This window comes from Panicum hallii, chromosome 4 (assembly GCF_002211085.1).
Source record: "Panicum hallii strain FIL2 chromosome 4, PHallii_v3.1, whole genome shotgun sequence".
In the NCBI taxonomy this organism is placed as follows: domain Eukaryota; kingdom Viridiplantae; phylum Streptophyta; class Magnoliopsida; order Poales; family Poaceae; genus Panicum; species Panicum hallii.
The window spans coordinates 20,510,972-20,654,410 of record NC_038045.1 but is presented as its reverse complement, the minus strand read 5'-3'; the positions used below and the strand labels follow the sequence as shown (position 1 = coordinate 20,654,410).

Here is a 143,439-nt window from a genome sequence, read left to right as displayed (position 1 = left end):
ATTTTTGACTCACGGGTGGACGGCGGGTTGATTCCCCAAAAAGGCAGGGACTCTTTAGCAAAAGGAGCGGCTGAAGCGGTAAGATCTATTCTGGGCCCTCGGATCTGATCTGTGCGGCTGGGATTAGATCCTTAAAGCGAAGGGGTACGCGCGCACCGTGACCCTTGGATCTGGATCGGACGGCTCAAGGGAGATCTAGGGTTTGCCTTCACGCGGTCCACAGGATCTAAATCGGGCGGCTGGGGTTTAAAACGAGGGGCGAACCGGTACGGGGAACGCTCGGCCGCCAGATCGCGATCCTACGGTTCTGGACCACCCTCAGCTCGATCTAATCAGGGACGCTGGCTGTTGATCCGACGGTCGGGGGAAATCGGGGACGCAGGTGGCGGCGATGGCTCGCCGGAGCTCGTCCCCGCGGCGGCGCCTCGCCGGCTTGCAGCGCATCTGGGTGCTCCGGGGTTCTGGGCGATCGGGACCACGCCGGGGAGAGAGAGGGAGCGATGGCGAACCCATCTGAGCGGTCTTGGTGGAGGATTGGAGCTCGGGATGAGGCTCCCCGCGGCGGAGGCGGCTCGGGTCACTGGGTCTAGGGAACACGCCTACGCGGAGGGAGAGGGGAAGGGGGAAAAGGGCACGGCGGGAGCCTTACCACTCCGGGGTACTGCAACAGCAGTGGGGGGGGGCCGGGGATCGAGGCGTCGAGGTGGTGCCGCGGTGGCGCAGAGGCTCGGGCGGCGGCGGCTCCAATCCGGGGCGGTGCAGTGGCGTAGGGTTGGAGGCGGCGGCGGGATTAGGGCACGAGTAGGTGGGGGGGGTCGCGGGGCCTCTTAAGGGCTGACGTCGGGCCTCGGCGTGCGGTCCAGAGGGGAATATCGCCGGCGGGTTCGGGGTTGGTTGGGCGCCGGGGCAAAACAGGGGAAGGGAAGGGAGAGAGGGAGGAGGGGATGACGCGCGGGGCCCGGTGGCAGAGAAAGAAAAGAGGAGGGGCGCTCCTGGGCCGGCCTGTCTGAGCGAGAGAGAAGGGAAAGAGGGGGAAGGGGAGCTCGGCTGGTAGATGGGCCTCGGGCTTGGCCCACGCGGGTGAGAGGGACAGGAAAGAGCCCGAGGGGGGAGAGGGAGAAGGAAGTGGAGAGCTGGGCTGGGCCAAGGGAGGGTTGGGCTGGCTATTTCTTTTCCCTTTTTTTTTCCTATTTCTTTCCTACACTCAATCATTTAAACCATGCCATTTGAATTCAATTAAGTTTGAATTCAAACCCAACACAATTAAAAATAATGCACCAGCATGAATGCATAATCAAGTTGATCTTATGATAAATTTTATTTACTTGCGTTATAAAATTACCTTAAATGCGAGATAAATTAGGGAAAACTCCGGAAAATTTATTTAAGCCCAAATAAATTCATTAAAATATGAGGAATTTACCTTAGGGTGTTACAGCTGTGCTTCAGAGGCTCGCGATCCAGTCACTTGGGGCTGAGTCCTATACTGCATTGGGGCCTGGGATCTCGGTGTAGTGTAGTTGGAGTTCCTTGGCCTTTGGAAGCGGTCCTGCTGGCGAGCCTTACTTTCCAAGAATTTGCGTTTATTGTCCTTTCTTTCTTCGGCCTTGGCCCTTTCTGTGAGGATGGCCTTGTTCATCAGGGTGTTGAAGTCCGGATAGATCTGGGGAGTGAGTAAGGTCCGGAGCTCTGGGCTTAGCCCCTTCTTGAACATGTCTTGCTTTTTGTCATCGTCATTCACCTCTTCCGGCGCATATCGGGCCAATTCTATGAACCGGTGGGTGTATTCTTCCACCGTCATACTCCCCTGTTGCAGTGCGCGGAATTCATCCGCCTTGCGCTTCATAGTGGCTGAGGGGATGTGGTAGCGGCGGAACTCTCTTACAAATTCTCCCCAGGTGATGGTAGAGGCGTCTTCGGCTGCAGCACAATAGTTTTCCCACCAGGATAATGCCGTTCCGGTGAGCTGGTGGGCCGCCAGAAGGACTTTATCCCGGTCCTGGCATTCGAATGGTTCGAGCTTTCTCTGAATTACTCGCAACCAGTCGTCAGCATCCAACGGGTTGCAGGATCCGGCGAAGGTTGGTGGCTTGGTCCTTAGAAAGGCCGTCAGCTTGTCGTTCATATTCTGCCCTCGTGGCTGCCGGTTAATGAGGGCATTCGCCAGTGTCTCCAGAATGAGGGTCTGGTTATGGATTATCTGCGCCAGGTCTCCGAGGGGTGGGGGTGGTGGTAGTTGTTCTCCTTCTTGACTTCCCCCTCGGTTCTGGCTTACTTCTTGTTCTCCTTGGGGAAGATCTTGTTCAACGGGATGTGCTCCGACACTAGCGGCTACGGGATTCCGGCCACGGGAGGCCCTTGCAACGTTCCGGGGGGTCACCTGCTGATTAGGGTTACGATTATGTGATGTTTAAGTTGTTTAATTCGTATATAGGGCGGAATCTACTTCCTGCCAGTAGATATTTAACAAGCAGCACACAGCACACAACATCACACACAACAGGCACAAACAACTTTATTACTGCGGAAAGGGGGTACAGCTTGGGGTAAGGCTAGGTCTCGCACTACTCGTCCAGGGTCACGCCCGAGGGCACGACTTAGACAACAAGGGGCTGGGGTGTACACCGCTAGGGTGGCGTCGGTCATTCTACTCGCGGGGCAGGCCTTCTTCTGGGGCGGAAAGCGTGAGTGATCCTTGCTCGCCGTCCTCTGGATTTCCATCGGTCAAGGGTTGCGCCGCCGCATTTTCTTTAGCGGCAGCAGCGGAACTTTCAGGGTTCTCGGGTGGGGCTCGTGCGCTCCCGAAGAGTGATCCCCACCCTATGACGGGTGTCCCGAGTAACACGTGGTCTTCCCCTATCGCCGGGACTGGTGTTCCACTTTGGGTCCAATCTTGCATACGCCGGTCTCGGGCCTGCCTAAGGCTTTCTTGGGCGACAGCTTCGCTACTGACCGCGGCTGCGGCTCTCGCCTCGGCGTGGGCGGCTCGGATCTGCTGTATCCTCACCGCGAGCTCTGCTTGCTCGGCTCGATGGGTCTGAAAAGGGGTCTCGCTCCTAGGATTACGTCCTACGGCCAGCCTACGGCTCTGATACCACCTGAGACGTCCCCCCATCAGGGAAGACTTAAAAGTGTTGGTTTATCAGTCCCAGGAGGCTGATAACACTTTTATTACATCAGATGGTACATCACCGTACAACTCTACGTGGTAATGGGCAGTGAAGCGCCACTATCGCGAGGATTACAACCAGAACCCACACTACTACACTAGCTACGAAAAGAGAATCATCAGAGTCTTGCGCCATGCGGAATCCAACGGTGGCCTCAACCACAGGCAAGACTGGGTGCAGGACGAAACCCTACTCGTTGTCTTCGGGGACGTAGTCTGGGTCTTCCACTGTAAAAATAGGAATGGGGTGAGTACAAACGTACTCAGCAAGTTCAATCACACCCACGGGGGGGGGTATAGAAATTAATGCAAAGGACAATCCAAGGGTACGGTTAGGGTTTGTTTGCGGAAAAACTCGGTTATATGCAGGGGTTCATTTTGAAAACACTTTTCAAAACAAGTTTTTCCAATACCAAGGAGCACACGATGTTGATCCACACAGGATCCCAGTTTTAAACTGCTACCGGACTCCCCGTCCGCCGTAGCACACGGCACAACTGCCGGACACTTTTCCAAACAACTCACACTAGCCCATCCATTCCCAAGATAAACACTAGTTATGTGACCACACCGTAACTTACCCAATACCGTGGGCACGGCTATTCGAATAGATTTTTAACTCTGCAGAGGTGTGCAACTTTACCCACAGGTGGGGTACCACAGCACGAACACCTTAGTGCCGGTGCAGATCCCATCGAGGCCCTTACCCACCGTAGCTAGACCTGTCTAGCCATCACGGGATCTATCAAGGGGTCATTCGACCTATCACCGAGGTTTAACCGGGGCATAAGTCACACAGAGCTTATCCCGTCTCCTTGATCACCCGTTGCTCCCAGCTCTCCTGATGGCTATCAGACTAACCAGTGGGGTTAGGCCAAGCCGTTGCCCATACAACGGTCAAGTGGTTCGCACTACGAGAAGCTAGGTGAGATGTCACATCAACTCGGTCCTTAGGGGTGACAAGATGGATATCTCCCATCCACGCTCAACCACACAGGTACGAGCACACCAACGGCAATTCACACAGAAATGCCATCCATCTCATCTAACTCGCTTTTCAAAACCACATTTTATCCCTTCCCACACACGCGCATTTTCTTTATAAATCAGGCAGTCAAAGTATGGTTATTTCACACAAGGGTGGCTATCCTACCGGGTTTCCAGCACGCAAAACAATGCAATTTTATAAAACAGGCCATTGGGTCGTGTTTATAAAAACTAGGACAAAAATATGCATCAAAGGGCGGAAGTGAACTTGCCATCGTCAAACCCTTGCGGGAAGTCCTGGCCGAAGCACTGTCCTTCGGGTTCGGGGTCGCAGAACTGGTCCTCAGTTGCTTGGTCGCGGTCGGGAACCTCGTCGTTCACTCCGTGTCCTACGACGCAAACAAACAGACACACAATCAAGCGAAAGAACTAAAAGCTTTTATCGTTGGGCTTGAATCGGAAATAATTTAGTTACGGAGTTAGGGGTGGTATCTCTAGGTGGTATCTTAATGGCATGGCTAAAACTATACTAGAAAGGGTGTGGTAAAGTTTCGGGTCAATCGGAGGTCGTTTCGCACATAAAATGACGCGCTAAAGGTGGTTTCCGGGCTCAAACGGGGGTTCGAGGGCTTGTTCGTAAATATCAGAAAAGAGTAGGGATCTATTTGCGAATCTTAAAAATATTCTAGGCATGCTACAAGGTTGTCAAGTATATCTAGATGTATGCATTGGAGGGTTTGAATTGAAATACAAAACAGGCGAGGTTTCATTTGTAAAACGGGAACGGATAAGGGTACTCTTAGAGAGGGGGGGGGTTTCTTTGGAAAACAGAAAAACAGCAGGGGGTTTTGGGCAAAATGGTTTCTTCCTCCTCTCCTCCCCCGTGACAGAAACAGAGGAGGGATTGGGGGGGGGGCGCCGGCGGCCCAATCCCGGCCGGCAGGGCACGGCGGCGGTCCGGGGGGTGGGGAAAAAGAGGGAGGGGGGCGCGGGGAACCCATCCCCGGCCTCACCTTGGCTCGGGCTGCAGCGAGGGGGGCTGCCCACGGGGGCTTGCGGCGGCGGGCAGGGGCGTCCGTGGGGGCGGCGCCGGGCTGGGGGAGGCGAGGGGCCGGGTGGTGGAGGTGGTCGTGGTGGTGGTGAGCCACGCGGGCGGCCTATTTATAGGCCGAGGGGAGGGGCGGTGAGGTGGGGGAATTGAGGCGGCCGGCGGGCGGTGCGGGCGCCATTAATGGCGTCCCGGCCGCTTCCTTTCGTCGTGGCGTGGCGTGCGGGCGAGCACGGGGCTGTGGCGGCGTGCGGCGCGTCGGGGCGGGTGCGGCAGCGGCGGCTCAGCGGGCGGCGCGGCATAGCGGCGCCGGGTGCGGGCGTGTGCGCGCACGGCACGCGCGGCGCGGGCCAGGGGCGAGGCACGGGCGACGGGCGCCGCGGCGCGCGGCGCGTGAGCACGCGGGGCACGCGGGGTGCGCGGGCGGGTGCGTGCGCGTGCACGCGGCACGGCCGGGGGTAGCGCGGGCGCGGCGCACAGGGCCGGCGCACGGCTGTGCCGTGCTCGGGAGCAGGGGGGGAAAGGGGGAAACAGGAAGGAAGGGAGGAGAAAGAAAAGGGAGGAAAGGGAGAAAAGAAAGAAAAGAAAAGGGGAGAAAAGGAAAAAGGAAAGGGGAAAAGAGAGAAAAGAAAAAGAGGGAGGGAGAAGGGCCGGCGCCGGTCGCGGCGGTGACCGCGGCCGGTCGGCCACGCGGGGAAGCGCGCGGTGCGAGGGGAAACAGCGAGGGAAAAGAAAGGCGCGTCGGCGCCAATCGCGGCGGCGGCCGCGGCTGGTCGGCCACGCGTGCGCGGCATTCGTGCGCCGAATCGTGCCGGCGCTAATCGAGGAAAGCGGTCGCGCGCGTTGACAAGCTACCGAGCGGTGGAGGACCTGGTTAGGGTTAGGGTTTCGTCGTCGGGTGGTCTCTGAATGAAGCACCCTAGCGCGTGTTTTAATTTGGTGGATTTTCAGGGCGTTACACTCCTGTTGTACCTGAAGCACCTGAGGGTGAAGAAGAAGAACCAGAGAAAATCGAGGGAGTTTCTAATCTTGACTCCGAGCATGGAAACCCAGAGCCTAATCCTCAGCCAGATCATTCCTCTTCCGGCAGCCAGTCCTCCGTAGGCAACCTCGACGATTTCTAGTCCCTCCAAATTGTCGATCTTTTCCGATGTAACTAGTGTAGACTGTTGTGACATAGGTAGTGAGTAGTCTACCTAGACCCAGGGCCATTTGCTGTAACATAGATGGCCTGTGTACGTATGGCTTGACCATAGCAATCGAACCACCCTGATGTAATATATTAAGGATAACCTGTTTCTGCTTGACATCTAAGCTTGAGTCTTGTGGTATATATCAAAATTTTTGCCTTTTAACTGAGTTGGTTAAACAGAATATGTGATTTACATATCTGTTTAGCGGCAGTATCTCATCTGAAAATAGGAGTAAGGACATGGTGTTAATAATGGACATCTCCTTTATTTCAAATGGTTGGAGCTACTCGTGGAACCCCGGAAGGTTTCCAGCCAGACCAAGCTAGCGGTTCCCAACAACCGCCACCAGCCTCGCCAAATCTAGCAGAAGTCATGGCCCGACAGACGGAACTTCTGAACCAGCTAGTACAGACTCAGATGGGCCAATTTCATCACCAGTCCCGAGGTCGTGATGAAGCCCCATCGGCTAGTTACCGAGACTTTCTCAGCACCCAGCCCCCACTGTTCCATAAAGTAGACGAGCCCCTTGATGCTGATACATGGCTCCACACTGTAGAGTCCAAGTTCGCATTGTTATCTGCACCATGCTCAGACACGAACAAGGCACTCTTTGAGGCTCAACAACTTCGTGGCACTGCCCACATATGGTGGGACCATTACTACTCCATGCAGCCGGCTGGTCATGTAGTTACATGGGACGAATTCTGGACCGCTTTCAGAGCGCACCACACTCCAGAGGGACTCATTGAGCGAAAGCTCATTGAATTTCTGAATTTGACTTAGGGCACCCGCACGGTCATGCAGTATGCACAGGTCTTTAATCATGCGGACACTGACGCTCGAAAGCGAGATCGCTTCCGTCGAGGCCTGAATACCAAGCTTAAGGAACGGCTAAATCTGGTAAAGGCCGACACTTTCTATGAATTGGTCAATATGGCCATTACCCAAGAGGATTGCATCTCAGCCCATCGGGCTGAAAAGAAACGGAAGACACCCACTGGACCCTCAACTGCGCAACTGCCGAGGTATCGTTTGGTCCAGAACACCGCTACCTGAGCACCACCCCGAAACAATATACCAGGCAGATGGGTAGCCAGGCCACCCCAACAGGCTCGATTCAATCGGCCACCGACACCACAACCCCAGCAGCAACAGCAGCCAGGCCTGAGGCCGAGCTTTCCGCCATCCAACCAAGGAAAACACAACTATCGTTGTTTCAATTGCGGCAGCCCGTCTCATTTCATTAAGGATGCCCCCAACCCAGAAGATCTTTCCAAGGGCAATCATACAACCCGAACAACAAGGGCAAGGGCAACAAGCAGGTGTTACAAGTCCGCCAGGGGAGGGTGAATTTCACGACTCTGTCCGAACCTCCCGAGGGTGCGCCAATAATGATGGGGTACTTTCTCTATAAACCACCAGCCTGTGATTATACTTTTTAATTCTAGTGCCACCCATAGTTTTATCAGTCCCAAGTGTGGAACAAAAGTAGGCCTGGATTTCTATCCTACTAATGGAGCCTATATGATAACAAGTCCTGGCGGTAAAATTTCCTCAAATCAAATCTATAGGAAGGTACCAATTCAGATGGGTAGCAACTTGATAAAAACAGATTTACTATTATTGGACCTAGAAGGAAAGGATGTTCTCCTAGGTATGGATTAGATGACTAGGCACCGAGTGTCATTAGATATCTCTTCCTGAGCTGTGGAGATAGATTCACCTGATCAGAAAACTACTATTCTCTATCTTCCACACCGGGGGTACAGAAACTCTTGTGCCTATGCGGTAGAAGGGATTAAGTTAAAGGACATCCCTATTGTTTGCGAATATCCAGACGTCTTTCCAGATGATTTTCCTGGAATACCCCCGGATAGGGATATTGAGTTTATCATAGAACTACAACCTGGAACAGCCCCCATATCTAAGAGGCCCTATCGTATGCCACCCAATGAGCTGACAGAGTTAAAATCCAACTCCAGGACCTCCTTGATAAGGGTTACATTCGTCCAAGTGCTTCACCATGGGGTTGTCCAGCCTATTCGTGAAGAAGAAAGACAATAGCTTAAGGCTATGTGTAGATTATCGTCCCCTCAATGCGGTGACCATCAAAAACAAGTATCCTCTACCCCGCATTGACATTTTATTTGATCAGTTAGCCGGAGCCAAGGTATTCTCTAAGATTGACCTCCGCTCCGGATATCATCAAATCAAGATCAGGCCGAGTGACATTCCAAAAACAGCCTTTTCTACCAGATATGGACTCTACGAATATCTGGTCATGTCATTTGGTCTTACCAATGCTCCAGCATATTTCATGTATCTCATGAACTCTGTCTTCATGCAAGAACTCGACCAATTCGTAGTGGTATTCTTTGATGACATTCTGATCTATTCCAAAAATTTGGAAGATCATGCAAACCATCTTCACATTGTTCTTTAGAGGTTAAGAGACCACCACTTGTACGCCAAATTCTCCAAATGTGAGTTTTGGCTAGATACCGTTAAATTTCTGAGACACACCATCTCCAGTGACGGTATATCCGTTCATCCCAGTAAAGTTCAAGAAGTGCTAGACTGGAAACCTCCTACGTCAGTCCATCAAATCCGTAGTTTCCTTGGTCTAGCTGGCTATTATAGATGTTTCATTCCTGACTTCTCAAGAATAGCCAAGCCTATAACGCAACTGCTAAAGAAAGGAGTTAAATTCTCCTGGGATCAGAAATACGAAGATGCATTTCACACCCTTAGAGCACATCTCACTACTGCCCCAGTTCTAGCTCAACCGGATATTTCCAAACCTTTCGACATCTATTGTGATGCTTCGGGAATCAGACTTGGTTGTGTGCTTATGCAAGACAACCGAGTGATTGCTTATGCATCGCGAGCGCTCAGGACTCATGAACAGAACTATCCTACTCATGATCTTGAACTCGCAGCTATCATCCATACGCTTAAAATCTGGACACATCATCTGATGGGTACAAAGTGCCATATCTATACTGACCATAAAAGCCTCAAGTACATCTTCCTATGAGGCAAAGACACTGACTAGAGCTTATCAAGGATTATGATCTAGAAGTACACTATCATCCAGGCAAGGCCAACGTTGTTGCGGATGCACTTAGCCGCAAGGCGCATTGCTCTTGCTTATCTGTTGAGGCTTTCCATGAGACTCTTTGTTGGGAGATGAGAAAACTCAATCTAGAGATCATTCCTCAAGGTAGCTTGAACCATCTCTCGGTTGAAGCTACACTTAAAGATAACATTGTTTTGGCACAACAGCATAATAAAGGGGTCAGAATCATCAAACAAAAGTTAGCACAAGGAGAAAGAAGGTATAAGTGCTTTTGAGTAGACCATGAAGGAATTCTATGGTTCAACGAGCATATCATTGTACCTAAGGACCATAAACTTCGTAAGAAGATTTTGGGCAAGGCTCACTGGTCCAAATTCTCCATGCACCCTGGCAGTACCAAGATGTACCAGGATCTGAAATAGAACTTTTGGTGGACTCGTATGAAATGAGAAATTGCCAAGTATGTCTCAGAGTGTGATATTTGTCAAAGAGTTAAGGTCAGTCATCTAAGGACTGCTGGTATTCTTCAACCTCTACCCATTCCCTCTTGGAAGTGGGAGGATATCAGCATGGATTTCATCGTTGGCTTACCTAATACCTCCCAAAGACATGACTCCATTTGGGTAATCGTTGATCGATTAACCAAAACTGCCCATTTCATTCCCGTGCATACTACATATAACGCCAAAAAGTATGCCGAGATTTATTTAGATCAAATCGTTCGTCTCCATGGAGTGCCTAAGACGACCATTTCTGATCGTGGAGCATAATTCACTGCCCGGTTCTGGGAGCAATTTCAACATGCTCTTGGAACTAAGTTAATCCGAAGCTCCACATATCATCCTCAGACAGACAGAGAAACTGAAAGGGTAAATCAGATTCTGGAAGATATGCTTAGAGCCTGCGTACTTCAGTATGACAATAATTGGGACAAATGCTTGTCATTGGCTGAATCTTTTTACAACAACAGTTATTAGACAAGTCTCAAGATGGCCCCGTTCGAAGCATTGTACGGTCGCCGATGCCGAACTCCTTTGTGTTGGTCACAAATCGGCGAGCGTAAAATTTTTGGACAGGACCTTGTCACTGAAGCAGAGGAAAAAGTGAAGACTATTCAGAACAATTTAAAAGCAGCCCAAACTTGACAGAAAAGCTATGCTGACATACGAACGAGACCCTTACAATTCCAGGTTGGAAACTTCGTATATCTTCGAGTATCTCCTATTCGGGGTATTCAACGGTTTGGCATAAAAGGGAAGCTAGCTCCTCTATACATCGGACCCTTTGAAATCATCAAAGTTTGTGGACCCGTAGCTTATCGTCTTCAACTTCCTCCTCAACTAGCGACCATTCATGATATCTTCCATGTGTCACAACTTAGGAAGTGTGTTAAAGTTCCTACCGAGATCATCGATCGCCAAGCCATCAAAATCGAACCAGATCTAACCTATACCGAACATCCAATCAGAGTGCTAGACACTAAAGAGAGAAGTACTAGAAGAGAAACTATCAAGATGTTCAAAATTCAGTGGGATCATCATACTGAAGAAGAAGCGACTTGAAAAACCGAATCCTATCTTCAACGAAATTTTCCAGATTTCCTTCGAGCCAATTCCCAAATCTAATTGTCCGATTCCATTCTATTCCGGAATCTCGGGACGAGATTCTTTTTAGAGGGGAAGGCTGTGACATTCAGCTACTTAGGATTAAACTACACTAGATTCTATTATAAAGTGTGCATGTTTGACCTTGTGTATGTGTGCTAAAATTTAAATGCTAAGGGAAAAGATATTTTTATATAATTCTGAAAAATTTAGGTCCTTTAGTGTTAAATGGGTGAGAATGGGAGGAAAAAATTAAAATATATGAAGGTTGTTTTGCAAAAGTCAAGAACTTGCTTTTAAACCACAAATATAGGTGAAACTACCCAAAGGATGCAAGTGTGGTGTAGATTTTAAATAGGATTTAATTAAAGTTTAAAACTTAGCCAAGTTTTAAAGTATATTCAAAACCTGAGCTCTTTTGCCACTAAACCTTAAAGCAAAGTTGTAGATATTGTTGAACTCTACACTTTTGTTTTTGGGCACATTTTTATTTGAGCTATGGTTTGAAAGTTATCTAGGCTTTACAGTGGAGTCCCTGTACTTTGGGAGAATTATACATTAGTACCCATCGTCTACCTCCAGCTCCCTCCTCCTCTATTTTCTCTGCGCCCGACCCCTGCCACCTTCACCGGCCATGTGCCGAGCACCGGCCGCCCCCGCGCCGCTTCCCTCCGTGCCACGTGCCGCCCCAGCGCCCACGCCGCCATTCCCCACCCCACGCTGACCCTCTCCTCGCTTCTCCACGTCGCGCCACCGCCGCCCGAGCCGCCAGGCCTCCCGCCGGCTTGCCAGCACCTACTCCCGCGTGACCAAGCCTTCTTCTAGACCCCGAGCACGTCCTGGAGCTCCTCGTGAACTTGCTCTTGCACTTGCACACGCCCGTTTTGCTCACCTCTCTCTTTTGCCGAGCTCTCCACCTCGCCGGACCTCCGCCGCAGCTTCTGCTCGCCGTCAACAGCCGCCACTGCCACTTCCCATCCCCAATCCAGTGCTCCTAGAGCACCGCCGTGACACACTGGGCTCCCCAGCCTGCCCAATTTCGCTCTCGTGCACCGGAATTACCGGACCACTATGCCGGTGAGCTCGAGCTTCCGCCGCCGCTCGGCCTCGCCATCGTCCCGGCGATCCACTGCCTCCTAGCCCCGACCAAGCACACCATCAGCACCACATCATCCCGGGGAAGCTTTCTAGCCACTTCTCTGCCACCCTCTAGCACTCCGGCCATAGGAACACCGATGACGTCACTGGGACCTCCGCCGCCCGCCCCTGTTCGCCGTCGATACGCCGCCTCGGCCCTTCTCTTCCCCAACACCGGCCACCCTTGTGACCGCCGTGAGTCCCTGAACCTTTTCCCTTACTTGCCCCTCACCGCCTGTGAGCCCCCTCACCGTAATTTGATCAGCACCGATCGAGTTTCCTGTGTAGCCCAACCAAGGACCCAATTGCAAAGATTCAAAACTTTCCAGGGGCCTATCTGTAGGAAATCAAAACCCCCCTATTCAAATCAGCCAACTTGTAAAATCCATAGGACATTGTAGAAAAATCCAAAAATTTCCAAACCAATTTTGTTGTACTCCGGAAATCTAACTCTACAACTTTTATTAATGAAGTTCAGTTTGAAACCAAATAATTTTAGAGTTATTTTAAAGTTTAGCATAAGGGTATCTTGAGTGTAACTTTTGCATATTAACTTTATTTCCTGTGAATTTTGGTGAGTAGCTTGTTTAGGATACAAGTGATCTTGTGTGAAAATTTCATCTATAATATTGGACCCTAGTTTGAATTAATTTAAACTTATGCAAATCAAACTTGAAAGGGTTTAAATTTAATTAAGCCTGTTACTAAGGTTTTCATGCTTAGATCCTTTTACCATGTGATGATCTATAATTGAGTAGTTTATAATAAATATTTCAGGAATTTATGGCACTTTTTTGCATAAGATTTGAATTTAAACTTGACATTTGAACTAAATTCAAATACCCTAGAGTCTATTTTCAGAAAATTATGAAACATTCACAGTAATCTCATCCACTAGAACAGAGCTTACCCACAAAAATTCAAGGCTAGAGCCTTTGTGGATTTCAAAATAAAAATCAAACTTGTTAACCTAATTCTATTAAATCAAGTAATTTGATATTGAATTAAAATATACTTAATAAATTTGATTTCAAATCTCCTATTTTATGAAATTGTAATTATCAATTGGTTGGATTGCAACTTTATTGTGAAATAAAATACTTAACTCAAGAACCACCAAATTTAAATTATTGCATATCATGTAGAGTTAGCGGCACTCGACGACGGAGACTACGAGCTAGTCCCAGAACCAGAGCAAAGGATTTCTGAAGATCCTGCGAGCGTCGTCGAGACTTTAACTGAAGCTCCGAACCAAAGTTCGGAAATCTTTAACACTCCTGCCCCCAGCCCCGCTCAAGAAGGCAAGCCCCGATGCATAACCCAGTATTTCAAATTATTACATTTATACAATTTTATGCTTATATATTATATGTTGCATTAAGTCTAGGAGTTGAAATGGAACCCTAGATGCATGAATACTAAGAACCTATGTATTTGCCTGGGTCCGTATCGAATAGATGCTCTGCTAATAGGACCGGCAGAAGTCGGGTGATTTCCTGTCACTCACGCGATATAGGAATTGAATGTTTACGATCCTGCAATCACTATAAGGATGATGGACGGGGTCATGTGCAGTATCATGACCTGGAAGGTTACCCCGTCTGTGTTGATAAAAGTTGCTAAGGTCGCAGTGTGTGGTAGTGGTGGTTAAGTGTTTGAAAGTACTAGCCACATGCCGTGAAATATGGAAAGCGGTAAGCCTAGTAACCAATCGGCCCGAGGAGTGGACATACCTCCCACCACTCGTAATTTGGTTTTTCACACGCACCGACATGCGGGAGTACGTTCTGCGCAGCGGATAGGAGTACAGTCATGTAGTCGCGCTACAGACGTATGTCCTGCACATTGGATGTGCGTGTGGTCCTACAGTCACTTGTGGTGGCCCTGTTCCACGAGTCGGAATGAAAGGCAAACGGTTGCTTCGGAATGATTGTTGGATGTTCCAAGCGTGTGAGTTAGGTTTATCCTTGCAAGGTTTGGAAATTCGATTCAGAATCGTCCATTTCTCACGGAGATTGAGACTGCTTATTCCTTCTGGCACATAGAGTAAGAACAGTAACCATTGTTGAAATAATCTTGATGGATGCTAATCTCTACCTTGTTTGTCTAGTATAGGTGCTTACCTAGAATAGTTAATGGAACTAGAATGTGAAAGCTAAAACATGAAAGTTAGATCATACTCTTTGTTGCTTTTCAGCAAAAGAAAACCAAAGCCCCTCATGTCCTCCATGGTCTAGTTATGGGCTAAGTATACTCGATTCCGGATAAGTCTTGCTGAGTATTAGCATACTCAGTCTTGCTAGTCTATTTTACAGGTATGACCTTTGAGAACCCCACGGATGGTCCAGCATGGCCAACCTCTGTTCTGTTTGGCTGGTTCGTGGAGTGGGATCCGTCCCCGGCTGGCAGTGACCCTCCGGAATGACACCATGTTTCGGGCTGAACTTGGTGTCAACCTTCGCGACATGTGTAGTCACATGTTTATTTCTTCCGCTGTAACTCTACACAAGCTTGCATAGCTTGTGGAGTTTAAATAATGTTTGTATAAGTATACTTAAGTTTGAAATGGTTTGTAATAATGTTTAATATTTTGTGAATTAAAAGTTGGTGAGTTGTTGTGCGATTGTAAACTCGCCTTCGTGCGAGGTAAACCTGCTTCGATCGTGTTGAACCGTGGTTGTATCGGGTGGTGACCCGACAGACCAATGGGTTATTCCATTTGAAGTGCGTTGAGTTAGGATCACCTCTATAGCGATGACTAGCGCGCTTGAGCCGGAATAATTCAGGCGTTTCTGCCACAACTGTTCTCCAACATCCTATCCTTGGTAGCAATCTCTTGAGATAGAGGTTGTCGGATATCATCTTGTGGACATTTTGAAGCAGCAGCCCCTAAGGCTATTACTACTTTTTGTGAACAGCATCCGGAGGAAGTTGCAGCCTATTCCATTGGACTGTTTCCGGCAGTTTTCGCACATGATGCTGAGTGGAACTATAGAACAAACTATTTCAGACATTTAGTTGGAAATTTTGCCGAAGAGACTCTCAAGGCAGTAATCAGGTATATGAATGCTTAGTATCACTTCCAGTCACTTACACAGAAGAGTATGGACGAAATGGTGAATCTGGCCTAGGATTTTCATAAGGATCTTACCCTGAAAGATGACCAGATTCATTCGCTTGGTCAAGGGATTGCTGGAAGGGATACTACTATTGGACATTTGGAGGTGCAAATCTTGGAGGGTGATGCTCAAATTCTCCAATGCGACACCGTAATTGACTTTTTGCAGGAACAAGTCCATGACTTGAACCAAGAGTTAGGTGATGCCCTTGGACATATTGAGATGCTCTAAGAACAACAATTGCCTCCTCTTGTGCCGAATGAGTTAGAAGAAGATTCAAAAGAAGAACCTGAGGAAATAGAAGGTGTGTCGGAGATAGATTCGGAACATGGAGATCCAGAACCCAATCCTCAGCTCAATCATTCTTCATTCGGCAGCCATTCTTCATCTGGCAGCCAGTCTTCTGTGGGCAATCTCGATGACTTCTAGTTCATGCTTGTCGTCGATATCTTAGATGTGTTTAGTGTACCATGGTGTGACATAGGAAGTGTGTAAACTAGCTTGACCTAAGAGCCACTTGTTGTACTATATGTGGCAAGAGTAGGTATAGTTGAATGGTAATGGGTAGATTACCAAGCTGTAATATACAGACCACCAGTTATGATCTATAAATTTGAGTTTCTATTCAGCTATCTATCGATCTGTCAGTCTGTTGTGCTATCTTCATATGTTTTCTCTCTATGCGGTATATTCTGAAAATGGAAGCAAGGATAATCTGATATGATGGACATCTTCCATGTTTTTCAGATGGTTGGCGCTACGTGTGGAACTCCTGAAGGATTCAGGCCAGACCAGGCTAGCGGTTCCCAACAACCGCCACCACCACCCCCAAATCTAGCAGAGGTTATGGCTCAATAGACCGAGCTTCTCAATCTGCTAGTGCAGGCACAACAGAACCAACATCGTCAGTAATCACGAGGAAGTCGTGATGACCTCAACCCCCAAGTGGCAAGTTATCAGGATTTCCTTAGTACTCAGCCCCCATTTTTCAGTAAGGCTAACGAACCTTTGGATGCCGATGCTTGGCTTCATACCATGGAATCGAAGTTCGCCCTTCTTACTATACCATGTGCGGACTCAAGCAAAGCTCACTTCGCCGCCCAGCAGCTTCGTGGTGCCGCCCGTATTTGGTGGGATAACTATTGCATCATGCTACCTGATGGCCATGTTATCTCCTGGGAAGAATTTCGGAATGCCTTCAGGGCATATCATATTCCTGAAGGACTGATGGAGCGGAAGTTGAATGAATTCTTGGCACTCACCCAAGGCACCCTACGGTACTGCAATATGCACAGACCTTTAATCATCTGTGCCAATATGCAGGCTATCATGCGGACAATGATGCCAAGAAACAAGATCGTTTCCGTCGTGGCCTTAATACTAAACTCAAGGAACACCTGAACCTTGTTAAGGCTAATAACTTCAGTGAGTTGGTTAATATGGCCCTAACTCAGGAGGATTGCATCACGGCACATCGTGCCGAGAAGAAACAGAAGACTCCCATTGGACCCTCGAGTGCTCAGTCACCAAGGTATAGTGTTGTTCCCAACACACAGTTCAGAGCACCGCAGCGGAATGCCCCACCTGGCAGATTTGTTTTCCGCCCACCCCAACAACAAGGAGGGTATAGACCTCCAGTGCCTCCGCAACAGCCGCAACAGTTTGGCACAAGGCCAAACATTCAACAATTTCAGCAAAGAAGCAGCACTTATCGTTGTTTCAATTGCGGGATTGCGGATCATTTTATTAAGGATTGTCCTCGGCCCAAGAAGCCTCTTCAAGGGCAGAATTCTAATCAGAATAATCAGGGCAAGGGAAAGAAGCGAGTAATGCAAGTTCGACAATGGCAAGTTAATTTCACCACCCTTGCGGAACTTCCAGAAGGAGCCCCCATAATGACGGGTACATTTTCTATCAATTATAAACCCGTTATTATCTTGTTTGATTCTGGTGCAACTCATAGCTGCATTAGTAACAAATGTGTTGCCCGAGTGGGACTTGATCCTTGTCAAGCCCAGGGATCGTATATGATCTCTACTACTGGGGGAAAGATTGGTTCCAATCAATTGAGTAGATTTGTGCCAATACAGTTGGGTAGTAAGGTAATCAAAACTGATTTGATTTTACTCCCTTTAGAAGGTATGGATATTATACTTGGGATGGATTGGATGACAAAACATAAGGTGCTGTTAGATATCGCCTCCCGAGTTATTGAGATTGATTCACCATATGATGGAGCTGCTACCCTCTATCTACCCCAACAAGAGAATTTTCACTCTTGCGTTTATGCAACCACAGACATCAAATTAGAAGACATACCTATAGTCTGTGAATATCCCGATGTCTTTCCAGACGATTTGCCTGGAATGCCACCAGATCGGGATATCGAGTTCACTATTAAGCTCCAACCTGGCATAGCTCCTATTTCCAAGAGACCATATCGAATGCCGCCTAATGAATTGGCCGAACTAAAAATCCAACTTCAAGATCTTCTGGACAAGGGTTTCATACGCCCAAGTGCTTCACCTTGGGGATGCCCCACTCTTTTTGTAATGAAAAAGGACAATAGCTTAATGCTATGTGTCGACTATCATCCACTCAATGCAGTCACTATCAAGAATAAATATCCTCTTCCCCGTATTGACATTTTGTTCGACCAACTAGCTGGAGCCAAAGTCTTCTCTAAGATTGATCTACGCTCTGGTTACCATCAAATCAAAATCAAGCCTAGTGATATTCCAAAAATAGCTTTCTTGACCAGATATGGACTTTATGAATATCTGGTTATGTCTTTTGGACTCACTAATGCACCAGCATACTTCATGTATCTTATGAATTCAGTCTTCATGCCGGAGCTTGATAAATTTGTCGTGGTTTTCATTGACAATATTCTAATATACTCTAAGACTGAAGAAGACCATGCCGATCATTTACGTGTCGTTGTTCAACGACTACGTGATCACCGCCTTTATGCTAAATTCTCTAAGTGCGAGTTTTGGCTTGATAGTGTGAAATTTTTGGGACATACTATCTCCAGTGAAGGCATGTCGGTTGATCCAACCAAAGTTCAGGAAGTTATGGATTGGAAGCCTCCAACTTCAGTTCATCAAATTTGTAGTTTCCTTGGATTGGCAGGATATTATCACCGATTCATTCCAGACTTCTCCAAAATAGCCAAACCCATAACTGAACTACTCAAGAAAGAGATTAAATTCCATTGGGATGATAAGTGTGAAGAAGCATTTCACACATTGAGAAAGCTTCTAACCACTGCTCCAGTATTAGCTCAGCAAGATAATACCCAGCCTTTTGATGTCTATTGTGATGCTTCCGGAACCGGACTTGGTTGTGTGCTTATGCAAGCCAACCGAGTTATTGCTTATGCTTCCAGAGCACTCCGGAATCATGAACAAAACTATCCAACCCATGATCTTGAGTTAGCAGCTGTTATTCACGCTCTCAAGATTTGGAGACATCATCTTATGGGCACTAAGTGTAATATTTACACTGACCATAAGAGCCTCAAGTATATCTTTACTCAAGCTGACCTAAATATGAGGCAAAGGCGTTGGTTAGAACTAATCAAGGACTACGATCTTGAGGTGCACTACCATCCCGCAAAGCTAATGTGGTTGAGGATGCACTAAGTCGCAAGGCACATTGTTATTGCTTATCCATAGAAATCTTCAGTGAAACTCTCTATTATCAAATGAGGAAACTCAATCTGGAGATCATTCCTCAAGGTAGTCTGAATCGTCTGTCTATTGAACCTACTCTTCAAGATAGAATCATCATGTCGCAAATGCATGATGAAGGCATCAAAATTATCAAACAGAAACTATCTCAAGGAGAAGCAAAATATAGGTGTTTCCACACGGATCATCAAGGAGTTCTATGGTTCAACAACCGTATTGTTGTACCTAAGAATCATCAACTTCGTAAACAAATCCTTGATGAAGCACATCTGTCCAAATTTTCTATTCATCCTGGTAGTACTAAAATGTATCAAGATCTTAGGCAAAACTTTTGGTGGACTAGGATGAAAAGAGAAATTGCTAAGTATGTGTCCGAATGTGATTCATGCCAGAGAGTCAAAGCCAGCCATCTAAAGATATCTGGTACACTCCAACCACTACCTATTCCATCATGGAAATGGGAAGATATTAGTATGGATTTCATCATTGGTCTTCCTAACACATCTCAGAAACATGATTCCATCTGGGTAATCATTGATAGACTCACCAAAACCGCTCATTTTCTTCCCGTACATACAACTTATACTGCTAAGAAGTATGTCGAAGTCTATCTCGATCAAATTATTCGTTTACATGGTATCCCTAAGACAATCATTTCTGATCGAGGGGCACAATTCAATGCACGCTTCTGGGAGCAATTGCAGTCTTCTCTCGGAACCAAGCTAATGCGAAGCTCTGCATACCATCCACAAACTGACGGACAGACTGAGCGAGTTAATCAGATTCTTGAAGACATGCTCCGAGATTGTATCATTCATTATGGTACAAACTGGGACAAATGTCTCGCCTTGGCTAAATTTTCTTACAACAACAGCTATCAATCCAGTCTTCAAATGGCTCCATTTGAAGCGTTGTACGGTCAAAGATGCCGAACTCCTTTGAGTTGGTCTGAAACAGGTGAACGCCAAATCTTCGGACCCAATCTAGTTACCGAAGCCGAAGATAAGGTCAAGATTATCCAAACCAACCTTAAGACAGCCCAGTCTAGATAGAAAAGTTATGCAGACCGAAGGAGAAAACCATTACAATTCCAAGTAGGAGATTATGTCTATCTTCGAGTATCTCCTACTAAAGGTGTTCAATGTTTCGGTATAAAAGGAAAGTTAGCACATCGATATATCGGACCTTTCGAAATCACCAAAGCTTGTGGCCCAGTGGCTTACAGACTTCATCTTCCTTCTCAGTTGGCCACCATTCATGATGTATTTCATATATCTCAACTCAAGAAGTGCATCAAAGTGCCTACTGAGATCATTGAACAACAAGCCGTTGAAATCGAGCCTAATCTATCTTATATCGAACAACCCCTTCAAATTCTAGATACCAAGGAGAGAAGCACTAGAAGAAAGAAGATTAAAATGTATAAGATCTTGTGGGACCACCATACTATAGAAGAAGCCACCTGGGAAACTGAAGATTATCTTCAAAAAAACTTTCCCAAATTCCTTAAGAATCTTTAGGTAATTATCTTCCAATACATCACTCTGGTAATCTCGGGACGAGATTTCTTTTAGGGGGGAAGGTTGTGACACCCTAGGTGTCAAAATTTTAAAACACTAGGAAGGAATGTGTAATGTGTGTATTGAATTGTGTGCAATTGTGTGAATGAGTGAATATAAGGACTTATGTGTAATTTTTCAAAAGTGGGAGTCCTTTTATGCAAAATAATTGAATTACACATGTAACTTCCAATTTTGACTAGGGTTCAAAGTGTAAAAGTGTTAGTCATCATTACATTACCTAAACTTGCAATTCAGTCCAAAAGTATATGAAATTTACTTAACTAAGGATAAAAACTTTGAAAAGTTTAAATTGAGTCTAAAGTTTGTAAATAAAGCTCTACCCTTTGAGTTTTTAAATGGGAACCCTAAATAAAAGTTATAGGGTTTGAAAAGATCTACAACTTTTATTTTGACCATTTTCTCATTTGAACTTTAGATTAGTGGGAAATTTTGGTTTACAGTGAGGTCCCTGGAATTTTGGAAACAGCAAATTAGCCCCTGGTGCCCCACCCCCCCTCCCCATTCTTCTTCCTCCTCTGCCTCCTCTGCCGCACGATAGCGCCACCACCCGCTGCTGTTGCCGCGTTGCCCGAGGCCGACCACCGCTCCAGCGCCGCTCCACGCGTCGCCCCCGAGCTCGCCTACCGCTTTAGCTCCTCCTGCGGGCCTTCCCCGAGCGCGCCACGCCGCCGCCCGAGCCGCCAGCAGCTCCTTGCCGTCGCCGCCGTAGCTCATCGCCACTGCAGCTCCGCTGGCACCATTGTTTACTCGGGTAGCATCCACGCGTCGTCTCCAAGCCAGCCACCGCCCTAGCTCCCCTCTTTAGGTTCTCTTCCGCGCGCGCCACACTGCCCCGCCTCAGCCCGAGCTCCGCCCGGCTGTCACGATGCGCCGCCGACCACCACCAGCAGCTACTGCGTGCCGTGCCACTTCTTAACCCCACAGCATGACCAGGAGCCCGCTTTGACTACTTATACCCACTCTTGCGGCCGTATTTCACTTCTTCTCCGCTCGACACCCCGCCGGACCACTCCGCCGCAGTCCTGCTCGCCGTCGTCAGCTCGCCCCGCCCCTTTTCAAGCCACGCCATCACCTCTAGTAGCTTCGCCGTGATCTTGTGAGGCTCACCAACCCCTCCACCACCACCCTTAAGCACAGCATCCACCTCGCCGACGAGCTCCCCCTTCGCCGCCGTCCCGGGTCGCCGTGGGAACCCATCCCTCCGGCTGTCCCAGCTCTCGTCAAGGTGATTAATCGAACCGCCTCACTCTCCTGGAGCTATTCCCCCACCTCCGATCCACCGCCGGTGAGCCATCATGCCGGAACACCGCCGCCGTGGTTGAGCTCCATCGCCGCCGCCTCAGTTCACCACCGTTCAACCCCCTCCGGCTAACCCCGACCTGCACATCACCCCTAGTTAGGACCGCCCTAGTTCCCTGAACCTTCCTGACCGGTTCCCCCTCGCCGTTGCTGGAATTTGGCCGGCACATCTCAGCCTCTCTGTCCCGATGAGCAAGGACCCAATTGCATTGATTTGAATCTTCCCGAGGGCCTAGCTGCAAGATTTCAGTCCCTCCCCTCAATTCAAAATAAGTGATATTTAGAAATTTGTAGAAATTTGTAGAAAATTTAGACAAATGCCAAACCAGTTTTATTTGAATCCTTAAAGTAAATTCTACAACTTTTATTACTAGAGTTTGGTTTGAAACCAAATACTTTTTGAGTTATTTTAAAACTTAACAAAAGGGTATCTTGAGCATAACTTGTGCATGCTAGCTCTAGTGTTTGTGATTTTTGATGTGTAGTCTGTTTAGGTTATGAGTAAGCTTGTGTGAAAATTTCAAGTACAGTACTGAAATCTAGTTTGAATTAAATTAAACTTATGCAAATCAAGCTTAAAATGATTTAAATTCATTCAAGCATGCTACTAAGGTTTTCATGCTTAGATCTTTTTATCATAGGATGTGCTATATTTGGATAGTTCATAGTAAAATTTTCAAGATTTATAGCACTGACATGCCTAAGGTTTAGATTTAAACTTGAAGTTTGCATATCATGTAGACTCGACTACACTCGCTGACGGAACCTACGAGTTGATCCTGGAACCCGAGCTGGGCATTTCGGAAGATCAAGTGAACGTCACCGAGGAATTATCTGAAGCCCCGAACCAAAGTTCGGGAGATATTGACATCTCTGACCGCAGCCCCACCAAGAAAGGCAAGCCCCGGACATAAACCGCTATTTTACTACACTGCAATTTATATATCTATATATATATATATCTACTTTTGCATTTAAGTTTCCAGTAATTGTAATGAAACCCTAGTTGCATATTCCTAGGAACCTATGTATTGAATACTAGAAATAGAGTTCGACTAGCTGCTAAGCTAATAGGACCGGTAGAAGTCGAGTGATTCCCTATCACTCGCGAGCTTTATAGGAGTTGCAATGTTTTTATTCCTGCAACCACTATAAGGATGACGGACGGGGTTGTGATTGTGATTCATGACCTTGGTAAAAACCCCGTCCGTGTTGATGAAAATTTGATAAGGTCGTAGTGTGTGGTAGCGGTGGTTAAGCGTTTGAAAGTACTAGCCACATGCCACGAAATATGGTAAGCGGTAAGCCTAGTACCCGATCAGCCCAAGGAGTGGACATACCACCCACCACTCATAATTTGGTTTTTCGCACACGCACCAACGTGCGGGAGTACGTTCCGCAGCGGATGAGAGTACGTCCTACAGTCACGCACACTGTAGGAGTACGTTTCGCATAGGCGGATAGGAGTACGGTCATGTAGTCGCGCTACAGACGTACATCCTGCACATTGGATGTGCGTATGGTCTTACAGTCACTTGTGGTGGCACTGATCCACGAGTCGGAATGAGAGGCAAACGGTTGCTTCGGAATAATCGTTGAATATTCCAAGCGTGTGAGTTAGGTTTGCCTTGCAAGGTTGTGAAATTCGATTCAGAATCGTCCGTTTCTCGTGGAGATTGAGACTGCTTGATCCCTTTGCCACATAGAGTAACAAGAGCAAGCTTATGGTTATCAAAGATGATGTTTGTTTAAAAGATTATACCATGCTTGAATAGTTATAGTTGCTTACCTACAATGGATAATCAACTAGAACCTGAAAGCTAAAATTTAAAATTAAGGATCGACTCTTTGTTGCTTTTCAGCTGAAAACTATACCCAGAACCATTAAAAGCCTTCATAGTCTAGTTACATGGCTAAGTATACCATGAAATGGGTAAGCCTTGCTGAGTATTAGCATACTCAGCCTTGCATTGTGACTTTTGTTCCAGGTAATCCCCCTGAGGGCTCTACTCTACCCGTGCCATGGCCCTATGCTCTTCCCGATGGTTGCTCCGTGGAGTGGGAACCGTCCCCGGCCAACACAGGTCCCTCCGAGTGATGTTGAGCATGGGCTTAGCTCAAACATCCATTGTGCAACATCTGTAGTGTCGTGTTTTGTTTTCTGCAGCAGATACTTCAACCTAAACAGTATTGTATAAATTCGTACCAGCTAGGTCTTGCTACGATGTTTGAATACTAATGTAATATTATGCCTATGATGTAAAAATGGTTGACAGTTGTATCTCTGGACTCGCCTTCATGCGAGGTACCTTGTTTTGATCCAGTGATAGGTGGTTTTATCGGGACTTTACCCGACAGACCATAGAGTTACATCGTTTGAAGTGCGGTTGAGCCTTTAGTGCCTTCCGAGAAAGGATCAGCGCACTTGAGCCGGTGTAATTCAGGTTGGTTCTGCCACACTACAGGACGTACGCCTGTAGCGCGACTACATGACCGTACTCTTGTCTGCTGTGCAGAACGTATTCCTGCACATCGGTGCGTGTGCGAAAAACCAAATTATGAGTGGTGGGGGGTATGTCCACTCCTCAGGCCGATTGGTTACTAGGCTTACTGCTTACTATATTTTGCGGCATGTGGCTAGTACTTTCAAACGTTTACCACCGCTACCACACACTGCGACCTTATCAAATTTTTGTCAACACAGACGGGGTTTCTGCCAAAGTCATGAATCATAATCACAACCCCGTCCGTTATCCTTATAGTGGTTGCAAGAATGTAAACATTGCAACTCCTATAAAGCTCGCGAGTGACCAGAAATCACTCGACTTCTACCGGTCCTATTAGCTTAGCAGCTAGTCAGACTCAGGTTCTAGTATTCAATACATAAGTTCCTAGGAATATGCAACTAAAATTTCAATACAATTCCTAGAAACTTAAATGCACAAGTAGATATACATGAATATATAATTGCAGTGTAGTAAAAATAGTGGTTTATACCCGGGGCTTGCCTTCACTGGTGGGGCTGGGGTCAGAGATGTCAACACTAAAAGTTTCCGAACCGGGATTCGGGGCTTCAGTTATATCTCCGGTTCGTGTTCCCGGGGTCTTCAGAAATATCCCCTTCTAGTTCCAGGATCAGCTGGTAGTCTCCGTCAGCGAGAGTTGTCGAATCTATATGATATGCAAACATTACAGTTAACGGAATGCATACGCTTCTATTTCATTTCACGATAAAGTTGCAATCCAACAAGTTAATTAACCTTTGCTATGGGCAGTCATTTATCGAGTATGAACTTACATTACCTAATTTCATTAAATGACATGTTGAGTTGCTCTAAGCAACTAAGCTAATTACATTAAGTAGTATTGGAAAAGATCCTAATTTATTTAACAAATTCCCTTAAACATTATTAGTTTATTTTATTAATTAGACTAATGGTCTTTTTAAGAAAAAGGGTTATTATTATTAAAAGCCTTTGTTTTTGATCCAATATTCGAACTCGAAGTTTAGAGTGATTACTAATGCTTTAAAAATTAGTACAAATAGTTCTAATTGAAATAATTTTATCCCAAAATTTTCAGGATATTTTCTTTAGTAGATAATTCATAACAATATTGTAACTAACACATACATAAAACATGAATTATTTTTATAGATGAAACTACTGCAGAAATGAAGTTGAAATTTTTACTAGGGATAAGCTGATCTGTATCTAAGCTACTGTGATTTTATCAAGATTTTTATCCGTATAGCAATTATGCTATAAAATAAACAAAATCAGCATTGTGATATGGAGATCTATTTATATCAGAAGTTCTACACAAGATCTTGTGCTGAAATTTTGTGCATCTGTTAAAATACTCAAAGGTAACACTCTAATTTAATTTCATGAATTTTCATAAACCAGAACTATTATTCATGAATTATCTTTGAATCTAAGCCTAAATTCATAACTCAAGCTACTCTATGCTACTGATGTTCACACTTTTATCATCGATTACACATGCTGAAATAAAGTTAGAGTAAAAGTTTCAGCTATAAACACTAACAGATTCACCCATGAAAAAATCCTAAAGCTTTCATCAATATAAAACAAAGACACTTAAACATCATAGCTACGAACCAGTTCTGAGCCTACAAAATTTACATGAAGTTATACATGAGATACACACCCTATATTTCAACTCTCATCAACAACATAGCTATGGATCAAGAGATCTAATTAACATACTCATTTCCTAGTATTTATTCTCATTTAAAATTTTCACTTAATCAGCTCAAGGTTATAACACAAAAGTTGTAGAGTTTAATTCAAGGATTCAAACAAAACTGGTTTGACATTTTTATAAATTTTCTAAAAATTCTTACAAATTTCTAAAGATCACTAATTTTGAATTAGAAGGGAGGGACTGAAATCTTGTAGTCAGGCCCTCAGAAAGATTTAGATCAAAGCAATTGAGTCCTTCACTCATCGGGGAAGAGAGCCGAGACTCGCCGGCCAAATTCCGGCGATGGTGGTCACCGGCGGCGAGGGGGAACCGGCCAGGAAGGACCAGGGTACTAGGGGGAACCTTGCTGGTGGTGATGTGATGGTCGGGGTTGACCGAAGGGGGTAGAACGACGACGACCTGGGGCGGCGGCGATGGAGCTTGACTTCGGCGGTGGTATTCCGGCGTGGGGCTCACCGGCGGTGAATCGGAGGTGGGGAAAAAGCTCCAGGGGGTCAAGGTGGTCCTCCCAAGCTACTTGTCGGGAGCTAGAACGGCCGGAAGAGCGGGTCCCCACGGTGACCCGGGAAGGCGGCGAATGGGGAGCTCGTCGGCGAGGTGGATGTGGTGCTCAAGGGCGGCGATGGAGGGGCTGGTGAGCTTCATGGGATCATAGCAAAACTATGGGAGGGGTTGTCGTGGATCGGGAGAGGCTGAGGTGATCTGCCCATGGTGAGCAGACTTTGCCGGAGACGAAGAACATGCGGCGATGGTGGATTCGAAGCTTGGTGTGAAATGCGAGTGCAAGAGAGAGCGAAATGGAGGGAGAGGGGACTACTGAAGGTCTTGGACCAGCAAATAAGGGTGGGGGAGGCACGCACGGGCGCTAGCTATGACGGCGGCGAGGTGGCGACCGGGCAGAGCTCGGGTAGAGGCGGGGCGACGTGGAGCGCGCGGGAGAAGGCCAGAGGAGAAGGGCTAGGGCGGCGGCCGGCCTGGAGGCGACGCGTGGGAGCTTGCAGAGCAGGAGGTGGCGCTGGCAGAGCTGCAGCGACGGTGAGAGGCGACGGCCTGCGGCAGCAGAGGAGGGGCAGAGGAAGAAGGAGGGGGGGGGGCGCCAGGGGCTGAGTTGTGAACTTCAAAAACTCCAGGGACCTCACTATAAAACAAAATTTCTCACTATTCTAAAGCTCAAATGAGAAAATGTCAAAATAAAAGTTGTAGAACTTTTCAAACCCTACAACTTTTATTTAGGGTTCAATTTCAAAAACTTAAAGGATAGAACTTTATTTTAAAAACTTGGACTTAATTCAAGCTTTTTAAAGTTTTTGTCCTTATTAAGGTAAATTTCATGTATTTTTGGACTGAATTGCAAGTTTTATGTAATGTAATGATGACTAACACTTTTACAATTTGACCCCGAGTCAAAATTGGAAGTTACATTTGTAATTCAAACATTATGCATAAAAGGACTCATATTTTTGAAAGATTACACATAGGTCCTTATTTCCATACATTCACTCAATTTCACACAATTCAATACATACATTACACATTCTTTCCTAGTGAGTTACAATTTTGACACCTAGGGTGTCACAACCTTCCCCCCTAAAAGGAATCTCGTCCCGAGATTACAAGAATGGTAGATTTGGAAAGTAGATACCTAAGGAATCTTAAGGAACTAGGGAAAGTTTTTCTGAAGATAGTCTTCAGTCTCCCAGGTGGCTTCTTCTACAGTATGGTGGTCCCACAAGATCTTATACATCTTAATCTTTTTTCTTCTAGTGACTCTCTCCTTGGTATCTAGAATTTGAAGGGGTTGTTCGACATAAGATAGATCAGGCTCGATCTCGATGGCTTGTTGTTCAATGACCTCAGTAGGCACTTTGATGGATTTCTTAAGTTGGGATATATGAAAGACATCATGAATGGCGGCCAACTGAGAAGGAAGACGAAGTCTGTAAACCACTGGGCCACAGGCTTCGGTGATTTCAAAAGGTCCGACATATCGGGGTGCTAACTTTCCCTTTATGCCGAAACGTTGAACACCTTTAGTAGGAGATACTCGAAGATAGACATAATCTCCTACTTGGAATTGTAATGGCTTTCTCCTTTAGTCTGCATAACTTTTCTGTCTAGACTGGGCTATCTTAAGGTTTGCTTGGATAATCTGAACCTTATCTTCGGCTTCGGTAATTAAATCTGGTCCGAAGATTTGGCGTTCACCGGTCTCAGACCAACTCAAAGGAGTTTGACATCTTCGACCGTACAACGCCTCAAAGGGGGCCATTTGAGGACTGGACTGATAACTATTGTTATAAGAAAACTCCGCTAAGGCTAGACATTTGTCCCAGTTCGTACCATAGTGAATGATAAAAGCTCGGCGCATGTCTTCAAGGATTTTATTAACTCGCTAGTCTGTCCATCAGTTTGTGAATGGTATGCAGAGCCTCGTATCAGGTTGGTTTCGAGAGATAATTGCAACTGCTCCCAGAAGCGTGCAATGAATTATGCCCCTCGATCAGAAATGATTGTCTTAGGGACACCATGTAAAGGAATAATTTGATCGAGATAGACTTCGGCATACTTCTTAGCAGTATAAGTTGTATGCATAGGAAGAAAGTGGGTAGTTTTGGTGAGTCTATCAATTATTACCCAAATGGAATCATGCTTCTAAGATGTTTGGGGAAGACCAACAATGAAATCCATGCTGATGTCCTCCCACTTCCAAGATGGGATGGGCAATGGTTGGAGTGTACCTGATACCTTTAGATGACTGGCTTTGACTCTCTAACAGGTATCACATTCAGATACATACTTAGCAATTTCCCTTTTCATCCTGGCCCACCAAAAGTTTCGCCTAAGGTCTTGATACATTTTAGTACTACCAGGATGAATAGAAAACTTGGACAGATGTGCTTCATCAAGGATTTGTTTACGAAGCTGATGATTCTTAGGTACAACAATACGATTGTTGAACCATAGAACTCTCTGATGATCTGTGTGGAAACACCTATACTTTGCTTCTCCCTGAGATAGTTTTTTTTGATAATTTTGATACCTTCATCATGCAATTGCGACATGATGATTCTATCTTGAAGGGTAGATTCAATAGGTATGAGATTCAGGCTACCTTGAGGAATAATTTTCATATTGAGTTTCCTCATTTGATAGCAGAGAGTTTCACTGAAGACTTCTATAGATAGGCAATGGCAATGTGCCTTGCGGCTAAGTGCATCCGCAACCATATTATCCTTGCCGGGATGGTAGTTACTTCAAGATCATAGTCCTTGATCAACTCTAACCAATGCCTTTGCCTCATATTTAGGTCAGCTTGAGTAAAGAGGTATTTGAGACTCTTATGGTCAGTGTAAATGTTACACTTGGCGCCCATAAGATGATGTCTCCAAATCTTGAGTGCGTGAATAACAGCTGCTAACTCAAGATCATGAGTTGGATAATTTTGTTCATGATTCCGGAGTGCTCTGGAAGCATAAGCAATAACCCGGTTATTTTGCATAAGCACACAACCAAGTCCGGTTCCGGAAGCATCATAATGGACATCAAAAGGCTTGGTATTATCTGGCTGAGCTAATACTGGAGCAGTGGTTAGAAGCTTTCTCAGTGTATGAAATGCTTCTTTGCACTTATCATTCCAATGGAATTTAATCTCCTTCTTGAGTAGCTCAGTCATAGGCTTAGCTATCTTGGAGAAGTCTGGAATGAATCATCGATAATATCCGGCCAATCCAAGGAAACTATGGATTTTATGGACTGAAGTGTAGTTGTTGAAGAACGACACGTAAATGATCCACATGGTCTTCTTCAGTCTTAGAGTATATCAGAATATCATCGATGAAAACCACGACGAATTTATCAAGCTCCGGCATGAAGACTGAATTCATAAAATACATGAAGTATGCCAGTGCATTAGTGAGTCCAAAAGACATAACCAGATATTCATAAAGTCCATATCTGGTCGAGAAAGCCGTTTTTAGAATATCACTAGGATTGATTTTGATCTAATGATAACCAGAGCGTAGATCAATCTTAGAGAAGACTTTGGCTCCAGCTAGTTGATCAAACAAGATATCAATGCGGGGAAGAGGGTACTTATTTTTGATAGTAACAGCATTGAGTGGACGATAATCGACACATAGCCTTAAGCTATTGTCCTTTTTCTTTACAAATAGGGCGGGGCATCCCTAAGGTGAAGCACTTGGGTGTATGAAACCCTTATCAAGAAGATCTTGAAGTTGGATTTTTAGCTCGGCCAATTCATTAGGTGGCATTCGATATGGCCTCTTGGAAATAGGAGTTGTGCCAGGTTGGAGCTCAATAATGAACTCGATGTCCCGATCTGGTGGCATTCCAGGCAAATCGTCTGGAAAGACATCAGGATACTCACAGACTATAGGAATGTCTTCTAATTTGATGTCTGTGGTTTAATAAACACAAGAGTAGAAGTACTCTTGTTGGGGTAGATAGAGGGTAGTGGCTCCGTTATGTGGTGAGTCAATCTCAATAACTCGGAAAGAGATATCTAGCAACACCTTATGTTTTGTCATCCAATCCATCCCAAGTATGATATCCATACCCTCTAAAGGGAGTAAAACCAAATCAGTTTTCATTACTTTGCTACCCAACTGTATTGGCATGTATCTAATCAGCTGATTGGAACCAAACTTCCCCCAAGGGTAGAGATTATGTACGACCCCTTGGCTTGACAAGAATCAAGTCCCACTCGGGCACCACACCTGTTGCTAATAAAGCTATGGGTTGCACCGGAATCAAATAGGATAATAACAGGTTTATAGTCGATAGAAAATGTACCCGTCATTATGGGGGCTCCTTCTGGAAGTTCTGCAAGGGTGGTGAAATTGACTCGCCCTTGCCGGACTTGCATTACTCGCTTCTTGCCCTTGCCCTAGTTGTTTTGATTAGAACCCTGCCCTTGATTAGGCTTCCTGGGCCGAGGACAATCTTTGATGAAGTGGTCCGCACTCCCGCAGTTGAAATAGCGATTAGTGCTGCTCCTCTGCTGAAATTGTTGATATTTGGCCTTGGGCCAAACTGCTGCGGCTGTTGCGGAGGCACTGGAGGTCTATACCCTCCTTGCTATTGAGGCGGGCGGAAAACGAATCTACCAGGTGGAGCATTCCGCTGCGGCACTCTGAATTGCACATTAGGAACAACACGATACCTCGGTGATTGAGTACTCGAGGGTCCAGTGGGGGTCTTCCGTTTCTTCTCGGCATGATGTGCTGTGATACAATCTTCCTAGGTTAGGGCCATATTAACCAGCTCACTGAAAGTATTAGCCTTAACAAGGTTCAGGCGTTCCTTGAGCTTGGTACTGAGGCCACGACGGAAATGATCCTGTTTCTTGGCATCATTGTGAGCGTGATAGCCCGCATATTGGCACAGATGATTGAAAGCCTGTGCATACTTTAGTACTGTACGGGTGCCTTGGGTGAGTGCCAAGAATTCATTCAACTTCCACTACATCAGTCCTTCAGGAATATAATGTGCCCTGAAGGCAGTCCGAAATTCCTCCCAGGAGATAACATGTCCAGCAGGCTGCATGGCGCAAAAATTATCCCACCAAATGCAGGCAGCACCACGAAGTTGCTGGGCTGCGAAGTGAGCTTTATTTGAGTCCGCACCACCAATAGCTTGCCACTTGGGGGTTGAGGTCATCACGACCTCCTCATGATTGCTGTCGATGCTGATTCTGTTGTGCCTGCACTAGCAGATTGAAAAGCTCAGTCTGCCGAGCCATAACCTCTGCTAGATTTGGGGGTGGTGGTGGCGGTTGTTGGGAACCACTAGCCTGGTCTGGCCTGAAACCTTCAGGAGTTCCATGCGTAACGCCAACCATCTGAAAAACATGGAAGATGTCCATTACATCAGGTTATCCTTGCTTCCATTTTCAGAATATACCGCACAAAAAGAAAATATATAAAGACAGTGCAACAGATTGACAGATCGATAGATAACTGAACAGGAACTTGAGTTATAGATCATAACTGGTGGTCTGTATATTACATCTTGGTAATTTACCAATTACCATTCAACCATACCTACTCTTGCCACATATAATACAACAAGTGGCCCTTAATTCAAACTAAATTACACACTCCCTATGTCACACCATACTACACTAAACACATCTAGGATATCGACGACAAAGATGGATTAGAAGTTGTTGAGGTTGCCCACGGAAGACTGGCTGCTGGAAGAAGAATGATCGGGCTGAGGATTAGGTTCTGGATCTCCATGTTCCGAATCTATCTCAGACACGCCTTCAATTTCCTCAATTCTTCTTCTGAGTCTTCCTCTTCTTCTTCTAGCTCATTCGGCACAAGAGGAGGCATTTGCTGTTCTTGGAGCATCTCAATATGTCCAAGGGCGTCACCTTATTCTTGGTTCAAGTCGTGGACTTGTTCCTGCAAAAAGTCAATCATGGTGTTGCGCTGGAGAATTTGAGCATCACCCTCCAAGATCTGCACCTCCAAGTGTCCAATGGTAGTATCCCTCCCAACAATTCCTTGACCAAGCGAATGAATCTGGTCATCTTTCAGGGTAAGATCCCTATGAAAATCCTAGGCCAGATTCACCATATCATCCATACACCTTTGCTTAAGTGACTGGAGGTGATACTAAGCGTTCATATACCTGATTACTGCCCTGAGGGTCTCCTCGGCTAAATCTCCAACTAAACATCCGAGATAAGTTGTTCTGAAGGTCCACTCAGCATTGTGTGCAAAAACTGCAGGAAACAGTCCGATAGGGTAAGCTGCTACCGCATTCGGATGCTGTTCACAAAAAGTAGTGATAGCCTTGAGTGCTGCTGCTTCAAAAGCATCCACGAGATGATATCCAATAACCTCTATCTCAATAGATTGCCACTCAAGGGTAGGATGCGGGGGAATAATGACAGTGGCACGGCATCGAGGGACTCCAACCTCAGTAACTCACGACCCTTATACCGGGGTGGATCCGAGTAGTGATAGATATGAAGTGTATCCCACAAAATTCTCAGAAACCCTTCCCAATACAGGCAGTCAGTGTGAGCATATCCCTCAGCATCCCAATAGATCCTCTGAACATCTGCCATCTCAATCAAAAGGATTCAAATGTAAGATAGGATATAAATTTCCTAAAGTTGGATAAATGCTGTGGAAAAATGTGAGTCAAGCGGATGAAAATGCTGGAATGCATCATAGCATACATCCCACTAGGAACTCATAAGATAAAGGGAACGAAACGTTTGATAATAGCAATGAGTGATCATCAGATGGATACGATAGATCTTGAGGATGAATCGAAAGATGCTAAGATATTAACCTTATGACTGTCCGCGTGACCAATTTAAGACTTTGCTGGTGAATAACAACACTCTAGGTATCGTTAGGACAACATGAGCACAAATTCTAACTTACAAACAATAGTTCAAGGATGCATGCACGTACTACGTCCTCACAAACAAAAATAACTACCAAATATCTTTGGACTTACGTGGTTAGTTATGGTGGCATAATATAGATACATCTCTCCCTATAATATCTAGTCGACAAATCCTAACCGTTCAGAACCTATCGATTCGTGGTTAGCGTACCTGCAGAAAACCACAATATATATATCCAATGAACCTTTCATGTCAGCATGTCATGAAAGCGTTCCCAAGCATTACTGTTCAATATAAAAACAATATCCGTACAATTTCCACCATACGGATGATGTTAACATACATTGCATCTGCAATGTATTCACAGGGATACCGCAAAATGCAGGGGTATGAACAGCGATCACCATACCCTGTGCCTAACCATATACTCCCAATATCACCAACCGAAGTTGATATATTAGCAGCATCTCAAGTAGGCCACTGCTTGAGAAACAGCGTTCGGTTCGCATCACCGACGGGAAGGCTAACTCCCCAGTAGCTGAGGATCCTTACCTTCTTACCTCATCATCGAAGGTGTCGTTACAAAATGTAAGGTTTGGTTGTGCATGAATTTAAGTTTTAACAGAAAGGTAATGCTGGAAGTCAGAGTTTATATACTATAGCTGTGGCAGAACCAACTTGAATTACACCGGCTCAAGTACGCGAGTCCACTCCTGCGGGCTTCAACGTGCTTCAAACTGTAGGATCACTGGACCAGTAAAGAGGCCTAGAGGGGGGGGTGAATAGGCCTGCAAAAACTCAACTCCAAATTCTCGTTAGAGGTGAGTGCGGCACTGCCGTGCCGAGTGTGGCACTGCCGTGCTCAAACAGAACACAAATTACAGAACTCAAGAACTGCCGAACCAAAAATAGATCGAGTTAATTTCTAGGTTTCCTGCAGGTGTCAGCAACATATATATGGAACTAAAACAGAGAACACCGCAGTAGATAAATAGATCGGCCTCAAACCTTGAACAAGAGAGTAACTTAGCAATAAAGTAAAACAGCACGCAAGACAGGGATTTATCCCGTGGTTCGGCGTCGCCACAAAGGCTGGCCTAAGTCCACGTTGTTGAGGCTGCCACAAAAGGCTTGGGCTGCACCACAAAGGTCAGCCCGTCCTCGTTCTCAAGTCAAGAGAGTGAACTCTTAAGATGAGGAGTGATTTTACTAGCTGCAAGGGAAAGTTACAGACCTCCCAAGGCTGCTACACGGAGGGGCAAGCACAAGGGCGACCACTAGCCGGCTAGGAGCAAACTCCAAGAGTAACAAACCCTAGAACCGCCGGCCAAACGCAAACCAAATGCTCTTTTGAGTGGGGGAAACAGTAGATCTGCTCTCCAATCGAAGTTTATTGCCCTTTCCCTCAAGATTTGGTGGGTGGATGTGGAGATCCGCTTGGGGGAAGAGGTGGGAGCAATGGAGGAGAGAGAGAAGAGCTCTGGTTCTTTCTTCTGCGAATTTGAACGTTTGGGAGCACTGTTGGGAGGTCAGTAACCGTTGGGGAATTTATACCCCTGTGGTTCCAACGGTACATTAAGTGCAGCACTGCCGCACCCATCAAAACAACTCTGCTGGATGTGAAATTTTGCTGGCTGTTTTGGTTGAGTATGAGGATGTGGTTTTCAGGATTTGAGCATTTGGTTCAACAGTTGGACAGTTGTTCTTGGATCCCTCTTTATAGTACGGCTTTCCTTAAACTCAAAATTCAAAATATAAAATAAATTAAGCCTTCATGAGTCAAGATAGCCATCAAATAGATTTGGGGGATCCTCCAACCTGTACATCATCCTCTTTTTAAATTACCTGCATGCATCTCGATGAATCTCATTAGTTCCCTAATTAGGTGGTCATCAACGCCAAAACCCACAAAGAGCTTGATTGCACTTACAATCTCCCCCTTTTTGGTGATTGATGACAACCCAATTAGAGCTTACAAAAATATAAACTATAACTGAGAATTTTTCAAGAAATGGATGTAGGAGCCTCCCCCTAAATATATGAGTTGGATTTGAATTCCAATTTTGACATAAAGGTCAAAGTTCATATATTTAGATGTGATTAGGGGCCTCCCCCTACATCCATGCCTGCTGTGGGGTGCTGAACACTGTGTCAAAATAATTACGTGATGCATGTGACAGTTCAGAGCATAACAGAATCTGGCTGTTGCAATGGGGTGCAGCACTGCTGCACTCATTTGCATCAGTCAGATCAACATGAAAAATTCACAACAAGACATGTATGAAAGATAATAACTCTAGCATAAATATGAAGTATGCTGCAGCACACAAACACATACATGTCCTTATCCGATACAAATAGAGTCATATAGGAAGTAATATTACACAAATAGAGTTTTGATCGACTCTCAAACTCACAACCTAACATCTACTCTCATCGGATCTGACATGAAACGCAGCTGCAGCAGGGACACGGCATCAAAAGAAAAGTTTGACCCCTCTAATTTTCTCCCCCTTTGGCATCAAGTACCAAAAAGAGAAGAGAAGATAGAGGAATCACTCATCATCATCACTGGAATGCTGTCCTGAGTCACTGCTCTGCTCTATCCCAGAAAGATCAGGCAACTCAAACTGAGGTGGGACAGGAGCAGGTGGAAATGGTGCAAGCCCAGCACGCTCTCTGGTCCTTTGGAGTGACTCTCTGAGCTCCATCCTTGTGTCATAGGCTGTCTGAGAAGCATAAGAGCAATGTCCAAAGATAGCTCCCATCCAAGCCTTAACAGTGCTACTTAGTCCTCTGCCACTGCTCCTAGAGCGAGACCTAGAGTGAGAACTCTCAGGAACATCCTCACGACCTCTGGAGGTGCCACCAACTGTCTCTGTGGCTGCTGCATAAGACTGGGTCTTCTCAATATTATAGACGGTGTGGAAACCATCCTTAGGAAATATATAACCAGAAACCCTTTCAATCATGAACATAAGGTAGGGAGCATAGGGCAGGCTCCTCCTAGCATCATCCATAGCATAAGCCAGCTGCACCCAAATAAACCTACCAACATTAAATTTCTCACCATCAGGAAAACGAGCAAGCAAGTTCCTCACAAAGCCACAAATATCTGAAGCTGCTCCATCCTTAGGATCAATGGTGTTCCTCAGAAGATTGTTCATGACATAATAGTAGCTTTTCAGACCACTTCTCTTGCCATCTGCCTGGCTGGGGTCTCTCCAACAATGGCTAATGTCACTGACCCTGAAAGGATTATCCTGGTGAATCCTGGAGTAAGTCCTGTGCATCTGCCCAAAACCAAGAATCTGACAGAAAGTGATAAAGCTAACACGGTAGTGTCTACCATCAGTCATCCAGTGGATCTCATCTGAATCTCTATTCCAAAAGTATGTGGAATGAAACTGAGCAAGGATCTCCACATTCCAATTATACCTGAAGCCCATGATATTAGTCAAGTCATATTGCTCACAAGTGTTAATTGCAGCATTGAACTCGGGCTCATTTCTATCTCTCATAGCTGCCCAATCAATATAGTGCATCTTGCAAATCTTGCCCTTCTTATTATCAAAGATGATAGAAGCATAGAAGTTGGAATGGAACCCATCCCAAAATCTATGGTCAACGGCTAGACTCTTTGGATTAGTATAAGTATTGATCTCTCTAGCATCTGCCACTTCCTTGAATTTTCTGTAATAGCTTTCAAAACGGTGATTTGCTGCATTCTTTGGAGCTGTGAGGATAAACTCTTCTGTCCTCAAGACCATATATCCAATGTTGGCATTTGCAAGGTGAGAAGGGGTGCCTTGATCACCTTCAGGAGGGATGGTGTACCCAATCTGCTGCTGCAAATCATCCTGATGCATGTTCTGCCTGAGATTTTCTCTGTCAGTTGACTCTCGTGGGGCTGCACTGCTGCTGGATCCCTCCCCCTGCCTTTGCGAGCAAGCTGCTTCCTAATTGGCTTTCTCTTGCCTCTCTGATCATCTCCATGCTCCATCTTTCCTTAACCACAATCTCTGATTCAAAGTCTAAAAAATATTATGACATTTGCTCACGAATTTGAGAGAATATACATGGGAAATAAAGACTTGACTTTGTAAAGAGTAAATCCAATCTATTTGGTTATCAATGACGTGGATGAAAGAGGGGTAAATTGCTGTTTGAATCAACACAGAACATTGATGTTCTGCCTTGGGCAGCACTGCCGCCCTCCCCCTTTTTCTTCCAAATCATGGAACACCAAATTGATTCAATTTAAACCATCAAAATCAATTCTAAATACCCCACATTGCATCTAGAAACAGAAATCCGAGAGCAAAAACATCACATTGCATAGATCGGACACAAACAGATTTGGTTAGGGTTTCACCTTGACTGCCCGCGTGGAATGGAGAGGAAAGGAGAGAAGGGGTCCGGCCAGGAACCCTAGCCCTTGGGTGCTGTCGAGCAGGAGGACACCCAGGGGCGGCGCAGCACTGCTGTGGCAGGGGCGCGCGGCGGCCGTCACCCCGTGTGCGCGCGAGAGGGAGAGAGAGCGACGGTCACGGGTGACGGGGAGAAGAGAGAGAGAAAAGAGTTACTGCGGGGCCAGAGTAGATAGGGAAGAATAAAAACGGGCCCCCACAGAGAAAATGAGTCACGGGCGAATTTTTAATAGAAAACCGTAAGTGCGGCACTGCCGCACAAGGAGCGGCACTGCCGCATCTGCCCAGAGTGACCAGATTTAGCTACTATCTAGGTGACTCTTTTATCTTAGATATGGACATATATTTCCAAATTTCATGACCAGAAACCAATAATCAATACAAGCTATGGTCAGGATTTTGGAGCTAGTTTTGCAATTAGTTTTGAAACACAATATGAAATTTTATTTTAAAATTCCTTTCCTACACATACTAGTTGATCAATCAGAAGGTGTGCAGGAATTCAAGCCACGTTACGAGAATCAAGTATATTTAGCTCACTGCGCAAAGCACAAAACCTTGTCTCATCAAGAGGCTTAGTGAAGATATCGGCTAGTTGCTTTTCGGTGCTCACATGACGAATTTCGATATCTCCTTTAAGTTCGTGGTCTCTCAAGAAGTGATGACGGATGTCAATGTGTTTGGTACGAGAGTGTGCTATAGGATTGTTTGCAAGTTTGATAGCACTTTCATTATCACACAAGAGTGGGATTTTTGAGTATTGACATCCGAAATCTTTTAAGGTTTGCTTCATCCAAAGTAGTTGAGCACAGCATGCACCGGCTGCAACATACTCGGCCTCGGCAGTGGAAAGGGCTACACAATTTTGCTTCTTAGAGCTCCAAGACACTAGGGACCGTCCAAGGAATTGACAAGTCCCCGAAGTGCTTTTTCTATCTACTTTGCAACCGGCGTAATCGGAATCCGAATACCCAAGTAGATTGAACTTGGAGCCCTTGGGATACCACAAGCCAAGGTTAGGAGTGTGCACTAAATATCTCAAGATTCTCTTAACGGCCATTAAATGACACTCTTTCGGGTTAGCTTGAAATCTAGCACACATGCACACACTAAGCATAATATCGGGCCTAGATGCACAAAGATAAAGTAGAGAACCTATCATGGAACGATATACCTTGGTCTCCACGGGTGCTCCTTCTTCATCAAGATCAAGATGTCCATTGCTTGGCATGGGAGTTTTGATTGGCTTTGCATTCACCATGTCAAATTTCTTTAACATATCTTGGGTGTACTTGGTTTGGCATATGAATGTCCCTACCTTCATTTGCTTGACTTGAAATCCAAGGAAGAACTTGAGTTCACCCATCATGGACATCTCAAATCTCTTTGTCATGGTCCTACTAAACTCTTCAACATACACATGATTAGTACTACCAAATATTATGTCATCGACATATATTTGGCACACAAATAAATCATTACCAACTTTATGTGTAAAGAGTGTAGGATCGGCTTTGCCTATTTCAAAGCCTTGTTTGAGTAAGAAATCCTTAAGGCATTCATACCATGCTCTTGGAGCTTGCTTAAGCCCATAGAGCGCCTTATGGAGCTTGAAGACGTGGTCGGGAACTTGGGATCTTCAAAACCTGGTGGCTGCCTCACATAAACCAATTCTTGAATTGGTCCATTGATAAATGCACTTTTGACATCCATTTGGTATAACTTGAAGTCATGATGAGCAGCAAACGCTAAAAGTATCCGGATTGCTTCAAGCCTTGCCACCGGTGCATATGTCTCGTCGAAGTCCTAGCCCTCAACTTGAGTGAAGCCTTGAGCCACCAATCTTGCCTTGTTCCTTGTCACCACACCATTCTCATCTTGCTTGTTGCGGAAAACCCACTTGGTGCCTATGATGTTGGTCTTGGGTCTTTCCACTAAGCTCCACACTTGATTTCTCTCAAAGTTGTTGAGCTTTCTTGCATTGCCAAGACCCAATCGGGATCTTGAGAGCATCTTCAATCTTGGTTGGTTCCTTGGGTGACACAAAAGAGTAGTGTTGGCAGAAACTTGCCAAATGTGATCTTGTTGTCACTCCCCTTCGGATGCTTCCAATGATGTTGTCAATAGGGTGATCCCGTTGAATGGTTTGGCGTAGTTTAGGATGCTCAACACCTTCTTCTTCTTCTTCTTCACCTTCAGCTTCTTCTACTTCAAATATAGGATCAAGATTGACCCCCTGAATTTGTGGTGCAGGAGTTGGTGAAGCTGTTGCCGAGGTAGAGGGAGCAGCATTGCCACTCCTAAGTGCTGCACTGCCGCACTGCTGATTTCCAGCAGGAGTGTGCTGCACTTGGTCAATGAGTACGTCAGCGGAATTTGTGCAGCAACAGCTTGTGGATCCTCCCCATTTGTGGCCTGAACTTCTTGTGGCCTAATGACGCCGATGGCCAATTGCTTGATTGCCTCACATGGTGGATCCACCTTTCCTACAACACTTGAATAACTTGCTCTACTTGAGAGCCGTTAGATTCATCAAATGTCACATCTATTGTGACTTCAACTCTACCCAAGGTTTTGTTGAAGACACGATAGGCATGCTCATTTGATCCATAACCAAGAAGAATGCCTTCATCAACTTTAGGAGCAAACTTAGAGGTTCGGGGCCTTTTGTTTAGAATGAAGCATTTGCACCCAAACACTCTAAAGTATGATACCTTTGGTTTGTTACCGGTGAGAAGTTCATATGAAGTCTTCTTAAGTTTCTTGTGTAAGTAGAGGCGGTTGATGGCATGACAAGCGGTGTTGACTGCTTCACACCAAAAAATATCCGACGTCTTGTACTCATTAAGCATCGTCCTTGCCATGTCAATGAGTGTCCTATTCTTCCTCTCTACTACACCATTTTGTTGAGGGGTATATGGGGTTGAAAACTCATGCTTGATGCCCTCATCATCAAGAAATTCTTCAACTTGGGTATTTCTGAATTCGGTCCCATTGTCGCTTCTCACTTTCTTGATTGGGAGACCGAATTCCTTTTGTGCCCTTCTTACAAATGTCTTTACCTTGTCCTGTACCTGGCACTTATCAAAGACAAAGAATACCCAAGTGAAACGGGAATAATCATCAACAATAACTAATCCGTATTTGTTACCCCCGATGCTAAGGTAGGCAACCGGTCCAAAGAGATCCATATGAATCAACTCCAAAGGTTGAGTGGTGGTCATGATGCTCTTTGGTGGGTGAGGTACGCCTACTTGCTTTCCGGCTTGGCAAGCGCTACAAATCCTGTCTTTGTCAAAATCAACATTGGTTAGTCCAAGAATGTGGTTGTCCTTTTGTAGTTTGGCCAAGTTCCTCATCCCAACATGAGCTAGTCGGCGATGCCATAACCAACCCATGCTAGATTTTGCCACTAAACAGGTCTCAAGCTTAGGCTCACTTTTGTTGAAATCAACTAAGTAGAGCTTGTTCTTGAGGCGGCCTGTTAAGACAATAGAGGAATCCTCCCTACTAAGACTTCCACACCTTTATCCGTAAAGAGACAATTGAAGCCTTTTTCACAAAGTTGTGAAACTGACAATAAATTGTAACTCAACGAATCAACATGTAAAACATCAGAAATTGAATGCTCAAGTGTAATAGCAACTTTACCAAGACCAATCACATCCCCTTTTGAGTTATCACCAAAAATAATATTCTCACTAGAATCTGTAGTTGGGGAATATGATGAGAACATACTCCTTTCTCCGGTCATATATTTGTACATCCGCTGTCAAGCACCCAACTTGATCCACCGGAGGAGTATGCCTACAAAACAGATTTAGTTCCTTGATTTAGGTCCCCAAATATTTTTGGGACCTTGCATATTAGTAACAAGAATTTAGGAACCCAAATAAAGGTGTTAATATAAATATTTCTGTCCTTGCCAACATATTTGGCATACACCTCCCCCTTGCTGTTGTTCTTCAATACAAAGCATGAACTCAAGCTTTGTCTATATGCATAAGCCTTCAGTTGATAAAAATATCTGTTTGGGGTGGCCCAGATGGTATTCTTCGGCTTCTGGGGCTCATTTTTCACTTTGTAGACCTGCTTCTTGGGCTTATCATGAGCAAAGGAAGAGTAGGTGACCTTCCCCTTTCTTGGGGTTGTGACACTGCCGCCCTTCACAGCAGCACTGCTGCGCTTGACAGGCTGTGCTGCTCGGGTTGGCTTTTGTGTCAACCACTGTGCAGGTCTATCTGTACCTATCTTTCCTTTGCTGATGAACTGAACACACTTAAAACCATTGATCACTTTGCGACCATTGGTTTTGTTACCTTTTCATGACCAAGTCCATTTTTTATGTGAGGTAATCTCCCATCCTTGTATTTTGGCCTCTTTTGTTCATCTTTGCCACTTTTGTTCAGCATAGCATTGAGCCTAATAATCTCCTTTTTCATTGCCTCCATGTTTGCAAGGTTAATGGAATAAACATTTAAATCAACATTATAACATTTTCCACAATCTTGACTAGTGGAGGGAGTAGAGGTGTCCTTTGCTTTAGAAGGATGTGAGGTGCTCTCCCAAAGAAGGTTATATTACATCTCAAGGTCCTTGTGTTTTTCATCTAAGGCACAATACTTGTCATTGAGTGCAATATTTGCCTTCTTTGTGAGAGCATGTTCTCTTTGCTCATTAGCCAAAGCTTTGCGCAAAGAGGACACCTCACTTCTCTCTAATGCAAGAGCTTCCTTGCAAGCAATGTACAGCTTTTCTTGTGCTAAGAGATCATCATCTCTAGCTGCTAGCTCAGCTTGTACACTCTCTAAGTCCTCCAAAGTTTTAATGATGAAGATTTTAGTTGAAGGGTCTAGTTTTCTAGTTATCTCATTTAATTCCTCATCACTAGAGACATCATCTTCACTAGAGCTATCACTAAGTTCACTAGAGATATCACCAAGAGATGGTGAGGAAGGAGATGTGGCTTTCAGCTTTACCTTCTCACCCTTTGCCATAAGACAAATGTGAGAGGAGTGGTAGTCATCATCATCGGACATGTTGTTGAAGAGTCTTGGTGTTGAGGATGTCTTTTGGATGGCTACGGTTGCAATCTTCACATCCTCTTCACTTGACTCCTTGCTCGAATCCCATTCATGCCCAATGTGTGCCTCTCCCATAGGCTTCTTCTTTCTCTTATACTCTTGTTTGTGCTCATGCTTGCTTTCATGATTGTCCTTCTTGTAGTTATTGCTTTTCTTCTCATAAGGACAATTTGCTATGAAGTGCTCGGTGCTGCCACAATTATAGCAAGTTCGCTTCTTCTTGTTTGGGAACCTTCTTTACACGAGCTTGTACCCATTTGATTTCAGCCCTTTGTGATACTTTTTGATGAATAGTGCCATATCATTTATCTTCTTGAAATCTGCCCCATAGTCTTCTTCTTCACTTGAGGAGGAAATTGGATCATCGTTTTGTTGCATTTCCTTCTCTTTCTTGGGCTGAGAATTAGAAGTTTGCTTGCTGCTCATTGCCTTGCTTGAACAGCCTTGTTTGCTTGATTTGTTGGCCTTGAGAGCTACATCTTTGATTTTCATACCATCCAACCTTGCTTGCAACTCACCAAGCTTTCTTCTCTCATTTGCTTCTTCTCTTTGCATATCGAATGTCAAAAGTCTTCCAAGCACATCATTGGGAGTGAAGTGCTCAAACTTCTTCTTGTCTCTAATCAAGGTGACTACGGTCTCATTTCTCGGTGAGTAACCTTCTAACATGATCTTCACTACCTTGTGGTCATCAAGCTCATCACCACCATAGCCTCTAATCTTGCCCACCAAAATCATCAACCTATCAAACATCTCTTGTGGTCCTTCTCCATCAACAATGACAAACCGGTTGAGCTTGGCCATCAACAAATCAATCTTTGCTTTTCTCACTTTATCAACACCTTCATGTGCTAGATGCAAAGTGTCCCAAATCTGTTTTGCAACATCAACATTCATCACTCTATTGTACTCATTTCCATCCAAGGCGCTAAGAAGAATGCTTGTGGCTTGGCCGTTGAGATGGACAGCAGCTAGCTCATCATTTGTGGGAGCTTCGGGATCCTCCGGTCCTTCAAAACCACTGCACACAATCTCCCAAAGACCAGGGTGAAGACCAATAAGATAAGTTTTCATCAAGTGCTTCCACTTGGCAAAGTTGGTCCCATCGAAATGAGGCAACTTGCCCGCGGGTACATTAATGAAAGACTTCTTATTGTGGTTAGTGAAACAAGAAGAATAATTGAAGGATACAGCGGAGTATTTGTTCTTGTTGGTACTGCTCTCATCCTTCTTCTTTTTCTCACCCTTCTTGCTGTCCTTAGAGATATGATATGATACATCATCATCACCATCATCCGAACTAGATGATAGTTCACTTGATGATGCTTCATATGCCTTCTTGGCCCTTTCTTCTCTTCTCTTGGCTCTTTCTTCTCTTGTAATTCTTCTAGCTTCCTTGCGGCTCAGCTTCTCCTGAAGCTTCTTTTCTTGCTCACGCTCCTCTCTTTTCTTGAGTTTTGCTTCTCTTCTTTCTTTTCTTTCTTTTCTTCTCGTAGCATCGGTGGTATTCCCTTCAGGAGCATCCTTGAGAGTGGAGTTGCTGGCTGTAGATAATGACAACTCACTACTACTACCAACATTCTCCACGCGAACTTCTTTTCCCTTGCCACCGGTCTTCCTCGAACCTCCACCGGTCTCCATACTTCACGCGGTGAAGCATATACGAAGCAACGCGGCTCTGATACCACTTGTAGGATCACTGGACCAGTAAAGAGGCCTAGAGGGGGGGGTGAATAGGCCTGCAAAAACTCAACTCCAAATTCTCGTTAGAGGAGAGTGCGGCACTGCCGTGCCGAGTGTGGCACTGCCGTGCTCAAACAGAACACAAATTACAGAATTCAAGAACTGCCGAACCAAAAGTAGATCGAGTTAATTTCTAGGTTTTCTGCAGGTGTCAGCAACATATATATGGAACTGAAACAGAGAACACCGCAGTAGATAAATAGATCGGCCTCAAACCTTGAACAAGAGAGTAACTTAGCAATAAAGTAAAACAGCACGCAAGACAGGGATTTATCCCGTGGTTCGGCGTTGCCACAAAGGCTGGCCTAAGTCCACGTTGTTGAGGCTGCCACAAAAGGCTTGGGCTTCACCACAAAGGTCAGCCCGTCCTCGTTCTCAAGTCAAGAGAGTGAACTCTTGAGATGAGGAGTGATTTTACTAGCTGCAAGGGAAAGTTACAGACCTCCCAAGGCTGCTACACGGAGGGGCAAGCACAAGGGCGACCACTAGCCGGCTAGGAGCAAACTCCAAGAGTAACAAACCCTAGAACCGCCGGCCAAACGCAAACCAAATGCTCTTTTGAGTGGGGGAAACAGTAGATCTGCTCTCCAATCGAAGTTTATTGCCCTTTCCCTCAAGATTTGGTGGGTGGATGTGGAGATCCGCTTGGGGGAAGAGGTGGGAGCAATGGAGGAGAGAGAGAAGAGCTCTGGTTCTTCCTTCTGCGAATCTGAACGTTTGGGAGCACTGTTAGGAGGTCAGTAACCGTTGGGGAATTTATACCCCTCTGGTTCCAACGGTACATTAAGTGCAGCACTGCCGCACCAAGGCGCGGCACTGCCGCACCCATCAAAACAACTCTGCTGGATGTGAAATTTTGCTGGCTGTTTTGGTTGAGTATGAGGATGTGGTTTTCAGGATTTGAGCATTTGGTTCAACAGTTGGGCAGTTGTTCTTGGATCCCTCTTTATAGTACGGCTTTCCTTAAACTCAATATTCAAAATATAAAATAAATTAAGCCTTCATGAGTCAAGATAGCCATCAAATAGATTTGGGGGATCCTCCAACCTGTACATCATTCTCTTTTTAAATTACCTTCATGTCATCTCGATGAATCTCATTAGTTCCCTAATTAGGTGGTCATCAACGCCAAAACCCACAAAGAGCTTGATTACACTTACAAGCACAGTGACGTGCCGCCTTGGTAACAGGTGAGCTTACCGTGGTGTCAGTTGGGCAGACCATGCTTTGACTTGGGCACGCACAGCCCACCTACCAGCATTTAATGCGGTTGTTGGGCTGGCTGTGGCAGAACCAACTTGAATTATACCGGCTCAAGTACGTGAGTCCATTCCTGAGGGCTCCAACGTGCTTCAAATGGTATAATCCCTTGGCCTGTCGGGTAACGTCCCGATAAACCACCGATACACAGGATCAAATAAGGTTACCTCACACGAAGGTGAGTCCAGAGATACAGTCACCATCATATTTTAAATCACAAGGAATTATATTACAAGAGTTCCCAAAAGCAGTACAAAGTTTCAGGTTAAGAAAAACTATTACAAACTGTTAAAGCTACGGCTTTTGGCAGTGGAAGACATACGCGATGATTTACAACACGTCGTCAAGATGGATGTCATGCTAAGCCCTGGCACAACATCTCTCGGGATCATCAGTGTTGGCTGGGGACGGATCCCATTCCACGGACCAACCTTCTGGAAGAGCACAGGGCCATGACAGGGAAAGGGTAGGGTCTTCAAAGGCTTTACCTGAAAAACATAAAACTAGCAAGGCTGAGTATACTAATACTCAGCAAGGCTTACCCGTCTTATGGTATACTTAGCCATGTAACTAGACTTATGAAGGCTTATAATGGTTCTGGGTTTAGTTTCAGCTGAAAAGCAACAAAGAGTAGATCCTTAATTTCAACTTTTAGCTTTTAGATTCTAGTTAATTATCCATTCTAGGTAAGCACCTATAACTACTCAAGCATGGTAAGATCTTTAGCCAAACATCGTCTTTGATATTTATGGCATTGCTCTTGTTACTCTATGTGCCAAAGGGATCAAGCAGTCTCAATCTTCGTGAGAAGCGGACGATTCTGAATCGAATTTTAAACCTTGCAAGGTAAACCCAACTCACACGCTTGGAACACCAAAGGATCGTTCCGAAGCAACCGTTTGCCTTTCATTCCGACTCGTGGACAGGTCCACCACAAGCGACTGCAGGACCATACGCACTACCAAAGTGCACGACATACGTCCGTAGCGCGACAACAAAATCCGTATTCCTGGTTGCCCTTGCAACACGTATTCCCACACATCGAATCAAGTAACCAAAAGAACCAAATACATGTGGTGGGAGGTATGTCCACTCCTCGGGCCGATTGGTTACTAGGCTTGCCGCTTACCCAAAACTCACGGCATGTGGTTAGTACTTTCAAACGCTTAACCCCGATCACCACACACTGCGACCTTATCAAAATTTTTAACAACACAGACGGGGTATCATTCCCTTCCAAGATACCGCACATAACCTCGTCCGTCATCCTTATAGTGGTAACAGGAATGTAAGCATTACAACTCCTATATCGCGCGAGTGACAGGAAATCACCCGACTTCTACCGGTCCTATTAGCATAGCAGCTAGTCGGACTCAAGTGCTAACATTCAATACATTGGTTCCTAGGAAAATGCAACTAGGGTTTTTCATACAATTCCTAAGAACTTAATGCAGAGATAGATATAAATAACATAGGTTGCAGTGTAAATAAAGTAGGGTTTATGTCCGGGGCTTGCCTTTACTGGTGGGGCCGAAGTCAGGAATGTTAATATCTTCCGAACTTTGGTTCGGGGCTTCAGTTAATCCCTTGGTGACGTTCACTTGATCTTCAGGAACATCTTCTGCAAACTCCTGGGAGATCTTGTAGGTACTGTCTACGAAAGTAGTCGTATCTACATGTAATGCAACATTACATTCAAATGTGCACACAAAACTATTTTACTTCACAACCAAGTTGCAATTCAACATTCATTTAACAGGTTACTCACATAACAATCAAAAAGATCTGAAACTAAACTTAGGTAAAGCTTTAGGGAGACAACTAATTAGAATCAGCTACTTGTTGAGGGTTACAACAGAGCTGATTGGAAATAACGAGGGTTTAGCCGATAGATATGCTTTGGTCGTGCCTAATAGAGGCGTGTCTACTGTGCGATCCTACTGATCAAGGGTTGTGTACTTTGGTCTGGGTAGTCGATTGACAGGTGCACCGGTTTCCTGATTGATCGATGAAAACACCGATCACTTTAGCAGAGGAATAATTCCTAAAACAGTTGTGTCTTGACTGAGATGTGCTTAAGTGTTATCCTAGGTAACTAGGTGTGGTTGTATCGACTCGATTACATCAGCACAACTATTGGGTGACGTACAGCCGATTGGATTGTGGTTGAGGATATGTGACCGATAGATATATGGCCGATCTCTCAGCCGATAAATCGGCTGATAGAAGTGTGTGGATAAGGATAGGAAAACTAAGGATTGATCGGCTATATTTGACCGATATGGAAAACAACTAGAATCGGCTTGGATCGGCCGATAGCAAGAACTCTAAGATTGTGTGCGCATCTCCGATGCATCGACCATGTGCAGCCGATGTAGGACAGAACAAAAGAATTGTATCGGCAGTAGCCGATATTGGAAAGACAACAGCCGTATCAGCTAACCAGCCGATGGTAGAAGCACATCAAAAGAAGTGCATCGGCTGACAGCTGTTACACAGAAACATCTTAGACTTAAAAGAAACGATGCTTAGCGGCTGAGCTGACAGCCGATACTGAAGTATAGCTGCCGAGATGTATTGGCTAAGCAACAGATGCACATGAACTAACAAAGATTCTTATATGAAAAGGACCTTAAGAAGACTGAAATCAAGATAAGGATAATGTCTTGATGGCAGAGATAGGAACACTCGTGTGAAAGGATTAACTAGACCTCACACTTTTCTGCCTAAGACATTTATCCTATGATTAACCCTTTAGCTACAATACATGCATACAATTCAAGGTATAAATAAAGCATTCATTTCCTAGTATTCAACCTAGATCACAAATCAAAGATTTCAATTCAAGATCATAACATAAAACTTGTAAACGTTCATTGATTTGAAATAAAGAAAGTTCTGGAAATCTTATAGAAAACACCCTAGAACTTTCTAAATCAAAGCATTTAAGTCCCTAGTCGGGGAAAACAGAGAACAAGAAGATAACGACAATATTCCGGCAAAGGGATCGCCGGCATTAGGAAGATTTAGTGAATCGGGGCAAACCTTGGGGTAGCCTTGGTTGTAGAGGAAGAACGAATGGAAAGTGAATTCCCGTGGCGAACAAGATCGGCGATGAGAAGAGCTCGACGGTGACGAGATTCCGTGGGTGACGAAGAAGTTTGTCGGGGAGGGTTGCCGTGGGTGGAAGATGGCCGAAGGAGTAGTTTTCGTGGTGACTCGTGGTGATACGGTTGAGCGATCCACGAGGGATAAGAACTGTTGGATGTCGTGGACCCTGGGACGAGACGATAGAGCCGGATTGGTTCGCTAGGACAACTTCTCCGCGAACCTCCAGGGTCCAACTGCTTACGAGCTAAACCTTCTTTTGCACACGCACGTGTGCCATGGAAACACGGCCGGCACACCCGCGTAGCTCCCTGCAGGACTGCCGTGTTTGGTTGCATCGAGGCTCCTCCGAGTTTGTCACGCCTGACTGCCGCCTTCGCTCCACAACTTCTCCTTCCGACTTGACGCCGCCACGCCTCACCTCCATCCGCGCACGCCCGAACCGCGCGCGTTCTTGGTCCGCATCGCGCTGCTGCTCCCACGTCTGAATCCGCCCTGCTCGCTTCGGGCCATTTGCCTCCGCTTGGGTCTCGCTCCTGCGCTCGCACGCTTACACCGCCTGCACCGCGCACTCCATCGCGCTGCCGAACCGCGCTGCGTCTGCTCCTGTTTCCAGCGCGCGCTCTGCTCTAGCCTTTGCGTCAGCGCCGCCACTGCTTGCTTCAACACCTGTTCCTGCCCGCGCGCGCTCCCCACTCTGGCGCCTGCCGCGTGCGTGCCACGCCCGCTCGCCCGCTTCTGTGCGCTGCGCGCTCGCTCCCACGCGCCCGCGCCTGCCTGCACGCGTGCCTCCAGCGCTTGCCTCCGCTCGCTCCTGGGCCCACCAGCCCGCGCCTGCGCCTGGCCGCTGCCGCTCGCCCACCGGCCGAGCCGCGGCCGCCTGCCGCTGCTGGGCCCGCTGCTCGCCGCTCGGGCCCCTGCGCCTACCGCGGCCCGCATGCGCTCGCCCGCGCGCCAGGACCCGGCCGCGCCGCGCGCTCCCGCACGCCCTTACCGTCACAGCCGCGCCGCTCCCGCGCCGAGCCGCCGAGCGCCCGCTGCTCCGCATGCTGCGCACCGCCGCCTGCCGCTCGGGCCGGTGCTCCCTGCCGCGCGCCCCTGACTGCTGGATCCCGAGCGCCCGTGATTGGAGGAGGGAGTCAACGGGAAGAAGAACAGAGGGAGAAGGAGGAAGAAAAGAAGCGCTTGGATGCTGCTGCCGCCGGTGGAAAGAAAAAGGATGGGCGCCAGAGAGAAGAAACAGAGGAGAAGGGGAAAAGAGATTTCCCAAGGACTTATGCGCAATTTCAGAAAACTGCAGGGACCTGTTTGTAAAGCAAAATTTCCCATCAATCTAAAACCCAAATGAATAAATGCCCAAAACGAAAGTTGGAGAGTTTTTCAAACTCTACAACATTGCTTTAGGGCCCAAGTTCAAAAACTCAAAACTTGTACCTTTACACGTGAAGTTTTGAACAAAAGTTGGATTTGAATTGCTTTTGTCCTAAAGAATGAAACTTTATAAAATTCAGGACCTAAGTGCAAGCATTTATGGCACGTCATGATGACGGGATAGACTCGTCATAATGGTTGGATAGACATGTCATGATGACTTGCACCTTTTACACTTTAGCCCTAAGTAAATTTTGAAAGTTACTTTTGTAAATCAAATACTTGCGTCCAAGGACTTATACTTTTATAAAATTACATAAACACCCTTATTTTTACCATTTTACCCAAAATTTTTACACACTTCAACACATGCATTTCTAATACAACTTTTTGGATAAAGATATATTTTTACAAGATATAAAATAAGAAAAACATATTTGCAAACTACCCTTCACTCATTTTGAGATTACCTCCCATCCAAATACATTTTGCAAAAACAACCCTTGATTTTTCTGTAATTACAAAAATAACCTTTTTACTTGCACTTTAAATTTTTAAAAGTTTCACATAAACACACATGAGCTTTACACTCACAAGCACATACTTCACACTAACAAAATATATGTCTAGCATTACAAGTACACGAACTATCACACTCGCGTCCCGCGGAGGGCCTCCTGCCAAGGGCACGTGGCAGGGACGGCCCTGGAGTCGCCACCTTGATGGCACGTGGCGGCGCCGGACCCCTTCCCGGAGGAAATAGGTGGTCCGGGCCCCCGAGGCCAGTTGGAGAGATAGGTCCATAGGGATTTGGCTCCCACACGTGGCGGCGCCGGACCCCCTGGGGAGTCCGGGCCTGTGGTGGCCGTCCCCGAGCACCTTGTCTTCATGGGCATGTGGGGGTGCCGGACCTATACGAGCCCGAGGGAGGTCCGGAGACCACGATCCCAGCTGTCGGGTCCGGGCCGTACGTCCCGTCTCCCAGAGGACAAGGGTGAGGTCACGGATAACCTCGTGTCCATCATGGCGGGCAGACTATCAGGTGACTCCCTGACGGGCTAGGCCCGTGGAGATGCCGATCTCCTCGTAGTGGGCTATTACGACCTTCTGGTCGTTGAGCAGTTCCTTGGCGATGATGGAGGATAGGCGGTCGAGCATGTGGTGGCGCGCGTCCACCACGATGCGCTTGGCGCACACGCCGGAGCCTGACACCATCGCACCCTCCTGTGAGGCGACAGCGAGACGCTAAGGGTCTAGACACCCTAGCAGGAGGTACCCCTATCCGTATGTACCGACAGTCCTAGTAGGATTACAAGGTATGAGTTCTAATAGGATTACAGTGGAATCCTAGTAGGAATCAGACTTCTTTTTTCTCACGGGTAGCTTCCTTGCGGTACCCAGGGGATCAATCCCTGACAAGCACTCAGTTATGGGATTCCTTTTGTTATGTGGTGACCAAAACTTTTGTTATGTGGTGATCAAAGCTCCCTTTTGTTATGTCATGACCAACACACTTGTAATGTGGTGACCAAAACACTTATGCCAGTTGAGATGAGAAACTGTTATGTCTGACATAAACAACAACTTGTGCATGTCAAATTGCATCATATCCATTCATTAGAAAGATACATATTTATATTCAATAAATCATCACACACTCATAAATACAACCAACAAAATAGCAATCACACACATGACTACAAGAACAGCTAAATATTTTGTCAGCTTCCTCAGTTTCCTCAGTTCAATCAAGTTGCAATCCAATTCCACATTCTTCTCTTCAAGATCATGCTTCAATTGGTCAATTTGACTCATTGAAACAGCCTCCCTGTCGTTCTTCCTGTTTCCAGCTTTCAGATCCATCCACAGGGCGGCATTCTCATCCTTCAATCCATTGACCGCACCACGTAAATCTCTCAGCAATTGTGTCAGAAATGGTGTTCTCTCCTCTTGGTCATGCCACTGGTGTAGCTTGCAACCTCCATCCTAACAGAACCAAAATCCACATAACACTTCAAAATCAACCCATAATTCAACCACCGAATTGAACAAAGTCATTGCTTACCCGAACTCTTGCGCAGGTGTAGTACCTTCTCCCCGGATTCAAATCACTTCAGGATATCCAACGCGAAGCCTTCTTTCCGCAATAGCAAAACACTAGGGGCTCGTATTGCAGCGGCTTCTCCCGGTACAACACCAGGGACTCTCGCTGCCTCCCGCTGCCCATGCAAGATCAGGAACTCGACTGACTCATCTCCACCACGAACCCTAGATCGAAGCCGGCGGCCGGAGAGAGGAGGAAGAGGAAGGAGTTGAGGGGCCGCGTGAGGAGCACCTGGAGCCAGGCCGGTTCGGGAGGGGGTTAAGTGGGCGCAAAACATTTTGCCATGTTGGACCACCCACGTGTCGCCATCAGTCAGCAAAACCGCCGTCCAGTCAGCAAATTCGGATTAGGAGGTGGGCCAAAGGTGAATAGTGCACCGGTTTCTAAATAGTGGGGGTAAGTGAACGGTAATATTCTTCAGGGGGTTATCCGGACTTTGCCGATAGAACAAGGTAGTAAAATGGACTTTTCCTTTGCTTTTTGTTACAAATAATCCTATGCCTGGTTTAGCTAGACCAAAATGGTACAAGAAAGAGACCATCTGCCTGAATCATCAACTCACTGTGGATTGGGTGACGTTGAAGAACGCTGCCCGGTCACTGTCGGGATCACGATCCGCCATGCATGTGCTGCCGACGGACAGTGCACGCGATGAGCTGATCAATCAGCATTCTAAAGCAATATAATGGCATCGTTTACAAAGCTGACGGAGCCCCTCTGGACCCAAGTGCCCACTGATTGAGCGCATGTTCCGAGCTAGCTCCCTTGGACCTCCCGTCTTGGGGGTGCCATGTGTTCATGAGCGAAACTGACCGATGAGCTAATTGCACGGAAATCACTAATGTTCAAATTAGTTAAAAGTATAAGTTTGTCTCATGAAAAGGAAAAAAATTCAAATGCTGGAAGCTACACGAGTGTGAACTATTTTCAATTAGCTCAACGCACCGACAAAGTATTATGCAAAGCACCTCCACAGACCCTATGGCGGCGGAAGCTTCCTCTTTAAGATTAAATATATTCCATTTGTGTCCTGAACAGGAGTAATCTTAATATCAAGGGGAAATTGCAAAAAAGAAAAGAAAAGAAAAGAAAGACTACCTGATACATCACTTGGACTTTAGGATTCCATCCCATATAGTGTTTCGTTGCAAACGCCCAAACATCTGTTCTCACCAATACGGAGACACTACAGGTTATCCTAGCTGAGTCGAACTTATTTCTATGCTTAGATCATACTTAGTCATTATGTTGCAATGAAGAGATTCTACAGATAGCAAACATTGGTGTTACTTTCGTTGGCGATTCTTATGAGTGGAAGCTATATAGAATATTGGATCTGTACTTTAGAAGTATCTAACTTCAGTAAAGACTATTTATATCAGTTGCTCTATAGTATCAAAATGGGAAGAATTGGCTTCATAAATGTGTGATTGCCTATTTTTTTTGCAGCAAAACCATGTAGAGGGGTGGGCCGTTGCAACAAAGCATCTTATGGGTGGAATTTCAAAATTAAAATGACATATAAAGGTAAATTTTTCCAATTTCAGCTCTACCAAATTAAAGATAATCTAGCAGAAATACACTAGAATGGGAATCAAAAGTGTACACTTTGTAATCAATCTGAAATTATTCAACACCTCTGTTTTATTGGAATTTTTCCATATCAGTTCGGTGAATTGAAAGGATTGCTCTAGGATATAACAAACCTAGGTGCATTTCTCATAAGTTGGGGAGTTGGGCTTATAATAAAAGGATTTTGATCAAGAGTGCCCGCTCTATCACATTTGCCAAGAAGAATATTACATCTCTCTTCATACATGCAATTTTCAGATTTATATATACATGCTGAAAACTGATACAGAGGTTGGAGTGCATGGAGGTTATAAACACAAGCAAGTAGAGATTGTTGCTATGGAGTTGTTCGCCAACAGTTGGTGAAGGCTTAGCAATAGTTACATAGCAAGTCGCTTAATTTACCAGGTTTGAAATAGGATCGACCACACAACAATCGCTTGAACTAATATTCAATCAATGAATATGATCGAAAATATATGCGGTGCAGCCGTGTGGCTTCAACTAATAACAATTCAAAAAGGTATGGATCTCGAATACTTTTTGTGATACCTTAAACTTTATAGTTATAGCGTGGCAAGAGTTGCTTAGCGCTACCAGCCACTAATTAAAAGTAGACAAGTTTGACGCAATGCAGCGCTGAACACAGCGGAAGCTCTTGCAGTTCTAAATTTACAATGCATGATAAGATTCCACTCTTTGAATGGATAAAAGTGGTTCCTCGCAACGACAGATCACATGGCACATGATTCAGAATCATTCAGCTCTGATTACGCGTAAAGCTTCAGCTGCAGAGTGCAAAGTCGTAAACGCAGCAACCTGCAATCACACATTATACTATTGTTTATATAGGAAAAAAAAGTGTTTTTCGAACATTCTCCTTCCTGGCAGGAGAGGATGATCAGTGCACTTGGGTCGCACTGCTCGTGCACGACAGGTAAGCTGTGGTGGTCTGCAGTTAGCTCGTATGCATAAAGATGAGAGAATGATGAAGCAGCCAACCATGCGTTTGAGAAAGGGAGAATCGAGTGAAGATGGCCAGCGATTCTTCTCCTTCTTCTGCTTCCAACCGTGCTATCCTAACGAACTTCTGACAAGTAGTTTTTCTTCCCTCGTGGGGTTCCAATTCTTTATCCAAATCCTTGGTCGGTGAACGTGATCACCTCCATTATCGAAGAGCTGGTCTCCTTCGTGTTGGTGTTAATTGGCAACAATCATGATATCGACCTCACTAATAATTTTCTCCCCATAATTGCGCGTACCATACTGTTACATAGTTCCTTTTTTTCCGTTTGAAAATTTGAAGTTTCGTCTGTGTTTCTGCAAAGATAAGAATCAACGGAAATAAATCGTCTAGCATCCCCTTATCAATCAGGACATGAACAGTGTCGTGCGAATATGAGCACTATGGACATTTGTTAACTAAAATGCATGATTTTGACTACAAGTTGGAGTTAATATCTATTAAAAACATATTTTTGTTCCCAGCAGAAAAAATAAAGATTTTTTTGATAAATTTGTATTTGTCTTTTCTCACATGGCTTGGTTAATTCTTAGCCATCAAACAGAGCCTAAGGGTTTTCCTTCTCCATGGAAATTATCATTCTTATGTTCTGGTGGAAGGACGGGATGTTTAATGATCAGGTCCCTACGGTGGAGCTTTTCAAGGGGAAATTTATCAAGGAATTTAATCTCATCCTTATAAAAGCTAAGGCTAGAAATGTTGAAGCGATGGAGGCCTGGGTGGGGACTTTGTAATTTTTTAGCACCTCTATGACCAAGCCTATGGGGCTCTTCCTGTCTCGAGTTTTCTTGTATTTCCTGACTCCTTTTTTATTTCCTAATATATTTTAACCACCAGTAGGGGCTTCCCCCTCCTGTTTCCATCCGGAATGACCCTGGCCTAAGTCAAAACGAAAAAGCATGGGAAACAAACCAGTTTCTATAAAGAAAAGTGGGTTCAAGTGGCTGAATAAACTAATTGCATTTGATATCTTCTTAAAGGGGCCGTTTGGATCCTCTCATTTGGGAGGAACTGAAATCTAATTAATAAATTAGGCTATTTGGTTTAGAATTTGATATCACACCACTTTCCAAAATTTAGATATAAGTCTATCTTAAATTTATATAGGATGCGGGATGGAAATTAATTCTATACACCACCAAGCTATGTTTCTATTCCTATAGCATGCTCTTTGGCTCACTCCTCTGCAGTAGAAATATAGCACATAAGTATCTCCCTCATTTGGCCAACAATAGTATACAAATAGATTTGTATCTGAATTATAATTATTAGAATGGAATTTAATTGTAAGATTCCAAACGGGACCTAAAAGTTTCGAACTTCTTAAGCTTCGAAGAACTGAAACCCGCATGAAAACCAGCTAGACTTTGCTTTTGCTTGTTGGTCAAAGGACGAGATTACTTTTAAACCTGGTTCTTCGGAAAAAGATTACTTTTAAACCTATCTTTGTATCGCTCCTAGAAATACAACAAAAGTCAATAAATATACCATGCTCTTAATTATGACTTCTCGGTAGCTCGAAACACTTGCATGATGGTGTGCTGTACCTATTCGGGTCAAATTAATTTTCTTTCAGTAGAGAACCGGGCATTTCTTGGTACTGCCAGAATAAGCATTAGTACCGGTCATATGGCGGGATTAGTACCGGCTAGTACCGGCGGCAACCGGTACCGCATGACCAGTCCTAAATGGAGGATCGTTTAATACCGGTTGTACTGAACGCGCCATCCAAAAAAAACAAAACAAAAATATAACGAACCCCTAGGTAAATGCATCATGTACGGCCGCGAGGATTCGAACCCACGACCTCCGGCCTCACGCGTAGCTTTCTTACCATTGGGTGAGAAATGCTTTCCTTTTAAAGTAACCCGTGGAGGATAATTTAGTACCAAGCCAAGACACCGACTAGTACTAAATGTCACACTATAGTACCAGGCGGTGTCATTGACCGGTACTAAATGGCCGCGCTATTTTATTACCGGGCTAAAATACCAACCGGTACTAAAAGGTGATAAAAGGTGATATTTAGTATCGGCCGGTGTTTTAAAATGGCTCCGGTGACTTCCAATTTTGTACCCGGTACTAAAATAGCTCCGTGGCAATTTTAGTACCGGACTAAAACTGAACTAAAAGTTAACCGGTGCTAACATGCACGACGAATGCTCATTTTTCTAGCGGTGTGGCCGGCCAGCCGAAATTTTCCTTTGCCTATCTACTAGCGATCAAACCTCATGTTTGACATCATACTTGTCCTATTAATAAGATCATTATTCAGTATAAGTGATACATAATCTATCAATAACGAAGTGCCTATAGTATGTTGGTGTGAATGTATTTATTAATCATCTCTCTTTTAGAGCAACCACGGCAGGTTGAATTCGCCGACCAGAGCTTCTCATTGTATGGCGTGGCAAAACCATGTATTACTTTAGCAGCTGCTAGCGTAGCACACCACAGACAAGAGTACAAATGAACTACAAGCTGCCGTGAATTCAAAGATTTCATAGAGCCTACTGGGCGAATATAGCAATGGATATAGAGTTCACACAAACACATCGTCACTAACATAAGAAGAGTAGACGGCATTAGCCTAATTTTATTATCTTTGGATGATCTTTTCATCAAGTATAACTATTGACTAAAAATCAAAATCAAAAATCAAGTTTCCAATCACCTGCTTGGCTTCGTGAGATTTTATAGCTAGCAAATCAATAGATCGATCTGCTAGATCCTAGATGCTACGTGCATCAGACGTGCTGCTCGCCTGTTCTTGTTGTCCTTGCCCGATTGCAATTGACTCATCCTCACGGTATTTCCACTTTACCACAGCCCCACTATAGAGCTTTTGGAGGGACCGAGCGCGCGCCCAATGGCAATTTTTGGAGGGCTGAGCGCGCGCGGTGGCAATTTTGGAGAGGCAAAGATGGCGCACGGCGGCAAGATTTGGGGGAGAAAGAGAGAAGCAGCCGGGTACACAGTTAGGGTTTCTCCTCACCAATGTTGGCTGACCGGTGAGCCTCGGGGCAAAATTTACGCGCCAGACTAGGCTGCCTAAGAGGGGGGTGGGGGCAGAAGCCTAGCTCATATGCCGATATTAGGATATCCCGACCGATGCTTCAACAAAATACCTAAATATCTATACCGACTATGTAGTTGGGACAACTGGAAATGTCGACTGATGGTCTGATGTGGATTTATACCGACCAACAGTTTAACGGTGATCTATTACTTTTAGCAACAGACGTCTGACGGCAATGTAGTGTTGTGGTAGAGTGTTCTTCTTCTTTGCCTGGCTTAAATGTGTGCATGCAAGTTACTTCAGTGCTCACATGAGACCGGGCAAGCGCCTAGGGTCACCGGGCCCTAGGTCCACCTTTGACTACAAGAGGCCCAAGCATAATAAGAAAAGCAAAGGAACTCTTAGAAAGACGTGAAACACCCTCGAGCCAACATATACAACCATTAGAAGAACAACCACCGATCACTAATGAGCGCTACCCCGAGCTAAACTTGCCGACATCCCAAAAGCCATTGTGCTTCCATTCACCCCCCATCGTCATTGTGCCGCACCATTGCCACCATTCCTTGTCCAGCAAGGGGAGGAATACATGAAGGATGAAGGGCTTGTCCAACAAAGGGAGGAATCCATGAAGGATTAAGGACTTCTCCAACAAGGGGAGGAATCCACAACGGATGGAGTGTCCAACGGCAGGGGGGGCGGGGGATTGATTAAGAGTGATATAACCATGCTGACCAAAACTCGCTAGATATGATGATCTCCCTTGAAGCTAGGGCCAACTGCCAACAGAAATAGGCTGACAAACTTACACAGACACCACTAGCATTTGATTTGATTGGACCATGAAAAAGATTTAGGTAACAAAGTAGAGGTGCCAGACGTGGATGGCCTGATCATGTTGGATATCAACAATAGAGTTGCATAAGCAATTTGTCCTAGGAAACAAGCTAGCGGCACGGTGAGCATGTTGATCGATCTCACAATGGCAAGCACAACTTAACGGTGGCATGTGCGGAAGTAAAGCACCTCTGCACGAACTGAGCATGATACTTTTATTGCACAACTCGAGATATCTGACTCTGATACCATATTAAGTTGCATGCACCAGACAATTCATTCTAAAAATTTAAAATGATAGGAAAATATGAATAATTCGCACTTATACTTCAATTTGTGACCTTCATGTCAACCTTCCTTTCCAAATATACTATGTCTATCGTGTTTAAAAAACAATTTTCTTATAGGAGTTCATGATGTTATATCCTTACGAAAGTTCTCTAGCTAGATCCTTAAGTCAAAGAAATACATGATCGTTCATTTTAGAGACCAATTGAACCCCCTATTTCACAATCGATTTCTACATGATTTTTTTTTGAAACGAAATTCTACATGATTTTTGCTATACTATGATCTGAGATTTGGACGACAATTTTTTCAACTACGTAGCAGACTGCGAGTAGCATCTCTTGGGCATCGTGCTAGGCATGCTGATAGTTTGCAACTCGTACAATACTAGCTTTGAGCCCTAACTAGAGTAACACCATTATTCGCCTACCAGTACACACACTTGCAGATTAAATTTCTCTACACGTGTTTTCCATTTGCAGTTCCCTTATAGGCCATTGCCCAATTGAACTCACAAACCATTTGTTCATGATTATTTTAGCTCGCAGCGCTAGGTACTTATATACAAATTAAAGAAATGGTTGGCTTAGACTTTTTCCGGGGAACACACCAACTTGTCATGTTCTCCCCAATAATTCAATCGACCGGTAGAATCGTCCCCAAAGTTTTTGTGCGCCGTCGACCCCTCTCCTCCAAAGTGCCCTCCCTCCCTATAAATAGCCCACTCGTGCCCACTGTTTCAGCTCATCCAAGAACAATCGAGCTAGCTGAGCATATCCTATCCAGTTAGCTAGCTCACGCATAGCCTCTGAACTCCGAGTGGTAAGCTTGGAAGGACAAGAAGCAGCAGCAGCAATGGCGAAGCTTTGCTCAGTGCTGGTGACCGCAGTGGTCGTGCTCTCGCTTCTGACGAGCCCCATTGATTGCACCCGCAAGCTCAGCAAGCCCAGGACAAAGCCCAAGCCCAAGCCGGTCAGCCACAGGCCGGCACCGGCAGCCAAGGTCAGCCACAAGCCGGCGGCGCCTGCCGTCAAGGTCAGCCGCAAGCCGGCGCCTGCGGCCAAGGCCCACCGCAACTACACCGCCACCCCCTCCTCGCCGTCCACCGTGTATGGCTCCGGCGGCTGGCTGTCCGGCGCCGGGGCCACGTACTACGGCGCCCCCAACGGCGACGGCGGCGAAGGTCAGTAGTGTGTCCATGCCTGTCACGTTGACTTGACGCCGTAGTGTGTACCGTGCATTGCGGGTGGTTGTTGTGCCGGGCGGTGCACTGACCGGTGTCGCTGAAACTGTGAACGCAGGCGGCGCGTGCGGGTACCAGACCGCCGTCGGGAAGCAGCCGTTCGACTCGATGATCGCCGCCGGGAGTACGCCGCTGTACAGGGGCGGCGAGGGCTGCGGCGCCTGCTATGAGGTCAGCAACTCGTATGCTCGTGTAAATGGTGGTCTGGCACACGGCCTGCCACTGAACTGTCGTAGCTCAATTATTGCAAAGCTGTCGGCTGGTCGTCCACTCGTCCTCAAAAACTACGGTAAAAATGTGCAGGTCAAATGCACGACCAACGCGGCCTGCTCCGGCCACCCGGTGACCATCGTGATCACCGACCAGTCCCCCGGCGGGCTGTTCCCCGGCGAGGTCGCCCACTTCGACATGAGCGGCACGGCGCTGGGCGCCATGGCGAAGCCCGGCATGGCCGACAAGCTCCGCGCCGGCGGCGTCCTGAGGATCCAGTACAGGCGGGTGCAGTGCAAGTACCCCGGCGTGAACGTCGCCTTCAAGGTGGACCAGGGCGCCAACCCGTTCTACTTCGACGTGCTGGTCGAGTTCGAGGACGACGACGGCGACCTCAGCGCCGTGGAGCTCATGGAGGCCGGCAGCCGGGCCTGGACGCCCATGGCGCACAACTGGGGCGCCACGTGGCGGCTCAACAACGGCAGGAGGCTCAACGCGCCCTTCGGGCTCCGGCTCACCTCCGACTCCGGAAGGGTGCTCGTCGTCAGCAACGCCATCCCCGCCGGGTGGAAGCCCGGGACGACCTACCGGTCGCTGGTCAACTACCCCTGAATCGTTCTTGCATTGCCACCAATGGAGGAGCAGTGCGTGGTGAGAAATGTGCGTCCAGGTTTCGCGAGAGGCGGTGTCAAAGGAGGAGGAGGTTGAAGAAGGGAATGGTGTTCTTCCCTCCCTCCACGGTCTCTGCATTCCCCTAGTGATGTGTGAATCGTGCCTGTAGTTTCATTTCTTCCTTGGTCCCTATTGTGCTGTGGTGGAAAGAGAGTTAGAATCTTGAGCTGCGACAAATGTTGCATGCCAAGTCATCTAGTTGTGTGTTTTTGAATTTTGTACTTAGTGCGTACGTCGAAAATCCTTTCAAAATTCAGAGAAATGAATTACTGCCTTGGTAATTTTCAATCGCGTGAGGAGTTTGCTCTCTCTTGGTTACCTAAGACTACAACTAAGATGGCTTTTTTTGTACTGTTTGATTCTTTTTCGTCCACATAATTATTGAAAATAAAAGTACAAAAGTACAAAGATCAATCACTTAAAACATTTAGAGACTCCCTACTCACTACTGATATCAACAAGGTCAAGTTCAGTATTCACCTCTTTTTTTGGCAAGGAAAGTTCAGTATTCACTGCACTTCAGTAAGCATACCTTCTCAAATGTGATTTGTAAATTGCAATCTGAATCCTGCCGCAGTCTGGACCAGGATTAAAAAAAAATCTATCGGTGGGACCGGATAAAAGGTTGTTTTTTATTTTCCGGTGTTGTTTGAAATTAAGAAGATTTGAGGAACATGAAAACACTACTGGTCCACCGTAGATAAAAGCTCTACTAGCTGACTTTATCGTGTTTTCCCTCGAATTAGTGGAACATGTTGCCCGAAATTCTCCCCGTACACCTCCACAGATTTTGTATTTTTTTTCAAACTTGGGACCCGTGTGTGTTAGTGGAACATGTTGCTCGAAGTACTGCAGCTGATTTCTCCTCGAATCAGCTGGAGGCTGATTGTCGCGGTATAAAGGACACTACACGGATTTATTTCAAATTATGTTGGAACTTCAAGTTAAGTTCGAACGAATATGACCATTTCTTTCTATAATTGCCATCTAGCCTACATTACATACGCTGGTGAGAGTGAAGTGCACCAGCCACATGTATATTTGCTTGAGTTTCATGAACAAAATGAATATGATCATAAGGATTCGAACTAAGATTACTTGGCGAATGTCTCCATGTTCCTTCACAAGCGTTAGTTTGAACACCTTGTGCTCATAAGATTATTGTTATATCTTCTTGGTTTCCTCTAGCGTGAATACTCATGGATGCCACTTTCAAGACTCAGCTAGCAGTAGGGCTGGCAGAAAAGCTCGAGGCTCGCAAGCCTACTCGGTTTGTTTGTAGGTTCGGTTCAATTCAGCTCGGCTCTATCTTTCAAACGAAACGACTCAAGCCTTGATTTCAGCTTATTTTTATAACGAGCTAGCTCGTGAACCGCTTGTGAGCTGATGGATTTGCTCGTTAGGCCCGACAAATATGAAAAAACGAACCTTATTTTGTTTACACGGTGCTATTATTCTTATTGGGCTAAAATAAACTTGTTATTCAACTTATATGTCAAATATGATACTAATGAAGTCAATTCCAATGTCCAAATGTGTATGTTATCCCATTTTATTGGCTTATGTTATTTATTTTCATAATATCATCATGAGCTATACTTTTAGATATTTTTTGTTGAGCTAGAAATTGAAGATTAAGTTTTCTTTCTTATTGTTAAGCTGATTTGGCTTCCTGACGACAAGGACATGTGCATTGGAGGTCTCTAGTAAGGGCAATTGTGCAGAGGCTTGAATGTCGTAGCAATTATTGATTATTGTTGTTCTCTCTCTTTCTCTCCCTATCTCTCTCTCTCTAATTATTAGTGAAAGCGTTTTATAAAGGAAGAGTTATCAATGGTCTTGAAGATTGGTTATGATTATACTTGTCTACAAATACACATAGGATTCCTTCCGTTGTACTCGGCATAATTTCTGAACCGGATACGTGTTGATCAGCAGAGGCGGGCCCAGGACTTAAAAGGTTGGGTATTCAAAAATTCAAAAGGCAAAGCAAAATGGCTGTTTTATACCTATTATTAACATCTATACATTTGGTTATACCTTTAAATACTATAGATTAGCAAAAATAAGGAGTATTCAAGGTAGTGGGCCCGCCCCTGCTGATCAGAGCCGATAATCAGTCTGGGCATCAGATGCGTTAAGTTTAAGCCTGTCGACCAATACACGTGCAGTCCGGACAACACTTCTTTCCATATTTTTTTGAGAATAAAGCCCAAACTACACGATCGGGTGTGTCGACTCCTGCCGCGTAGCTACACGTGTTCTGCTCAGCTATACGAGTGCATGCTCTATCAGATGCATCATCCTATCCGCTAGATTCAGTGTCTCCTCGCCTGTTTAGCACCTACACGGAAGCTGCGCGAACAGGTCACATCTATGATCTATGCAAACTTCCCAATGGAACGGAAGCTTTGGACAAGAAAGATTCTTCTTTTTCCAACGAAGCATCAACAGTTAATTTCTTTAGTGTTACCGGACCCTGAAAAAACGGAAGGTTAACAGTGACACCACAGACAAACCAAATACCTTCCCTGCGGATCATGTAGATCATCCATCCGAGACCGGCGGCTGACGCTGAAGGATTTCATGCGCTACGTGCTGACCACTGTACAGTAGCCATCATCACACACGCCGACGAGCTAATCCGTCAGATTTAATTTCCAAGATTAATTTGGCATCATTACATGTAGTTTAGCCGATGAGGAGACCCTCCCGAGTCCCGATCCAGTGGCCACCGATCGCGCGGCATGTTCCGCGCAATCTTCCCCTTCGTCCCGGTCCTTGTCTCGGCCGGGCTTCGACCACCGGCTGGTGTGTGCGTACGCATGCGCGTCGCGGGCGAGGACGCCGCCGGCGGATCGGCACCAACCGAGCAGCCGGCGTGGCGCGCGGCCCTACCGGCGGCCGGCGCTGGCTGCTGCACGCGTCAGCGCGGCCGCGTCGCATGTGCCGAGATTCTCGATGGGGGCGTGCGATCGAGGGAGTGAATGAGGAAGAAGGAAGGAAGCTGAAAGGAACCCCGCACATGGTGGTCGCACGCGCGCCCCGGCTCCCGGCCGGCCTGTTCACGCATGAATTGTGCCTTCCGGTAGGGTCTGGGGGACATTAACGTGTTGCTGCTTGGCAGCGTCCTCCTCTATGGATCCGTCTACCGACGGTTGAGCGACGAGCGGTGCTGATTAAAAATTGGCCCGAGAGACCCTTCTTCTTTCTTGGCACATTTGTAGGACTAGGACATAGCGATAGCATAAACATAATATATATATATATATAAGTGTGCAAGCGTGGCGACGTGCTGCGTGTCACCAACCGGGCCGACGGCAGCATGTCGGAGTGATTTGCGCTCGCTACCACGGCCCCTGCGCCGCCGCGTAGGCTGACTGACAAACGCCGCCGGAGAAGACCGACAAGGCACAGAGCTTCGAGCACCCACATCCACATGGGCGCCGCCCGGCCGGCCGGAGTGTGTTCCATCCATTGATTTGCCGCGGAATCTGGCCGGAGCCACACTTGTCGTCGCCCCCAGTGTCGGCGTGCTTTCCACACACACGCGCCTCGTGCACATGGGAAGATCGGTTTCTTTTTGCTACTTGCTTGCCGACGGATCGGAGGCGATCTATCCAGGTCCCGCGTGCGATAGCGGCCGCCGTGGACCACCGCCGCTCGCTCGCCGGCCGGCGGTTACAACGGTAACACCTACCTAACCTGCTTTCGGCTTAAATTTTGGCGCGCGGGATCCCGCGGTGGGGGACTGGCCCCCCAGCCATTACGGCGCGCCCATGTGAGGCCAGTAAAGAATGGGGACGAGCGAGGGCAAGGAGATCTTGGCCGCGGCGGCGACGACGACAGCGGCCGATGTGACACATGGATTTGGTTGCTGCCCAGCGGCTCGCACAACACACTAGGCGAGCAACAAGGACATGTTACTGGCTCATAGTGGTCATAGCAGGCTGGTGCTGCTGCTACATCTATTTTGCACAGCCGCTACATGAACAATGTTAAAAGTTCCTTTTTTTAAAAAAAAGTTTATTTTTGTTAAAACGAAGACAATGTTAAAAGTTCTAAAGTGTAGAGAACTAGACAAAAAGTTCTAAGGGTTGCTAACAAGTTTGTATCTGCCAAAGAAAATACTTAAACCTCATAATAATGTCGTATAGGGTATTAGGGTTTATATTTTTGGCTTGTATTTTTAAGTTCCCAATCCTACCATGCTCACAGACCAAATCCTGCCCAAGCTTGGGCCATCGTTCGATCCTTCAGGGATTTGGTGTACGGCCCATGAGCCCGAGCAGGCAAGGCAGGCTACACAACAGGAGGGTAGTCAATCTGGACCAGGACGGCCCACCACGGTGGCACCACCATTTGGCGGATGGCCCATGGAGCACAGGTATGTTCTTTTCACTATTTTCTTATCTTCTTTCATAATGTTATACTTAATCCATTGCTTCTCTTCATAGGAGTTATTAGGATTTTGAAAATTCAAGATTATAAATTTTGGGTATGAGCAAGTCCAAATATGCATATTTAGTGTCTAAAAGTTCAATACATATCATATTTTTTTATTAAAAAAATAATCAATTCAATACCTCTCAAAACTTAGTTCAACCGTTTGGGATTCACATGTTCAGCATTTTCACGTATAGTCAATGATATATCTGGACTAATTTTCCGTTATTTTAGACATTTGCAAAAGCCTAGTTCAATAATCCTCAAACCAAATCCAACCCGAGCTTGGGCCATCCTTTGGTGGTTCATAAATCATAAGCAGCCCTCGCCGCGGCCACCACCCCTACCACCACATTTCTCTCAAGCTAGGCTGGGCTTTCGACAAGGGCCATAGCCCATAGGTTGGGTTAGGCCTTAGACTCGGACTATGGCCTTGTGATGCCTAAAGTACTAGGCCCACCCCTGCTTGAGGTTGTTTTTGTTGTTTGGACAAATTTTCTGTATGCCATTAGAAATTTACCTGTTCCCTTATGTGCCACTAAAATTCTACACTTTCCTTGAGTGCCATCACATGAAAATTACATTTCTCTTAATGCTATTACCGTTAGTAAGCTGTTAGATTGCTGTTAACGTGGCATACAAATGACGCTTTTACCCCTCCCGTAAGATCAAGCAGAATTTTGCTTCGCACCCTTGACAGCCATTGTGATTCAATAATGATTCATTGGAAATTTGGATATCCAGACTAACATAAATGACAAATAGCACAATAGATTAAAATATTTTAAATAAATCAGATTAACATTAATAATGACATATGTTTCATATCCAGATTGAAATAATATTAGTTCTTGAGAAATAAAATATAAGTGACAAACATCTGACATAAATGCCTAGTGCTCATTAAATTTGCATGCATCTTAAACATTTCATCAGACCAAATGAGTGTCTGTTTCTAGCAGCTAACTAGAGGACCATTTCACACTGAGAGCTCTTTCATAGACCATATGTGGACCACAACTTTGTACAAAGCAAAATGAGAGGTTTGTCATCACACAAGTCATGCAAAGCTCATCACACGGACCTTACAAACTAAGCAAAATAATATCCATAGCCACAGCTGGACATTTATGCTAGAATTTTTCTCTTCCTTCTTGTGCTTGTTGCTGGGCTATCATGTGCCTTGTTTTGGATCTGGTGCACATTGCAGGACTATGAGATGGCACTTTTGGTATTTTACCGGTAAGCCTACCTAGGTATACCTTAAAGTAGTAGACTTGTAGGCAGGATGTCGCCGAGATCAAGAACTTGAAGGTGCAAGCAGCACAAGGTTAAGACAGGTTCGGACCGCGATGTGCGTAATACCCTACGTATGGTGGTTTGTATTACCTTGGATTGGTCATCGGTGTGATGATTATTTGGAGAAGATCCCTATCCGTCCTTATATAGTCTGGGGGACAGGGTTATATGGAATCCTAGCCCGAGACTAGCTTAGGAGTCCTACACGAGTACTACTCGGGTAGTTTCCTTCTGTTCCGACTAGTACTACTTGCATACCAATAGTTACAATAGATATAAGGTACGAGACATGCCCTATCCCTTACTCCAGAATATTCTATGCTATGTGCGTAGTCCCGTAGCCTCAGATCTGGTAAGCTCCGAGCTCTTCGTAGCCGAGTACTGCAGGCTTCCGAGTATTTCTGAAGTCATCCTCGAGTTCTTCTGAAACTTCATCTTGGAGGTGTCTTCCGCGTACTTCCTTGGCTGCATCAAGGTTGTGATGCGCTCATGCACCGAGTAGTTTTAGATCTTCTTTTTATATGGGGTGTGATGAAAATCGCTCTCCATATGGATAAGCCCCCGAGTCTTAGGTTGAATTGAAGAATCAGGCTGAGGGTTAAATTAGCCTTGAATCTTCTTTTTTTATCTTCAAAATAATTTAAAAAATAATTCATCGATGACACGTATCCCGCAGCTTCCGAGTCTTAAATCCAAATCCCAAAAAAGTTAGAAAAAATGATCCAAATGAACGTGGCATACATTGCAGTGTATGTTATATATTTATGATGATGATTAAAATAAGAAAAATTGGAATGAAATTCGAAAACCCCTTTTTTCGGAATAAAATTCTTGAAAAAATGGTTAATCAAATAACTTCCCAAAAATTATCCTAAATTACCTCTCAAAATAAATTATTGTCCCTGATTTAATGGCTAGATAGAATCTCTAGGTCAAAAATTTGAAAACCCCCTTATTTTGGAATAAAATCCCTAAAATAATAGTTAAACAATTATCTTTCCCGAATAAATCCTCAAAAGCCTCTTAAATCGGGTCCTTCTTCGAGTCTCCCGAGTAGTTTTACGGCGTCCTGCCCCCGAGCTTATGAGCCAGGTGAGTCGTAGGAGCCATATCGAGTAGTTATTGGCACCTAACCCCCGAGCCTGGAAGCCAGCGGAACCGTTAGAGATGCGCCGAGTGACCTGGCGGGTTGTCTCTAAAGCACGATCTTTATGTTAATGCCTGTTGAATTGTTCAAAGTACTTTCAGTACCGACAATCGTACGACTTAGTCATAACACAAGATGTTTGGGTTAATTTACTTCGAGGGCAATGTCTCTGAAAGTAATCAATAACTTGGTGTTCCGTAGATAGCTCCTTTACAGGTCTCTTCAAGCGAATTAGGATTTACCCATTCCACACGATACTCTGGTTTGCTTGGAATTGTAGGCTTGATGATCTCTTCGACTTTTTTTAGTTACCATGATCTTGGTTCTGCTGAACCGTATAGGCTAGTACTCAAAGTAGTCTGAAGTATGGGCTTGGAAACCCGTTCAGTAGTTTGACTCTCGAAGTTACTATATGTGGTAAGACTAGTACTTGGAGCTATTACTGCAGTTCTTCGTACCAATCGGGTAGTCACAACTACTCGCGATTCTCTGGTAATTATAGGCTTGGTGACCCCTTCAATATTACAAGCGTCTCGCCTATACTGTCTGAAATGAGACTAGTATTCGGAGCTTATTCGGAGCTTTTACTGGAATCTTGTACCGGTCTCGAGGGCTGTTGAAGCGTCCGGTTAGCCAGTAACATTTGAGTGAACCTTCGTGGCGTAGAAGTCACATAATTCATCATTGATTTGTGATTGTAATCGAGTAGTTTCTTGCTCTTGATGTCGTCGAGGGTGAGTTCCTGCCGGGCAGCCTCGGATGTCATGGCCTCTTGATGTGGTCCATGGGGACCCCAAGCGATGGTCACGCGACCTGGCTGTCTAGCAGATGGGTTCCCTCCAGACAGCCCCGATTAACGTGGCCTCTTGGTCTGGTCCGAAAGGACCCCGAGCGATGGCCATGCTACCTGGCTGTCTGGAATCGAGCTGGGGTAGTCGGGGCTAGCGACAGCATCTTGGCATTGCAGCGCGAGCTGAGTTTGAGATGAGTAGTCGAGGTCGCCGCTACAGTGTGTCGTCACTGCAGCGCGAGCTAAGGTTGAGACAAGTAGTCGAGGTCGCCGCTACAACGCGTCCATGTTGTGGCACGAGCTGAAGTCGAGCCGAATAGTCAAGGTCGGCGGCAGCACGTCGATGTGGCGGTGCGAGCTGAATTCGTGCCGTGTAGTTGAGGTCGGCGACAGCGCGTCAACGTTGCGGCGCGAGCTGGAGTTGAGCTGAGTTTGTCGAAATGGTTGTAGCTTGATCCTTGCCCGTAGCTTCCATCATCATTTTGCTTGTTTGAGGCTTGCAGCACCTATGTACGAGATGCGGCCGGTCCTTGGAGCAGGTGCCGAGCTCTCCGTGCAGTTTGATCATGCGCGCAGGCCCTTCATCAACACGCTGCCATCCGGTTAATGGTTACTGCTATCAAGTTCGTCGGTGGATCTTCGATGAACTTCCCTACCTAGCGCGTCATTATCGGTAAGCTTACCTAGGTATACCCTAAGGTAGAAGACTTGTAGGCAGGATGTCACCGAGATCAGAAACTTGAAGGTGCAAGCAACACAAGGTTTAGACAGGTTTGGACCGCGATATGCGTAATACCCTACGTCCTATATGGTGGTTTGTATTGCCTTAGATTGATTATTGGTGTGATGATTGTTTGAAGGATGTCCCTACCCGCCCTTATATAGTCTTGCGGGATAGGGTTACATAGAATCTTAGCCCGATACTAAGAGGAGTCCTACATGAGTACTACTCAGATAGTTTTTTCTGTTCCGACTAGTACTACTCGCATACGAGTAGTTACAATAGATATAAGGTATGGGACATGCTTCATCCTTTACTCTAGAATATTCTATATTATGTATACAATTCCGTAGTCCCAAGTCGCACCAAAGTTTTGCTCGCACCAAGTTTTGCTGCTTATTTCCCATGGCCTTCTTTGCCTTTGCCTTCCGTTGTGCATTTTGGTTATCTATTCTATACTTGGAGGTATCAGGTGGTGGTGTTTGACAAGAAGGCAAAGGGTAGTTAATGGAGAGCAGCTCAGGTCGGCTCGAGTCACATCCTCACCTGCAATTAAGAGTTTATTCATTTTAGTAGCTAGAGAAATAAAAGTATGCCAATGAACAGAACATGTCTAAATAATGGACCATGAATAACTTGATATTCCCTAACAGTTCTACCAGAGCCTAATTTGGAACTTGCTTGGCTGCAATTCAGAAAAGAGAAGACATTTTAGGTGGAAAAGAGAAGACATTCAGTGGGCCCCACGCGCGCCCGCACGCCCCCGCGGACCCACCAGGCATGGCCGCCCGCCCCACGTGCGCTGGCCACCAGGCGCGGCCGCTGCCCCCACGCGCCGCCCGCCCAGGCGCGCTCGCGGGTCTGAGGCGCATCCGCCCGCCCAAGAGCGCTCGCGCGTCCGAGGCGAGGCCGCACACCTGCAATCGCCCCAGCGCGCTCGCGGCCCGCGCGCACGGCAGGCCAGTGCCCAGCCCCACGCGCAAGCCCTGCCTTGACCCGCCGCCGGCGCTGCCGCCGCCGTGGGCTGCCTCCATTCTAGGGTTTCGTGCTCAATTTGGATGGAAGAAGGCCAAAAGGGGATCGATTTGATTGTCTGCCTCGGTGGGGAATTAGAGTGTCTATGTGTGGGTCAAACTCGTCGGTGTAAGAGGGGCAACAATGACATTTCAACCTTACTTTAACGGCAGTTACAGCCAGAACAGTGACTTGGTATGGAATTAAAGGTGATGGCACTAAGGCTAGGGGAATGTAATTTTCATGTGATGGCACTCAAGGAAAGTGTAGAATTTAGTGGCACACAAGAGAACGAGTAAATTTTTAATGGCATATAGAAAATTTGCCCTTGTTCCTTTCGTTGGTATTGGTATGATCGAGTGAGATGCTTTGCGATGAGAGTGGAATGTTGTCTGATTCCTCAAGGAGCCTTTCCTATGTGTAGGTCAGCCAATTCTAGAAATGAGCCAAATATAAACTACAAAGTCATTTACCCTCTTGCCAAACTCTTTAATAAGCAATAAGGTGAAAATTTGATCAAGAATTTTTATAAAAATATGACATTTCAAATAAAGATAATTAAATATTTTGAAAGAATTTTTATTGTGAATCTAGTAGCATCTAATTATATTGTTAATCTTTACCATCCTTTCTTTATTTATATGGATGTTCAAATTCTAAAATGTTTGACCAGCAGGAATCTAAAATGACATGTTCAATTTACAAAATTTGATATATAAAAACACTCTAATGTGACATTATTCAAGTCTAAGACGAAGGCAGATACATCATATATGTCCGCTTATGATGAGGTGGCATGCTACTTAGAGCAACTCCAGCAAACCTTCTAAATAGTTTGCTATCTCAAGTTTAGAAGGTTAAAAAAAATTGCACTCCAGCAGACCCTCTACTTTGGGAAGATCTTTAAATTTCCTCCTCGACTCTCTATTCTTATGGGGTTTCTAGAGAATCCTCTGTTAATAAGTTAAGATTAGAGGCTATTGTTGGAGTTAAAATAAATTTAGAAAATAGACAGCCTCATTTTAGTATTTAGAAGGTTACTGTTGGAGTTGCTCTTAAGCCATCCATCCATTCCTCTTATCCTCCCGCCTCTCTATCCCCGCTCTCTCCTCTCTAAGATGAGGTGGCATGGCATGATCAGCAACCTGTACACCTGCAGAAAATGCGAGCACGCGCGCGTGATCAGCACCACAAGAAAGATTTTGACACATGAAAACAGATGGCACTGACAGGAATGGACCATCATGTGTAGTGAATACTTGAGCGTTATTGCAGCCTGATCTACTACCTTTTTTTCTTACTTTCCTTCCTTCTTTTTTCTTTCTTTCCTTCTTTCTTTTTTAAGAGAAGCTTGGCACGGCAGCCAAAAGGAAGCAGCCAAAAGGTACGCAACGTCTGATTCGAAAGTAGTAAATTCCCTTCATATATATTTTTTAAAAAGGAAAAATCCATATTTAGCTATTGAACTGCGTCCGGATTTGATAATGCAACTCTAAAACCAGACATTCGCAGCCATTAATACCATGCACGTTTGACCATGTACACCATTCCGCCCTAGTTTTGGCTCAGTCAGCCTGCCATGTTGGCAACCCTCGGCCGAGTCAGCCGGACCGGGTTTCGAAGTGGGTGGGGGGCGGCCGCCGGGCGGGGTTATATGACTCCCCTATGTAACGGGCCAGACCAGGCCGGCCGTTGGTTTATGGGCTGTGCCAGGCCGCCTGTCGTGCTGGGGTGATTGCCCAAGCATGACATGGGGTACCGAGACGGGCTGGCACAGGCCCGAATGCCTTCGGGTTGTGCCGGAACCGGGCTCCGTGTTGGGCTCGTGGGCTTTGGGCCAAATGGAAATCCTATATTTGTGGCATCATTTTCATCATTCATGGTAACCTTCAGGTACATTACATGAATACACACCTTATCATTTCTCACAACTGAAACTATTTCATGATTCTCACAACTGAAACTATTTCATGACCAGTTAAAGGATACCACTTTAAGATCGGTAATACAAACGAGACTATTTTAGGTCGCGATGCAATATGTATGCACACTGAAAGAACTGGAATCTCTGACAAAAACCCTGAAGCTAGACATACATTTTCAAGAACATGCGAAGATACAAGCTGGAGCACACGGTGCGGCTCTCGCACGCATGGGGCATCCGCGCGCTCACGCTGTTCATATTCTCCCAGGAGAACCTCGGCCGGCCCAAGGCATGGCCGGAGATCTTCACTCATCCCGCTTCAACTTTTTCCGTAGATCTCGTGCTTGATTACCCACTGTTCTTGCGTTCTTTGAATCTCCGCAGGTGGAGGTCGATTACTTGATGGATAAGATCGAGCGGACGATCCGCGAGAACGTCGACGAGTACGAGAGGTCAGAGATTCAGAGTGCATTTGCAGTTTTGCACAGAAAATCAGTGACACAAACACCACAGACCTTGATGCGAACTGCAAAATGGACATCAAGCGATGTATTTGGTTCTGGACAGGAAAGGGATCCGGATGCATGTCATCGGCGACCCCTCAAGACTGCCGGAATCCCTGCAGAGGGCAGCTCGGGAAGCCGAGGAGACGACGAGGAACAACCCTGATGCTGGCGACCTGCTACGGCGGGCGGTGGGAGATCGTGCAGGCGTGCCGGGCGCTCGCCCGGAGAGTGCAGGCGGGCGGCGGCGCCTCCTCCGACCGGAGGACATCGACGAGGCGCTGCTCGCGGGGGAGCTCCAGACGAGCGCCGCGGCCGGGGAGGAACTGTCCTGCCCCGACCTGGTCATCAGGACAAGCAGCGAGATGAGGCTGAGCAACTTCGTCCTGCTGTGGCAGTCCGCCTACTCCGAGCTCTACTTCACCGACACGCTGTGGCCGGACTTCGGGGAGGCCGAGTACCTGCGAGCGCTGACAGGATTCTGTCGTGTGACATGTTTGACTCTGTGTGCATGGGGCTTATGTTACAATTCATGATTAGGCCAATAAACATACAACCTATCCGCATTTGCACTATTGTTTTGATCATCGTCGTAACGGATTTTATGTCACACCCACATGTTTCTGCGCATAAGTTCGTGCTGTCGCACAATGATCCGCTGCTTGCATGATGCTTGCCCAAAAATCAGGCCGCGGTGGTTTGGTCAAATAAATGCATAATGCTAGGAAAATAGTAGTGCGCAGATAAATATCATTGTGAAATGTAACATGGAAATAAAATTGCGGCATATTTATATTCTTAATGGTAAGTTGCTTAGAAATTCTGCCGTGTGTCATGCTTGCTTTTGAGTACACGTCTGATTGCATAGTGCTTATTATGTTACTGGTTACAATTCATGATTAGACCTAGTAGACCTAGTAAACAAAAAGGTCAATTTGGATCGGTTAAAGTTGAATGGTAAACTTTAGCATATATTATAGCACATATTAGCACTCATATCAATGCTAAAATTTTTAAATTTTCGCTAAAGTTTGATCCATCCCATTAGCACTACTGATTGAATAGGCTAGTACTAAAATTTAGCACGTTCCCCTTAGCACCCGGATCCAAATAGGACCTAAATGATCCACATCTCAGCGCTATTTTTCTGATCGTAACAGATTTAATATCACTCCCTTCGTTTGGGAGCATAGCAGTTTTTTACCTCAGTTTTGGGTCTGGTGAGAAATTTCATATGAGCTTAATGATAGCACATGCAGGAATGACAAATAATTCTACCTTATGCGTACACAGTAGGACAACGCTTTACGGTAATTGCTGAATATGAACAGAATATACTCCGTGGCAGTGTTCTGCGTAACAACATTCTTCATAAAAATCGTTTGGGAGAAGATAATAATATATTCTCTCCATCCTAAATTACAATTCGTGTTATTTTTCTATACATAGTTTTTATTATACATAATGTACATAGCAAAATATATATATATATATATATATATATATATTCAGAGAAGTTAAAATGAATTGGAATTTACGACGGATGTACCATAAGACAAGATAAAGTCAATTTGTTGAATCATAGTTCCTTCAACAAATGAGAAAACAGGGTTAGCCACAGCTGGCATCATTTGACATTTGAGCAGGTAAGGACTTTTTCTTGTATCATATGTTTTTTGAATTAGAGCCAGTACGTGATTGCATTCATTATAGAGGAACAATAAAAATAATTCCACCACGGCACGGACGCCCTCGCCGCCGCGTGGGTCAAGCAGGTCCGCGACACGGCGTTCGAGCTCGAGGACTCGGTGGACGAGTGCTTCTACCTCTCCGGCCACGGCCGCGCCCGGGGCTGGGTCAACGCCAGGGCCTGGTTCGCCCTCTCGAGGCGGCAGTGCAAGGCTCGGGAGAGGCTTTCCCAGCTGTCCGCCGCCAAGGAGCGGTACGGCATCCGCCCCGCCGACGGCCCCGCGCCTCCGGCGAACTCCATGGTCAGGCGAATTCTGGCGGAGAGCGCGCACTTCGTGGGGAAAGAGGAGATCGTCGGCCTCTCCGCGCATGAGAAGCAGCTGCTGGAGTGGGTGGCCGAGGACGACGAGCCACGGCGGACGCTGGTCTCCGTGTGGGGAATGGGCGGCGTCGGCAAGACCACCCTCGCCACGCGCGTGTACAGGGAGGTGGTGGCAGCGAGCCGCTTCGACTGCGCCGCGTGGGTGGCCGTCTCGCAGCGCTTCACGATGGACGACCTCCTCAGGAAGATCCTCAGAGAGCTGCACCGCGGCGGCGGCGCGCGTGCGGAAAACGACGACGACGTGGGCGCGGATTACCGGTCGCTCGTGGCGGCCGTTCGGGACCATCTCGGCGAGAGGAGGTACCTGGTCGTGCTCGACGATGTCTGGGATGCCCACCTGTGGGAGAAGCTCCGCCACGCGTTCGTCGACGGTAGGACCGGGAGTCGCGTCGTCATCACCACCCGCAGCGGAGACGTGGCCAAGGCCGCGGCACCTGGAAGGACCATGGTGCTGGAGCCCCTGGCCTGCCGCGAAGCGTGGACGCTGTTCTGCAACGTCGCCTTCAGGGAGGTGCCCGGGGCACCTTCAGGAGACCGCCACCAACATGCTGGAGCGATGCTGCGGCCTGCCTCTGGCGATCATCTCCGTCGGCAACCTCCTCGCGCTCAAGGCGAGGACAGAGTTCGCGTGGGGAAATGTCCGTGACAGCCTCGTGTGGGACAGGAGCAGCAGCGATCTTGGGATAGGGGAAGCGGCCAGCATACTAAACCTCAGCATCGATGACCTGCCGCCCAACCTTAAGAAATGCTTCCTGAGCTGCAGCGTGTACCCTGAGGACTTGTGGATCAAGCGGAAGATGCTGATCCGGAAGTGGGTTGCGCAGGGCTTCGTCGAAGATAAGCCGGGCCAGTGCACAGCAGAGGATGTCGCCGATGGCTACCTGGACCAGCTAGTCCAACGCAGCCTGATGCTGCCCGTTACCAGGAACCATTTTGGCCGAACCAAACGGTTCGTCATTCATGACCTTATCAGGGAGTTGATTATCCACAGGTCCAGAGAGGAGGAAGGGTTCTTTCATTTTGCAAAGTGCAGGATCACAATGGACCACAACATCAGGATCCGACATCTTGTGGTAGATAGATGTGAAGAAGTGAAATCCGAGCATGTTCTGCAATTGGGCATGCTTCGCTCATTCAGTGCATTTGGGTCCGAATTGGATGCTTCATTCATGTCTCGCTTCAGGCTCTTGACTGTGCTAAACCTCTGGTTCATTGAGATGAATAGATTACCCGATTCAGTTACCAGTCTTCATAACCTGCGGTATCTCGGGATCCGTTCAACTCTCATTGAAGAGCTTCCAAAGGGGCTGGGCAAATTGTAGAAGCTTCAGGTTTTGGATGCCAAGTTGTCCATGGTACAAAGGCTACCAAGCAGCGTAGCAAAACTGAAGGGCTTGCGCCACCTGATAGTTTTAACGCGTGGGGCAACTGATTTGTTGAGGCTGTATCCCGCCACGGCAACAAGGGTTCCTGAAGGGCTAGAAAACCTGACCAGCCTGCAGACACTCAAATATGTTCAAGCTAATCAAAAGATTGTCAGATCCTTAGCACATCTGGGGCAGATGAGATGCCTGGAGCTGTCTGGCATTGATGCAAGCCTTACCGCCGACTTGTCATCATCGATCTCTAGAATGAGCTTCCTTCTGCGCTTGGGTTTGGAAATTAACGCGGTGCTAGATCTGGAATCCATTTCTCGGCCACCATTGAAGCTACAGAAACTCACTCTGGCCGGCAGGTTAGCAAGGGGGAAGCTGCCATCCTGGATCTGCTCCCTCACTAGCCTTTTGCAGTTAAGGTTGAGTGGCTGCCAAATTGCACAAGACTCGCTCGTGCTCCTCGCTGCGCTTCCTAGGCTGGTAAATCTTAGCCTCGTCAAAGCATACCACGAGAGGAGCATTATCTTTACCAGAGATGGTTCTCCTGCACTTCGGAAACTCACTTTGGAGGGCTTGCCTAACCTTAGTCACATAGAGTTTCAAGAAGGATGCCTTGTAAACCTACGTGATCTGGTGCTTGGCCAGTGCGCTGAACTGAGCAAAACACCCCAAGGCATGGGGAACCTCGAGCATATCCAGAATTTGGAATTGTTTGGCATGCCAACAGAGTTTGTAGATAAGTTGAAGGAACAGGACGGTGATGCTGCATATCACAACCCTGCCAGTTCAGATTTCTATCAGGCACCTAGGGTTTTGAGATTTGTGAAATTTGTTAAACGGAATAGGTGAAGATGGTTCCTAGTCCAACTCGCTGATCAATAAGAATAACCTGTCAGCTACAATCACCTGCAGATCAATGGTCAAGTTCTTTGTCACATTTTGCTCTGAGTTCGTAGCTCAGTAAAAATAAATCTCCTGCCTCTGAAGTTCCTAGTAACAGCACCTGCTTTTACCCAAACTTGGGTTTCTTAAGTCGTATGATGCCTCAATGAGGAAGAGTTGATTTTGCAGGCATGTTCCTTTTGGCTATTACTTTGTCAGAAATCATTTGAGCTTAGGGACACCACTAACTCTGTAATATTCAAGCTTTTCTGTTTTCGCTTCCAGAAGACCTGAAGCATTCATCAACCTACACGCACAAGCATAATCTGTATTCTACAGAGTTCTTATTTCTTTAGGACAGATTAGAGATCATTCACCTTTTATTGTAGCATTGTATTAACGGAAGCGGCTGCTAACACCACGGCCCTCCGCGGCTGCGTGAAACTGTGCACTAGTAGAGAGGATGGGGTGGGGTGGTGCGGTGCAGAGTTTCCTAAACTCATTGAGAAAAAGAGAATGCTGATGAGATGTCCGACGGCCTGACGGGCTTGACCTGGAAGCCCTCCGCACCTGCGCACAAGCATCTGAAATGGAATGCGCTGCAGCCGACCGTCCTGATGTTGTTGCAGTCAAGTGCTTCAATCAGAACTCAGGGGATATTGATGCCTGGCAGTTGGCAATCACAATGTTCGATCCAGAAGCAGACCAGCTGATCCTGGTGGATACATTCTCGGAGAACAGGGTCACCACCGGGGTACATTTTGGATCCTCCCATTTTAGAGGAATTAAAATCTATTTAATAAACTAGACTATTTGATTTAGAATTTGACATCTCGTCACTTTCCAACCACTTTCTAAAGTTTAGCTATAAGATTATCCTAAATTCATAGGATGGGAAATGAAAATTGATTCTATACACCACCAGGCTATATTTCTATTTCATAACTTATAGCACACTATTGGCTCACTCATCTACAATAAAAATATAGCATATAAGTATCCCCTCGTATGGCCAACAATAGTATACAAATATATTTCGTATATAATTATATTTGTACCTAAATTATTATAATTATTTGAATTCAATTCTAAAATTCAAAACAGGGCCTAACTTTTTTAGCAGGCCGCAGTAAGTCATCTCCGGCATCGAGCAGGCCGTAATGATGACCTTGATCACCTTGGCATCCTAGATTGAGAATCAGGTAGCGCATAGAAGTTCATATCAAACCACAGTACTATACCGAATGAAAGTACTTTTCTTTTGCCTAGCCAAAAGGATAATAGTGAAGAAATTCACACTGATCCCAATATCATCGACAGAGTCGCTGCATGCGATGCGCAATTTATTCTAAGAGCAAGACTTATTGTTTCCGCTGGCTGCCGGCTACAACAGTGCCAGATCACCACACGGTGATAGCAAACCTGCTAGCGTTTAATGCGCAGCGAGCGTTTCCGCCCGCTCCCAGCGAGCGTTTCGCGAGCCGCCTGCTCCACCTCTCTCCTGCTTTCTCTTTCTCCCACGTAGGATCTCGCCGGCTCTTCACCTGCCTGTAGTTCTTGCTCTAAGTCCAAACTAGAACGAGGCCTTGTTTAGATCAATTTTAGGACACATGCATGGAGCAGTAAATGTATGTAAAAAAAATAACTAATTGCACAGTTTAATTGTACATCACAAGACGAATCTTCTAAGCCTAGTTAGTCCATAATTAGATAAAATTTGTCAAATACAAACGAAAACACTACAGTAGCAAAAAATTCCAAAAGTTATAAAGATTTGCGATCTAAACGGGGCCTGAGACGAGTTGTGTTCCTGCTACCAAGTCACTGAATCCGTGCCGTCATTGATTCTAGGTCACCGAACCCCAATGAGACGAGAGTGGGCTTACATGATATCTATACAACAAAAGTTTCCTGCGACTTATCTGTGTGTGCCGCATACACCACACACATACAGTTGGAGTTTTTATACTTATAACAGTCGAAAATCGTGCTACTGATCTACAATGGGCCATTTCATTGAATGACAAGGACACATCTTTACCAATCTCTTCCTCCTCTGGGAGTTATCAGCTCCTGACCTGATCTGTGATTCTATTGTCTGACTTTCATGAGCCAATGAGCCTTCTTAGACATGCATATTAGTAAGACCTTTTATTTTGCAACCAATCGAGGACGGGCAGAACAGATATACGATGATACATCGCTCAAATCATTCACAGATTAAACAAAAAGATAACGACAGGTTACGGACCAAGACAATCAAGCAAACCCAGCTGCACCTGGATACACATCGTAAGAAAACAGAACTTGCTAGTGGCAAAAGTGCCAGCCACTGTAATTTCCTTTAAACGAAACGATGCATGTACTGGTTACAGATCTTTATCTTAAGAAATTCGCTACTGGGAGCCTACAGCTAACTCCTGCTACTACTGAAGCAGCAAGCTAGTCGTGCCCCCGTTACAGTCTAATAGCTATTCTGAATTTACTCGACCGCTTCGTCTACTGCAACTGCAAAACACTACTAACAATCTGATGACTGTGGTGGCCACTGATCAGTGCAGCATCCGGGTGGTTATGCGGGAGATGTCCGACGGCCTGACGGGCTTGAGCAGGAAGTCCTCGGCGCCTTCTTCCATGCACCTGCAGAAAAAATGGACAGAAATTCAGATCGTCATTATGTATCATTAGTTTCTACTATTTATCAGGACTCGGGGAGCATCAGGGATTGACAATGCCATTGGTTTGTTCAGGAGCGGACCTGCTGATCCGTGTCGGCACGTTCTCGGAGGACATGATCACCACCGGGATCTGCTTGAGCTCCGACGATTCCTGGTTACCAAGATGTACGTTGCGTCAGATGTAATGCGCGGGAGCATGCCATTTGGGAAATTAAGAAGCCATCCGAGAGCCAATGCTTAGTTACCTTGACCTTCCTGAGGAGATCGTAGCCAGTCATCTCCGGCATCCAGTAGTCCGTGATGATCATGCTCACATTCGGCTCCTGAATCCCAAGAAAACAGCAGGCAATAATGTTCAGAGAAAGAAACCAGATTGGAGCCATTTTGTTTTGCCCGTCACTGAATCAACAAATGTTGGCAGAGTAATACGTACCGAGCCCGAGCCCAGTATCTCCAGCGCCCTCTTCCCGCTGTCCACGGCCGTGACTGCATCATCAACAGAATCGCAAAGCTTTATTTTTAATGGAACCCCGTAAACTTTGTTCTTGTTCTCGTCATGCAGTAAAACCGATCAGAAAGCAAAGTTAACTCCGCCGCCTGACCTCTGTACTTGGATCGCCGGAGCAGCGCGGTGACGAGGGCCCGGTCGACGGAGCTGTCGTCGACGGCGATGACGCACGGCTCCACCACCACCACCACCCCCGCGTCGTCGTCGACGGGCAACACCCTGCCGTCCTGCTTGGCCGCAGCACCACCGCCCCTCTCCTCGGCGCGGTCACCGCCCCGCCCACGGCGGCAGGCACCCTGCAGGTCGTCGCCTCGGCTCCCATCGCCGCCCGCCGCCGCCGCCTCCGGCTTCGACGAGGCCTCCATCGGCATGGAATGTCGTGTGGTATGGCTGCTCGAGACGACGATGGCTGGCTACTGGTAAACCCCACGCCGGCAGGGCGGCGCTATTTATACGGCTCGGCAGAGAAGGATATGCCGGGGCCGGAGGCGGGTATGGCAAGTAAGCGGTCGGCGCCGCCGCGCGATCGGGGATCGGGCCGGGTCGGATCGGGGATCAGAGATCGCGATGCGGGTACTGAATCTCCCCGCGGCCGTGGACTGTGGAGGCGCCGGCAATGCAAGCGGATGATGATCGGATCGAATCGAAGCGTGTATCCGATTCCGATTCCGCAGCCGTATCTTTTTCCTCAAGCTACGGCGCCGGGATCGCGTATCCCCTCGGATATGGCACGGACGGATCGCGGGAGGATCGTGGCTCCCCCTGCCCTGTCCGGCCGCGCCGCGATCTCACGCGCGGCCGGCCGGGGTGGAGAGGATCGGTGCGTGTCCGTGCCCTGCCCCCAGCTGCTGCGCTGCGCCCGCCCTGCCTGCCTCCCCCGCGCCAAGCAGGCCGTCGTCGGCGGCCGTGCGGCTGCCGGGGCAGGCGGATCGAGCCTGCTGGCCACATGCATCCGTGATCCGTTGGAGTGGGCAGGTGGGGGATGTCATCGTATCGCGTCCTGGCACGATGGGGATCGCTGCTATCCCCCCCGGTCCCAGGTGGTCGCGCGGCAGCTTCCTGCCGTACGCGGCGGTGCACGGGCCGTACCGGCCGCGCGCACGCGGCACGCCGTGAGTGGGGCCGCAGGCAGGATCTTCCCGCCGGGCCCGGGCCCATGGCACCTGCCCGCTGTTTGGCTCAGCACCGGGGGAGTCGGGGAACACCCTGCTGCGGCCTGCGGGGCCGGTCCGTTACTCGGTTTCACCCATCGCTGCCTGCCCTGAATCCATCAGCGGTTGCATACGTGTTTGTACGGTGGGTCGAAGGATTACGATGGATTCGACCCACTTCGACTTGCGTTTGCTTGTAATTTTGTATGGGTTGGAATGGATCCGGATATCGGATGGGAATATTCGTTATAGATGGGTTGAGATGATTCCATCAAAACAAAAAGACCATTCGAACCCACTTCGTCCCCTTTTCGCCGACATACTCGCAAGATAGGTCATTTTTCGGTTTACGCTACAGTGCTATGGGATTGCACCCAATTGATCTGTCGGAAGTAGTAGGATAAAAAGCTGCATGGATTGTGATTATTATATGGACCGTATTGCCTGAGCATCCGCCAAATCCTATGTGGAGTTGATATGATCCGATCCATTAAATTTCGGAGTATCACGGGATCCTAAAGGTGGGATCGTATGACATTGCACAGAATGTGCACGATCCTGCTTAGCGGATCACTATCCTATCCGAAAGATAATTTTGATTACATTCTAATAATGACTAGCCTTTTACTGCGGCTCCTATATATCCTGTGAAAGATGGTTAAACAACTTACCTATAAAGCCCACCAAGGCTCAGCTGACGGCCCATTCAACATTTTACTTCAAAAATATTGAACCAACATTTCAAAAATGTTGAGCCAACACTCGTCATATGTTGAACCTCAACATTTTCCCCCACCTTCTTCTCCGGCACAGGGCGGCGACGCGCGGGGCCGACAGGGCGGCGTTGCCGCCCCTACGCGGGATCGGCGGTGCCGCGTGAGGAGGCCGCAGGGACGGCGGCGAGCGGGTCCGGTGGCGGGGGCAGGCGTGCGGGGTCGGCGGCGAGGCGCAAGGGCGGTGGGGGGCCAGCGGCGGAGCAGCAGCCCGAAGCAGGCGGCGGTGCGAATGGAGGAGGCAGGGGAGGGGTTGTGTTAGGGTTTTGGATGGGGACAATCCAACGGATGTAGATCTTCGCACGAATCTCAAACACTATAAGGTGGGGAAGAAAAAATATTTCGAAAGATGTATATGATTCACCCATTTACTGGTGTAGTTTACTCGCGCCGATTCTATTTATCGTGAGTGCGGCTGCCTGTTGCACCGTTGTAGAAGTGGCTCGCCTGCTACGCAGTTTCGTCTTCATGGTTTCGGATTCGGAGACCCATTAAGGAAGGGTGGCCCATGTTAGAATCATCTCTCTCTTTTTTCAATCTCCTCCCATTGCCGGTTCATTTCTCATACCAACGATAATCGACGATGAAGCCATTCCAAGATTAGGATTCTACGTTAGAGGAAATTTGGTAAATCAGTGGAAATGGTTTCTCATCACGCTCTAATTTTGATGAGGTTTTGTTAATTCCTTTCCCCAACCCTTGGCGTCGAGATATTCAGGTCACAGATCTAACTAGGTTATACAGATTTGGTTGGTGAGTTCTTTAGATTTCATCATCTCTTTGTATCAGGGATGGCAATCGGGTCCACGGGTTCGGGTGCCCGTCGGGTTTCGGACCCGATGGGGGTGGGTGTGGGTGCTGTTTTTCACCCATGGGTCTACCCGAACCCGACCCGTTTAATTTCGGGTGTGGATTCGGGTTTTGAAAAAAACCCATGGATGCCCACCGGGCGCCCGAAATTTAGCCCATTACGTATTTTGGCCCATACACATGCACCCAGCCTAACAAAACTTCACAAACCCTAACTCAGTAACTCCCTACTCCCTTACCCCCTACCCCCTGCCCACGCCCAGCCGCCAGGCCGCCGACCGCCAGCACAGCCGCCCCGCCGCCACCCCCCAGCGCGGCGGCGCACCCCTACTCCGGTGGTCCGGCCACCCCTCGCCCCCGGCGGCCCACCCAGCGCCCCCTGCTCCGGCGCGGCGCGCCCCCGCGCGCGGCACCCCCTGCTCTGGCCCCCCCGGCGTCCGGCGCCCCCCCTGCTTGGCTGCTCCGGCGGCCCCCTACTCCGCCTCCCCCCCACGCGCCCGGCGCCCCCCTGCTTGGCTGCTCCGGCGGCCCCCTGCTCCCCCCCCCCCGCGCCCAGCGCCCCCCTGCTCCGGGCCCCCCGCACCCGGCGGCCCCCCCGGCGCCCCCTGCTCGGTTGCTCCGGCGGCCCCCTGCTCCGGCGTGCCCCCTGCTCCGGGCACCCCCATTGCTTGCTTGCATATTCGATTGCAAAACCCGATGGGCACCCGCACCCGACCCGAAACCCGATGGGTTCGGGCGTGGGTGCAAAATTTCACCCATGGGTGTTGAAACGCCCCGGCCTAAACAGCCGGAGCTAAACATGTATTTAAACACCAGAAAACAGTCTCTGGTGAAAATACATTACACAAGTGGTGCCACAGTCATACATAGCCTTATTTAATACGTTCGATTACAATAATAATATAAACTAGAAATACAATAGTTGCGGTGATAAACGCAAGGGTAAACTCTTCGTCGGACATGGGGGCTTCTACCACAACGGCACCACTCCAGACTTGGGTATAGGGCACGAACTACTCGCCTTCCTCAGGCACGAAATCAGGATCCTCTGCAACAAGTCATAAACGGGTGAGTACAAAAGTACTCAGCAAGTTCCACCTCACCCTACGGGAGGGGAATGACATGCACGATGCACATTAATCACAATGCATTAGTAATACAACTTAAGTTATACAACTCTTCCCGACACAACCACAGTAGGTAGCTCACTAGTTGTCAGGACCACACCGTAGCCTGTCCATTCCGTGGACACGGACCATTCGAATGGATTCTACACTCTGCAGAGGTCGTACACTGTACCCACAAGCTCGACTGCCCGAACGGACAACCGACATAGCCGACACCCAGCCGTGGTCACGCCCCAGCCTGGCCGCACAAACCCTCGGGCCCTGACCCCAATGGTCTATACCCGTGAACCATCCCTGCGACCGTCAGGCTAACCAGTGGGATTAGGCTAAGTCCGGCCCATAACGGAACCTGTGGTCGTACTAAAGTAAGCTAGGTGAGATGTCAAAACAACTCGGTCCTTATGGTTCACCAGGGCAGCAACCATTCCTCAACATGTCAACTCGAGCCTACCTCCACGGTAGCACTCACCTGCCAGTCTACCACCACGGTAGCGCCGGCTCCAGCATACCTAGCTGCCCTAGCCTCAGCCAAAACCCTTCATATCCTAGTCTCAACTCTGGATATGCATAACTACTCATATGCATGTATGAACACGCTCAATCACTCAAGCACTGATATATGTAATCGATCCTAAACCAGGACTACAACTAGACGTCCTCACATGGATGCAACCGCTCACGTAGGGGTCAATGAAACTTGCCTTCGCTTATGTACGCGTCGGCGGCGGCGGCTTCCTGCTCGTGGTACGGGTCTTCTGGCTCCGGCCCGCTGTACTGACCTTCGTACTCCTTGGCCGGCTCCTCCTCGGTCACTCCGTGATCTACGGGCGAAAATGGCACAACCAGCAAACAACACAAGCAAGCTATAAAATAAGTTCAAATGGAGATGAAAATAGAGGAAATAGATAGTACATGATTTGAGGAGAGGATCAACTGTTGGAGCTTCGTCTCGTGAGTGAACTGGGCTCGTGAGAAGTGGTTTAGTTAGCGAAGTGAGGCGGCTCGGTGTGCTTTGGCTGATGACGGAGTTCATCACGGCCTCGCTCCTTTTATAGGCGGGGAGAGCAGCAGCGGCGTCGCACAGGGACGGGCGACGGCGTGGGCTGCGGCAGCTCGCCGTCAGCTCCAACAGTGGCAGCACTGGAGACGCGAGCGTCGAGGCGGCAAAGCCGGCGAGGACGCTGCAGCGGCGTGGGCGAGGTGGGGGCGCGGAGGTGGGCGGCACGGCGCGGTGTCGGCGGCAGTGCGCGGTCCCGTCGTGGGGCCGGTGTGTCGCGCGTGCGCGAGCGAAAGCGAGCGCGGGTGGGGGACGGCAGGGAGGTGCGTCGGCTTCCTTTTTAAATGAGGTGAGGTGGTTTGCGCGGCGGAAAAATATCTCGGCCGGCGCTGTGTGCGACGACCCTGATTTATGGCGAGGTGGAGCCTACCAACAGATAAATCACAACCTATATACTACGTACTCAAGTTTAACCAGGAGACTAACACTTACCTTACTGGAGCGACAAAGCCACGAAGGAACGCACACCTTTAAGTGGCTAGTCCAGCACTAACCTTACCACAACTTATCTACCTTGCTCATGGGTGAATGGCAAAAGGGGGGGTCCTATTTATAGATCAAGGGGGATGGTGCTGCCAGTGAAGATAAAGAAAGCACCGGAGAAGGAAAACAGAGGGGAAAGGGAAATGGAATTCCTCAAGGACTTATGCGCAATTTCAGAAAACTGCAGGGACTCATCTGTAAGGCAAAATTTTCCATCAATCCAAAACTCAAATGAAGAAATGCCCAAAATGAAAGTTGAAGAGTTTTTCAAACTCTACAACATTGCTTTAGGGCTCAAATTCAAAAACTCAAAACTTATGTTTTTACACATGAATTTTTGAATAAAAGTCGGATTTGAATTGCTTTTGTCCTAAAGGGTAAAACTTTATAAAATTCAGGACCTAAATGCAAGCATTTATGACACGTCATGATGACGGGATAGACTTGTCATAATGGTTGGATAGACATGTCATTATGACGGGATAGGCTTGTCATAATGGTTGGATAGACATGCCATTATGTCGGGATAGACTCGTCATAATGATTGGATAGACATGTCATCATGACTCGTATTTTTACACTTTAGTCCTGAGTAAATTTAAAAGTTACTTTTGTAAATCAAATATTTGCATAAAAGGACTTGTACTTTTATAAAATTACGCAAACATCCTTACTTTGCATTTCTTTCAATAGTGATGAAAACTGGGATGTTACAGGTGTGGGTGTGGGTCTAGTTTTCGACCCGATGTTATTTTCTCATGGGTCGGGTTTTGACTCCACCCGATCCATTGCCATCCCTACTTTGTATAGATGGCCAAAAGGCCCGATAGCCCGGCCTGAGGCTCGAGTTTTTGGCCAGGTCCAAACACGACACGGCCCGATGGTTATTGTGCCTGTACTGGCACGGTCCGGTATGGCGTCCGTGCTTAGCCCGCCAGTTCAACACGGCGAGTGGCACGACACGGTCCGATATTTAAGATTGTCCCGTTAACGGCCCGCATAATACTTCAATCTCACCTGCCCACCAAATATCATCTCTCAAAATCCTAACTCCAAGTCCCAAGCACTTCTCATTTTTTTCTCTCTCCCTTATCCCCTCCGCCGCCATCACTCATCGGCGCCTCAGCTGCGAGCGGTGACGGCCGCCTCCCTGCTCATCGGCCTGGTCCTCTCCTCCCCTCCCCTCCCCTTCGAGCTTTGGCCTCATCCCTTTCCTTTCCTTCTCGGCTTCTCTGGCGGGAGCGGTGGCCGGGAGGCGTAGGTGGCAGCCGGCGGGCGTGGCTTCGGCATGCGTAGGCCAGCGTGCGCAGGCGGCGGTCAGCAGGCGGATGCGGTGGCCGGCGCGAGCGGCGTCATCGGCAGGAGCGGTAGCTGGCGGGCGGCTGCCTCCATCAACCGCGCGGGCACGGGAACGACAGAGTCCCCGTGCTTTTCGGACCGGCACGGCATGAAATAGGCCCGTGGGCTCGTGCTTGGGCTGAGGACACTGCACGAGGGGCGGCAAGCATGCCTCGTTAACATGATCGTGCTGTGCTTGGCTCGGTCAGTTTGTACCTGGGCTCGTGCCGGGCGGCCCGAATGGCCGCCTATATTTTTTTGGTTCTCTTTGTCGTAGCAATATCTCTGGAACATCTAGCTAGAACAATTATAATTTTTTTAAAATAATCATAAATCTGGAGCGTGAAATATCATACTATCTTCATATCCTAAACAATATATATCTTCAAAAATTTACAATGTTCTAGATATTCATAAAGGTTCTACAAAAAAATTTAAAATGTCCATAGAAGAATTATAAAAGTTTGAATTATATTGGAAAAAAATTTCAAATGTTCTAAACATTTTAGGACATTCTAAATGTAAATATTACTTAATTCTGAGCAATATCTCTAGCTAGAACAATTAAAAATGATCTGAGCAATTTATCCTGGAAACAAATTCTAATGTTCTAAATGTTTATCAACGTTCTATAATTTTTTTAAAAAATAGTTCTCAAAACAATTACAAAAGTTCTAAAATGGTATATATTTTATCTATTTCATTATTTTACTATAACAATTTGCTAGATTATAAATAGTTTTGGTGAACAGTTTGCAACTCATCGCCGTCTCGTGAATTAAACCAACAATTTCTAATATCCGTAATGTTTGGTAAAATGAAGAAACATTTTATTGTGATTCCAAGCTCCTAAGAACATTTTGTGCAACCTTATTTGCGTGCTCACGAATAGTTCATGAAAACTTCAGCAAGAAAAAGCAGGCCGTACCACGCTCCTTGAAGTTCCGGTCCAAATTGCAATTATCATAAACTAAAAGGTTGCTTCCGCGACGGGTGAAATGAAATAGCTCGCGCTATGAATAACCTCCCCGTTTACATGCGTCTAGCTACTTACAAGTCATTCTGAAATGATTGGAAGTTCACTCAGAGAGAAATATGTTTATTTGGATTTTATTAACCGCGATCGAATAACCAACTGCTGCTATATTCAAATTGTAACACAACCACCATTAAAAATGAACAAGCTGTATGCAAAAAGAATGACATGATCTATACCTAACCATAGCATAACCTGTATTACAAGCGAATAGTCTAGAGAGGGTACCCTGTTGAGGGACATATGCGCAAGCTAAACTCTCCCCGGTGAATTTGCTCATAGCGATGGTTACTTTACCCTTTGGTTGGAGCTCCAGAAGGCGTACATGACTCGACGCATGCACCGTATTGACAGGTGCCAAAGCTAAAGGGTTAGCCCCCAAGGGGATGTATTGTTTCATCTACTCTATTGTGACACGGTGTCGGTTCATAAACTGGTAGCCGTAGTTCCTTTTTTCCGGTTAGCATGGTAATTTTTTCAAAAATCAAAACGACGTACATTTATTAATATGAAAGCTGCAAATTGAATAACATGAACTTAAGTTGAATACTCTTCAAGATGAAATTATTTCTAGGAATACGATCAAATTATAAAACAAACTATAATTTAAATATGTTGAGAAAACTCTGATGTGTTCCACCACTTATATGAATTTACTATGATCAATGGCTCTGAATAAATTTTTTAGTATACTCTAAAAAATATAAACTTTAAATTTTAGTAGTACCATTCAAGAACTTTCATATCATGCTTCACCACCAATATTCGATTTAACATGGACAATCTCTAACAAAAGTATTTAAGACTAAAATTGATGAATAATTTGAATTTTAGTATTACCATTCAACTTCAACTAACATGAATAATCTGCTACATGGTCGATCTCTGACACCCATATTACCAGAGCATATAAAAAAAACTAAAACCTGCACCCATACAGGTCCACTGCAAAAGCGTATCAAAACGCAAAAACTGCCCCCATGCAGGATCGAACTACAGACCTTCAGTTTACAAGACTGACGCTCTACCACTGAGCTATAGGGGCCGATCTTGGATTTCTTTTGCGGAGAACGGAAAAATCGTTGTTGGGTGCTTGTGATTGCTCACATACTGACGCGTCGATGGTGCGCGTGTGTATGCCCACGCGCCGGCGAGCCATGCCCATGCTCGCGCCGTGACGACAAGGACGGCGGCACCTCCGTTCTCTTCAGCCCGGTCGAGGTCGAGTGGCGGTGCTGCCGTCCACTGATCCCCTGGCTTACCCTCGCAGCGCGCTCCACCTTGGAGCTGACCCTCTTCAGGCGCAGGGACTGCCGGATCCTATCCTTCCTCCTCTCCCGCACCGACAACGACGACGACGACGGCAACGATCTCCCCGTCGACCTGCTGCCCGCCGCGGAGCCCCGGCGGTGGTCACCGTCGTCGTCGTCGTCGGAGGATGATGATGAGGATGAGCCCGTGCCGTCGCGGGTCGTGCTGCTGCTGGGCTCCCCCAGCTCGACGTCCCGCTCCCGCCGGCCGCGTCGGCTGCGGTGCACGCGCTTGGTGTCGCGCACCTTCTGCCAGAGGAGGCCGAGCGCGCCGCAGCAGGCCGAGCAGGGCTTCCACACCATCTTGAAGGCGTTCTTGGCCACACACTTGACGATGCCCAGCTTGCACAGGACATACCCGAACAGCAGCACTGTACATTGTGCCAACAGAAGGTAATACATTAACCAGATGTGACAAGATCTACACGCATGGCATGCTCCATTCATTCGACTGTGTGTGTTCTTATACCAATGTAGGTGACGATGATAACCACGAAGAGCCTGAGCAGGCTGGAGATGCAGACGTGCTCGATGAAGCAGGGCAGGTCCCATGTCCCCGAGCAAACGCTCCTTTGACACAGAGCGAGAAAAAAAGAAAGGGGAAAACTTGCTATCATTCAATGGCGTGTGGAATTCACTTTCTGGCAGAAACTAGAAGGAAGAAATAAGAGCGGCGTAATCCATCCACCACTCCTGGATGCTAATTAATTGCAGCAAAAAATAAATAAATCGAATGCCGTCAGGATGAACTTACTCGCAGGAGGCGCCGAAGAGCACGTTGAACGGCGCGGACACGACGTTCCCGACGAGCGTGCCGACGCCGTTCGCCGCCGAGCTCACGACGGACCCCATCGATCTCCTCTGCCCTGGAATCAAAGGGCCTGTTAATTCGTCGGCTGATCTTGGTGTGGCCGGGGCGAGCGAGCGCAGGAGGACAAGGACGCGGCGGTTACCTTCGCGGGATGGAAGATCTACCAAGTACTAGTAACTGCCTAATCGCTCGTCTTTTTTTTATTCTTTCCTTTTGGTGGGAACTGTGTAGCTCTAACCGCTCGTGCAGGATGCTCGCAAGAGTTCGGATGGCAGCCCAGCAATGTGGAGTCCACCACTCTGCTAGAGGTGCGAACTGCGAAGCCAGGATTTAGCCAGTGACCTGATGAATTAGTGGAAATTGTGGAATTGGATCGCTTGATCATGCATGGTGATGGTATCATCATCACATCTAATGATCCAAGTGCCTATTTGGTTCCGCCACATCGGATGTTTGACACCAATTAGAAGTATTAAATATAGTCTAATTATAAAACCAATTGCATAAATGGAGGCTAATTTGCGAGATAAATTCATTAAACTTAATTGATCTATGATTTAACCATGTTGTACTATAGTAAATAATAGATTAATTAGGCTGTCTCATTGATTAGCACAAGCTTACCCTCTATTTGGCATATAAATATTCGACGTGACCAGAATTAAAAATTAGTTTTAGATCCAAACACCTTTCTAAATTTCAAATTAGTGGTTCGCCCATGCCTGCATCGATGAATGGCAAAGATGGGAGATTGCAACAACGAACAGTTTTGGACAGGAGACTGGGTTAGTGGGAGACGTACCTTCGCTGTGGTCACTGAGACGCTCAGCGATACGCCTGTGTCGCGTGCTCAGAGCGTGAGATTCCGAGAATGAACGTGAGAAGAAGAAGAAGCAATTGAAGAGGCAGTTAGCCGCCACAGATATTGGGCCGGGGCTCTAATTGAGCAAGCAGCAGGGAAAGTGATGGTTTGGAGGCCCAATAACCTAACAATGACGCAGGTCCACCGCATTCTCGTTCTGGGGGTTAGGTTACGTAGGACTTGGACCAGCGGACCAGCCGGGCCCGCCCGGGTTCTCCTTTTCTTCTTCCGCGTTCTTCCCGTGTGGCACGGTGCGACGGCTGTGACTGGGAAGAAAGTAGAAACCCCCAAACCCTCCTCCCCTTCTCCGCGCACCACCTGCCGCCGGAAACCCTAGATCTCCCCCGACCCATGGATCCGCAGCAGCCGGAGCCCGTCAGCTACCTCTGCGGAGGTAATTAATCCTCTCGCCCCGCATCTCCATCTGTAGCTTTGCTTCGTTCTCGGACTTCGGTCACGCCGACCTCGCGACGGCTGAGCTCGCTAGCAAGCAGGGGTCTCTAGGATAGGATTATTTGATTCCTTTCTGGAGCTGCGGCTTCGGCTTTTGTATCCCCCAATCCTGTGATCCGTGCTAAATCGAGGGTTTAATCTGGGATTGGTCCTGAGATTTGGCGTTTTTGTTACTCCCGGCCTGTTCTGCTTTCCCATGACTAGTGTTTAGTTTTAATTTTTTCGTCTCCGCTATCTGCCTCAATCCTTTTCTTTTATGCGAAATAAGGAGAAACTGGATTTCACTTTCGTTTTATTTGATTGGAAATTTTAATGTTTTGCTTCAGACTGTGGAGCTGAGAACACCCTGAAGCCAGGAGATGTCATTCAGTGCCGTGAATGTGGCTACCGCATCCTCTACAAGAAGCGCACCCGCCGCAGTAAGACCACATCATCCCTTCCCTTTTCAGCTCCAGACTCCAGTATATGATTGCTTGTGTTCTCATTGCATGGTTTGAGGTAGAGCAAAGAATGCTATCTGTAAAAGTAAAGATCATATTCCGCTTTGGGAGCTGGTACATATATACCTTAAAAGGCAACATCCTATACTTGAATGGTTTGTCTTGGCATTTGCTGTCACAATGTGAGCCGGGTAATTGTGGGGCAGTATGGTAAGTATCATGTGACAGAACTAAAGGTGCTAACAGAAATGTCACGATAGGGTTTTGAATAGTAGTGTCATATAATGGAGTAATCGGTTAGCCGAGCTAATTGGCAATGTCAGAAAAGGGTTTTTAAAAGTAGTGTCATATAATGGAATAATTGGTTAGCTGATTAACCAATTGGTTTACTCAAGTACGCATGTTAATTGTTGAAGACCCAGTTTTACTTGCTTGTAACAAGTTAGGCCACTATTGGCTGGTTACCTGGTCAGCTGGGTTTTTAGAACATTGGTTGCAATTTTCAGTTAGCTTTATCATTGCACCGTCTACATGGTTATTTTGAATGTGAATGCCATCTATGATATATTTTTCTGAGTATTGATCTTTCTAGCTTCAGCGTGTTGATTACAATTCTGCAAGGTGTCTCGGTTTTGTCATGTTATGACTTCTCATTTCATTCTTTTAGATTTGGAAACCATGTAACTTGAATCTCTTCTAGTCTATATGCAGGGTGTTACATGATACTTTAATTCCCACCCTTGACACTTGTATATTCTGTAAGATGAGATGCATTTGTTTTCCTATGTGTACAATTCTACCTTCACTTGTATCCTGAAACAAGAGTTTAACACTCTTTTGGATATCACTTTGTTTGCCACATTCTTCACTGTTTAAGTTTATGTTCTTCAAAATCCAAATGACATCGCTAGCATACTGTATCTGTTCTTGACCCCACTAGTAGGGCTTCTGATATACAACTTATGTTCTTCAAAATCCAAATGACATCGCTAGCATACTGTATCTGTTCTTGACCCCACTAGTGGGGCTTCTGATATACAACTTAGTATGGTAAACATTTTGCAGTCTGCACTGCTACACTTAGGTTACTCAATGAGGTTTTGTAGGATATTGTGCTACTAAGTTCTGAACATTACTTGTACCTTTGCACTAACTGAAAATTGTGGTGATTTTGATTTTCTTGTGTCCACAGTTAGAACACAGCATTTCATTTATCTTATTATCTATGAGTTTTCTGGTTCAGTCATTACAGAAGGGACTGAAGTTGTCATGTAGCTAGCAACCTAGTACTTTGTATAGCCTTGTGCACTTAAAAAAGACAAATTATGTGTCCATTCAAAAGTGATGATTGATTTAGTTATTGTTACAGTTGGTTAACTTAATTGTATCCAAAAGTCTTGTCATTAACAATTAAAATATAGCCAGGTGTGAGTCCTTGTAAACATATACATGGGAAGACTTTGATATATCCTATATGTTTCTCACATAATAGCAAAGTTCATCCCAAATCTTATATTATTTGAAATGAGCCCATAGCTGCAGCTTGCCTTCGAAACATATCTATGGGGATATGATGAGGTTAAACTGCGATAACTGAACTTAATGGTTTAGAAGGAGATTACCTGTAATAGGGGGGAGGTTGTCGCCTGTCTTTTAGTTAAAGCCGTAGATAGTTAAGGGTTTAGTGTGGACGTAGGGTTATCTACATAAAGATCTGGTTGTGGTGGCATGCCACAAAATGTTGGGACGGCAGTACTGCACGTATCATGTAGGAGCATTGCTGATTTTACTCCTGAAATGCAGTGAAATGTCCTTCATTGTCAAGGATTAAAACAGGCACCTGATCTTTTAGACACTTTTAGTATGTAATACTTACTGCTTAGGAAAACGACAATTTTCATACATTGACCTTTATTGTTTGACAAATATAGTGCAACCTATAGGAACAGCTTAGTCTGAAAATGGTAGTTGAATTAGGAGTGCGAAATTTGATATATGGTTGATAACCTGAATTTGATATGCATTCTTCACTTTATCTTTGCCCCCATGTGCAATTTCTCACTAAATGTTTTGTTTCTTGTACAGTTGTCCAATATGAAGCGCGCTGAAGACAAAAGGAGAAACAGAATGCTGTTAGTCGTCCCTCTACCTATGTAATGAGCTTCCTGAGGGAAATGGAAATGTAAGACGCAATGTTTGAATGCTGTGTGCGTCCATTGGACTCGAGAGATATTACAGTACTATGATTGGTGACGGGTCTTGTTGACTCTTGAGTGGTGCAGATCTAATGCATGCATTATACCTGAATTGTTCACGGGCCTTTTCCTTTTTTGCCTCCGATGCTCCATCTACTTTTATAAGGCACGTGCATATCAAGAATCAAACTTTGCAATCTTTGACCATTAATTTAACTATTAATTTTTTTTATTTTATACCATTAATTTGACTATTAATTTGTTATCTTTATAATGTAAACTTTATGTGATTGGATTCGTAATTAAATATACTTTACCATGCATATAAGTTTATAACCATAAATGATATAATATATGATAAATGAATGGTTAAAGTGTTATTTAGATGACCGTGTCATGTTATACTATGCCTCGTAAAAAATGGAAGGAGGGAGTATAGCTGATGGATGTTAACAATATGGATCGGCTAATGCGTGATTAGATTAGAAGATATCTTGTGCTACTGATAAAATCGAGGAATAGAGAGGGATAGAGAGAGACAGGGGAGGGCACGGGTATACCTTCGTGCCCTTGGGCGGTGGCTGACGCAGACGTGCCCGCCATAGTGATGTAGTACGGGAGCTCGGGGTGGTCCGGCCGTAGGCGTTCGTGCTCGCGGTGGCCGAAGGTGAGGTCGCGTTCACGGCGTCGGGGTCGAAGCAGAGAGCGTTGAAGGTGGCCGGAGGAGCTTCCCGCCGCTGACCGCGCGCAGACTAGATCGGCTAGGGTTAACTGTGGGTGGGGTGGCGGCGGCCGGTCATTCTCGTCATCCGAGCCGCTGGCCCCCATCTCTTTTTATAGCGCGGCGCGACGGGGGTCCACCAGCTAGGGATCAGCTGGGACGCCCCCGATCAGGGCGCGGGGTGAGGTGGCCCATCGGGCCTGTTGGGATCCGATGGTCCAGAGAGATCACTTTAACAGTCTCCCCCTTAATCTCACCCTGTATCTATTCTTTTACTTTTACTTTTTCGCGTTTCGTCATAGATTTGTGTATAGAGCATGCCTCATCGTCACGATCAACTGTCGATAGATTTAGCAGCTACAATTCACGCTTCCATTCAGAGACGGATTCTTTAACCTTTTGGGCCCTTGTAGTCCGAAGATCACAGGCTATCCCTTAGCCCCATGTCGGCTACGTGTTCCTTGAACACGCTGGGTGGTAAGCCTTTCGTTAGCGGATCCGCAAGCATTTTCACTGTGCTTATATGCTCGAGATTTATAATCTGATCTCGGACTTTATCTTTCATAACATAATACTTTATATCTATGTGTTTGGCAGCACCACTTGTCTTGTTGTTGTGAGCATACATTACTGCGGGCTCATTATCGCAGTACAACTGTAATGGTTTAGATATATCATCAACCATTCTCAGACCGGGTACGAACTTCTTTAGCCAGTTCACCTGCCCTGTAGCCTCATAATACGCAACAAACTCGGCATACATTGTGGACGATGTAGTGATGGTTTGTTTGCAACTTTTCCACGATATTGCTCCCCCGGCAAGGGTGAACACATATCCTGACGTGGATTTTCTGTCATCTCCTGCATAATGGGAGTCTGAGTATCCTACGATACGCAGAGATTCTGTTTTTCTGTATGTTAACATGAGGCCTTTGGTTCCTTGCAAATAGCGTAGAACCTTCTTTACCAATTTCCAGTGTTCTAGTCCTAGATTACTCTGGAATCTGCCAAGCAACCCGGTAACGTAAGCTATATCAGGGCATGTGCACACTTGTGCATACTGTAAGCTTCCCACAGCAGAAGTATATGGTACCATTTTCATTTGATCGATTTCATACTGAGTCTTGGGACATTGAAAATCCCCATATCTGTCGCCCTTAACTATAGGTGCAGGTGAGGCACTGCATTTATGCATGTTGAATTTCTTTAGGACCTTTTCTATATATGTCTTTTGCGACAGTCCTAATACCCCTTTCAATCTGTCTCGATGAATCTCGATTCCTAGAACGAATCTTGCTTCACCAAGGTCTTTCATCTCGAAATGCGAGGATAAAAACTTTTTCGTTTCTAGTAGCAGACTGACATCACTACTTGCCAGTAGAATATCGTCCACATACAAGATTAGGAAGACGTACTTCCCATTCTTGAACTTTGCGTAAACGCAATTGTCCTCGACATTTTCTTTAAACCCGAATTCTTTTATTGTTTTATCGAACTTCAAGTACCACTGTCTTGAAGCTTGCTTTAGCCCATAAATCGATTTCTTCAAACGGCATCCCAATTTTTCTTTACCTTCCACGACAAAACCTTTCGGCTGTGCCATGTAGACGGTTTCATCTAGATCCCCGTTCAGGAATGCTGTCTTCACATCCATCTGATGTAATTTTAGATTATAATGAGCTACCAGAGCCATTATGATTCTGAAGGAATCTTTACAAGAGACTGGGGAAAAGGTCTTGTAATCAATTCCTTCTCTTTATGTGTAACCTTTTGCCACGAGTCATGCTTTAAATTTATCTATATTCCCTTGGGAGTCATATTTGGTTTTGTAGACCCATTTGCAGCCTACTGTTTTGGCTCCTTTAGGAATTTCCTCTAAGTCCCACACTTTGTTGGTACTCATCGACTTTATTTCATCTTCCATGGCATCGAGCCATTTCGACGAGTGTTCACTTCTCATGGCTTCTTCAAATGAAGTGGGATCATCCTCCATTTGAATTTCTTCGCTATTATAGACTTCATAGTCGTCAGAAATAGCGCGCTTCCTTGTTCTTTGAGGTCTCCCATGAACCTGAGCCTGCGGTGCCTCATCTATTTGGGGCTGCTGTTGCTCCTCTTCTTGTGCGGCAATGGGCTCGTCAAGAGCCTGATGAATAGGTTCCACTTCCTCATTCATCGTCACCACAGAAGAAGCCATTACAGGTGTTGGCATCGCAGTGACTTGCACTGGCGGTGCTGACACAGCGGGCAGCGGGAAAAAAGATTCCTGAATCACGGGATTGGGTGTATACACCCGTTTCTCCTCAAGATCAATTTTCCTTGCTGTGCCGCTCCCCCGGATCATTTGATCTTCAAGGAAGACTGCGTGTCTCGTTTCTACAAATTTTGTAGATCTGTCCGGGCAGTAGAAACGAAAACCCTTTGACCTTTCTGGATAGCCAATAAAATGGCAAGATACCGTTTTGGAATCTAGTTTTGCAATGGTCGGGTTAAACACTTTTGCCTCAGCAGGATTCCCCCACACCCGCAGGTGATTCAGTGAGGGTATTCTTTCTGTCCACATTTCATACGGCGTTTTCGGCACCGATTTACTTGGAACTCTGTTGAGAATATGAATGGCGGTTTTCAGGGCCTCCATCCATAAACTCACTGGCAATGTAGAGTAACTGATCATGCTTCGCACAATATCCATCAGGGTGCGATTGCGTCTTTCGGCCACTCCGTTCTGCTGAGGCTCGCCCGGCATCGAGTACTGGGCTACTATGCCTTGTTCCATCAGGAACTTCGCAAAAGGTCCTGGAACTTGGCCATATTGGGTATGTCGACCGTAGTATTCCCCTCCACGATCGGATCTTATGATTTTAATCTTTAAATCGTGTTGATTTTCTACTTCAGCCTTGAATATTTTAAATTTATCCAAAGCCTCCGATCTTTCTTTAATTGGATATATGTATCCATAACGGGAATAATCGTCTGTGAATGTTATGAACGAGTCATATCCATCCACACTCTTTACATTGAACGGACCACAGATATCTGTGTGAATTATTTCTAATACACCTGTGCTCCTCTTAGCATTTTTCTTTATTTTCTTAACGAATTTGCCTTTTATGCACTCAATGCATTGTTCTAAGTCAAAGAACTCTAATGGAAGAAGAATTTCATTTTTAATTAATCTCTCTATTCTCCCCCTCGAAATATGGCCTAAACGATAGTGCCATAATTTCGACGACGCATCTTGAGTTCTCTTTCGTTTTCTATTCGCGAGTGTAGACGAGAATACATTTGCATTGTTATCGCATACGGAATTCACACTTTCGCGTAATGATATCAAATAAAGATCATTCTTTCTGAATGCAATGGAAATAACTGTATCATTACATTCGATCAAACACCTGCCATCTCTAAATAGACAGAAATAACCATCTTTGTCCAGGCGAGACACGCTAATTAAGTTTCTGTATAAAGAAGGAACAAATAAAACATCTCTAAGAACAATAATGAAGCCAGTGTCGAGTTCCAAATGAACGTCTCCTACTGCTTCAACGTCTGCCTGAGCTCCATTTGCCACTCTAACTTGCTTTTCGGTTCTTTGAATGGTTCTCGTCGAATGGAATCCCTGCAACGAATTTGCAAGATGAACAGTTGCTCCTAAATCAATCCACCAAGCGGTTTTTGAATATTCTATATACAAGGATTCATTTACAAATGAAATAACGTTCTCACCTCTCTTCTCCATGATCATCTTTAAATATCGGTGACAATTCTTCTTGTAGTGACCCCTTTCTTTGCAGTAGAGACACTGATCTTTCTCTACTAGAGCCTGTCCCTCTTGTGGTCTGTGTTGATGAGAGCTTTTACCTTTAGAGGAGGATGAAAAATTACCCTTGAAATTGGTATTTTTCTTCTTGTTCACATAATTTAAAGATCCGCCAGTGGTGGATCTTATCCTTTCCTCCTCCTGAACACACATCGCAATGGTCTTTTCAATGTCCCAAGTATTTGGTTGGGTGTTGTAATTGACAACAAATGTGTCAAACTCTTTTGGTAACGAAGCAAAGACCAGATGAACAATGTGATCCTCCTTGAAGGCAAGGTCCAATGACTTTAGCTTGTTATTCTGGTTGACCATGCGATGGATGTGTTCCCTTATGCCACCACCATTGTATCTTTCTGAAACCAGTTGTTTGATCAACTGGGTTGCATAAGTCTTTGAAGAAACAGTGTACTGGTTCTTTAATTTTTCAAGATATTCTATGACGGTGGCACAATCTGGGATTGAGCCCATAATTGCAGGCTCAATCGTGTTCTTTACCACTGCCAAACACTTCTTGTTGGCAGGAAACCATTTTGCGTAAAGCCTCTCATAGTCTGCTCTTGCTTTCTTATAAGCAAGCTCTGCCTGCTTCTAAGAAGCATCTGTGTCTGTGTCCTCTCTTTCAGGAGGCACAGGCTCTTTGGGAGTCGGTGTAGGTAGGACCCAATCCAATTCACCCATGACGAAATAGAGGTCCAGCTTTCTGTACCATTCATTGTAATTGTCTCCCTTTAATATAGGAATATCGTTGATGGAAATCATCATTGATAATCCTCCTGAAAATATTCATGAGTGGTGAAAACATTAAAATAAAGTCAAATAAATTGTTGCATTTGTATAAATACGACGTTGGTCATAAATTAAAATATGCAATAACCTTGTGTATTAAATCTAAAACACCGTTGGGCATAATTAGAGATAATACATGAAAATTATCTATCAAAAATTGAGGCATAATCTCTTTTTGTATTAAATCTAGAATACCGTTGGGCATAAACAGAAATAATACATGAAAAATATCTATTAATAATAATACCATTGCAATATTGTTATTGTTAACGTTGGTCAAAAAATAACAATATTACAAGACAAAATTATCCATGTGCCTTTAAATTTAAATTATCCCGTTGGTTCAAATTTAAATAACAAGGAAAATATACATTAAAAAATGAATCTATTAAATCTTTGCAGCGGAAAACATTAATTCTATCAAAAAAGTATCTAAATTTATCTTGTATAATCAGTGCATCAAAGTTCAATCAAGTTTGAATTTGAAATGCATCAAATTCAAGCAAATTCTATTGAAAAATGACTTCTGGAAATTTAAAAAACAATGCACTGCGCTTTCTGTTGCAAGCGGCCCAGCCGGCCCACTCCTTCCGCGAGGCCCAGCATAAAGCCGGGCTCACTCGCGCACGCGGCCTGCTAAGGCTCGGCCCGCGTCCCCTCGCGCACCCCCGCGCTGGCGCTCGCGCTTTCGGGCGAGACAACCTGGGCCCGGGCCGCCTTTTTCCCTTCCCGCCTGGGCCAAAAGAGGCCCGGCAGCGCGCGGATCGACCTCGACCGTCCGATCACGATCGACGGCCGCGCGCGCGTCTCGGCGGAACAAAAACCCCTCGCCGTCCCGCCCCCGAAACCCTAGCTCACTTCTTCCCTTTCCCCCGACGCCTGCTTCTTCTCCACCCCGAGCGAGAGTGAGAGCACGGCGACCGGCGGCAACCGAGCGGCGCCACGGCGAGCCCCCTCGCCGGCGCGCGCGTCCACCGCAAGGTGAGCTCGCGGCCGTCGAGGGGCTTCACCGTGGTGCCCGGATCTGTGGCGCGGCGAGCGGCCTTGCGGCGTGCTCGCACGGCCTCTGTCCGCGCGAGGCGCAAGGCCTCGCGGGATCTGGTCGGCGCGCCGGCGTCCCGCGCACGCCGACGGTGGGCGGCGCAAGGAGAACCAGGTGAGTTGTCCGTTGACCGCAGCCCCTTTTCTGTTCGTGATGCTAGGGTTAGGGTTTCGGGGTTTTGCTCTGGGAGCCTTTCTGGGATTTTGTTTTTGGGTTTCCTCTGGGATCTTTTCTGTGGGTTTATACACTTGACCTTCCAATGCTAATCAACGCAATTAGATAGGCGACTGATACCATTGTTAACAATATGGATCGGCTAATGCGTGATTAGATTAGAAGATATCTTGTGCTACTGACAAAATCGAGGAATAGAGAGGGATAGAGAGAGACAGGGGAGGGCACGGGTATACCTTCGTGCCCTTGGGCGGTGGCTGACGCAGACGTGCCCGCCATAGTGATGTAGTGCGGGAGCTCGGGGTGGTCCGGCCGTAGGCGTTCGTGCTCGCGGTGGCCGAAGGTGAGGTCGCGTTCACGGCGTCGGGGTCGAAGCAGAGAGCGTTGAAGGTGGCCGGAGGAGCTTCCCGCCGCTGACTAGATCAGCTAGGGTTAACTGTGGGTGGGGTGGCGGCGGCCGGTCATTCTCGTCATCCGAGCCTCTGGCCCCCACCTCTTTTTATAGCGCGGCGCGACGGGGGCCCACCAGCTAGGGATCAGCTGGGACGCCCCCGATCAGGGCGCGGGGTGAGGTGGCCCATCGGGCCCGTTGGGATCCGATGGTTCAGAGAGATCAACTCTAACAATGGAAACTTTGTGTAAGTTAGGTCGTATGATTTGTAGCATTCCCTTGTATTTTCGCAAGGAGAGACGCAGACAAGCATTGCCAGCGGCATGGGGTTACTGATACTGGTTTCCACCGCCGCCTGAAATGGCAAGATTGAAGGTGGAGGGAAATGGTGTTGAAACTTGAAAAATGAGAATTACTTTTTTCTCTGCCAAGGGCATTGCCGTGCCCATTGATGGAGCAAGTAGGACACTGCCTGCCATTCGAGTCTCGGCGAGGGTAGGGACCGGCGCACCCGACCCAACAGTCCACGGCCCAGATGGTGCGCGCGACAAGCTGTCGGCCCGCGCGTCACGGTTTTCTTTTTTTTTGTGTATCTGAGAGATTGCTGCGCGTCACGGCTTGTCTCGCTGCACAGGCTACGCAAACATGATGATGCGCGCGCACGGGGCCGTGGTCGCGCGTAGTACGTCTGGCGGGCGACGCAGGCACGGCAAGAGAGAACACGTACCCGAAACTGAAAGCGTCTCAGCGCCACGCGGCGGACAAAAAGGCAGCGGCTCCATCTCGCGCTGCCGCTGTAGCCCTGCGTGCGTCGCATCCATCACGCGTGCGGTACGTGCTCGCCTGGCCACGCAGGGGCTGCTGGTCTGCAGGTCTGGCGAGGCAACGCGTGGCGCGGATGGCGCCCCCGACGGCCCTCCTCCTCCTCCTGCTGGTGGTGGCCGCCGGCAGCCCCGCCGACGCGCGTTCGCGGCCGGCGGCGCCCGGCGCGCGCTCCTCGCCAACGGGCTCGGCCTGACGCCGCAGATGGGGTGACTGGACTACCGACGAATCATCATCTTTTCCAGCGTTCAGATTCGCGCGCGGAGGCTTCCGCCCGAGGCTCCCTCTCGGGTGTTTGTGATCCGAGCTTGGGTGCTGCTTTTCTTCTCCGACTGATCCCTCGTTCCCGCGGTCCCAGGTGGAGCAGAGCAGCTGGAACCACTTCCAGTGCGACATCAACGAGACGGTCGTCCGGAGCACCGGTCAGTCAGAGATAGGGCTGGAAACGAGCCGAGCCGAGGCTCGGCTCGGCTCGCCTTGGCTCGGTCATCTAGCGAGCCGAACCTGGCTCGGCTCGGTAATTTCACGAGCTGGTGGAAGAGGCTCGGCTCGGCTCGCTATCGGCTCGCGAGCCGGCTCGAGCCAGCTCGCGAGCCACAACTAGTTATTGCATCACAGATCAAGTTTTGGAGAAAACAGCAAGGTTTCAATAAGAAGCATTCATAACAGCAATTCAGCAAGGTTTTAACAGGACCACAACAAGATTCTCTTAGTTTAACTTACTTCTGACTCTTAAGTGTTTAACAGCAAGAAAAAAAATGCATAAAGGGCATGATAAGTTCATAACAGGCAGCAGCTACACGCAGACTTTCATTGGTTTAGCCTCAGCTCGCGAGCCGGCTCGCGAGCCGGAGCGAGCCGGCTCGGCTCGGCTCGGCGTTTTAGCGAGCCGAGAAAAGAGGCTCGGCTCGGAGCCCGAGCCGAGTTTCGAGCCGCGAGCTTTTTTTCCAGCCCTAGTCAGAGACCACTCTCAACCCATATCGTGTCTGAATCTATGGATGCTGTTGCTGACTGACTGCACGTACGCTGTTGATTCCGACGACGAACAGCGGACGCGCTTGTCGCCACCGGCCTCGCCAGGGCAGGGCAGGGTACACGTACGTCAACCTAGGTGCGGTCTCTTTGCCTGGCTCTAATTCAGAGTTCATACGTGTTAATTTGTTATCAGAGTTACTGACAGATGACACCGCCGTACCTGCCTGCCTGTTCATGGCAGATGACTGCTGGGCAGATTACCAAAGGACCAAAAAGGTATATCACCAGTAGTGCTAGCTATTTCAGCTCATCGTCAGTTACTGTACCTTTGCTGTTGGTTCCTGCACTGAGCATTGTTCCAGCACGATCGGTCTAGCTGCAAACTAGAACAGATTATCTTTGCTAGTAATCGACTTGCTGACAGGGGTACATGGTCGCTAATCCCAAGACGTTCCCATCTGGGATCAAGGCCCTGGCGGATTATGTCCACGGCAAGGGGCTTAAGCTTGGCCTCTACTCTTCAGCTGGGTACGTTTTTCTTTTCTTTGTTTTTTCCCGGTTACAAGACGTATACAACACAGTTGATTTGTTCAGACTGAAAAAACTTCTGACAGTCCAAAAGTACACGAAGAGTTGATATATGGGATATGACTCGAAAATCCGATCTTCAGGACAAGAACCTGCAGCGACAGGATGCCTGGATCTCTGGGCCACGAGGACACCGACGCCAAGAACTTCGCGTCATGGGTACATATGCTGCAAATGTTCAGAGTTGAGAGTTCCGATAGCACACAGCTACTATTTCTGAAGCTTCTTCTCAAACCTGTTCTCCACTTGATTTCTGCTTGTCTGTGATGAGTTTCGCCGTACATGTGCAGGGTGCTGACTACTTGAAGTATGACAACTGCTACCGAGACGGCACGCCTGAAACCGTGAGGTGCATGCAGCTCAGTTTTATCTGCACATTTTCGTGTAGCCCAAACGAAATTCGATCAGTATATATCTGCAGGGTCGTTGTTTATTTCAGATGAATGCCGCCTGAAAATTTTGATGCAGGTTTCCGAGGATGTCTCGCGCGCTCAAGAACTCCGGCCCGCCCGATCTTCTACTCCCTCTGCGAATGGTCCTGCTAGCTGCATCCACAAGCCATTCCTTCCTCAGCCTATCCTCCTTTTCTTGTGTCTTTATTACTTCTGCTTGAGATGCGCCTCACGGTTAACCTGCCGGTCGATCAGGGGCTACATGGAGGTGGCGAAGTGGGGCGGCGCGTCCGGCAACAGCTGGAGGACCACCGGCGACATCAAGGACACATGGACAGGGTAAGTGGCGCCGCCACTCGCCGTCGGATCAGTAGGATCGAGTAACGACTGACGGGCTGATCGCCACTGCAGCACGCTGGACAACATCGACCCGAACGACGCCTACGCCCAGTACGCCAATCAGTTTGCTTGTTCGCTTGCTCACATCTTTCTTCTCCATCCGCCTGAACGGGGAAGATGGAAATCGATGGAGCCTTTTACTTGTCATCTAATCTCACAACAATGGTGCTGCGTGCATGCAACGACCCAAATATAATTATGATGTCAAGCATTTCTTGTTAACATCTATAAAAATATTATGTTCATTTGAATGCATTTGAATTTGATTTTGAATTATTGATACATTTGGAACTCATGCTTTTGTGAAGCAACATGCTCTTTTATTATAGAACTTATGTTGGGAGTTATATTAGTAAAATACTACTTTGCAAAACTTGAATTTAGGTGATTTTTCCGGAATTTAGGAAACCATCTCGAGGCCCAACAGCTCAGCTGAAAATCCAAAAATAGCATTCCGGAAAGAATTTTAATTTCAAATTTACAAGAGCTTTTCTACCAAATCCAAGCAAAATGGGTCGCTCTTGGTTTTTGGTATCAACATAAATATTGGTGGAATTTTTGGAGACTTGAAAGATCAGTTTTGTAGATTGGAGCAAAAAAAGAAGTTTATGTACAGAAGCAACATATCAAGTGACTTTGTTCCGTCCGTGAGAAGCACCTATGTATGTTGTATGTGTCCTCTATGCATACAAGTTGTGCCATGTGACTCCACCACTCTACTTATAAATAATACATAACTTTCTTGAATCACGACAAGATGCAAAAGTACTCCAGACCCTACCCGACCTCCACCTCACCTAATACCCCCTCTCCTCCCTGCTGCTCTCTCTCTCACAGAAACCTCCTCTCCCTCCCCTTGCTTTCTCCCCCAACCAAGCTATAGAGGAAGAACTCACCTTTCCCCATCAAATCCACCACATCCTTGATGGAGTTCTCCGGAGGATCAGCGGAGACGACGTCGACGAGCTCCTCCACCATCTCGATGCCTTCTTCCTCTCCGGAGACCTAGGAGAAGGCGATCCCCAAGCTTTTCCTTCATCTTCCCCGAGACCTTAATGATGAACTCGACCCGATCTACTCTGATGCCGCTCTACGCCAATAAGTGGCCCCTTGCTCGTACTCTACTTGGCAATGGTGAGCTTCCCTCGCCGTTCCCTTTCCTTCTTTTGTCCTTAATCAAGCTCCCTAGCCTATCCATGATTTTTCACCATTGATAACCTAGAGCTTTAGAGACTCCATGCATGTCAAATCTACTAGCCAAGTTGAATTCTCCATGTCCTTAGGAACCCATAGGAACAAACCGCACTCAAAACCGTTGCCGGATGTGCCGCCGCCGACCTCGCTGGTGACCCTTGGCCGACGAGCGGACGGTCCACCACCTACAGTCGGACAGTCCGCGAGTCATGGCCCCAACACCGAGCTTCTGCAAAAAATACGCCCCTAGAATTTTGTAGGGCGGACTATCCGCCATCCACTACCCGACGGTCCGCAGTTCATTTCTAACTTTCACCCAGAACCGGGTCGTTTCTCGAACTCACCCCGATCTTGTACGATGGACGATCCGCTAGTCCACACCAGACGGTCTGCAATACTGTGGTAGCACAATAGGCAGACTAATTTCTTAAACATATATCATCTTGCATAATTCATATAAATTGAATATAGCTCCGATTGATATGAAATAAATTTTGTTAGCTTTGTCCTGATGTTCTCTACCTGTTAAAAATATGTTTGCTCCCAAAATAATTATATTATTTCCCAGTTTATTAAATATGTGTCTATCATGTTAATTACATAATTAATTCCCTGTTAGTAAAAAAATTGTGAAACCAATTTTTCTAGCTTCCTTATGGAATGTAATATCCTTTAGATATATTTTTTTCATATGAATTGTTTCTAGATTGATGCAGTTTAATCTATATTTGTTTCAACCTAGTTAACTTGTAAATTGCACAATAAATATATATTTGCCTCTAAAATTATGGATCCAATTTTATTAATTTTGTTTAACCTTTGTATACTTTCTGAAATTGATAGCACCCATATAATAGTTATATATTCATATGCTTTGTAATTTATTGATTAAGAGGTTGCTACTTAGTTGAATGTCTGGCTAATTATTTTTATGATGCTCCTAAAATCATGAAACAATTTTGTTAGTTAGCTAGGGCCATGATGATATGTTGTTGTTAAATGTTAGCTTTCATTAGATGTTTGTAGAAGAATACAAATTTAGATATGTTTGTTCTAGAACTAATTTACTTGCAAAATTTCTAGCGAATCAATTATTCTTATGTGAGCCATCAACTTTTCTTTGTTAACTAAAGATAAATGTGATATGCTTGATGATTACAAATTTCCATGATACAACTTACAATAATAATGCTTGTCTTAATTAAATATGACAGACTTAGCTAGTTGCTCATTTGTAGAATGAAGTTATTACCTTAACTAAGATGTGATGATGCTAGCAGCTACCCATTAATTATTGAATTGCCTAAATTTGGCTATATTAATGTTATCAACTTGTCTGAGCATGCTTTAGTACTCTATGTTGATAACAACATGAACGAACTCCTATGGTTGATGCTTCATATTATAATGAGTTAACTTATTGTTAGGTTATATGATAAATAATAATAGCTCAACTAAATTTAATGGCATCCTCATGTTACAACTTGTCTTGTTGAGTGTGTGCAAATGTATGAATAAGTGTTTGACATTTTCACCCTGTGTAATTCTTGTGTGCCTAATTCCCCCTCTTTAGTTTCTTACTTTATGATATTGAATCATGTTAGCCCTTACCTCTCATGACTCATTGCATCTCATAAGCATATACATTCATAGCATCTTTTTCAATTCATTCATTTGTCTACTTTATTAGAGAATGACGTTCTAGAGTGTCGCGGTTGTGGAGTACCAAGGCAGGCATCTATGTATCTCAAACCTTACTTTTGAATCTTTAATTTGCTAATATAAATTATTGCTTGTGCATGGACTTAACCTACCTAGTCCATGTGCTATGTGTAGAAACCACTTGTCATGTTTTCTCCTTCTAACTCTAAAATAACTTATACTAGATCAATTATAATTTATCTATGTTTAGACTTCTCAAATTAATTTGCTTAGCCATGCTTAGCTTACGGTAGAAGTCGAGAGATGGCAAGGTCACCATCACTCGCGAGCCATAGGGTGTTTGTCTAAATATATACTTGAGTAGATGATAAGAACTAAAACATGAGCAAGTTATGAATGTTGGATCGAGACTTTAGCAAGTGAGATAGGGCCATGTTGGGAGTGGAATCCAAGTGTCATAGGCTTGCTTGAGTTGGTTAGGGACCGACGCGTCATCGCTTTGGTACTTGAGCATTTTTTCATACAAACCACGTGCTTAAATATAGTAATGGTAAGCTAAGTACCATACGCGCATCCTTAATTGAGCGGATTCGGTGCGGTTTGTGATGGGGTGTAGTCGGTGGTTCCGTTGCACCTGTCCATCCCGGCCATTCGTTCAACGTCGGGGATGGGTATGCGAACGGTTGGCACATGAATCATTGCTTACGGATAGATGGGTCGTACGGCCTATGATCTTGTGTCGTGTGGGAAAAGTTGCACACCCCTGCACGGTCTTAATCTATTGCGCACTTCCAGTCAAAGAGTACGCTCTTGTACTTTAACTTTAATGTAGAGTTTCGTGAAGGGCTTATGGAAGATTGAGCTTGTGATTACATGAGCGTTTTACTTATGCAATTGTATTGGTGTTTGATGTAGGAATGTAGATGCCATGTCTTTTGCTTATTCACTTGATAAATTATGCTTGTATTTTTTATAAATTAATGTTAAAAATTGACTAGCCTCGCAAATGTACAATATTATGGATAAATCCCGCAAGTACGAAATGTATTTACGATGTTGCCGTTAAGTTGTTTTGCAGGTTTCCTTCTAGGGAGTGACGACCGCGTTCATCCCGCCGGAGCCAGCAATGTGGATGTACGGTGGAAGTTACTCAAAACTTATGCAAGTGGTGTTTTATGGGCAATAACATCATTATTGCTAATTAATATTGTCCACTTTTCCGCTGCGTTTTTTCCATTGCGTTTTAGCTCTCAATCTAACAAAGACATGATAGAATATCCACCTAAACCTAGGATACATCTTAATTGCGAGAGAACTTTTTTTTGGGGGGGTGGGGGTGGGGGGGGGTTGATTGGTCTATAAAACTAATCATATTCTCTTCGTTCCAAAAATTTAAGATATGTCAGCATTGTTCCAAGTCAAATTTATCTAGTTTTGATCAAATTTACAGAAATATATAATAATATTTATAATACCAAAATGGACTATTTGATAAAGTTAGTGTATTTGAGTGTTTGTGCCTATATTGTATTTTAAAAATATATTCCTTCATATGCATCCTGCTTTATCCTCATCTTGAGATGATATCTTTTGCAACTAAGGGATGGGCTACTCTCTTCAACCTCTGGAAGAGATCCAACTCTTTTATTCAAGTGCTTACAAGGCTTATGGCCGTGGCAGCGGGGGAGGAGAACTTCGTGGTCCGAGTGATGTCGTGCTGGTTAGGGGGCTCAAGCCACCTCCCCCCCCTTTTGGTCCGGATATTATTACTATATCCAAAAAAGTATATGGATGTCAAAATAAATTAAGTTATATACTTAACTACCAACCTATTCAGCAAAAATTTGCTACAGTTACAAAGCTGCTAGACACTCGCAGCTTCTGGATATCAAGCTAGCACTATAATCACGAAAGGGTCTCTAGCCTAGTGGTTACAGCACCTGAGTAGCATCCAGCAGGTATAGGTTTGACTCCTGTAAGAGCGAATTAAACAGATTTAGAATAAATATATATATAAAAAATAGGTTGAAACTTTCTCCACCGACTTCAGTAAAAAAAGCCAGTGTTGTAGTCACAGTTGCAACAAATTAGCAAGAAGCGCAGGACGATCCCACAGATCTTGAAGAAAAATTTAAAGTTGTAGGCAATGCTTCTTTTAGATATATTGCTCTTCTGTTTTGGCAAGTTCACTTTCCAAAAAATATACTTGGCCCTTTTCTATTGGAGCCATTATTCCACAAATCTATGGTTGTTGTTTCATGCAGATGGAACATGTATTTTTGTTTAAACTATACATCCTTTTACAAGATGCTATATGTATTCATTGCATTATAATTTATCCATAATGTTTCATGCTTTCTTTCACTTGTGAACTCCAACTCGGCTGCTGGATTTTCCAAGTGCATATATGTTTGCGGACGAGATTTAGAAGTTCAATATATTTTTAATAGACCCGGATTTTTTTTTTGGAAGAACATGCATTGTGCATTAGTGAACTCTTGAACCTGGATTTGAAAATTTTTTACTGTACGTGCTGTTCGTGAATAACCCGCCGAGGAGATGCAAATTCGTATTTTTTTCACCAAACTTTTGCAAACAAAATCGTTGGTCCAGACCGGAATTCGTACACCACCGCTGCCACGTATACGCGCGGCCCCATCGGACGAGTCGAGTCGTCGTGCGTGCTCCCTTTCCTCCTCCCGCACCGATGGACCCCGCGCCGGCGCCACCGCCCCCATTCGCCGTGCACCTCGTCAGCGGCGGCGGGTCCTCGCCGGGGCTCGCCCTCCTCCTCCGCTCCCTCGCCGCCGCCCGCGTCGTCGCCCTCGACGCCGAGTGGAAGCCGCGCCGCCGCGGCAGCCCCGCCGCTGCTGGCACTGGCGACGGCGCCTCTCCGGCGCCAGCGCCGCCGCAGTTCCCCACGGTCACACTCCTCCAGGTGGCCTGCCGCGGCGGCGACGGAGGCGAGGGCGAGCGCTGCGAGGTGTTCGTCGTCGACCTCCTCGCCGTGCCGCTCGCCGACCTGTGGGCGCCGCTGCGGGATCTGTTCGAGCGGCCCGACGTGCTCAAGCTCGGGTTCAGGTTCAAGCAGGACCTGGTGTACCTCTCCGCGTCCTTCGCCGCCGCCCTCGGGGGCGACGCCGGATTCGATAGGGTAAGGGCGTGCTGACCAAATGTTGTGGGAAGCCTCGAATTCGTTTCCTTGAGGCGACATTGATGTAAATTGGGATTAGGCTAGTGATTCCCACGTAACTGATACTATTGTGCCGGATGAGCTTAAACTTTTCACTGCTTTGGTTAGAAGTTTCTACCAAATTCTAATGGACCGACCTCCTCTGCCTGCCTTTAGCAGCTTGTCTATGGGAAAGGAATTAAGCTGTTGAAATGTTTTCAACTAGCAGACTAGCACCCAGCTATGATTACTATCGGTTCAGATGACACTGTTTTAGAAACAATTAGTTTCAGTCCTTTCTCAACTGACATTTTGGAGAACATGTGCCTGATAGAAGTCATGTGTATGCTTCCACTGTATACGGAACAAATTAAGGATTTTATTAAGTTGCCCCAACAAAGGGAGCAAAATCAAAGACCAACCAAACTTTAGCAATAGACTGCTAATCACGTGGATCCCCAATGCATTGGTTGATTGCTTCTTATGATCCACAATCACAATCCCTTCGCAGATAAAGTGTAGGCTTACTCCATTCTTGAATTTCATGCCCTGCACCGGAGTTATCTCCCCAATTACCGAGCCATCATCATACTACATCACCTGATCATCATAGTTTGATTAAGTTGCTCCTAATTAATATGCTGAATTATGAATGTGGAAGGATTATGCATGGGTGCATGACAATATCTTTCTCCTTTGTATATTAGTGAGAGACTTCTAGGTTGCTGTCCTTCTACCATTGATTTCCATGATATTACGATGAACACCATCTGGTATATATCACAATAACACCATATTGGCATTCCTCTCTACAAGGTGGAGCCGTTCTTGGATGTCACCAACGTTTATTACTATCTCAAGGGCCATGACAGGCAGAAGAAGCTTCCAAAGGAGACCAAGAGTTTGGCAACAATTTGTAAGGAGCTGCTCAGTGTTTCTTTATCAAAGGTTAGCATTGATCAGATGTCTTGCCTTCATTTTTGGAACTTTCATTTGTGCAACAATTTGTGAGGAGCTGCTCAGTGTTTCTTTATCAAAGGTTAGCATTGATCAGATGTCTTGCCTTCATTTTTGGAACTTCCATTTGTCGACATGGCATGTAACTGTTGAGAAATAGTTATCATCGGAAGTTATTCTTTTTGAAGTACTTTACAAGAGGGTGTAGAGCACAGACATAGGATATACCGTACAAAGCTTTGCGATTTTGGTGATCAAGGCTACTATTCCTTGTTATTCTACTGAAATTCCTGTCTGCTTGAATTTCTTTGAGGCCATGGCCCCACTAACCTCCGCCATTGTTCATATCGTACTGGCATATGCTCTTAGCACTTGTGAGCATTGGGCTGAAATAATGTAGGTTTGAGCCATTCTGGTCCAAAAGCTCATCTCATCTGTTACAAGTGCTCGCCTGTTTTTTTTATGCAAGCATGGTTGACACATGACAGGCATGATTTTGCTCTTGTATATTGACAGTAGACAGGACAGATTGCTTGAATGGGTAGATATCATGCCTTCCATTCAACTGCAGTATAAGTTTTTAGCTTATTAATTTTGAGATTTTATCTGGTCTTGGAATTGGACTTTTAACTTAAGTTTATGAGACAAATTTGAGCTTGGTCTTCCTGCCTGATCAGGGCTATACAGCACTAGTAATGTTCTTTAGAAAGCATTCGTGTTGTTTTGCCTAATTGTTCTCCTTGCCTTTTTGTTGTACTAGGAACTCCAGTGTAGTGATTGGTCATGCCGCCCCTTGAGTGAAGGGCAAATACAATATGCTGCGTCGGATGCCTACTACTTGCTAGACATATTTGATCTGTTCCAACAAAAGATCACAACAGAAGGTAATTCTTCCTAAGTTGTTCTTGTAAGCGGACATTGTTTTCTCGTTACATCATCTTTAAGTACCAAAAATGACTACCATTTCTATTTGTGTATCTTTTATGTTGTCAATTCTGTCGCAGGAAAATGTTCATCTACAACGGAACTAAATTCAGATAAGCATTGCTCACCAACGGTGATAGAATGCTCATCTTCTGGATATGACACTTGCTCTGGTGGTTATTTGATGTCCATAGTAACTAAGTACAGTGAGAAAATCTTGTTGACGGACTCTGATACAAAACCACATTCCTCAAGACGAAAAGAAAAATCGAAGCTTCCTACTAATGCTAAATGCAAGGATAAGGTGGATTACAGTACTGAATGGCAGGGTCCCCCTCCATGGGATCCTTCCATTGGTGGGGATGGGTATCCGAAGTTCTTGTGTGATGTGATGGTATGTTCTCCTGATCCTACTTCCAACAGCTGCGTAACTTATAATTTCGTTTGATTAACACTCAGCAGCAGATAGGATGAACTTAGGTTTAAAAAAAGTTACCACCATACATGCCAGTTATGTTCCTCGTTTGCAAACTACTGGATTTGATTTTGAGTAAATTTTAACAGATTGAGGGCCTAGCTAAGCATTTGCGTTGTGTTGGAATAGATGCTGCCATTCCATCTTCAAAGAAACCTGAACCAAGGTCTTCCTTATACTTTCTGTGATAATATTTGACACATTCCTAATGTAATTTCAATTGAGGAACAATTCTCAATAACTTGTGCTATTTGCTACCCATTTTCTCACCTGTAGGGAGATTTTAAACCAAACATACAAGGAAGGAAGAATATTACTAACACGGGATGTCAAACTGTTGAAATATCAGTATTTAGCGAGTAACCAGGTATACAGAGTGAAAAGCCTGCTCAAACATGATCAACTAGCTGAGGTATGTGTGTATTGATCTTTTCCATATTAGAACTTGATTGATCTGCATGATCCTTAAAAAGTTAATGTTAAATCTCCCATGGCCCAAACTTAGTTATATTGTTAGTAAGGATTTTGTAATAAATCCAGTATTAGCTCAACCATAGGAGAACTGTCAAAGTTTGGACCAATCAAAGTCAAACCAAGGAGTTTTTGTAACTTATAGCAAGGCTCAATATGAAATGCAAATTGATGTTTACTTATTTACATACAGTTTACTGACTAAAAGTTAGTTAATTCCCTAATTAGTCATCCATGCTTTATAACAGTATTTAGAAAAAAAGGTGAGAACAGATATTTTCTCACTTGATTCAAGGAATTTCATCGTGTTCTAGAAATGGAATTTCTAAACTAGTAACAAAGAATCATAAATTCGAAAATATCACATGTGAGGCTGATAGGAGTGCTTGGGCCCATGTATCAGTGACACCTATGGTATTTTCCAACCCAAGTAATCTTTGTGATGATATGGAGAATTCACCCTATATAAGTATTGAAACACATCGAGCTGGTGTGTGTTTGTTTTTCCTTGCATGTTTGATATGATGCTGGATCATTCTCATCAAGAATGATGTGTTAAACTATGAGAGTAACAGTTAGTTATCACCTGTGATTTGATAACCCATATCACGAATTTCTATTTGAGTAGCCAGAGGAACTGGGGAGTTTTGGGGGCTAACTGGTTTTTTTTGTTAACTCGCTTGTTTTAGGTAATTGACACCTTCCAGTTAAAGATCTCTGAGGACCAACTTATGTCGAGGTGTACAAAGTGTAATGGTAGTTTTATTCAGAAACCACTCACCCTTGAGGAAGCTGTTGAAGCCTCAAAAGGTTTCCAGGTTATTCCCTCGTGCTTGTTCAACCGAAATCTTGAGTTCTGGAAGTGCACCGATTGCAATCAACTCTACTGGGAGGTGGTTAATCTTCTACCATATACAATTGATGCTAAATTATTACTGTTTCTCTATTTGTTGTAACAGCAATCTTATGCATCCACAGGGCACTCAATACCACAATGCAGTTCAAAAGTTTTTGTCTGTCTGCAACATCAGTGACTGAGCAGTGTGGCCTTCTTGTGTTTAAGCTACTGAGATTCCATCACCTCTCGGTCGAGAGAAAACAAAACGGGATAATCATCTGAATCTGAAGCATCCAATTGCGCGCGATCAAGTAGACCTCCAATTTTAGTGGTTTGCTGTTTGCCCCCGAGTTGTCGTAAATAGCCAAACATGCTTCAGTTACTGGAACTATTTTGAAACGTGCTCCTTTTGTTTTATACAGAATTAGAGACAAACGATGGAATGCCCAGCACAGTATCTCTGTACAATTGCTCAACTTTGCCAGCCTGATCCGTGAAAATTCGGAAGGTGAAATTGCACCAAATACAACATCGCTTGATGTAAATTTGTTCATACTTAGACATGATTGCACGATTGCACACACATATTCTGCCAATTGTGGCTGCAATAACATTTACAGATTCATGTTAACTCAAACATACAACGCCAACTTGGCGTAACTACAGCATCTTTAATCTTAGTTTGCATCTATGTCTATGCTCTATAGATAAAGCAGTGACAATATGCGTCTAGGTTTCATCTATCAATCTATCATCGACATGACTACATGTTGACCTATATTTCTGGTGACGCACACGCCGGCCGGTCATCTGGAGCTCGCCGTCGCTGGCTGTCCGGCGTAAGGATCAGTCCATGACTCGTCCTCCGCGGCAGCCTCCTCCCACCGCCTGTTGAATATCTGCATCTCCTTGAAAGATCTCCGCCTCACCGCGGCCCGCCCTGCCGACTTGCCGCCGTCGCCGAGCATTGGCACGCCGCGGTGGAGCACGTACTCGCTGTCGACGACGCCGACGTTGACGGTGCGGTCGCCCTGCGCGCAGTAGCCGAGCCTGTAATCGAGCCCCCAGCCGTGGACGAGGTCGTTCTGCACCATCCCCCACGCGCACCGCCACGCCGCGCGCGAGAACACGGGCACCATCACCTCGACCCACCCCGCGCACGGCGGGCCGGCGCTGCCGCCGCCGTCGCCGCAGCGCGCGTCCCGCACGCGCCGGTGCACGCCGCCCGGCGCCGGCGCCAGCGCGCGCGCCGTGATGGCGTGGTGGATCTCGGAGCGGCGGTCGAGCGCCGGCTGCGACACCTCGAGGCCCTCCCTGCGCACGACGTCGAGGTACCGGGTGGGGTCGAAGGCGTCGACCTCGATGTCCTCGTCCCATACGAAGACGTAGTCGTACTCCGCCACCACGTCCGGGTGCAGGAACCGCTTGGCGAACCACCACTTGGTCTGCCCCCGCGCCGCCACGTGCACGGCGCGGCCCGACCACTCGAGGTCGCCCCACTGCTCCACCGCGCCGTCGTAGTGGAACAGCATCACGGTGAAGTCGCCGGCGGGGAACTTGGAGACCAGCTTGTCGACGACGGCCTTGTTCTTGATCCCGACGGGGACCGCCAGGAGGCTCTTGGGCTTTGCCGGCGTCGTTGTGGCTGCTGCTTCCTGCTGCTGATTCTTCCGGTGCTCAGGGTCCTCGGCCAGCGAGGGCTCCATCTCCAGGTTGGTCGTGTCATGGACGACGCCTCTCGGCAACGGCTCGCTGCCTGACGACGGCCGGCGCTTGCTCGCGCCGCGAATCTTCCTGAGCCCTTTCGCCGGCTCGACGGCCTCGGCGAGAAGCATCTTTCGTGGAACCCGCCGCATCGTCGTTCCGCGATCCTCTACAAGGAATCCCCCCAGTACCGGCGCGTTGTCCCTGTGGTGAAGCGTGGCGACTCCGCCGGCGACGACCAAGAGTAGCGCGACGCAGACGGTTGCCGCCGCCGAGCCGATCCGGCGCAGGGACAGGCCCTTCGCGTTTGACGAGAACGCGGAGCCCATGGCGGCACTTTTGTGGGGAAGGGGATGATCGGAAGGGAGAGAGGTGACTGCTGCCGCTGTGTTAGTTGTTGCGGGATGGCTGCTTCCTTCTTATAGGCGGCCCGGGTGACGAGTTCGACTCGGACTTCGTGGCGGTGGCGGGAGTCCGAGCCCAGGGAATCACAGATTGGTTGTGGCAGGATCAGATCAGAGTCCGATCGAGTAGGGACAATTCGAACTTGGGGGTTACGGCGGAGAGGACGCTTGCTTTGTTGCAATTCTTGGCAGAAACTGCAGACGCTGGCTACCTGGTGCAACTGTGCAATTAAGCTGCAACATTGGGAGAGCCTCCAGCCTTGCATAACGATAGAAGCACATGTCGGTAGGTGGATCCAAATTTTCCTGTTATGATAGGAGCTTAGTCTGGACTCTGGAAAGGGTTACTACCTTCTTTTTACTTATTTATTAGCTTAAGTTTTATAAATTCATTGCTTTTATTGAGAAGTGTTGGAGGTTTTTTGTTAGATCAAAGACCATTGACCCTGCTTTGCATTGAAAGCAAATATAGTTTAGGCTGGGGTTACCAGCGTCACAGACAGAAGGTTCACAAACAAAAGTTTCAGGCTTCGACAGCTCTAAAGAGAACTAACTACTTGCTCTCAAACTCCCTCTAAAGGAAAAGATCAAAAGTAGGTGCATAAAAAGTAGCAGTAAATTTTCCTTCATCCTCCGTTAGGCCGCCATGCGATAGTCGGAGAGCTAGCTTCTGTCTTGCCTGAGCTAGGGAAGTCCGGTCTGCGTCTCGGTCATCAACTCCCATTTCCACATAATAGAACATGGTATATGCTTACATCAGGCGAGAAAACCACAACATTCCTAAACACGAGATCATTTCTAATGAGCCAGAGGCTCCAAGCTAAACAACCAAAAAGGAAACGTAAAACAGTTTTGGTTTTCTTGTCTGCCCTCTCTAAGACTCTCTCTTGGAATTCCTCCACACTTGTGGGGGGTGCTTGACCACTTATAGGCATCGCGGCAAAGGCATCAGGTGAATTGTAAGCGAACGATGGAAAATAATATGATCTGTTGACTCAGATACGTCCACATATTTTGAAGTTTATATCCCCCAACATGTTTCTTTTCACTAATTGTTCTGTAGATTGTATCCCGTCATTACATACTTGCCACAAGAAAATCCTGATTTTTAGTGGGATTTTCACCTCCCAGATCATCATTATTAGCCAACTATTTGTTAGCCTAGGGAATGTAAGCTCTCTATATAATGAGGCTATAGTGAAGGATCCAGTTTTTTCAAAGGCCCAGATCACAGAATCTTCTGAGTTGGATAGCACAACCATAGTCACCAAGTTCCCGGGACGATAAGATCGAGGAACGGGAACGTGGAACATGGTATGGCATATGAGATGGATTTTTACACAACGGGGATGAAAATGTTCCCGCGTTCCCATCCTTGGAATGACGTTTCCGGAACGAGGAACACAGGGCATTCCACGTTCTTGGTGACTATGAGCACAACACCCTCTATCTTGTCTAAAAGCTCCTCCCATCCTTCAGTTTCCTTCATGCCAAAATTCCTTCTAAATGCGAGGTTCAGATCTCCGTCTCCCAGTATCTGTCTTACCATGTGTTTTTGTTGGTTACATATCTCACAGATGTGAGGGAAGGTAATTTTTGAGAGGACACTCAACTATCCATACATCTGGCTAGAAATATATCTTTTCTCCATTACCTAGAATATACTTGAGGCCTCTTCTATAAGCTTGCCCAATCGCGTTCAAACCTCTCCAAAACTGTGCACCCCTCTATAATTACAGTAAAAGAAACTTTTTCCTCGCATATACCTTTTCCTCATCAGGTTGTAGCACATGTTAGTGTCACCTCTCTCTAATATGAAAATCCACTTGGCAAGCAGGCAGGTGTTCATTTTCCTTGTGTCAGCGAAACCCAAACAGCCACTCTCTTTTGGAACTGCAAATAGTTGCCATCTATCAATACGGTACTTCCTCTTCAGATTGGGGCCATGCCAAAAGAAACTGGCTCTAGCTGTGTCCATTTTGTGGTGAATTTTATCTTGCAGCAGGTACACAGCCATTGTATAATTGAGCACATAGCTCAAACAGGATTCTATCAGTATGGCTTTCCCACCATATGATAAATTAGCATATTGCCATGTTGGTAAACGTCTCTCTACTTTCTGACTGACATACATGAGCTCTGCAGCAGTTAAGTGATTTTCAGAGACCATCACCCCAAGTATTTGATTGGAATTTTGCCTATATTGCAATTAAAGATACCAGCAACTCTAGATTGTTCTGCTTTATAGGCCCCATTACAAAAACTTTACTCTTCAGATAATTGATTCTCAGACCAGACATGTTTTCAAAGCAATACAAAAGAAATTTTAAATTTGTAGTTGTTGTATCATCTAACTCTAGGAAGATGATTGTGTCATCAGGATACTGTAAGTGTGTTAGGCCACCATCTGTGAGATTAGGGACCATCCCTTTTATTTCTCCTGCCATCTTAGCATTGTCCAGCATTGTTGCTAAAGCATCACTCACTAGATTGAAAAGCAAAGGAGACAGTGGGTCTCCTTGCTAAACCCTTTGTAGGTTCTAAAATACTTTCTAGGGAGTTCCATTAATATTTGTCCCCACTCTACCTCCCTCCATTATCTATTGCATCCATTGTATCCATTTCAGGGGAAAGTTTTTCCTAGCCAACACCTCCATCATGAAGCCCCAATGTACTTTTTCATATACTTTCTCGAAATCTAGTTTCAAAATGACACCCTCTTTTTTGCTCACTCTTAACTCATGTAAGACTTCATGTAGAATGACAAACCCTTCCAAGATATATCTTTTAGGCATGAAGGCATATTGTTTTTCATTGACCAGTTTCTCATCCACCGATGTTAATCTCGTGGTTACGACCTTTGTAAACCATATGTAGTCCACATTCAACAAGCAGATGGGTCTATACTGTTTGATATTATTAGCTTCCTTTAATTTGAGAACCAGAGTTATCAGGCCATAGTTCAATCTACAAGGGTTCAGTTCTTCTCTATGCATCATAATAAACATCTCCAAGAAGATATCTTTAATTTCATGCCACAATTCTCTATAAAAACCTACAGGCAGCCCATTTGGGCCTGGTGCTGAGTTAGTATCCATGTCTAAAAGAGCTTTCTTAATTTCAGCCATGGTGAAAGGTTTTATAAGTTCTTTTGCTTCCTCTTAATTCAAACTTACTTTAGTGTGCCAGAAGTTCTCTCAAGTGTATGCTGCTATTTGTCTCACTGCCAAACAAAACCTTGTAGTAGTTTTCTATATGATTCTTGAGTTCTATCTCCTCTCTAATTTCTTTATCACCATCTTCCAATGAAAAGATTGTGCATTTTTCTTTCTACCATTTGCAATTCCGTGGAAGAATCTGGTATTGGCATCACCCTGCAATAACCATTCCCTTCCCTCCACCCCCCCACCCCGCCCCCGCTTTTTTTGCCATTGTATGTCCTCAAAGGTAAAGATTTGTTCCAGAGAATTTTCCAAGTTATACCTAAGCTACCATTGGTCTGGTGACAGACCAACATTTTCTGCTTTCTCATCTAAATTTTGTAGCTCAGTCATTAGGTTATGCTTATCTTTCTTCGTCTGGCTATTTATTAATTAGATTTGCATTCCATCCCTGACAGAATTTTCTTATTGTAGATTTAATCAGACTCCAGTAATCTTGTAATCCAAAATTCGCTTGCTGGGGCCACTTTTCTAGGAGCTTATTTTTGAAACCCTCTTGTGTCAACCAGGCCATTTCAAATCTAAATTGGCGTGGTTGCTTCACTCTTTTGTCATCAATGTTAACAATGATGAGACAGTGGTCAGACCCCACACCCTAGTTCCAGCATCGTCATAGGTATAGTTAAAGGGTAGTATTGTTCCCATTCAGCATTAGAAAACACTCTATCCAAGACACACATGATAGGGTTGGTTTGCTTGTTTGTCCAGGTGAACCTACTCCCTTTTCTCAAAAGTTCTTTTATGTTACAATCTGAGTTAAAAAAAAAATTAAACATGTCCATCCACCCAACATCAACATTGTCAGATGATTTTTCCCAAGGAAATTTGATCATGTTCTTTATTTTTTTGGTTTAACTCTTGCAAGAACTCTACTTTATTTCCTCTCTATTTGTATAGGACCATAAATATTTATGACTTCCCAGATAAGTTTATTGCTTCTATTTTCAATTTTTATGCTGGAGAAGAAGGTAACACTGTCCATCTCGATTGCATCCAAGCGTCCTTCTTTGACTCATATTAATGTACCCACAGAGGGCCCTCTAGCAGCAGTCTAATTCCAAGCAAAGTTGCCTCCTTTACTTAAATTTCTGAGTTCACTGTGAGTGAAATCTTGTTTAATTGTCTCCTGCAGGCATATTATATCCACCATGTGAGATCACTCAGTTGTTTCCTTATTCCTGCATGCACCACCCAAATCTCTCACATTCGAAAATAATATCTTCATTTCTTTTGTTGTTTATTGCGGCCTGCTGCCGCACTTCTCTTTGTTTTGCTCATCTTTGTTTCTTCTGCTGTTGGCCTGGAGGACGGAAGGGCCAGCCACCTCTATTTCTCCCACAACCTCTTTTGTCTTTGTGTTTCCTTTGTCAGTTTCATCATATACATGCTGTTAATTGCGGTGCTTAATTCCCTCTGCTCCCTTCTAGTTTTTGTTTTTTGTCCATCTCTATTTTTTGCTTTTGCAGCCATAAGAGTTGCCTTGGCCTCTTCATGCGCCTCCTGCATCATGGTAATTAATGTTTTCTTCCACTGTCTTTTCCGAATCTCCTAGGTCAATGTCGCTAAACATATAGAGGCAATTTTCTTCAATTGAGCTGGGTTAATAGTATAAATATAATAGAAGAAGTGAAATTCTAGCTGGCTGGCCAAAGTACCGGATGGTGCGTACCATGCACCCAAGGATTGGGAAGCCAAAGACACCGACACTGTGTACAGTGTGCTTGCTGCTAGCTGCTTGGTCTAGGATGCTACGCTGGCGCAACGTATACCAACTACTCGCCTCGACTCGTGGTGGCAGTAAGATAGATGGCCATCCAACGGACCAACACGGATGGATGGTAGATCTCGAAGAAACTCTAGCTGGTACCTGCTTACACAGCTCAACCAGTACGCCACGCTGACTTTGAGCGGCGGCATGTCAACGCGATCTATCGATCGAGAGATCGACGTACGTCCGAGATGAACCGGCGGCCGGGCATGCGCAGCTAGCCACGGTGGACCGCCTCGTGATCGCCATTAATTGGCCGGGCCGTGCACCATCGAATTTGTCAAACCAGCTAGCTAGGGCGAGCGGCATTTGCGTACGTTGCATGGCGGCACTGTTCTTCGCGCCGGTCGGTCCGGCCTTGGTTGACCTCATCCGTGTTTGGGTGTAAATGTTCAGCCAACCATTAGCTACATCCTTGAATTCTCACAGGCGCAGCAGGTTTGACATTGTGCACGCATGTCGTCGTTGTGTCTCAGACAGAGACCCTTGCACATCAAGTCTGACCAACAACAATCCACCTCGTGAAGGTGTTATACTCGTCAGACACTTGATACGCGCTCGTCAGCCTGATCTGGAATGTGAACTGAACTTGACACAATCAGTGCACGCTAGCTGATCGCCGCCGCCGGCCGTGTCCAATGCAAGCTGCGCACTTGTCCGTCGCTCAGCTGGAGCTGGTGGTAGCTAGCGCAATCCAAGTGTGAGTGGACGTCTCCGTGTGAACACATGCTGCTTGAGCTCCCTTCGTCCCTTCTATAAATACCAGCGCCAAGCCTCTTCGCCTCCCCTGCATTAGTGCTTGCAGCCAGTTAAGCAAGTTACTTAAGTTCCTAGCAAAAATAGTAGTAGCTAGCTAGCTCCAGTGGACATACATGCATATGGCGGGAACGAAGGGAAGGGGAGGAGGAGGAGAGATGAGCTGGATCGGCAGGAAGCTGTTCCTGTACAACGTCACCATCGGCCTCTACGCCATGGATTGGTGGGAGAGATACCTCTTCAGTATCCTTCATTTCCTAAGAACGCCTAATTTCTCTGTGTTCTCACTCTCATCAGGTTTCCCCTTCCGATCTTTCGTGTTTTGGTTCTGCATGTTAATTCCCTACCATCAGTCAGGACTCAGGACGAAACACATGCATCCCAGTTTTCATGGTTTCCATGCATTCATGAGATTGTATTGTTCTTCATGTATTCTTTTCAAATTAGTATTTTGGTGACGCGGGTCTCCTTGGTTTGGGGCCGAATTCCACTCCAAAGTTTAAGAGACGGGGTCCAAAAGAATCTAGGTTTATTCAGGGATGTTTAATTCAGTCTCATGAAGATGATATCCCAGTTAAACACTTCTACAGTTTAACCGTAAAATGGATCACTTGCTCCATGCCCATGTGCTCATATCAGTAAGTACAAGTGGCTCGAGGGCCACCTTGCTTTGCTGATGTGCTTGGAAATTTTAGCAAGCTCCAGGTTAGGTCGGTGAGTTGCTAGGCTGGATTCGGAAATTTGACCAAACTGACCGGCCTACGGCCTTCATACACACACACCTACACCTAAGATGCTACATACACCGGCCCTGCCCCTGAGTTCTATTCAGAACATGGGTATATGCTAGTACATCTTAAAATAATCCTTGTCTTTCTAAATAGCTAGTAATAACATTGTGTAGTTAGAATTTGGGAGTTCTACCGTCGACATTTATGATTTTTATTCTACATAGTGTCAGCAATATGCATATCTTTTACTGGGATTTCTTAAACATACTACAAATATACTTTACTGCTCGAAATTACGCTTCTTTTAGTCGGTGTTTTAGTGTAGGGGGTGATATTTTTTCTATCTGGGGTGAAAATCATAAATAAGTTCCTGCCACCCTAGTTGTGTGCCCCCGTGTGAAATAATAAACAAATACTGGTCAATGGTGGGTCAATGATGCAACCAGAAAGTGGAGCCATGTGTACTAGTAATAGGCCTTGTTATGCTCTGGTCGAGATGGTATGCGTTGCCATGTTGTCGCCTAGATAAAGGCTGAGAAAAATAAACGAAGATATAGGGTGACATTTAGCTTAGAGACATAAGGATTTAAAATTTTGGTGTTCCTTGAGCATTGTTTGAGCTAATAAATATGGGTCACTTCTTGTTGAAAATATTTTCTTGATGGTGTACTTGTGCTTGTTTGTCCTTAACATACACTAGACAGCATTGTCTTGATACTCCTGTGGTTCTTCTGCTACAATACTACCAAATCTATGTGGCAGGCATTTGACATGTAAGCTTTCCTTTCTCATTCTCCTTAATTAATCTCCTTTTAATCTATATTAATACACAAGTGCACAACTATATTTTCTTTTTTCTCCACATCATGCCTATAATTTGGTGATTTCTGACTCAACCATTACATAGCTACATCTCTTCTATGTTTCAGCCACCTCAAGAGCAGCGTGGAGCTAGGAACAAGCAACTATTCCATGGTGGCGCTGTCCTAAATAACATGAGAAAGTTGCTGCAAAAAAATCCCATGCATACGAAGAATTGCGAATGCGAAACGGTTATTTTTATATAAAAAGTTAAGAATTGCCTCCAATACCCAAGCAAGGTTGCTGTGCTATGCTTAAGCATGTGCTCTCACAATTGAAATGTGCATGTACATGTAGCGCTTCAGTAAGAATCATGAGAAAGTAGTAGTCCTGCATTTTGTACATTGTACTACAAATAGTAAAAGAAAAGTGCTATCCCCGATGCAGCCATATCTAAATCAAATCTATTCAACCTATTTGTTGACTGAATTACTATCACAGACTAGAATTATTTACAAAGTGTGCTTTTATTAATTATTAAAGGGTTCTAAATATGGGAAAACAATCTCAATTTTTTTCCCGACTGTTGGGCAAGGCCTAGCCGTAGCCCATTTTGAGTTATGGGCTAGAGAAAATCCATGTTGTTGGCCTGTTTATGCCTTCTGGGTCCAGCAAACCATCAGAGTGAGAAAGATTGAAGGAAGCAAAACATCTTCCCTCAAATGCCGTGTTCCAAAAAGGGCGGTTCTCTTATTCAGCATTCATCTTATTCGGATTTAAACTGAGCCTTCAAATGGATCCTAACTCCAGCATTCAAATTTACCGCGTTGCTGATTTGGGTCATGTGGCCATGTTTCGTTGGAATTGGAGGAAACAAGAACAGAAAGCGATAAAGTTGAAAGAAAGAAAGAAAAGGACAGACAGATGATACAAACCTGAAGAGAAATCATGAGACTGATCGAAGTAGACGATTCTTTTTTTCTTTTTGAAACGAAGTAGACGATTCTGATCCGACGTATTGGGTAGTAGATGCCATTACCTATCCGGCTATCCCTGATGAGCGAAGACAATCATCATAGTCTGTTCAGCCCTACATCACCTCTTCTCATCCGATGTACATATACATATCCGTGAAACTTAGTGAAGCTGCAAAAATAGTGAAGAGTGCACACAAAAAAGAACCCAAAGCATGCCTGGTCTGCCTTGCGATCTGGAAGAATTCGTGTCAGAGTAAGGGGTCTCTGCAGAGTCTGCCAGCCATGAGGCCACCATGGCATCTTCACAGGACGGGAAGAACAAAATTGACCGGCTCTCTCTGCAACAACAGCAGCTCTTGTAGAGGGGAAAAAAGGAATTCTAAAACAGAGCATGGGGCCACATTCCAGTGTCAGCGCCTCTCGTGTGGGTCCCGGAACCAGTCGTGCTGGACTGCCGTTGGGTGCTTGGAAGAAAAGTCCACTGATTGCAGCCGCTGCGCTCTCTCGGCGGCCAAAGTGGACCCGGCTGGTGCTGACTTCAAACCGGATCGGCTGGGCCTAAAACGAGAAGGAACCGGTCCAGTAAAACAAGGCAGGGACTAAACAAGGCACGCAGCTTTCCCTTCCTTGCGCTCACAGGACTGATGATTCTTGTAATTCGAGATACGCCCCTGAGAGCTTGTACGGTTACTACTTACTGCCGCACGATGTACTCCCTCCGTTACTTGACAAAGAGAATACAGTCCCAAGTAAAGGTCAATGTGAAATGATCATCCACGCCCTTGTAAATTAAATAATATGATACAACTTTTTCCTTCTCTCAAAGGCTCAAAAGCTTCTGATTAGGTTAGTGAGTGAAATATTGCAATAGTTATATTTTTACATCCTTAATGGATAAGTATGGTGAAACGTTTTCCTAAGTTAATAGACTAACGAAGCAGAAAGAAAATGTACAGACACAAAAAATAGAGGTGGAGTCAGAATTGGTGCACGGCCCCGGCTGAAGAAGTGAACGCCTATCTTGAGCTAAAACTGACTTCCTAAGTCTTGCTTTTCTATAGCTGAGATCATGTTTCTTAGGCTAACCAGCTCCTAGATCCGCCCTTGTAAAAAAACTATAACCTAGACGAACTTAAAAAAAAGTTACCTTGATCATCTTTTTATATTGGTTTGGTTTTAGGGAAATACCAAGAGAAACCTATGCCAATAGCTGGTTTGACATAAGTTTTTTCATATATGCTGAACACTAAATTTACAGGGACGCGTAGCTTTTTTTCATGAGTCAAATATTGTTGGTAAAATAATGTAATAATGGCATCCATCAGGGGGTTCAGCGCACATTTCCCATCAGGTTCATCCTATATAAGCGACAACCTCTGTATCCCCCGATAGAGCACGAGCGATTCAGAGAGTTCAGACTTCTACTAGAAACAGAGGAACACGCGCGCTCCCGATTCGGAAAGGTTAGCGCAGGAAGACTGCCGCAGAGGAGATGGCGGGCGAGATGAGCTGGGTGGGCAAGAAGATCCACCTCTATAACGTCACCATGGGCCTCTACATGCTCGATTGGTGGGAGCGGTGCCTGTTCAGTATCCTTCGACTACTTCTCGATCCGAATTCAGTTTCTGGCCATTCTCTTTGTGAATTTCATCCTCGCCGCGCTCAGAACTAGCGTCACCTAGGGTTTTTTTGTTAGATCCACGTTTGGGTGCTTCCCTTCCACCAAAAATTTCAGATTTCGGTTGGGTACCGGTCCAATTCGTTCATGTGGGGGGAAAAGAATCCCATCTCTGAATCGGCCAGGCGTTGCTTGGTTTCGTCGCGATTACCAGCGTTTATTCCAATTGGTTGTACATGGTTATTCATTTAGTTAATCGCATCAAGTAACTACTGGGTTTTGTTTGCTACAGTGTCCTTTGTGTCATCTGTTTATCTATCTAGTTCTAGGATTGTGCATCCTTAACTGTAGCAGACATATTGGTGCTGATCCTGCTCTGGTTCGTCTGCTTGAATGGCTCACGCTTCGCCACTGACGTCTTCGAGAGGTATCTACCGCAATCTCTAATCTTAATGTTCCAATAAAACTTTAGATTGTTTAAGACAAATTTAGTTAATCTCTAAATCTGCAAGTCCCAAATTGTAAAGGGGAGCACGAACCGGTGAGCCTAGTAAGTCTGAACTTTCACCGGTCTGTTATCTGGGTATCTATGGCTATGTTTCTGACATGTGATCTTTATGTGGTGTTCTATGTGTATCAAGAAGTTAGTCCATCGTTATAACTGCAGTTATTGGGACATGAGTTCTTAGTTTTGTTCAATCCATTCTAAATTGAAAGCTGTATGAGTGCAGGGTTCTCCTTACGCTTGTTTGGTACATTCAAAAGTAGAGAAAATCAGAAAAGAAAATGGACTTTATGAAGGTTAGGGAAAAGAAACAGTGCTTGGAACTTATAATGACCAAGCTTATAGCCTCTAACTAGGCCAACGTTTTTCTAGCACATTCGTGTAGTTTTGCCCTATGCAAGAAACTGAAGATAGTGTAATCTAGCAGACTAAATATGTTCTTAGATTGACTTTGAAATTCCAACGCTCTCCCAGTTGCAATGCTAGGCTATTGAAACAAAAATGATTATGTACAGGAATGCAGATTTATATCTCTTGGTGGCCAATTTAACCATTGGCTTTCGATTCTAAGGTCGATTTTTGTATTTGAGTGCATCAGTTCAGCTGAAAACTACTTCTCCAGTTGCAACTGCGCTGAGTCTATCATCTTCAAAGAAGGGGTCAACTAATTGTTTATGACCTGAATGTGACATGAATGGGGTATTCCCTTACAACTGGGGTGTTGGAATATGGAATGGGCAGTGTTTTCCAGTCATGCACATTTGAACTAAGCATCAGTCTGGTTCTTCCAATCATAGCAAATTAGTAAACCACTACGTTTTCTTGCCAGTTGCCCATCTCCAACAAATAGACTGCTAACATTCCATCTACTCCATTTCTGTCAACATCTCATCACTCCTCTGAAGGAAAATTGATCCATCTTTTCTATAAAAGAAACCAACCATCATAATTTTCTGCACCTTAAGTAGCTGCTTGATAGTTACTCATTCTCATAAGGCGTATTCTGATTTGAATTTTGACAAACAAATCAGTCGAATTATATGCGTGTTTGGTGTACAGAAGTCGTATCATTAGCATTCTATTTTGGAAATGCTTTTATATAATATAATTTTTAGCAATTAGCAGTATATCAGTGAAGTTATTTATAGGTCAAAATCCATTTGTGAAGTATTTTTCCTAACCAAAAATATACCCTAGGTAAATGGAGGGAGCAGCTACAAACCCACCTCCCATCTCATTTTTTGTGGCTTATCAGTTTCAGCTATTTGTTCGACTTCTTTTCACTAATGACTAATCATATCATGAACTAAACTTTTAGTTTTACGAGTTTGTGTGACTCATGAACTTTATTTCTATTGAACCTCTTTCAGCCACCTGAAGGCGCGGATTCTCCAAGGCGCAAATTACGGCATGGGAATTGGCATGCCTTCCTCCTAAGCCTTAGTGAAAAACGCTGAAGCAGTTTAAATCTTCTGGTTTTGAAATCTGAATGGCTTCAAGTAATTTAGTACTGTAATTGTGTGTACGAGATAGTTCCGAAATGTAAGATGCTTAAAGTTCTGATTGTTTTGTTATTCTTGTACCATGTGTGGTTATAATTTTGACTGCACGCATCACACTGAGTTCATACTGTAAAATCATTTTGATCAGTATAATATGTTTTGTTACTCTTGTACATAGTCATAGTTTTGACTGCCCGGTACCACATTCTGTGTTCAAAATGTAAACTCATTTTGTCAGTTCAATATATCTCGACGCACACCTCTTTCTCATCCTTTACTGCGCTGGCCTGCAGGCACTTCAAAAGTTTTATGTTCTCTGATATTATAATTTAGTAGTATTACTGGTGCAAACATAGTGTCTTGGAATATACCAGCCACACCAGCTATGTATAATGTTGGAAGTTCTTCCATGAGGTTGGACTCAATAATAGAAATCCATTAAAACCCATTTGAAACAAGTCATTTTGAAGAAATTTGGTAAGAAGTCTAGGTTTCAATAGTTTGTTCGGAAGAGTCATATGGATCCTTTCTTTTCTCCAAAGGATTTGAACCTTTTGAAAGTTTAAGATCTTGTTGAAATAGCTCAACAACCGGTACAATTTTTAGGATCAGCTACTAACTACAAAAAGGCTCCAAGTATCCCCATGGGCTGGAAATTCCAAGTCCACACAGTTATTTCTTCTGAACCATCCAACATTTATCCATTTAAATGAATCAGAGCGAATTTCATTTCCAGCTATTGTAGTACTTCCATCGAAAGTTCATTTCCATTGAGTTAAATTTTCAATGACAGTAGCATCAGGTTGGAGTTTTATTTTTGGAAAACCAAATTTGGACCCAAGGTGTTGCTCCTATTATTTTGCACATTCGCTTTTCATAAAATTATACAAGTAAAAAAAAAAGGAAAAAAAGGGGGTGGGCAATCTTGCACACTCTGACATTTTTGAGAAATACTTATTTAGACATGAAGATGATGCTACCCATGAAATGTTGGAAGGTACTCTTCACATGTTTGTTTATCCAGACTCCAGTGTTGTTTCCTCCAGTTCTGAAGGAAGATCTTCAGGAAAATTAGAGAACCATTACAGATTGAACCCTGATTGAAAATTTTCATCACAAAGAGCCTTTGGAAACAAAGATTTCGACCGTCAAACTTTCATATGGATGGAATGGGCTACTGTTAACTCTGAGGGCTAGAGCTTTACAAGCAGTGTCATCTGTACTGTGTTTCTAAAAAAATATAATGAAAAAAGAAGTAAGGTCAGGCTGGTCTGGCCCATTTAACCTAGTGCCACCCGGCCCAAATGTAGCCACGGGCTGGGCTTAGTCTGGCGGCCTCCGGCCGTACCGTGGGATCGGATCAGGTAGAGGTATGTCGCATGTCGGTGTTGTCTCCTCCCCCGCGGCCGCCGCTAGCCGCGCCTCCTCCAAACCAAGCAAACCCCGAATCTGCTCCCTGAATCCAGCAGTCCCAAAGTCAACAAATACACATAGATTGAGATTTCGAAGGACAAGAGGATTGCATTCCACAGGTGGATTGGGGCGTGAAGGAACTGCGGCTGCGCCAGCAGGAGGAGCAGGGGGTCGATTCGTCGAGTGCCTTGCCTGCCCGGAAGGCAGAGGCAGCAACAAAGAAGCCAGCGCCGGGCTCAAACCCTAACCAACCCCAATCCCACGGAGCCATGGCCGCCGCCGCCGCCGTCACCACCGCCGCTAGTGACTCGGGTTCATCCTTAGCAGCGAGTGCCCCCTCCCTAACTGGATCATGCTGGATCGATACGTCTTCTCCAGGCTCGACCTCAACTCCGGCAAGGATGACGAAACCACCTCGCCGCTGTGCCACAGCAGCCAGGGCGACCCCTTCTGCTTCGTCGCGCCACCAGCCATCTCCCGCTTCTACGTTCACGTCCAAGGAGGTAATCTCTCAGAGGCCTGCCACAGCAGCTTCCACATCCTAACCGCTCACCGGAATGCCATGCTCTTCTGCATCTACATGCCTTTGCCTGTGCCGGTGGAGTAACTTTCCAACCCTGAGTGCGAGCAAATCCCTCGTTTCTTCAAGCAGGACCTTGTGATGATCACCGGCGTCGGCAGGAAGAAGAAGCGTGAACGTTGGCTGGTGAAGAAGGGGCACAAGCAGAACGGGGAGGCATAGTTCCGCAAGGCGTCTTCATTGGTGGTAGAGAGTAGCGTGCGCGTGTGTTCCGCTGGCTGCGATCAGCTGTACGGTGGGCCCAGGATGTCAGTGGACGTGTGCGTGGGTTTAAAAGGAGAAGAGTCGGAACTTTGTAGGGCATCGATGAATTAATAAAAACTCGATCCGAGACACAATGTGTCAGGCTTGGGCCTACGGGACAGCGCACATAGCCTACATCTTACATGATAAAGGGTAGAACATGGCCCATGCCCCACACCAGTTGTAACTACTCGTAGCGTAGTAGAACTACTCATACAGTAGTAAAACTAGTCAGATCAGAAGGAAACTACCCGAATACTACTCAGGTAGGACTGCTGAGCTCGTATCTGACTAGGACTCCCATGTAACCCTATCCCCCCAAACTATATAAGGGCGGGCAGGGATCTCCTCCAAATAACAGATCACCCGATCAACACCTAAAGCAATACAAACCACACAAGACGTAGGGCATTACGCTCTCGGCGGTTGGAACCTGTCTAAACTTTATGTTCCTTCCACCTTCGATTTCCTGATCTTGGTGATACCCTACCTACAAACTCACCACCTCGGAGGTACCCTCGGTGGGCGTGGCGGTAAAATACCGACAGCTAGCGAGCCAGGTAGCGGTGATCAACAAAGATCCACTAGCGAGCTTGAAGGATCTCGTCATCCAAATCAATCTACTCGGCGCAATGTGATTATCAAAATCGAACAGCATCCCAATGCAGTCCTCTGTCAAGTCCAAGGCAATTTGGATTTTTGCACAACGTGATGTGTTCGAGTCACAATCCGAAGCAGAGAAGTATTCATCTGCTATTGGCCCAAGATCCGGCGAGTCCTGCGCTATTCCATGTTGTTTTTGCGCAAGGCTGATTGCCCGAGTTCGAGTCCAAAAAGGAAATTGTGAAGCGGCAGCGACAATCAGGAGTCAAGCCTATTTCTCGATCTCCACAAAAGAAGCGAAGCTATGACTACTTCGACAAATCGGCAACGCCAACCAGCAATCGACTACTCCGACTACTTGTCTCGATAAGAAAACTAGTCGGGAGTGGGTTTCACACCGTCAATAACTAGTCAGAATTGATTCTGACTAGTCGGCTTCATCAACAAACCGTCACGGCTCCATCGACGACAACTGCGGCTTCGTCGACAATCGTCCACGAATCAAGCTAAGTCACTTATACCTTTTCCGACTTGTTCTTCACAGGATCGGCTACTTATCTATGTATGTCTCTCGATGGGCATGAAACCCATCAGAGCTACGCTTCGCTGCCTACTTTTTGTGCAATGCGCATTTTCTTCACCAGGCTATGTCATGCCTGTTCCCGATTGCCTGCACGGTCTGCCCTGCAACATGGACGGTCGGGTTACACCCTATAAGTGCGCTCCACGAGCGTTCTCTTTTTCTTTCATGCAGCACTGACTGCTCTAGTTTTCTCTTAAGGGTTGCAATAATACCCGGGTAGCACATGCTTTAATCCGTGAAATCTCGACTCTTCTATACGCCTATGCTCCTACGTGAGCATGCGGCCACGCTCCCTGCGCTATGGTCTACGGCTATCAAGGATCAGGTGCCTAAACGTAATAGGCTACCTATCCGGGGAAATTATGTGACCCAACAAGAGAAAAACGCGAAAATTATTTATACATGCATTTTACAATGCTGGGATTTTCTCCCAACATGATATCATGTATATCAGTTACAACATACTTTTATGTTAACCTTGCAGGGGATCTGACCTGGACCATGCCACTAGGCGAGTTGGATTTGACTCCGACTAGTTGACTTCATCAACAACCGCCAACAACTACTTCGACTACTCAGAAAAACTTTAGCTTGTGTCGCCTACTATGTCGACTACTCAGAGCGACTCCTGCTCGTGCTGTCGGCACACTGATCGCTTGACTGCAGTTAGTCAGATTCGATTCCGACTAGTTGGGTTCATCAACAACCGTCGGTGACTACTCGACTTCGTGAAGAATGCTCGGCGACACTCTGGTGACTACATCGACTACTCGTCTCACCTACAAAACTAGTCGGGAACCACACTGCTCGGCGATACACTGGTGGCTACATCGACTACTCGTCTCGCCTACAAAACTAGTCGGGAATGACTCTGCTCGGTGACACGCTGGCGACTACTTCGACTACTCATCTCGCCTACAAAACTAGTCAGAATCGAGTCCAACTAGTCGGCTTCATCGACAGTTCAAGATCCAGTAGCAACTTGGTCAATGCCTAGCCTCGGGGGCTGGCGCCACCAACTACTAGGTGTATCTTGTGCCACTCATCTAGCTCCGAGGCTCGGGGGAGGGGGGGCTGGATACGATAGGGCTCTCAGCGAACAAGGTTTGATTTCAGCGGTAATTTAGGGTGCTTTTTGGAGAAGTTATTTGTTTAACCATTTTTCTAGGAAAGTCATTCCGAAAAAAAGGATTTTCACATTTCTGAACCAATTTACCCATCTTAACCATCAAATTTAGGCTGTCTCCATCGGTAGCCTGTAAAGCGTTCTGTACTCTATATATAGAGGAAGATTCCGTTCTCTATTGCTCCAGCAGCGTTCTCTAAATGGTCCTGTAAAATAGAGAACGCTACAGGTTTCCTCTATATATAGAGATTCTCTCTCCTCTTCTCTATTTTTTCTTTACGTTTCAAACACTGAATTAAATAAAAATAAAATATGTCCATAGCGTTTGAGGTATGATAAATACGTACGTACAAAAATTTGGAATAAAATATGTTTCTAATATAGGGTTTAATGTATAGAGAACGAGATTTAGAGAACGTTGTTGGAGAGAAATGAGATATAGAGGAGAGAATCTTGTAGAGAATTCTGTAAATGAAGGATGTAGAGGATGGGATTTGGAGGATATCGCTGGAGACAGCCTTATACCATCATATATTGCATGTCATGATTCTTTGGATCCTTTATTCCAAATCTTAGGAATTTGGATCCATGGCTCGGGGGCTGCAGGGACATGTGTCATCGGTGACTTATTTTTTAAATCTTTTGAAAGATAAGGATAGAAGACTCAAGACTAAATTGACCCTCAACCTAATTCTACGAGTCAACCTGAGGCTCGGGGACGACTTCATATGGAATGCGAGTTTAATCGCACCCCGTATAAAAGAATACTTGACAACTACTCGGGGCATGAGCACCTCATAGCCTCGATGCAGCCAAGGAAGTACTCAGAAGACACCTTCAAGATGGAGTTCGGAAGAACTCGAAGATGCCTTCAGAAGTACTTGGAAGCCTGCAGTGCTCGACTATGAACAGCTCGAGGGCTTGTCAGATCCGGGTCAACGGGACTACGCACATGGCCTATATATTACAGGATAAGGGGTGGGATATGGCCCATGTCCTACACCAGTTGTAACTACTCGTAGCGTAGTAGAATTACTCATACAGTAGTAAAACTAGTCGGATCAAAAGGAAACTACCCGAATACTACTCGGGTAAGACTCCTGAGTTCGTATCTGACTAGAACTCCCATATAACCCTATCCCCCAAACTGTATAAGGGTGGGCAGTGACCTCATCCAAACAACAGATCACCCGATCAACACCTAATGCAATACAAACTACACAGGACGTAGGGTTTACGCTCTCGATGGCCGGAACCTGTCTAAACTTTATGTTCCTTTCACCTCCGAATTCCTAGTCTCTGGCGACACCCTACCTACAAACTCACAACCTTGAGGATATCCCTCGATGAGCATTGCGATAAAATACCCCTGTTATTCCCGATCTAGATCCGATCTACTACTCCCCAACCTCTAGTTCTCGCTAGTCTTTCCCCAATTCCTCTTCTAGGTTCCTAACATTTGGTATCAGAGCCAAATTCCACCACCATCGCTACCTATTCGATGAAGTGCACCACTGATTTCGTGTTGGCATCGAACATGATCTTTGACGACAACCCCTATCTGAAGCCCCACCCCGCTGCCACCAGACAAAAGTTGCACATCGCATCGATGGAGGCCCAGTTGTCTGACTTCCTCAAGCAGTACAAGGACGACCAGATGAAGGCGGAGGAGGAGCGCGAGCTTATGGCGGCGGATTGACTAGCGCAGAATCATGCGCTGGAGGCCTTGAAGCGTGCCGTTGATGGGTGGAAGCTGATGGAAGATCGAGTGGGGAAACTTCAAGATGTGGTGGATGGACTGTGCCACCAGGTGGAGAATCTGGAGAAGAACCTTGTGCTGGTTGCGACCTCCTCGAGCAATATCGAAGCCGTCGTCAAGCCCGATCCATCGACGTCCTTGCTCAGCACACCTCCTATTGGGGTGCGCGATGGGCCTAATGGCCACTGTTTTGATCATGATCACCAGGGGAAGGCTCTGGGATCATTTACGACTCAGACGCCACCTCCGGTCATAAGTATGCCGGTTGCGCCACAATTTACTACATCACTGTTCAATTTTTCTGATGGGAAGAACAGATCGTCGTCTGCTGACCATTCTTCTTATGCGTTGGTAAATCATGTGCCAAAACTGGATTTCCCTATGTTTGATGGGGAGCATCCACACTACTGGAAGAGAAGATGTGAAGATCATTTTGGTGTTTGTGCAATCTCACCGGAATTATGGGTGCGGCTGGCAACTTATCACTTTTCTAGGCAGGCCTCTCTCTGCTTGCAGTCATAGAAGGAATTCTCTACTTGGAGTGATCTCTGTAACAAGCTAATTGAGCGATTTGGTTGGGATCAGTATGAGGACCTCATCAGATAGCTGTTTCGAGACTCGACAGACTTCTTTGGTGTCGGATTACATGTCTCAATTTGAACCCTTGATGAACCGAATTCTAGCTCGCAATGCAGCTTATGATCCTATGTTCTTCACCACCAGATTTGTGGATGGGTTGAGGGAGGATATTTGCACTATGATCCTGCTCCACCGTCCCAAGAATTTGGATACTGCATTTGCTCTGGCTACTTTGCAGGAGAGCAATCGCTCAGGAACTCGAGGGCGTTTAGAGCGTGATACTCAGTACTACAGCCACAACCAAGTTGACCTCTATTGCTACCAGCATCACCAGCGAGGCTGCCTATGGAGACTGGTAGTGCTGATCAGAGATTGACAGACTCAAGGGCGGGGGAAGATAAACTGTCTACGATGAAGGCATATCGCCGTGCCAAGGGGCAATGCGACAAGTGTGGAGAGAGGTGGTCTCACACTCACAAGTGCAGTACCACGGTTTAGTTACATGTGGTAGAGGAACTCCTGGAATTGTTACAAGTGGAGGAACCAGTCATTACCGAGATCCATGAGGACAGTGAGGAAGAAGCTCTGATGTGTCTGTCTAAACTTGCAGTTGATGGTAGTGAAGGCCCTCGGACAGTTAGATTGGTGGGCCAAATTGATGACCAGAAGGTGCTGATTCTGGTTGATTTTGGAAGCTCTCAGAGCTTCATGAACACAGATACAACTTGTATGTTGAACAGGGCAAGGACTGCATTGGAGCCCATTTTTGTGAGAGTAGCTAATGGTGACACATTATCATGTACCAGTATGCTTCATGACTGTCCATGCTGGGTACAGGGGCAGACGTTTAGCACTGATTTCAGGGTGAGCTAGCAGCACTGCCACGAAGCATACTCAGTTCAAACGAGCTAGCAGCAATCTCAGTTTGCAGACCAGCTTGGTTGGATACTATGGTGCAGCATTATATGGAGGATCCTTATACACAAAAATTATTGACTCAGCTGGCCATACCTGGTGGATCACACCCTAATTTTGTCTTAAAAGATGGAGTTCTCAGATTCAAAGGCCGATTATGGGTCAGTAACCATCCAGAAATTCAGCAGCATATTATCTCTGCTATGCATGCTTGTGCCTTAGGGGGGGGGGGGTCACTCGGGTTTCTTTGCTACTTACCATAGAGTCAAGCGCCTCTTTGCCTGGGATAACATGAAGGCTCAAGTAAAAGCTTTTGTAATAGAAAGGGTTCCACCTGCCGGCCTCTTAAAGCCACTCAGTATACAAGATCAAGCATGGACAGTAGTGTCTTTGGATTTCATCGAGGTATTACCCAAATCTTCTCAACAAGACACTATTCTCATGGTAGTCGACAAATTCTCAAAATATGCCCACTTCTTGGCCCTCAAACACCCATTCACTGCTCTTACTATGGCAAAAGTGTATATGCATCAAATTTACAGATTGCATGGTCTTCCTCAATCACTAATCTCTGACAGAGACCGAGTCTTCACTAGCACTATTTGGCAAGAACTTTTCAAGCTCACTCATACTGAATTGAGAATGAGTTCCTCCTACCATCCGCAAACCGACGGGCAAACAGAGCATGCGAATCAATGTCTAAAAATGTACTTGAGATGTACTATACAATCATGCCCCACAAACTAGTCTTATTGGCCGCCTCTAGCTGAATACTGGTATAATGCTTCCTATCATAATGCTCTTGGCATGACACCGTTTGAGGTAATCTATGGCCATTCTCCAAGAGATTTTGGTGTTCTACAGCTCTCTGAGTGCAAAGTCCCTGACCTGGCAGCATGGCTAAAAGAGAGAGATATCATGCAACAGTTACTTCAGCAAAATCTGTTGCAAGCTCAGAAGAGAATGAAGCATCAGGCTGACAAACATCGTACTGAGAGACATTTTGAGGTGGGAGATTTCGTGTATCTCAGACTGCTGCCGTATATCCAAACTTCTGTTGCTGCATGACCCAATCAGCAGCCGGCGTTCCGGTACAATGGTCCTTATGAAGTACTGGCAAAGGTTGGTTCAGCCGCCTACAAACTGAAACTTCCGACTGGTAGTCACATCCATCCTGTGATTCAAATTTCTCAGCTGAAGAAAGCAATCACGCCAGATATTGTCGTCACTTCCAAGCTTCCTCCTGACACTTCTATACTGCAACTCATCAATGAACCAGAAAAGGTCTTGGATCAGAAACTGGTGCAGCGCAAACAAGCGTTGCTGAAGCGCGTGCTTGTCCAATGGAAGGGGTTACCCAGCAACATGACCACTTGGTAGAACCTCGCCGATGTGCAGCATCGCTTCCCGACATCACCGACTTGGGGGCAAGTCAGTTTTGAAGCGAGGGGGAATGTGATGATCATCGACGTCGGCAGGAAGAAGAAACGTGAACGTTGGCTAGTGAAGAAGGGGCACATGCAGAACGGGGAGGTGTAGTTCCGCAAGGCGTCTTCACTGGTGGGAGAGAGTAGCGTGCGCGTGTGTTCTGCTGGCTGCGACCAGGTTTACGGTGGGCCTAGGATGTCAGTGGGCGTGTGCATGGGTTTAAAAGGAGAAGAGTTGGGACTTTGTAAGGCATCGATGAATTAATATAAACTCAATCCGAAACACAATGTCCTCGTGATCTTCCTGAATTCCCCTATTTTTCCTGGTCTAGATCCCATCTACTACTCCCCAACCTCTACTTCTTGCTAGCCTTTCCCCAATTCCCTTCTAGGTTCCTAACAGACCTCTTCGTCTACATTGCCGGCAACAAGCCCTCGCTCATGCTGCTGCCACCTTGTCCCAAGCCTCGTGAGGAGGGTGTTGAAAACCAAGTGGCTAACCATCAATTGTATGATCCGTTGGCCGACGTAATTAAGTTCTGGGATGCCGAAGCGCTTCGTGTCCTGCGCAACGAAGAGAAGAATACGTCGTGGGATATTTATGTTTGAGCCGGGAGGTCTCCATTGGCTCAGGAGCTAAGGAGATTGAAGCTCAACTTTACCTCTACTACTCATACGATTCCGATTGGGAAATGCATGCTCTACCTATTTTCTGTCAGCCCAAGGATATGGGTGCATTGTTCAGCTGGTCCACCACCACCGCACTGGCATTTGGAACATATCTTTGTTGGATCGATTACCAGTGTGGTATATTGTTCTGTGATATGTCTCAAGAGTGTCTCTGAGTTACTTATCGTCCTTTGCCTATACCTGATCATCTTGCTCCAAACGTGTGCATGAAAAAATATCGAAGCATCTCCATAGTACAAGATGAAGGTTTACTAGTGATGAACTTTGTTGACATGAAACCCTCGCATGGCTATGTTCATCGTCTACGTCCGGATGGTTTTGAAATCAACTTTTGGACCTTGGTTGTGGAACCCGGCAGTATGGATTGAAAACATGAACTTGTGCTTCGTGATAATGAGCTATGCATTAGCAAGATTGTTCCAAATCCTCAAGGGCCATTGATGTTACCTGTTGTTAGCATGCAGACCCATATGTGGCATATTTTTTAGTTTGTGAGCTAGACTACAATGTGCAGAATGCGTGGTTAGTTTCTGTTAACCTGATCACTAGGTCAGTGATCACTACCAGAAATGAGGACTTTGCCGAGTGTCCAGAGCTTTGCCGAGTGCAAAATATCGGGCACTCGACAAAGATCCTCTTTGCCGAGTGCAGCACTCGGCAAAGGAAAACACACGGTAAACTCATCCTTTGCCGAGTGTCTGGCACTCGGCAAATAAAAACACTAGGCAAAGAATTTTTTGCCGAGTGTCGAGCACTCGGCAAAGGATGACACTCGGCAAACGCGCGTCAGGACGTAACGGCAGTTAACGGCGTGAGTCTTTGCCGAGTGCCTAGTCCAAGACACTCGGCAAAATATACAAATTTTTTTCTTTATTTTGTCTAAAATTTTTTCTATTGTCATCCTACATTCTCCTCAACAAGATATGTAATTTAGGTTCATTTATTGAAGTGCTTGCTATATCTTGATAATTTATTTTATTTTATTGAATTTCTTGAATAATTAAATTTTGAACTGCGTGGTCATTCGAATAGTGGAAAAAATGAATGAAAAATTATTATTCATGTTAATGAGCATGCTTTGAGGCCTTATCGAAGAAAGGATCAGAAATTTCAAACCTACTATTCACGAAACATGGCGACTAAATTGTGTTCAAGTCGTGTTTAAATTGTATAAAAGGCAAATTTGGTCGGAAAATTATGAAACTTGTCGAGATGTCATATTATCATGTGAGGACACTGTGATAAAATTTGTATAAGATTTCGTGAAAGTTTGATATCAGCTTAACACCTGATCGGGTTTCACATAAAATCATACATTTCTTTGGAGAACTTTCAATTTGTAAGCATCGTATGTTGTAACTTTCACAAAACCTCATCAGATTTTTACCACAGCTTTCCCATATGATATCATTACATCTCGACAAGTTTCATAATTTTCGGACCATATTTGCTTTTTATACATTTTAAAAACAACTGGATAAGAAGTTCGTCGTCATGTTTCGTGGACAACAAGTTTGAAATTTCTAATTTTTTTCTTGATAAGGTGTCAGCGCATCCTTCAATAACGTGAATATCATTTTTTTCATTCATTGTTTTCCATTATTCGTGTAACTTTTAGTTCAAATTTTAATAAATACAAGAAATTCAATAAATTGACAAAATGGGTATGAAAAATTTGATTTCTTTGACGAGTGCCACTGATCTGGCACTCGGCAAAGAGGGGCCTTTGCCGAGTGCCCAAGATCTGGCACTCGGCAAAGGTTTTGAATATGTAACCGGCCGGCTCCCTCCACCTTATCCACACAGTTTCACTCTTACGCCGCCCCGCCCCGACCCCGCCTGCTCCACGCCCCCGCCCCCGCCGCCGGCCGCGCCCCCAGCCCGCGCTCCCACCCCCGCCGCAGGCCGCGCCCCCAGCCCGTGCCCCCGGCCCGCGGCCCCGGCCGCCGCAGGTACTGCATCCGTTCATGTTCCACCAGCTGATGCACGTGTAATGCCGTAAGAAACTCTTCAAAATCAACTAGCGCATCTGTATTACTATCAATCTGCCCAAGAATGGAATATTGGCTGTCAATTCCTGAAACTCGAATATGTTTGCTATGGTATTTGTGAGAATAAACTAGGAAATTTTAGTTGTCAATGCAGCCATGGCTATACGGGCAATGCTTCCATCCCAAATGGATGTATAGGTACATGGTGCAAACTGAAAAGACAGTTACAACCTACTACTGCTCAATCTGTTACAACACTTCATATTTCTGACAATAACACGACCATTAGATATAGCTTCTACCACTATTTTACTAGAATTTATTTATACAATCAATAATATATCTAGGGCTAAATTTTAGCACGTCCAAACACCCCTTAGTCATCTTATAGGATATAAGAAGTTGGCTTGGCTTATCATGTGACATTGTGATATACAAAAGGCTAAAGAGTGTGAATGCATTGTGATATAGAAAATGCTAGAGAGTGTGTCATGGCATTGTGATGAAAACTTTTGTCATATGAAATTGATATTACTTTCCAATGCATATGTTAGAGGATGGAAGACCGTGAGTGGATGTACACTGGCCGCTTAAGTCGGGGTCAAGTCACCGATGAGTGGATCAACAAGACCGAGTCTTTCTTGGAACAGGTGTTTGGCGAAGCTGCTAAAGGAGCGAGTAGAATTTTCTGTCCATGCAGCAAATGTGCAAACAGGAAAAGACAAACGAAGAAGGTCATGGGGGAACATCTTTGTTTGAATGGATTTACGGCAGGCTATACCCAGTGGGTCTTCCACGGTGAAGCCGATCATATGAGAGAGGAGGTGGTGAGGCAACGTGTCGAGGATTATGATGCCGATGCCGGGGTAGCGGAAATGTTACATGACTATCACGAGGCACAATTTGTTGAAGGACATACGGAGGAGGAGCCAGAGGCAACTGCAAAGGTGTTCTACGACATATTTGCCGCGGCACAGAAACCCCTTCACAGACAGACAAAGGTTTCTCAATTGGATGCCATTGGACGCATAATGGCGTTAAAGTCGCAGTATAGCCTGAGCCGAGACGCCTTCGATGGTATGTTGACAGGTATTGGCAGCCTACTTCCGGAGGGTCACATTCTTCCAAAGAGCATGTATGAGGCACAGAAACTTCTTCGTGCACTCAAGATGCCGTATGACCAGATACATGCTTGTACGAAGGAGTGTGTCCTATTTAGGAAAGAATACGCAGAACCAAAGTATTGTCCAAGGTGTAAATCCTCTAGGGTCATGGAGGTAGACTCTGGTGATGGGCACAAGAGGCAGCTTGACATCCCCGTGACAATCCTACGTCACCTTCCGTTCATACCGAGGATCCAACGGTTATACATGACAGAGGAATACGCAAAACAGATGACATGGCACAAAAATGGAAAACAATACAATCCTGATAAGATGGTACATGCGTCCGATGGTGAAGCATGGACCCACTTTGATAGCATTCATCATGAGAAAGATAGAGAGTCTCGTAAATACGTGTTGCGCTAGCAACAGATGGGTTCAATCCTTATGGAATGATGGTTGCAACATACACATGTTGGCCAGTATTCGTTATCCCCCTCAATCTCCCCCTAGGCGTATGCTTTCAACGGCAGAACATATTGTTGTCGTTGATTATTCCTGGACACCCGGGAAATAATATGGGTGTGTTCATGGAGCCTCTAATTGATGAATTGGTCCGTGCTTGGGAGGAAGGAGTATGGACATACGACCGGGCTACAAAGACAAACTTCAAAATACATGTCTGGTACCAATACTCCCTCATGACCTGTTGGTGTATGGAATATTCAACGCCTGGTGTGTTCACGGGAAGTATCCATGCCCAGTATGCAAGAAAGGTCTTAGGTTCATTTGGTTGCAGAAGGGTGGCAAGTATTCGGCGTTCGATAAACATCGGCAATTCCTCCCTCTTGATCATGCATTCAGACGAGACATCAAAAACTTTATGAAAGGTGTCGTAGTGACAGACCTTGCACCTCCTATGAAGACTAGTGCCGCAGTTCGTCAGCAGATAGATGGCCTCGTGGTGAATCCAGAAGGTGGCTTTGTGGGATATAGCCAGCAACATATGTGGACTCATAAGTCAGGCTTGACTCGGCTCCCCTATTATGATGATCTTCTCCTTCCACACAATATTGATGTGATGCACACTGAAAAGAATGTCGCTGAGGCACTTTGGGCAACAATCATGGACATTCCCGGTAAGACAAAGGACAATGTTAAGGCTAGAGTGGATTTAGCAACGTTATGCGATAGACCAAACCTAGAGATGAAGCCTCCTGGTCGCGGAAAGACATGGAGAAGTTCTAAGGCCGATTTCGTATTGAGCAAGCCCCAAAAGAGGGAAGTACTAGAATGGATCAAGAGGTTGATGTTCCCTGATGGGTATGCAGCTAATCTGAGTAGGGGGGGTCAACTTATCTACTATGCGAGTCTTAGGGATGAAGAGTCATGACTACCACATATGGATTGAGCGGCTTCTTCCGGTGATAGTTCGAGGCTATGTCCTTGAGCATGTCTGGCTAGTGCTTGCAGAGTTGAGCTATTTCTTCCGCCAGCTTTGTGCTAAGGAGTTATCTCGAACCGTGGTTGCAGACTTGGAGAAAATTGCACCGGTGTTGCTCTGTAAGTTGGAGAAGATCTTTCCACCCGGCTTCTTCAATCCGATGGAGCATATGATATTGCACCTCCCGTATGAGGCACGAATGGGGGGGGGGCGTTCAGGGTCGTTGGTGCTATCCAATCGAGAGGTCTCTAAAGGTTCTTGGAAGAAATGTGGAAATAAATGTAAAATCGAGGCCTCCATTGCAGAGGCATACATTCTGGAGGAGGTGTCGAACTTCACAACAACATACTATGGTGACAGCCTCCCTAGTGTGCACAATCCACCCCCACGTTACAATGCTAGTGAAAATGAATCGAACCTCAGCCTTTTCCTAGGGCAACTCGGAAGTGCAATTGGTTCAACCACCAAGACATTGACACATCAAGAGTGG

The 143,439-nt window shown here is 46.0% G+C and overlaps 7 protein-coding genes, 1 non-coding gene and 4 pseudogenes across 10 annotated transcripts; 8 read left to right on the top strand and 4 right to left on the bottom strand.

Moving 5' to 3' along the window:
* The first annotated feature begins 60,134 nt into the window (after positions 1–60,134).
* On the top strand, positions 60,135–61,577 carry LOC112889735 (expansin-B11-like). 2 transcript variants are annotated; one of them, XM_025956500.1, is made up of 3 exons: positions 60,135–60,556; positions 60,675–60,787; positions 60,920–61,577. In XM_025956500.1, exons 1-3 carry the CDS (start codon positions 60,229–60,231, stop codon positions 61,436–61,438), a joined length of 960 nt encoding a protein of 319 aa, XP_025812285.1. In that variant the 5' UTR covers positions 60,135–60,228; the 3' UTR covers positions 61,439–61,577. The 2 variants fall into 2 exon arrangements, with proteins under 2 accessions (XP_025812285.1, XP_025812284.1); XM_025956499.1 differs by having other exon boundaries at positions 60,675–61,577.
* Positions 61,578–70,011: 8,434 nt separating this feature from the next.
* On the bottom strand, positions 70,012–70,986 carry LOC112891022. Its single transcript, XM_025957916.1, has 2 exons — positions 70,677–70,986; positions 70,012–70,447 (listed from the first exon to the last, which is right to left on the bottom strand). The coding sequence occupies exons 1-2, from the start codon at positions 70,933–70,935 to the stop codon at positions 70,350–70,352; spliced, it is 357 nt and encodes a 118-aa protein (XP_025813701.1). The 5' UTR covers positions 70,936–70,986; the 3' UTR covers positions 70,012–70,349.
* Positions 70,987–73,023: 2,037 nt separating this feature from the next.
* LOC112890392 lies at positions 73,024–73,878 on the top strand (annotated as a pseudogene).
* A 1,194-nt stretch (positions 73,879–75,072) lies between these two features.
* On the top strand, positions 75,073–77,638 carry LOC112890391 (annotated as a pseudogene).
* A 2,315-nt stretch (positions 77,639–79,953) lies between these two features.
* On the bottom strand, positions 79,954–82,093 carry LOC112890038 (two-component response regulator ORR5-like). Its single transcript, XM_025956862.1, has 5 exons — positions 80,952–82,093; positions 80,783–80,835; positions 80,595–80,672; positions 80,430–80,500; positions 79,954–80,311 (listed from the first exon to the last, which is right to left on the bottom strand). Exons 1-5 carry the CDS (start codon positions 81,226–81,228, stop codon positions 80,224–80,226), a joined length of 567 nt encoding a protein of 188 aa, XP_025812647.1. The 5' UTR covers positions 81,229–82,093; the 3' UTR covers positions 79,954–80,223.
* A 7,512-nt stretch (positions 82,094–89,605) lies between these two features.
* TRNAT-UGU lies at positions 89,606–89,677 on the bottom strand. The gene has a single exon. It is a non-coding gene; the product is annotated as a tRNA-Thr (tRNA).
* A 2,155-nt stretch (positions 89,678–91,832) lies between these two features.
* Positions 91,833–94,822, top strand: LOC112889600 (DNA-directed RNA polymerases II, IV and V subunit 12). Its single transcript, XM_025956322.1, has 3 exons — positions 91,833–92,009; positions 92,395–92,487; positions 94,594–94,822. Exons 1-3 carry the CDS (start codon positions 91,967–91,969, stop codon positions 94,614–94,616), a joined length of 159 nt encoding a protein of 52 aa, XP_025812107.1. The 5' UTR covers positions 91,833–91,966; the 3' UTR covers positions 94,617–94,822.
* Positions 94,823–102,282: 7,460 nt separating this feature from the next.
* On the top strand, positions 102,283–105,201 carry LOC112890390 (annotated as a pseudogene).
* Positions 105,202–110,292: 5,091 nt separating this feature from the next.
* LOC112890949 (exonuclease mut-7 homolog) lies at positions 110,293–115,065 on the top strand. Of its 2 annotated transcripts, XR_003228365.1 has the most exons (9): positions 110,293–110,823; positions 111,658–111,789; positions 112,559–112,682; positions 112,803–113,116; positions 113,287–113,363; positions 113,474–113,609; positions 114,358–114,561; positions 114,647–114,837; positions 114,929–115,065. XR_003228365.1 is itself a non-coding variant. In XM_025957835.1 (8 exons), exons 1-8 carry the CDS (start codon positions 110,377–110,379, stop codon positions 114,704–114,706), a joined length of 1,494 nt encoding a protein of 497 aa, XP_025813620.1. In that variant the 5' UTR covers positions 110,293–110,376; the 3' UTR covers positions 114,707–115,051. The 2 variants fall into 2 exon arrangements, 1 of the variants encoding a protein (XP_025813620.1); XM_025957835.1 differs by having other exon boundaries at positions 114,647–115,051.
* Positions 115,066–115,256: 191 nt separating this feature from the next.
* LOC112890389 lies at positions 115,257–116,539 on the bottom strand. Its single transcript, XM_025957289.1, has one exon. It carries the CDS (start codon positions 116,537–116,539, stop codon positions 115,313–115,315), a length of 1,227 nt encoding a protein of 408 aa, XP_025813074.1. The 3' UTR covers positions 115,257–115,312.
* A 5,874-nt stretch (positions 116,540–122,413) lies between these two features.
* On the top strand, positions 122,414–124,080 carry LOC112890388 (annotated as a pseudogene).
* Positions 124,081–126,258: 2,178 nt separating this feature from the next.
* LOC112888420 lies at positions 126,259–128,666 on the top strand. Its single transcript, XM_025954630.1, has 3 exons — positions 126,259–126,457; positions 126,841–126,913; positions 128,362–128,666. The coding sequence occupies exons 1-3, from the start codon at positions 126,361–126,363 to the stop codon at positions 128,426–128,428; spliced, it is 237 nt and encodes a 78-aa protein (XP_025810415.1). The 5' UTR covers positions 126,259–126,360; the 3' UTR covers positions 128,429–128,666.
* Positions 128,667–143,439: the final 14,773 nt, after the last annotated feature.

Bases quoted from the DNA above. Each gene is read 5' to 3' on its own strand.
- LOC112889735 (XM_025956499.1), top strand. From the start codon at position 60,229: ATGGCGAAGCTTTGCTCAGTGCTGGTGACCGCAGTGGTCGTGCTCTCG. The intron at 60,557-60,674 runs GTCAGTAGTGTG...CTGTGAACGCAG, and splicing joins CAACGGCGACGGCGGCGAAG to GCGGCGCGTGCGGGTACCAG.
- LOC112891022 (XM_025957916.1), bottom strand. From the start codon at position 70,935: ATGGAGGCAGCCCACGGCGGCGGCAGCGCCGGCGGCGGGTCAAGGCAG. The intron at 70,448-70,676 runs GTGGGTCCGCGG...TCTTAATTGCAG, and splicing joins GGGGCGGGCGGCCATGCCTG to GTGAGGATGTGACTCGAGCC.
- LOC112890038 (XM_025956862.1), bottom strand. From the start codon at position 81,228: ATGCCGATGGAGGCCTCGTCGAAGCCGGAGGCGGCGGCGGCGGGCGGC. The intron at 80,836-80,951 runs GTCAGGCGGCGG...TTGATGATGCAG, and splicing joins CCGGCGATCCAAGTACAGAG to TCACGGCCGTGGACAGCGGG. The intron at 80,501-80,594 runs GTAACTAAGCAT...CTTGGTAACCAG, and splicing joins ATCTCCTCAGGAAGGTCAAG to GAATCGTCGGAGCTCAAGCA.
- LOC112889600 (XM_025956322.1), top strand. From the start codon at position 91,967: ATGGATCCGCAGCAGCCGGAGCCCGTCAGCTACCTCTGCGGAG. The intron at 92,010-92,394 runs GTAATTAATCCT...GTTTTGCTTCAG, and splicing joins CGTCAGCTACCTCTGCGGAG to ACTGTGGAGCTGAGAACACC. The intron at 92,488-94,593 runs GTAAGACCACAT...TTTCTTGTACAG, and splicing joins CAAGAAGCGCACCCGCCGCA to TTGTCCAATATGAAGCGCGC.
- LOC112890949 (XM_025957835.1), top strand. From the start codon at position 110,377: ATGGACCCCGCGCCGGCGCCACCGCCCCCATTCGCCGTGCACCTCGTC. The intron at 111,790-112,558 runs GTTAGCATTGAT...TTGTTGTACTAG, and splicing joins TCAGTGTTTCTTTATCAAAG to GAACTCCAGTGTAGTGATTG. The intron at 113,610-114,357 runs GTATGTGTGTAT...CGCTTGTTTTAG, and splicing joins AACATGATCAACTAGCTGAG to GTAATTGACACCTTCCAGTT.
- LOC112890389 (XM_025957289.1), bottom strand. From the start codon at position 116,539: ATGGGCTCCGCGTTCTCGTCAAACGCGAAGGGCCTGTCCCTGCGCCGG.
- LOC112888420 (XM_025954630.1), top strand. From the start codon at position 126,361: ATGGCGGGCGAGATGAGCTGGGTGGGCAAGAAGATCCACCTCTATAAC. The intron at 126,458-126,840 runs GTATCCTTCGAC...TAACTGTAGCAG, and splicing joins GTGGGAGCGGTGCCTGTTCA to ACATATTGGTGCTGATCCTG. The intron at 126,914-128,361 runs GTATCTACCGCA...AACCTCTTTCAG, and splicing joins GCCACTGACGTCTTCGAGAG to CCACCTGAAGGCGCGGATTC.